Source organism: Strigops habroptila, chromosome 9, assembly GCF_004027225.2.
Source record: "Strigops habroptila isolate Jane chromosome 9, bStrHab1.2.pri, whole genome shotgun sequence".
In the NCBI taxonomy this organism is placed as follows: Eukaryota; Metazoa; Chordata; class Aves; order Psittaciformes; family Psittacidae; genus Strigops; species Strigops habroptila.
Window position 1 is genome coordinate 25,594,702 of NC_044285.2, and position 126,598 is coordinate 25,721,299.

At 44.0% G+C, this 126,598-nt stretch overlaps 2 protein-coding genes across 7 annotated transcripts; one reads left to right on the top strand and one right to left on the bottom strand.

Annotated features, from left to right (window-relative positions):
- Nucleotides 1–13,226: 13,226 nt before the first annotated feature.
- Nucleotides 13,227–13,682, bottom strand: SERTM2 (serine rich and transmembrane domain containing 2). The gene has a single exon (XM_030498370.1). The coding sequence runs from the start codon at nucleotides 13,594–13,596 to the stop codon at nucleotides 13,315–13,317; it is 282 nt and encodes a 93-aa protein (XP_030354230.1). The 5' UTR covers nucleotides 13,597–13,682; the 3' UTR covers nucleotides 13,227–13,314.
- Nucleotides 13,683–30,587: 16,905 nt separating this feature from the next.
- DCX (doublecortin) lies at nucleotides 30,588–121,621 on the top strand. Of its 6 annotated transcripts, XM_030497038.1 has the most exons (8): nucleotides 30,588–30,846; nucleotides 42,549–42,750; nucleotides 44,283–44,673; nucleotides 54,827–55,167; nucleotides 94,092–94,194; nucleotides 98,085–98,222; nucleotides 107,454–107,551; nucleotides 109,737–121,621. In XM_030497038.1, exons 3-8 carry the CDS (start codon nucleotides 44,310–44,312, stop codon nucleotides 109,791–109,793), a joined length of 1,101 nt encoding a protein of 366 aa, XP_030352898.1. In that variant the 5' UTR covers nucleotides 30,588–30,846; nucleotides 42,549–42,750; nucleotides 44,283–44,309; the 3' UTR covers nucleotides 109,794–121,621. The 6 variants fall into 6 exon arrangements, with proteins under 6 accessions (XP_030352898.1, XP_030352897.1, XP_030352901.1 ...); XM_030497037.1 differs by lacking the exon at nucleotides 30,588–30,846 and having other exon boundaries at nucleotides 42,513–42,750; XM_030497041.1 differs by lacking the exon at nucleotides 30,588–30,846 and having other exon boundaries at nucleotides 42,513–42,750; nucleotides 107,454–107,548.
- Nucleotides 121,622–126,598: the final 4,977 nt, after the last annotated feature.

A 126,598-nucleotide genomic window follows, 5' to 3' on the forward strand; every position in this document is an offset into this window, starting at 1 on the left:
AAAGACCTCTCCAGTAGAGCACAGTCTGACTACCCCAGAGAAAAGCAAGCAGAGCACAGGTCCAGCAGTCCAGTGACCATCAGGCAAACACAAGGTAACAAGCTATTTCCATGGTCAATCCAGGAAAGCTAAACAGCAATTCAGGAACAGAATTAGCAGCAAGGACACCTACAACTCACCTCTCTCATCTCAGCATAAGATATGGACCTGCTTAAGCGGGTCTGGAGGAGGGCCACAAAGATAGCACCTTCCTTAGGAGGATAGGCTGAGAGAGCTGGGGTTGTTCAGCCTGGGGAAGAGAATGCTCCCAGGAGACCTTAGAGCAGCTCCCAGTGCCTAAAGGAGCCCACAAGAAAAGATGGGGAAGAACTCTTTTATCAGAGAGTACGATAGGATGAGAGAGAATGGTTTTAAACTGAAAGAGGGCAGATTTGGATTAGATATTAAGAATAAATTCTTTACTATGAGGGTGATGCACTGGCATGGGGTGCCCAGAGAAGCTGTGGCTGCCCCATCCCTGGCAGTGTTCAAGGCCAGGTTGGACACAGGAGCTTGGAGCAACCTGCTCTAGTGGAAGGTGTCCTTGCCCATGGCAGGGACTGGTTGAGCTTTATTAGTGCAATCAAGATCCTGACAGCTGATGGACAGGAAGTCAGATTTTGGGATGAAAGGAAGGATGCTAAATTTTTCAGGTGTGTCAGAGATGGGGGTCAGCACATGTGTAAAACTTTGTCATAAAAGGTAAGTACAGGATAATTAGATTTTTATTTTTTTTTTAAGAGGATAGAATTTAAATACATTGGAGTGTTTTCCTGTTTATATAATTATTTTATATTAGGTTAATTACAGTAGTTTAGGAAATTACTGCTCATTTGTAACTAAAGCACTGTAACTCACCAGATGCATGCTCTTACTCTGCCAAAATTGAGAAAGAAACTCACCATCATGATATGTTGACACATTGATTCTGCAGTTAGAGCAGGAATCTATAGTTCAGATGTCTTAATCAAAAATGTCCAGGAGTGAGTAATCACCTGTCAACACCTTCTTGCACTGAATCTCTTTTCATACCCGTTGTGGAAGATGTTATATACAGTTTTGTTTGAAATAAGGGTCAAAATAGCTGTTCTTAAAATACATTGTGTACAATCATGGCACATCAGGTTTTGCATTTGATTCTTTCGGGGTTTTTTATGTATGAGTGCTGAATTTCACTTCTGCAGGACCCCATTTTGCTCATTTGCTTTCTAGAATGATGAGAATTCAGAAATCACTGGAATGATTTCTGTGGTGTGGAGCAGGTCTGTATGATTCCAGCTTGGTGTTTGCCATGTGTCACTGAAGGTCAGTATCCTCTGCAGCTGGTGTTCCCAGTATCACGCTGTGTAGGCACTAGAAGAAAATACTGAAAAGTAACATTGCAGTGACTTAAATTTGCTTTGTTTTCACTGCAGGATGCATTCCATTTGCTCATGGAGTTAGGCTTGTCAGGATGATTTCAAAGTAAAAAGAAAAGGGAAAACCATCCATTACAGGACTCGATCTCATGTTAATTTGTGCCTGCTATTTTCATTAGAAGTTGTGTAGGGTATAAGTAGAATTTTGTCCATGAGCACTTATTCTCTGGTCCCTGAGAAGTACAGATCATTTGCAGAATGAGATACTTGGAGCTGATCCCTTATGGCTTTGAGGCAGTTTGCCTTTGGGGCAAACCTTGGGTGAACATGTCCCTGCTTGGGTTGGAGAGTCTCTTTGCCATGCCAGTTGTTTATCTCCAAGATATGTGTGTGAGATACTATCAGGGGCATTCGAGAAATATGGGCTCGATCTGACATAATGTAGTCCAAGCCCCCAGAGAGAGGGTAGGAAAGGGCTAAAATGGAATATACATTCTTGTGAGAGCTTGCTCCCATCTGTGCTTGATATGGCATAATTTATATTCTAATGTTTTCTTCCCATGGCAACATCTGGGCAAGAAACTGGAGATGGCATGAGTGCAAGCTGGTTTTCTGAAGTGAGAAATGATGTATGCCTCCTCCCTTCTGCTTAGCCTTATTTGAAAGGTTTTTGGATGGCTCAGTTTTGAGTACTGTCGGTTTGTGTTCAGCTCAGCTTGCCAAAGTTTGCCCTGAAAGCTCCATAATTATATTATTCAGGAGTGAGAAAATGCACGAAAATAAACTAGTCAGTTCACATCTTGGTGTCTGAAAACTACATTCTGTCCTCAGTTTCCTCTTGAACTCTAAAGACTAACTCACAACTGGTGCACTAAAACTCTGACAACCCCTGAAATGCACAGGCTGCAGACAAGGTATCACCTAGTGAATCATAAGGAATCATTAAAACATACACACCAACCGAAAGGCAGGTAAAGCTCAAAGCCTACAAAGTCTGGTTTTCTTTGAATGTGAATCAAAAAGCCAATGACTAGTTAGTTAAAAGTGCAACCCTGTCTTTCTTTTAGCCTGTATTTTATGCACAGATAGATTGATTCTCCATTTGGCTTGTGATATAGTGGTGCAGTGGCTGACATGAGGCACTAGACAGCTATTAGACCTCTCCACACTAAATTTACATTAAGCTTCAGCACTTTTTGTATGTTTATGAATGTGAAAAATGAGTAAAGATAGTCTTGCTTCTGTTTCTAGTTGGCTTTATATAAATTTGAACTGAATAAATGTTCACTTCCTTTTCCTTTGTCATTTAGATGTAGTGCTGTACCTACAAGGGGTATTTCTGTTACTGTGGGGAACTGTCAAAATTAGATGGAGAACATTCTGGGGAATGATTCCTTCATATTATCATGATTCAGAGATGCTTGGTCTGGGAAAACAACAGAGGAACATTTGTCAGGCGAATTTGAAGAGTACACTTTGAAATATTTCATCACAACATTTCTACATCTTTTGACTTGTCTCTTTGTGGGCTTGTTATTTGTCAGTGGGGATTGTCAGATCGCTTACAGGTAGGCTCAGGCTGACTAGAGACAGTGAAGGGGATGTTAGATCACATCTTCCTCAGGGCTGACTGGCACAAGACAGGCGCTGATGCAGCACACAGGAACTGTGTCCACTGACTAAAGAGTTCACATTTGAAGTGGAAGGGAGGCTGTGGCTTTGCTAGAATGAGTGTCCATGATCTGACAACCCTCAGGGATTTCTCAGAGTTTTGCAATATTTGATGGCATGTCTTGAAGCCCCAGGTTCTGGAATTGATAATCATGATTTTTAAGGCCTTATGCTTCTGAAGAGGAGACTGAGAAAATGACTCACTGAATCTTAAGGCCCTGAAGACTAACACATAAATAACATTTATTATATGTCTGTAACTATAACTGTATCTTTTTATTACTCCTGTTTTGCTTAATATTCAAACAATGTCATGGTTCTTTGAGAGCTGATTTCTGGAATCTCAGAGCTTGCTAATGGATAGAAGTAAAGTGGTGCTGGTCTGTCCTGCCCATGGAGCAGTCACCTCTACACTGGGACATAGCATATATTGTGTTTCAATCCTTGTTACAAGGAGTGTGGCTCAACTGGCTCTTGAGCTGGATCTTTACTGGTACTTGATGCCTCTAAGGGTAAAATGCTCACATTAAATAACCCGAAAATGGGCTTCATATCACATAAAATTTCTCAAAGCTGGTAATTTCTAGTAAGTGGTGGGGATATTTGGGTGATTGTAAAGGAAGTCATGTGAAGAATGGCTGCAAAACAGGCTGGTATGCAGACATAGGAGGGAGTCTGAGTCTGTCGCTGTGAACACTCGATCTGGTGATGTCTCCTGGCAACTCCCTTCAGCTCCCCAGGGAACCTCTGCCTGTGACAGCCTGGCACTACTCCTTGCTGTCTGTGGAAAACACATGCCACTATTCCTGACTACTGACCACCAGCAAACACCTCCACAGCAATGCAGTGTGTGAATGTCCTGCCATTCCATATTCCTGCATAATCCCTCTGACAACCAAATGTATTAAAAATTCAGTTTCATTCAGGCAAATCAGACTCCCTGAAATCAAGCTGTGTTCTCTGAAGGCAGCTTGTGCTGGTGCACATGTAATCAAATCCTGAGGTGCCCTGCATGTATTTTTACAAGAACTAGGATAAACTTCATGTTTCAGTTATTCTTTCTGATGTGCATTTTTGAAGGAAATTAGAATATTATGCTCAAGTAAACCAACAGTTTTAGAAGCATCACCAGCAGGCCAAGGGAAGGTATTCTCCCTCTCTACTCTGCCCTGGTGGGACCCCCCCTGCAGTCCTGCATCCAGCTCTGGGGCCCCCATCATAAGAAGGGCTTGGAGCTGTTGGAGTGATTCCAGAGGAGGCCACAGAGATGCTGTGAGGGCTGAAGCAGCTCTGCTCTGGAGCCAGCCTGAGAGAGCTGGGCTGGTTCAGCCTGGAGAAGGGAAGGCTCCAGGGAGACCTTTTAACAGTCTTCCAATACCTAAAGGGGGCCTACAAGAAATCTGGAGAGAGGCTTTTGACAAGGGCAGTTAGTTATAGTAAAAGGGGGAATGGCTTTAACCTGACAGGAGAGATTCAGAGAAGATGTTAGGAAGAAGTTCTTTACTGTGAAGGTTGTATGACACTGGAACAGGTTGCCCAGAGAAGCCCAGAGACACCTAAGTCAGAGCACTGATCAAGTAAATGGATTTTGTAAGTATGTGGACTAGCTGAATAGACCCTGCAACTAATGAAAAGCGACTCGGATTCTTCCTGAAAAGAAAACAGAAGAGCACGGGTGCTGAGCAAACATGGTCAGTGGTGTTCATACCAGTAGAGGGCTGCCCGCATACACTGCATCAAGAAGATTGAAAGGTATCGAGCATGCAGGCTCCTTTCTGCTTGTCTTTTCAGCATAGTATTAGCATCTCTAAATTTGCAATGCCCGTTTTTCCTTCTCCAGCTGGCTCTCAAAATCGAAGTGCAATAGTGAAAGCATATGAGATTCATTTCCCAGCCGATGAACACAGATCTGCACAAGGCCTGAAACGTGGAATGATGTTTCATGTGCCGAGCTGCCTGTTTCCAGCAAGTCCTGCTCAGAGGAACTGCACCCTCTGCATCATTCCCAAGCCTTTGCAGCAGCAGCAGGAGTGCTAATAGCAGGGGTGAAGTTGTGATTAATTTCTCTCTCCTTTTTGTTTGTACTAATAAGATGCAAGCTTATTATTTACAGTCTAGTTTCCATTAGCCATTAGGGATCGATGTAGCCACTAGATACAGACCACTGAGCTCCAGCTTGGAGATTCTCTAGCAGCTCTGCCTGGGCCACCATTATTTTTGTTGGCATGTTTATGTAGCAGTGAATCATACTGAGAAGAATCAATACCAGAACATCTCTACTTGCCTGCATTTCCTGTTTATGGCCCTCTTTTTACCACCAGAAATGTTGGAAATACTTTATGCAGAGGCAAAGCAGAGGGTTAATACTTATGTGGTACATTTCACAAAGATGTGAAGATAAAAAATTGTGGGTTTTATTTTTTAATGTCCTAAGGATGTGTGCAGAGAGCTGCCTAAGAGAGATATATAGTCACGTTTTGAGTGTGTGTGCCTGTGCACTTTACAAGTACATACTCTTATTTAGGTATCAACATGTAATGGTGCATCTTCTCCCAGGATCTCTTGCATCATACTTCCAGGATAACATTCAGCTATTTAAAATAAATAATCTTGCTAGAACTCACTGAGAAATATTGGACTAGATTCATCCCAGGTGTAATTTAACTGACTCAGATCTAAAACAGAACTCAGGGTTCCATTTGGGAGAGTCATTACTGCTGCATGCACTGATGTCAAAACAAGACTGTTTATGTCTTGTCCCTAGAGAAAACTTTGCTGAACTCACAGTAGTCCTGTTTGCTGCACCCTGTAGCATACTTATGCATGGCCACCTGTACTTCCACCTACAGTAACACTGTAGATGTGCTTCCATTTACAGTAACACTGCCTTTCCCTTTCCCTGATGAAACTAAGAGACATTTGGATACTAAAAGTGACTGTTCATTTAAATAAGGCTTTGTGTACCAATGTTTCCTGTTAGCAGCACACTACAAAGCACTGTTCTTGTCACTGTGCCGTATGAAAATGATGATTCATGGTTAAATCAGTCCAAATGAAGGGCCTTGGTTTTGGTTGGTCTGATTTTGTCTGTCAGATTGGGCTGACAGCTGAGAGTAGACAGAGATCTTTAATCGATACAAAAGTGACGTGAAACATATGTGGCGGACGTACAGACAGGTCAGCTTTCCTTTGTCTTGTTTGGGAGGTGGAATTATGGCAGAGAATATTCTTCATGCTTCACAGCATGGACCATTTCTGATCCTTTTGGTAATGGCTCTGAGCTTTCATTGAAGCTATGGGCAGTTAGTTGGCTGTCGGAAACTGGACAGAGGACACCTGCAGGCTGCTGGGCACCAGGTTGCTATCAGACAGTGTTGAACTTGACCCAATGCCTTTGCCATGAAGCAAATAATCCTCCTTTTCTGTCCCTTATCGAAGGGCTATAATTGCCTGGCAGCACCCAGAGTTGATAAGATGACACTTCTGGTGTAACTAGTAAAATAAGTTGATATTTCTGAATGTAATGAGCTTTGATATTGAAGAAATTATTCATGTCTAAGATCAGAAGGAAATATCTTCTGAAGCAGACAGTGTCCCATTTCCCTCCAGGACCTTTGATTTCTGTCATGATAGGCAAAATCATTCCCTTTGGCTTCTCTGAACCTGGAATTCTATTCTTTGTTTTGTGAAGCAGTGACTTGGGGACGATTCAGGTGAAATCTTCATTGATTCTAAGCCTGGTATTGCACAAGGTACTGCTCGGATATCGTGCAGGTCCCCTTCTGTTTTCTGTTTATGAACAACCTACCCCAGGGTGCTCATTAGCCAAAAGAATTGCATATACACAGAGAACTGTTTTGTTCCTCCATAAAAATAGAGTTGTGGTGGAGGTGAATTGAACTGATGCCCTGGCTGGGAGCATCCTGGGCTTCTGAAATCAGCAAGGCAATAGCAAAACCTTGTGAGACTGTTCTTTTTAACCTAAAAACTAATTACAAATGTTTGGTTAATTCCTAACAACATCCATCCTCATTAAAGATTTGTTAGATGCAATGAAACCATTTAAATATTTGTGTTTATTTTGCACAAAATCTAGCCACCTATTGCTTGTACTCAATAAGATCTGTCTTTGGTGGTTGGTACCATTGGTTTATGATTGTAATCAGCTGTTTTCTTGGCCTATGTATTCTGTAGGCTGGAAGAAATTCTTTTGTGCATCTAACTTTGACATACAGATGTGATTCGTGCCATGCCAAGTGTTTCTTTTCTGGCTTGAGTTCAAGGCTGCCTGAACAAAGACTGTGAGGCAAAGCATGGCTGGCTGTTATCTGTTGCTTCTGAGACCAGGCAATGCAAATGCCACTGATCTTAAATGTTCTTCGGGGCATTTTATTTTTCTCAGAGGAAGAAGGTTCACATCAGATTTCTTAGATGGATAAAGTCTTGAGGATACTTGTGGGTACTACATAATAATGATACATCAGTTTTAAATTGAGCACTGTGCTTCAGAAGTGGCTGCAATGAGAGGAATCAGCATGATCTCCATGGATTTATGTAACAAAAATGAACACCAATTACAGTGCATTTTTTCCACTGGGATTTAGCCCATCATTTTGTCTAATTATGGTATGAATCCCACACTGGAGAAAACTCTTCTTCTGTAAAGAACTAATTCCCTTTAGAAATGCTAAAAATCTTAAAGAACTCTAATTAGGATACATTTTTCAGTAGATGAAGAGAACCAGAGAGAGAGCCTGTGCCAGCCACTTACCACAGCAGAAAAAAACAGGAAAAGATGAAGGACTACCCTGGGAGTCAAAGAGGGAATGGGAAGTAGTTTGTATAAACTCCCCTAATCCTTCATCTAGGCTTGTACTAAATAGCATGACTGAGCTATGCCTAAAAGTGTGACTGTCAATGGCGAGTTGGTAGATTTCTTGACATATATTCAAGGAATAATGTTGGACTAGAGAGACTTTGGAAGAAAAGGGCTGAAAAGAAGTTCTATGATACTCCTAAGTTCTGAGACACTCCAAACTAGTGTGGGTACCCAGACTTCTCAGGCATGTAGTTAGCTTTGTGTATCGTAGTTCCTGTCACCAAGCATGTTATATCATGAACTGGGTTGCCTGTGATGGAAAAGGGAAAACCCTCTGATTTCCTCACTCCCAGTCTTGTTCTTCAGACCAAGTTCTAACATCGATTTGATTGGATTTCTGCAAATCTGAGATAGTTCATTAAGCTGCAGAGCTCTACTGGGGGTTGTTCAAAAGACTGCAGAATGGCAAAAAAAGCAGAAGGAATAGCTGTAGGGCTTCTTCAGCACAGCAGAGGATGGTTGTAGATGAGCATGACAAAAAATAAGCTATGGTCACTCCAGGATGAGGTAACCACACATACACATTGAAATGGTCTAAAACGTGCCTTCCCCAGCTGTCTGGTGAAATTGAGTTCAACCTCCTATTTTCATTCAATGGAATGGTCTCACATCCTTCATAACACTGAATGAAAGATCTTTCAGACTCACAAGAAAGCAGAAACAGCTTTCCCAAGAGGAAAACTGCAGGTTGCATTTATTTACAGATGGGTCTACTAAAAAAAAAAATGAAAACAAATGATGATGACTGCTGCAAGATGATACCTTGGGAGATGAAAACCTGGTATAGCTGCATCTAATCACCTGAGGGACAGACAACAGCTCTCCCTGCTTCCTGGCCATGGAGACGTTTGTTCGCAGTGTTTGTCTTTCCTTGAAGGAAACAACAGAGAGAATTTAAACACCCACAAAGATAAACTCTCCAGAAACCAGACAAAACCTCACAGGGCTTCCTGCATCAACAACACTGAAGTCAAACCGTGGGATAACAGGCCAGGAAAGCTGGTTGGCTTCTCCTCATTTTTATCTTTAAATTACATTCAAAGAGAATGTGACTTTAAGAATGTAAAGATTTTATTTAGATAATTTCTTCCTATCCATTTCCTGTGTTCTTTCTTAAGTGGTTCACACAGTGATATGCAAAGGTAAATGGAAGGAGAAGCATATGGAACATGCACAGAGAGAAAGTGGGTACAACTCAACTGCATTTGCTGTATCTGACCTCAGTTAAAGGAACTGCTTGTTGAATAGTCCCATAGTCTGTCAGCATTCCAGAGTCTTTGGCTGGCAGTGCATCCCTGTGGCTGAGCATTTGACTTTCAGGTGCCTGTTGCAGGTAGGGAATGGAGGAGGTGATGAATTTACTAAATAGTCATTTGCTTCCAGTGTCTAAGACAGGAGTAGGGCTGGGAAGAACCTGTCTTGGGTCAAGTAATACTTTACACAGATGCCCCTTAAAGCCAACAATTACTTTGAAATGAGTAGCACTGCTTGAGCCTATTTGTGCATATGAGCTGGTCCCTCAGATCCACACGTGGGAATGGCACAGAGCAGTGACTCATCAGTGATAGTAGCATGTCTCTTTATTTTTGTAAGCACCCCCAAGTTTCTGGAGCAAATGGACAAGTGGGAAGGAAACAGGTTGCTGGAGGGGCAGGGTGTGGAACCTGCACTTCTCCAAGATCCAGCAAATCTGTGCAAAAGTTCCAGCAGCCACTCCATTTAGCTAAAGAATGCCAAAGTCACAAAGTCCCACTCAGCAAACACAGAGCAACACATCCAACAGTCTCTTTTCTCAGTGATGTCAGGTCTTGGGCATTGCAAATGAGAGTGAAAAGGGGGAAAAGGCATTTTTTTATTTCTCAATGGGAAAGGCTTTAAAATTTGCTGGCATTGTACAATCAGATGAGGCACTCCAGGTGCCTCTGGGACTGTAGATGTATCAAGTGGGACAGATACTTTGTGTGAAATGAAGCTTTAGAAACAAAAACTCATGTTGATAGAGCTTCCTTAGCAGTATTCCATAGGAATACACAGTCTGCCCAAAGATACCATGTGATAAAATGTAATCATATACAAAGTGGTTGCTTTTTTATTTACAGTATATTTATTGAGTAAGTTTTAAAGGGCTGTGAGACTCTTCGGAATTAACATTTTTTAGTATGAAGGAAAGAAATAGTCTTGGCACCTGCCTCAGGGGGGCTTTTCAGCTGAGGTCAGAGCAAGCACAATTTGGGTCCCAACTCAAATCCTGATATTGTCATTTGCCATTAGTAGAGCTGATGTTTATGTCAATATTTGTATTTGTCCTGCAGCTTCTTGGAAATGAGTTTTTTCCACCAATAGTTGTGTTGAAAGGCTCATGTGGTTTAGTTGCTGATTTAGTATTTTAGAACATTTATGGTCTAAATTGTAGCTTTTAAATGGCACATCAGAAAATTGAGAGGTTGTACAGGACAAGAGAGATGTTGAGCCTGGGCTGGTCTGCTTCCTGATGGCTGTATGAGTGACACATACCAGGCCAACTTGATCTGCATAGATTTTTGTTACATTTAAATGTCATTGACTAACTCAGTAGCTGTCTGTCTTGGATTCATATCCAAATTATCACACAGAATTCGGGCTCTTGTGCAGTACTGAGAGTAACACTCCTTGAGGAGCCAATCTTTAGATGGGGTGTGAAGCCACCACCCCGCCTAGTGATACCTGTGTGTTATCCCCATGGCAGAAAGCTTGAGGGCAACCTGCCTCCTGCCTTCTTTTCCAGGTAAACACAGGCAAGCATGGCATGGGGAGATATTGCTGAGAGCTTGTTGTTTGTTGTATTCCCTTAGAATCATAGAATCACAGAATCAACCAGGTTGGAAAAGACCTTTAAGATCATCAAGTCCAACTGTTCCCCAGCACTGCCAAGGCCACCACTAACCCATGGCACTGAGGGCCTCATCTACACAGTGTGTGAACACTTCCAGCAGCGGTGGCTCCAGCACTGCTCCATGTTCCAATGCCTGATTGCTCTCTTGGTGAAGAACTTGTTCCTAATATCCAGTCTAAACCTCCCTTGGCTCAGCTTGAGGCCGTTTCCTCTTGTCCTATTGCTTGGGAGAAGAGACTGACCCCCACCTGGCTCCATCCTCCTTTTAGGTAGTTGTAGAGAGCGATAAGGTCCCCCCTGAGCCTTCTCTTCTCCATACCAGGTCCCTCAGCCGTTCCCCATCACACGTGTGCTTCAGGTCCTGCACCAACTCCGTTGCCCTTCTTTGGCCCCGCTCCAGCACCTCAATGTCTCTCTTGTAGTGAGGGGCCCAGAACTGACACAGGATTCGAGGTGCAGCCTCACCAGTGCCCAACACAGGGGGACAATCACTGCCCTGGCCCTGCTGCCACACTGGTGCTGATACAGGCCAGGATGCTGGTGGCCTTCTTGGCCGCCTGGGCACAAGCTGCTCATGTTCGGCTCTGTCAATCAGCACCCTCAGGTCTTTTTCCATGACCAGCTTTCCAGCTGCTCTTCCCCAAGCCTGGAGCGTTGCAGTCTTTGTGCTATTTCACAGATTAAACCTGCTTATGCATGGTTAATGGAGTATAAAAGGTGCTATTCTATATAAGGAAGCAATTTTAAAAGTTTCGTACTGAATACATCAGTGAGAAAATACTAGTCCTGCCCATGGACCAAGTGTATCCAGTATGGATGTTACTTGTCATTCTCCACACAGACACAATCAGCTATAAAAGCCAAACCAAACAGCTCACACGTATACAGACTTTTAAAGGTAAATAAATGCTGTTGTACACAAAGCATCTGAGAAGCAGTTTCTTGTTACTAACACAAGTCCATGGAGACAGTGTCTTCTCTAATTTTAACACTGGTTTTGTGTGGAGAGTTTATGCTTTTCAAGCCCTTGGAGAGAGGAGAATTGGCAAATAAGTATATAAATGTGGAAAGCACCAGGGGCTTTTATAGCTAAGCTAGAATGAGACTGAAATAAAGATAAGATGGGTAAAATTCATGCCTTGTAGAGGTGTAGCTCAAACAACCTCACTCAAGGTTCGTAAGGGGCAGTGACTCTCCCAGCAGTGTTGTGCCGTATTTGATTCCAGCTTTCCCATCCACAGAAGCAAAGTCTGTCTCTGTGCATCAGTCATAAGTGAGAGGATTGGGTCAAATTGTCATTTCATAAATGTAAGTAAACATTTTTTCTTCACTGTTCCAAATGATCCACCAGGATATTTGACTCCAGTGCTATCTTTTAGTGCTCGGTGAGTTTACTTTCCATCTGCATATTCCCTATTAGTCTATGTCCAAAGCTGTTCATACTATGCATTATTGCAGTGCCAGCTGCTGGCACTTCTTCAGCTTTCTTTGGAGGAAAACAGATGAAAAAGCTTTGGCAGAACTGGTCTGTCTTTTGAGGAAGAAAACCCAACATGAGTATGAGAAGAAATGTGATTATGAATTTGGGTCTGTTAGGAGAATGATGCCCATTTGCCTCACACTTTACACTGCATTTTAATTACTGAGGGGTACTTGGAAGGCTAAAAGGCATGAACATGATGGTATTCACCTCACTTATGTAGTGGAGAACAAAGGCAAAGAGAGGCAGAATGTCTTTTAACAGTTTTTCTCTCCTGCTGCTCATTTCCTGCTGACGCTTTCTTTTATTTTAAACCTTTGTTAAATTTTATCCTTATTTTCTTTCCTCTTCTAAAAGTTCTGTCTCTTTCTGATATCTGGAATGCAACTCTTCACTGTATGGTTTTTAATGTCAGGAACCAGTAGTTCCAGCAGGTGCTGAAATGTTTGTATACTTCTGAAACTCCGTTTTGTAAATCTGCCAATCAAGGGGAAAAAAGCAGTTTATGGTTTTCCTTCTTGAACGGGATAAATGCCTGAGAATTTCCAAACCACTGAGAATTTCTGTACACGTCCTGTGGGCTCTTCCTGCTTACACCACTTCACTTTCTTAATTCTACTCTTCACAAGGAATTTAAGGGCAGAGAGATAGGTCAGCAAATACAGGCTCCAGAACACATTCTGGTACGTGTCTCTTTGGGTTTTTGGCTGTCACTGTTGTGGTTTTTACCATTTTCTGCAAGCCCTTTTAGAGGGATATGAGGCTTTCCTGACAGCAGGTTTCTGTAATGTCAGTTTTATTGAGGGTGTTGCATACACATTGTGTAGTGTCAACAGCCAGTGGGCCCAAGCCAGTCAGTCTGAGCTGCCTGACACTCTCCAGCTGCTCTGTGCTGCTGTTGATGGTTGTGCAATAAGTTCTAGGGGCTCAACAGACAGGCAGAGATTCTTTCCACCACCATTTTGCAGAACAAAACATGTTTCACAAGCACAGAGGTCTTTTTGCTTTGGGGTCTCTAAGTGGTAGGAATCCTGCTGTGCATTTCCACATCTGTGAACTGCTGGACTGTATTCTCCGTGCTCTCTGGAGACGTGGTGATGGGCGCAATAACATGCTTCAGGCGCAAGAGCATGGAGAAAAGCAGTATGAGAAGGATAGCCAGAAGTGTTAGGAACAATCCCACGTACACGTAGAGGCTGGAATATTTATCTGCTCTTGTGTCTGCTTCTGTAGCCAGAGTTGGGAAGTGGACACGGCCAGTCAGGTTCCCACGGAATTTGAAATAAAGCTCAGTCATTGCTCTCCGTCACCTTTGGTCCATTTTCACTCTTTACTTTTAGATTTGCTGTCTTCTCTCACCAGACTCACCAAGGAGGTCAAGAGAGGAAACTTAGGATATATAGCATGATGGCTTCAGCAAGAAATGCTCCATCCTCTTCATCTCAAGACTGCTGGTTCACACAGTTAAGCAGATTGCATGAGATAGGCCTTTGCAACTCACTTTGCCATTACAATGACAACAAGCATTAGACTTGTGTTTTACATCTGCCTTTTACTTTGTCCTGAAAATGCTTTGGTCCTTCTTTTGGTAGGTCACCTTCTTTGGTAGGTGGAAAGCTTTGGTCCTTCTCTCAAACTGAGCTGAAAGGTTTGCACAGCTTTGGTCTTTGCAAGTGTTTTCCAAACAGAGTCAGATTTCTGCCAGCTTCTCCCACAGCAGGTGGTTTGTCCTTGTGTGAGCTGGGGAACGTTGTTCTCTGCCAGACTGCTGGGGGAATGTCTTCTCTCCTAATCCAGGGCTATTGATACGTGCTTAAAGAGTATGGAGGTTTGAGTTTCTCATTAAGAACGGACAAAAAGTTGGATTCTAAAAGGGAAAAAATGAGAGAGAGAGAAATGAAACCAGGTACCAAAATAGCCAAGCCTATATGTGGTATCTTCAGAACGAATAGATAAGAAAACCCTCACATGCTCCTGTGAGACACCTTATGATCAGGAGGAGCACTGAGTATTTCACTTTAGAGACAGACCATGCAAATCTAATTGTTAAGGTCTCCTCTCTACTAACATTCACTACTTATGGCTAAGAGAAGGCCCCGCAGTCTATGGAATTAGATGGCACAGAGGAAGGGAAGATACAAATCCAGCCAGATTCTTCCACCATGTATGTCTCATTCATTATTTACCAGGACCCTCTGTTTCTAAGGCAGGGTGCCCCAGGCAGGCGTCCAGAGCTCTACCTGTCCCACTGGGGCAACCCTGTCACAGGATGTGATGCTCCACTTACCGCCTGGGAGCAGAACTTACTAGAAATGGGGGAAATCTTACTGTTTTAGCATTTTCAGTTCTTCTAGCTGGAAACAGAAAATGTAAATGCCAAAATTTCACTGCAAATGGTGCATTCAAAATCATCATGTTCTGCTTGTTTGGTTTTAGCTGAAGCAAAAATGATAACACTGAAACAAAGTGATGCAGTCATTTATAATGCTCACTACATATACACCTACATGAGGTGTGAATGGAGTAATAGTAATATGGTAATATACTATGGTAGTCAGATTAAAATGAAGCATTAGGTCAAAATGATAAAAGATCTGATGCTTTTAGATAAAGATTTCATGTAAAAGACATTCTGCTGCAAAACATCATGACTTTCATGATGCTTCAGCTTGTAAAATGTAGCTGTTTATTGACAATGTTTGGTTGTGTTCTCCCCAGGCACCAATAGGAACAGAGAAAAGGTGCTTGAAATCTGGAGGCCTCAGTCATCAAGGAGCTGATATTCAGGTTTTCATTACAAGCAAGACAGCCCTACTTTGGCTCACGTAATGGGAAATATCTGATGTGCTGAGTTGTTGGAGAAGGGACACTGGGGATCATCTATGCTTTACCTCCCAACTCCTGCAACACCTTCTTCAGTAGCAAAGTATTTGAGATAACAGCAATGCAATTTAGGGGCTATTGGGCCAGATCCTGCTTAGTAAAAGGCTGTCTAAAGTGGGCCAGATTGCTGCTGGAAAAACTTGCCTAGGGACTTGACTTCTGCAGTCCCTGTGTGGGTAGTGGAGTCTGTGCTGTGCTTTGTGCAGGAGGATGTGGGCAAGCATGGCACGAAACGGCTGCTCAGTACTTTTCCAGGGGCTGACCCAACCCTATTGGAGCCAGTCAGTTATTCTGGCAGCAGGTTTGGTACTGATGCAGGAGTGTGGGACATGAAAGTGAAGGTTGTGTTGCAGCCAGGCACTTTTGCTCTCAATTCTAGGGCAGTAACTGCGATTTTCACACTTTGAACCTATAAACGGGAATTCTTCCCCCACGAAGAATAGTCTTATGTTACACAGCAGGTGGGAAATAGAGGGTGTGAAGGTTATTTGCCATATTAAACCTCCGTTTTTACAATATGATTTCTCTATTGATAATGAAATGCAATCAGTCTGGAATCTGACACTTGTGTGGGTTCAAGTACAGAGCAATGTCTTTGCCCATCTCATCTGCTATTGTCCTGAGAGCAAAAGCCAGAGCTAGTTTCTCTCCTTAAGGAGCAGAGAGCCTAATGGCTTTACATACTTCATAACATTAGACTGCAGAACACTAAAGACATTAGTCTGAGGTTCAATAATGAACTGCAAACCCAGACATTGATTTAAGAAAGCTCAGCTGGGCATTTATTGATAAAAGCAGCAGATTAATAGTAACAAGTATTAGCAATGGGGAATTGGCACAGCTTTTTGGTTTTGTAGTCTCAGCTATAGAACTGTCAGGAGCAATCAACCATTCAGACCATTGAAAGCTGTGGAATTAACGACATCTTTCCCAGAAATGAGCTGCAAAGACATCAGTAGCTCCAGGCAACCCCAAAGATTTTTGCTTTTCAACCTACCAATTACCTCACTGAGCACATGGGTTTGGGTATTAGTAGATTTACCTTTGCACACTCCCCTTTAAGGAACAGAAGCTTGAAAATCGTAGAGACCAAAGTCATGTGGAAATAAGTGGTACACAAGGATTCTAGAAAAACCTGTGTATAAAGGAGGTCAGCACTATAACTTTGCATGACTCAGATCATAGGAGGCAAAACCTCACTGGTTCCCTTGGGAAGCCCTCCAGTCAGTGGACAGAGATAGTAAATAGAAGTTTGTTACAGAGCAGAGCAGCATAACTAAAGCCCACATTCCCTGTGACCTGAGCTGTTGCTCAAAGCTTAGTAATTCTTCTCTGGCTGGACAATAGTTTCTGAGATGTGCCAAGCACCGGTAGTGTTCACTGATGCTCAGTGGGTACAGATTGATTCCAAGCAGACACTTCTTTATTTATCAGTTTGGGGTTGTTTCTAAGCAAGGATTAAAAAATCCCAAACCAATGTATTTCATGGAATAACAACCAGTAATGAAAATAGAAGCCTCATACAAAACAAGAGAGTGTGTCACTGAGACAGGAAATTCACGAGCCAAAACTTCATGGCACTGAAATCCCCGTGCTCCCACTTGCAGTAATCGGACCTGGGGAGCTTCAGGTCTGGGGAGTGTTCATGGAGGCTGCATGGCCTTACTCTGCGCCTTTGTAGGGCACAGAGGAGCAGAGAGAAAGTCAGATTTTCCCCAAAACAGTGCAGACAGACAGAACAAATGTATCCTGCAAGTGCAGTACGTCTTGCGTGCTCGCTTCCTTTGCCTCCCGTACTCGCTTTAAGTGCCACTTGCAGCAAAGCAAACAATATTCTGAGTTCTCTTTTGCTTTTCCCCCCAATGCTCTAAGTGGGACCAAAGAGAACAATTACTTTTAGCTTCTCCAAGGCTGTTAGACTGCACTGAACTGGCTGGCAAGCACGGAAAGGTTGGAACACACACAGTACCAGGTGTATTATGTCCAAATGACCTTTGGAGAGAAAAATCAGCAATGAAGAAATGCAAACAAAGTGTTAAAGTATCAATTCCATGCCCGGTTTGCATTTTCTCCAGGGAGAATTGGAGGGAGAGGAAAGGGGGGGTCTCTGCTTTCAGTGGCAGACGATAGTTTTGTTCTCATGCTGAAGTGCGCGATAGTGTCAGTGTCTCAGCTGTGGAAGTGCATAGGAAGAGAACAGAATAAAGCATAGTTACCTTTCAGAGCAGGCAGGGGTGTTGGGACTAGGCACTAGAGCAGCTGGTGCAGCCCATGAGCTTGCTGGTGATATGTCTGGGAACATCTCCTCCCAGGGAGTGGGATTTGTGCAGAAAAGATTTGCTGTCTGATTGCTGGAGTCAGGATACTGCCTGTTCAGCAACAAGACACGGCGAGTGCACTTTCTTCTCCTCTGCTGTTGAATTGGCGTGGTTCGCTGGCAGGGACGGCTCTTCCTCCCGCTCTGGAGATGTCAACTGGCAGCCTGACTGAACAGCATCACTGCTGGTGCCCTCCCTCCGCGGGCGACGGGAGAAGGGGGACAAGGAGCCGTCTCTTCGGGAGCCTCAGTGCTCGGCTGGAAGCAGCCCGCTGCCTGCCCAGCGGTAGGCAGCAGTTGAGCACGGAGGACGGTGCCGCTCGGGCTGCGTTGCCTCCCGGCGCGGAGGGAAGGGAGGGAGGCGGTGAGCTCAGCTCGCTGCAAAGTTTTGGGCAAGGTTCGTCTTAACCCCTTCGTGCTTGTGAGTGGTAAATGAGACTGAGCTGCAAACTGGGGAGTCAGACACGAGCCAGGAGGTTATCGGTTTCTTTCTCTAATTTTCTGGAAGGTGGAGAGGTTTTTTGTTTTGTGCCTCTTGGGAAGGGTTACCTGGTGAGGGCTCCGAGGTGCATTCCTGTCTGGAGCCATGGACAAGTGTCACTTTTCAGCTGAGACCTTCAGGATAGTCCCCAAGCTCTTCAGCACTGGAGCTTTTGATGTATTTGTGTCCCTGTGCTTGCTGTTCGGGAAGTGCTGTGTGGCTGGTTTAGATTACAGGTCCTCTCTCCCTTGAGCAGTTTGAAACTCTGCATGAATAAGCTTAACCCCAACTTTGCAGTGTTGTGGGCAAAAATGATTTTCACCAGTTTATGAATGTGTGAAGCACTGATCTACCTACAATGAGGCAGAAGGAGCCACGGCTGGGGTGAGAACCCAAACCATCCTGATCCCTCTGATTACCACTCCTTTTGACCTGCATTTCTTAGCTCTCCCCAGCTGACAAAGTAAGGATGTTTTGTGATCCTGTTCCAGTTATGACACAAATTAGGGTAAACCGTATCAATGAATCACTATAATTTTAGTTCTAGTGTGCGCGTTTCAGAAGGGTGATGGGGGAACAAGATTTCCTTTGCTTTCTGCAGGATGGCTCAGTTTGGCATGTATTGCAGTGACCTCCAGGGTTTCACAAGCAGAGGAGCACAGCCGGACCAGCACATAGAGTGGCAGCAGGTTGCAGCTGTATTTCACATGTCCATGTCCCTTGTGCCTCAGCAGGTAGGTTGGCTGCAGCATCTCATGGGGTGAAGCTGACCCACAGGCCCACACTGGCCACTTGGCTTTCTGTGCCTAGAGGTTGTCTTCTATGGCCTGTGTTTGGGGCACTGGGAGCAAGGTTCCCCAATGAAAAGTGGGTCCCGCACAGGGGTTTGGGAAAGGCAAGTTCATTCTCTCTCTGCAGCTTTCTGTGTGACAAAATAGAGACATTTCATCTCAAAACTCTCTCCTCGGAATTGCTCTCCCTCTCTGGTCCCCCATGGCCACAGCTTGAGCCGAGGGGCCAAAGGGTAATGAAACCCAGAGCTACACAACTCTTTCATCCTCCTGGGGTGGAGGGTGTTATAAATCCATCTCTCACAGGGCTCTTCAATCTCTGGAGCTCACAAGCACAGTGTAGTATTGCAATGCAGCACTATTTAGGTAAATAAAACATAGCCCCTGGAAAAAATACCATTCCTCCATGCTCTGTGGGCGGATGGACTCTCTGAACACTGAGACTTATTGGGCAGCTTTGCTGGTTTTCTTCCACATTTCCTTTGTTGTATTATCATGTGCAGTGCCCAGTAGTGCAGTCTATGCTACAATTCCCTGCTAGGCACATAGGAATGAAAGTACAATGAGAAAGCAGGGGGAAGACTATGTGTATTTTCCCCTGGAATCTGTACGACTACTGCTTTACCAACAAACTATCTGAGAGCACCTCCAAACCCTGGATATATGGCCTCTTATTTAAGAAGAAACAAGTGAGAGCTCTATTTAACCAGGAATTATGTTGCTGGTTGGGTTACAAGAGCCAGAAGAGCCAGATATGTGCTGAAATCCTGCAGCCCTGCTTTCTATACAATGCTAATGAGCAGTGCTGAAATGAAAGGCTCCCTCCCTGGCCATGCCATCCAGCTTCTCTGCTCAGCTCTTTTCCCCTTTGTTGATTTTGCAGTAAATTATCTCTCCCTTTTGTAGGACCAAGCTGCTGTTTGCTGGATGGGTACATTAGATTTCTTGTTCCCTTTGTGGCAGGGTATAATAAAGACAGATGAGTTTTAGATAATGCCACAATTCCTACCAGCTGAGGGTGATGAATGCTTGGCTAAATGACTGCTGGATTCCTGAATGGTTGACAAGTGTGCAAAGCTTTATCTCTATGTAAATTTTTTTGCCAATCCATGACAAATGTGATTGTGCAAATTTGGGTGTATACAAAAAGGTGTGTACAAATTCCCTTGGAAATACACAGAGATTTGAACCCAGTGAGAGTCATTTTTGAAGCAGCCATTAAGAATTTGGGGGGAAGAAAAGAACAAGGAGTTAGTTAGGTTCTTCCCTTTGCATTTTCATCTGCATCTCAAGCTCTGTGTCTCCTAATACATATAATATCTAATAATAGTCCCACACCAGACTTAAAGTGAAATGTGGGTATAACAAAGAGCAAATAAGATCTCTGAATGAGTTAGTGAGTATAATCTATAGGGATTCTTCTGTTATCCAAATTCACAAATCCTATGAACACACACTTTGGGTCTTTAAAAATTGCTTTTTAGTGACTGGAGAAATTGCTTTGTGTCTGTCCCTTTTGTAGCAGACACATCCCAGAATGGTTTATTCAAGCCCTCAGCTGTAAAGATCTTCCATCATTTGAGGATGTTCACAGGGGAAGCGGGTGCAGGGCTAAGCAGGGGCCTCTTTTGCTACTGTAGCTGCTGTATGTTGAACTTGGGAAAGAGACACAGTTTGGTAGGTGCCTGTGCACATGTCAAAGATGACAGAGAAAAGAGAAGGAGTGGTTGAGTTTTCAGTAGTAAGAGCAGAAAGTGTATTAAATTATGTCTGAAGCATATTCTGTGTTTGGACATATTTTCCACGTATTGTTTAGAGGTTACAGTTAATGCCAACTCATTATTTCTCCATTACTCTCCTCTTTCCTCCTGTTAAAACAATTCCTCTCCTTTGCCTATGTGGTTAATCCCTGCCTGGAGCAGAGTTTTGCTGATGGAGCTGTTGCACTGAGCCAAGGCAGCTTGGCTTGCCTGGAGTTTCACTGGCGTTCAAAGGGCTTAGGGAGAGTTCACCCACTTCTCCCGAGAGCACTGCTAGAAACCTGCAGCAGATGGCTTAGAAATCAGCTCAGCACTGTGAACTTGTAGTATTCATTACTTATGGCAATAGTAATCATACTTAGCACTTCTCTATTTTCAAGACACTTCACAGTTACACAGTCCCTCAGTGAGATACAGTCAGACAGTGTTGAAGGGGACTGCCAAGCATCCACATTTTTAGCTTTTGTGGCTGTTAAGGCTTTGTAGCTCTGCAGCGTAGCTACCCATGGGACATCTTGAAGAGCTGCCCAGCCCGTCTCTAGCCTTAAAGGCTACAAGGTCCAATTCCTGAGGTGCTCAGCTGATACTAGGCATGTCACAAGCAAAAAGACGTGTGCTTTACCTTTCCTGCCTTCCCTACCCCTGCCCTGGCCACTGCAGAGGTGCTGGGAGGCCCCTTGCTGCCATGAGGAGAGTTAGACAACTGGAGCTGCCTGAGATGGTCTCTTCAGGAATTGTTCTTCCAAAGATCAGGATGGTTCCTGACGTGTACAATTGCTCTAAACAAGAGGGTAGGTCACTATGGAGGAGATGCTGAAGCAAGTGACAGCACTTGGTGCTGTTTGTCTTGGCAGAGCGGAATCTGTTGTAAATATGGGTTTGGTTTAATGTGTTTTGTCTCTATAGCCATGGCACTGAGTGGCAAATGGTCTATACCACAGGCAAGCTAGTGGAACACATAAAAAATCATGTTACAGTAGGTTTTGAATCAAGAGTCTCTGATGAATGTTTGGATGTTCAAGTATGTATTGCTCATTCAGATTTGTATGAAACACGTCTGGCAGCTTTAAGGGAGAAATCCTACAGTTCGTGGGATGGCAACTTTGAAAGCAAAGAAAGTTGCCAGTAGCTCATTTCTTGCTTAGGCCACTAAGGGCCCCAAGAAAAGGTACTGACTTTTGTCTGTCTCACTTCTTTCTTTTCTGAAAGGGCAATATTTATTTGTACCTCACCCCCAAAAGCAATCTGTCAGTACTGAGTGATTGCATGTGGTCATGTGCCTGCTGCTCCAGCAGAGCCCAGGGCCTTTCCCTCTCTGCATTCCCACGCTGGCTTGTTTTGTCCAGTACAGTGTATCTGCAAATGCTTACGTGTTTGGACTAAAAGGGTCTTGTTGCTTTGAAAGGCTTCAGGCTGTTTTGACAATTTGGCTTTGTTTTGATCTTCATCAGAAATATTGCAATGCTTCAGTTTATTTATAGAAACTTACTCTCTCCCACAGATAACTGAGGAAATTCAGCCTGGTCTGATGTTACTCCTAATTTTTAGGAACATTTCTAATTTGATTTACTGTTGCCAGTGAAGGGCTACATTGTCCTGCACAGAATTCTGTCTGGAACAGTCCTAAGCTTCATTTTCTTGAGTGAGCTTGTGAGGAAGGCATTGCAGGTCCCCAAAATGGTGTGAACACCACTCACATAGGAGAATTCCAGTGCTCGAGATACGTCAATGAGAGCCAGCTCAGGAAGGGCCAACTGGCAGCGAGCAGGGTCAGATAGACAACCCTGGGAGCAAGGAGCTAAAACGCAGGTTCCACCTGGATCCAAACTGGAAATACACATCAGCCACCTTCCATCAAGGTCCCACACAGGTCCCTGTGGGCCTTGGCAAAAAATTAGTTGAACAATGACTCAGGGATAGAACTTAAAACAGATCCTGTCTTCTCCAGCTCATGCTCTGGAATATTATTTTTGAAGTAGGCCAGTTCTTGCAGCAGTGCCTATTTTTAGGGAGTTCAGCATGGTTTTTGGACTCAGAAGCTTCAAGTGAGTCTGGAGAGGCTTTTAGATGTGCCAATGGTCTGCTTTTGGCTGGCTAGTTGCTAAGATACAACCTGAGAGGTGCTCACTTGTGTGACACTGGGCCACTCTGGTTTAGTCACTTAAAGTGGTGTCTGAAACTGTGGCCATTCTTGAGGGAGCCCGAAAATCTACTTGTTCATTTTATTATTGCCATCTCATTTCCCCGCTGCGTGGCTCCATGCTCCGGCTGTGGACAGCATTGCCTTCAGTGTTACTTACTACTGGTCCGTGGACAAGCGGGTGAGCTGCTCATGAGCCACTGGATGTGCCACAAAGCCCATCTCAAACTACCCAGAGCTGGGCCTGCCTGTGAGCAAAGAGCCCTTTGACTCCTGTGGGCTTCACACAGATTTCTGCCTGCAGGAATAGTTTGTAGGGTTAAGGCTTAGATACGATGCCCTGAAAGGTGCTTTTCACAGCACAGATGATGTGAGGAAGGTCTCAGCTACAATCACACATCTTAAAACATGTGCCTCTCTGCTACAGTCAAAGGTACCATCTGAACTTGCCAGGCAGCATTGTGCCTACAGTAAAAGGTTTTTTCCTCAGAGTTCAAATCCTGAGCAGAACCATCCTAAAGCTGGAGTTCACTGTTGTGCAGGATGGTATTCTGGTCTGAACCCAGAGCTCATACACTCAAGTACTCACTAACTTACTACTGGCAGGCACCCCTAAGGCATAACGTCCAGAATCTTTAACATGTGAACAGAATTCCCTGAATTCTAACCAAACCCTCCTAGCCAGACCGTGGAGCTGAATGCACAGTGGGTGGAGTGTGGGGAATGCTGGCTGCAAAACAGCACAACCCTTCTCTGAAGTCTCTGATGCCTCCTTATTTACATGATTCACAGTTAACAGATGGGCTCATGCCTATACTGAGAGGGGGGGGGAACCAGTTCTTCAATTGCTAGCATTAAATAATAGTCATGACAGTACACTAAAGGAAAACAATTTGTGATGACCCCATTACATCACTTTTTACTTCTTTGGTTGGTTTGTTTTAATTCCAGTCTTAAAGAAGAAAATCTCTTTTCTCAGTTCTCATTTCCAAAATATGCAGCTGAGAGCACTCTGCTCACCCACCCACCCACCCACACTGACATTTCAGATCTCAGCATTTCCATCTAGGGCTGGATGAACTCTTTCTAAACCTGTTTGGAGGAAACATGGTTGAAATAGAGCCATAGATGCCGACACTGCCATGGATGCAGACACTGCCATCTCTGCTCTGCCACCAGTTTCCACCACAGTTTTGAAGAACAAACAGCGTGAAGACAAATGAAGGAAGACTGCACAGTGTCTGCGTTTGAGTTCCCACTTTGTTTCACTGGAGGCTTCTTTGTGAAACAATTTATAGTGTCTACTGCTTTCTACCAAGAGTGGAGACAGGATGTCAGCCCAGACAGACTCTCAGTCTGAGTCATGACACAGCTGCTGTACATTTAGGGTAAAGCCAGGGGTCTTTCCATTTGATGCCTGTGTTTGTCTAATAGCAGTCACAAGGTCCCTGTTCCCCAGCCTCTGGGTCAGTCACCAAACAAGCTCACTGGGCAGCTACACTTCAGTATTGTTCATTTTTGGTGAAGCAAAGAATAAATGTCACTGTGTGACTGTGCTTAACTAATGTGCCTGATTATTAATAGCCAGTTTTGGCCCCCTCCCAGCCTATGTGTCACAAAATACATTTCTCTTCTGTCTCTGGGATCAAGTTGTCTGGGAAGCCACTGTTCTGTGAAGAGCCTGCACAAAAAGCTTGTTGAACATCCCTTCCTTCCTATCGGAAGACTGATCTCTCTTTTTATTTTTAGGATGCTATCAACAAAAGTTGCTTTATTGCTTCTATGGATGAAGACATGTTTTCAATAGGGACAAAGAGCTCTACCCAGAAAAACTGACCACATGGTTCTCCTGCATGACACACATGAAGTCCTCTGCTTGGTCGCCTGGTCCTTTTCCTCAGACATCAAATGCACACAACAGCCTTGCCTTGCTCTACGCAGCCTCACTTAGGTCTCACTGAAAGTAGGGACGTTTTATCCATACCAGCTTCTGAAGCCTCAGGCTTTTCTAATGCCTGGGCATCAGCTCCAGGCACTGATGGAGACCATTTTAACACAGATCTTGTACTGAAACCAGGTGATGCTCTTTGGAAGAGCGAGAGGCTTCTTGTCCTGTGAAGCAGTAGGAAGCCTCCTCACTGGGCACATGTAGTGGCCACATGAGATGTGCATTGCTACAGGGGAGCGTACTGAAAAGAGACACCTTATAGGTGCCATGCTATTGCTGAAGACTAGCATTTGCTCTGGCAGGTCCCTGCTGTCATTTAAACAGCAGTTCCATGTACCCAGATTAAAGGACATTTAAACATTCTGGACCAGGTCTACTCTCCATACACTCGCGTGGCTCCCACTGGAGATGCAAAGGCACTCAGCCCTTCCCTGGCAATGGCTTTAGGAAACGTTACGCCTGTGTCAGCTCAGTGCTAGTGCTGCTCTCTGTAAAGCTTTTAAATGCTCTATCTCCACTTCTGGAAGAGAGAGTAATTTGCTGTCTTACCGACTAGTGCCAACAAAATCCCTGTTTCCATTTCCTAGGATTTTAGTCCTGTGCAATAGGGAGGAGAAGGCACATTATCTGCTTCTGTATGCAGTTTATAGTCACTGTTTCTTCCTGCTTCAGTGCTACTGCCAGTGACACTGTCCAGCCAGATCTTCAGTGTTCCACACTGGGGAATCCACCACTTCCCTGGGCAGGTTATTCCAATGGCTGATGGTTCTCAGGGTGAAAAATCATCCTCTTGTGTCAGATCAGATTCTCCCCAGGAGTAACTTGTGCCAATCACCCCTTGTCTTTTCCATGTTACTCCTTGTAAAAAGGGAGTCTCCATCTTCTTTGTAGCCACCCTTTAAAATACTGGAATATGCTGATAAGGTCTCCCCTAAACCCTTTCTGAACCCTAAACAAAGCCAGTTCTCTCAGCCCCCTCTCATACAGCATACTTCCCAGTCCTCTGGTCATTGTTGTGGCCCTTTTCTGGGTCCTCTCCTGCCTGTCCACATCTTTTTTGTATAGCAGGGACCAAAACTGAACACAGTATCCAGCCACGGCCTGACGAGTACTCAGCAGATCGGGATTTGATGTACTCCTGGTCCCTTGCTTGTCTGCAAAAGCTGAATTGCTCAGTTGCTGGAGGCTAACAGATGGCTTGTGTCACCTAAAGGTGCTGTGTTCCTTTGGGCACTGAATGAGCCCACTTAATGTTATAGGTGGCAGACCCTCTGGAAGTCACCATATCACTGTTGGATGTTACAACAACCGAAGCTCTGAGCCTGCAGCCAGGACTGGTGTAACCCACTGACAAGTCCTTGTTGCTCAGCACAGAGCAGAGATTGGCCTGTTATGTTTCACAGGACTTGGCTTTGTAGCTTAAAATATAGCTTAAAATATAGCAGCTCATGCTTGTGACACAGGAGAAGCTGTGTTCAAAACCTTCTGGCAGTCAAGATAAATGCTCTTACAAGAATGGAGAGACCTTTTACAAGGTCTAGAATTTGTTATCTCCTCAAGTCTGAGCTTTCCCTCGCTGCTTTAGCAGTATTCATTTGTGCACACGCAGTCCCACACCCAACCACTCCAATTCCTCTCCTATTCCTTCAGGACACTGTTCATCCTTGTCCTTCCCAAGCCATCATCCCCCACCCTCAGCCCACCTCAGGCTCACTTTTTGTGGGAGCAAAGCCAATTCATTGCAATATTCATATTTCAGTGAGAGGGTCATACTGCACAGGGCTGCAGTGGGAAAGCAGCCCTGGGCAGCTGGTTCCCGTTTATTCCCATGTAACCTCCACAGTGCTGTCAGCAGAATATTAAACAAGGGTTTAGCATCTGCTTTTTTGGTTGGTTGGGTATCAGCCAACTGCTCCTGAGTTCTGAGGTGGACCAAGTGCCTGCATCCCTCATCAGCAGGGTGATCTAATCTGCATCACTCACTGCCACAGCACAGCCTCAGCAGCTCTCAGCTCCTTTGCAGAACATAATTGTTCTCTGCAAGTGCTTGATTCTGGTGACTTCTGTTGCCAAGGCACAGCATGGGCTGTCCTGTTTCACAGGGGTGCAGGAAAGCTCCTGGCTGTAGTAGACTGGAAAGAGCTGGTCGCTCTTAGGAAAATGAATTGCCTTTTCTCTGGTGCTGGCAGTGAAATATTATCTTGCCTCTCTGCCAGGCTTTAAATTGTAGTACAGAATTGAGGACAGCACAGAAATTTACTGGCTGATTCACTCTTGCTGGCCCAGGGTGACATCCAGGTATTCATGTTTGTGTTACAGGCTAAACCCCAAGGACATCCCAAGAGGTCACCATTTGTGGTGGGCTGCAGCTCCTTGAAGCTTCCTCACATCAGTGAGTTGATTCTCAGCTCTCTCACCCACTGTATGTCCTGGTGAGCAGAGGCTACTCTGCTGGTGAGGAAAAGCAGGTGGAAAAAATCAGAAGGGAATACAAGTCCTACAATTAAAATAGCACCTTCTCTCTGCACCTGGTTGTGTGTCCACCCAGCAGTGACTTGGGTGAACATATTCCTCTCTCACCAAAAGCAGAGCTGTTAGGACAGGAAATATCTTTTCTCCCTGTCACATTGAAGGCTCTTCCCTGCAGTACATTTACAAGCACTTCACTCAATCTACTTTTAAATAATGCACTTGCCACCATTTAAGATGGAATAGCAAAGGTGAAGTGTGTTTTCTATGCTGGCAATGATTTTGCCATGGAAGGTTCCTCTGATCAGTCTGTCTATTTCAGTAATGTAACTTAAATTCTCCTGGGGATGAGTGAAGTCCAGCCTCTGAAGAGCATCTGAACACCCTGCACTGTAATCAACTCTGCTAATGTAAAGATAAGTTCTCTGAAGGGAATTTAAATCTCTCAATCTTCCTGAAGCAGCTGATCTCCTTTGAAGTAGCAGTAAGATTTGGACCACTACTTTTTCTAGCCATAACATTTCTCTGGCCCTTTTGTATTTTGAGATACTTCCTATTCAGTGGCTACAATTCCACAAGCTGCCTTATATTGTGTAAAATGCACACACAGTTTGCAGTACATGACCTGTGCTATAGGAGCTGTCTTCTCCTATCAAAGATTTCCTGTAGACAGGAAAACATTTTAACACAGATTAAGACAATAGAGATTTCTTTCCTGCTCTTTGTCACAGAAAAGCACAATTTAATGGTAAGACGAGGTCTGATGTGGCTGTTATTATGCATGACAGTGACTTTGTTCTGGGGACAGAAGTGGCCTTCAGTGCTCAAAGTATTCACTTGTGTATTTTGATTGACACGTTTATTTCTACATGGCAATATGTGTGCCACATCATGGAAAAGCTGGTGCTTGGCAACACAAATGATTGCACCATGTCACCTTCCCTTAGTGACCTTGACCTGAGCTATCCAGGTGAGGGATGCAACTGGCAAGCTGACATTTCCCTCAGGAAATGCTCTGCCCTTCTTCTGGCTCCCCCCTCCCTTCATTTGGAAAATCTTTGATAATTAAATCACTGCAAAGGCAAGTGATCTGTTGTTATAATGCATTTGATAATTCAGCCTAAGCCCCACGTTTCTCTTTGCACAAATGAAATTTGGTCTGTTCACAACAGAGCAGCTCCCAAGCTACCTGCTTACTCATACAACCCCTTTCCTTATTAGATGGCTGAAAGCAGCCAAGCATGGCCTTCTTCCCAGCACAGATGACCTTAGGGGAGCAAAAGTGGTGCTTTTCATTACAGAAGTCCTGGAGACCCTGCCATAAAGAAGAGAGAGAAATTCATTTCTGGAAGAAGATAGAAAGATACAAGAACTCCTTGGTCACAGTAGACAGAATCTCCTACTCAAACTGCATTATCCAACTATGAATCTCCAAATCTCTCTGGGACTCCAGCAGATAAAAGCAATCGTATCTGTAATTTATATGCTTGTTGTGTAATGGACAAATTAAAACCTACAAAGTGCAAGTAATGGCAGAACTAGCTGAGGCTGACAGTGAGAGTGGAGAACAAGAGCCAAGCAGTGAACTGTGCTGGGATAGTAACTGCTTGAAGCTGACACAGTGCAGATTCACTGAGACACTTCAGCAGAAAGTGCAACTAAAACCAAGCCCCTGAAAGCTCGTGGCTGGCAGAAAAGCTTTGCCTGCAGCATCAGCAGCTACCACAACTGCACAGCACAGAGCAACCACCAACCTGGGGTAAGTTATTACCCAAGTGTTACTGCTCAGGTTTTACAGCAGCTTCAAAAGCAGTTATCTTACGCTATCTGCGACAAACAAGGCCAGATGAGCTAATCTAGCTTCCTAGTTAGTTGCTGACCTCCTGGTTGCCTGTCATACAACATTTCCTCCCTAGAATCACCCCAAACCAACACATTTTAATTTGGGGGGAAAACGCAAAACTCTTTGTTATGTTTTACTCAAACCCAGCCTGTCCTTTACAGGGAAAGCTTTATTCTGCCTGCTTCCAGAGAAAGAAATACCAGCTCTGCAGAACAACAGCATCACATTAGCTCTCTGGAAGCATGACTCTCACATGCAGCTTCCTAAACAGTAGAACAGTTTTCTTTAAGGAGCCTGAGGGAATGAGGAATTAAAGATGGGGAGGCACTGACTAGAGGCCTTCACTTTGAAAAGGGGAGAGTACTGCAGCCTGATTGATGGTCTCACATCAACAGAAGGCAAACACAGTCACCCAGACTCTATATTCACATTTTGACTGTCATCCCTTATGGTACAAAGAACATGACTTTAAAAGCCCAGAAAGACAAAAGATAGAAATAGTCTTTTTGAATAGCAAGCTAGTACAAATTACTAGCTTGAAATACTATTAAAGTGTTACAATTTCTCTATTACCTTACCAATAACTGTAAGTATCAGGAACAAAACAGGGAAATCATCCTACCCCATTTCCTTTAAGTACTCTGAATGGCCACACCTGGCCTTTGCTTTGAACCAATCCTTGCCAGCAAACCTCTATTTAAAAGGTCAGTGCTGAGGGCTATTTTCTGCTCTGATAAAGTTGCTGGCTTATGCACTTTGTGGTCTCCTTCTGTATGTGGTAAATAGTGTTGCTTTTGAGGTTTCCTTTGGGGTTTATTAGAATGTGGAGGGGTCTTGTCATTTGTTTGTGGGTTTTGAGGTTTGTTTTGTACCTCTGTTCTTAGAAAGTGTCTGTGTGTGGTTGGATAGCAACTGCTTTTTTGTTGATAAATTAGTTATAGTACTGAGTTTATAATCTGAAAAGGGTGAAGCACTTTGGGCTATGTGAAAGACCTGGTTTCACCTGAGTGCTTTTGTGATCTAGTGTCAGGATAAGGCAAGGAAAGCCTGGTGATAGCTTGTGCCAAAGACACTAAGTGGAGTCAACAGGAAGTCTGAGTGCAAAGTATTACAGACCCTTAGCAATGAGACAAGCCTTGTGCCTGCAAAAACTGTGTTGTGATGCTTCTGCTGCAGCTTTGGTGTTCAGGGATTTCCACTGGGTTAAGCACTTTGCTCAATGGGTGTCTGTATTCTTTTTCTCCCCCCCCATCTTGTTCTCTGGTTAGTTCACCTTTCCCCCATCTTCATGCTAACAGACTGGAAATGATCTTATTTGCATCATCTGCTTGTTCTTAGACATCAATTATGAACTTTTAAAGACTAGTTCTCTCTTTGTTAGTTTTTTTATGCATTCCTTCCCTTGCTCTCCCTTCTGCCTATGCTGTACACATGCTCATTGCTGTAACTCACCCCTGCTCTCCACCTCTTCCACAGCATCAGAGCTATGCTGGCATCGGGCCATCTAGCACTCCAGATGGCTGGCACTTGCTGCTTCTGCCACAGCTGAGGTAATGAGCTCATTATTCCAGAAACAAATCCAATGCTATTTACTACAGGGAATAGTTATACTACAATGAGTTATTGCCTGCTTCATTTCTGAAGGATGTATTCCCTGCTAGTGAAGACATCTTTCTTTAGCATCACTCAGAATCTACTCCAGGACTTCCTGAGGCATGGAGCAGGCTGATTTCTAATGAAGGTGTAGTAGCACCTTTCCTCCTTGCTGGTGTTGGTCTGGTGATGACTGTTGCTTTATGGGACTGCTTGTCCCTAGTTTTATCTTCCCCGTGGCTGTTTCTTCTAGCTGGTGTGCAGAACATAAAGGAGCCAGAAGCTCTTTAGCCAGCCTGTGTGATGCAGCCTCTCCCAGCTTGTGAGTAAAGTAATGGTATTTACTTATATTGTTTGCTTTAGAAATCTTATTTCCTGGGCTTCAGTGCATGTCATGGTTTTGCTCCCAGATCCTGTTGTATACCTTCTGGGTACTTTGAAAACATCAGAAGCTTTACAACAGAGCAGCCAAAGCAAGAAAGATTTTGCTTCTGCTGTGGCTGAAACTGGTTTGGGAAAAACTTTTCTTATCCTGGAACCAGTTCTTATGGGTGGGGAAGTGAGTGGGAGCATGTGGGAAGGTCAGTGCATGGGACTGTGTGTGGGGAGAGTCTAGAGAATGGTGCCACTTCTGGGATGTCTCTGTTCAGCTGGATTGTGGCTACACCAGAGGAGGGTTTTGGCAGGGAGTAGCAAAGTTGGAAGTGTGATGGATAATTGCTTTGCCCAGGAGATGGAGAAGAGGGACTACAGCTTGTGAGACATCATATGTGCTTGTCCAGCTCCATAGCAGAAACATGGGTATACCACCTTCTACATCATGTAGGTAGTGAGCTAGCATCCCTCCTTGTCACAGCATGGGCTCACTCCTGCTCTGAGACCCACATGGCCTAACACAGCCCCTGCTCTGTAACAGATCCAATGTGCACAGCGACACATCTGACATCCACAGCCTACTAAGTCCTGCAGTGGATTAGAAATGTATTTATAGAAGCTGAGATGAATATTAATAAGCACTTCCTCTCAGAAGTCTAAATGTCTCCTAAAATGACTAGCTTTTCAGCCAACAGAAATGAACATAAAGCTACTGCTCATCTGTCCTAGGTGAGGGGTGGAAAGCAGCTCTCCAGCACAGGTCCTAGCTGAAAGCACCAGCTTCATCAGTGAGCTCCATCACCTGGTTCAGTGAATGGAACCTCTTGTCTCCTACCCTACTACTAACTAGGTAGATGCTGCTGTAGTCTCCTCCCTCACTAGACAGCTCACTTGTATCTCCTTTAATGAGTCCAAAATGGACACTTCAAGTAGTCCTTCCATGTATGTTTGTCCTGGTAGTTATCACCCTGTGTAGGGATAGTTTTCATTCTTTCATCCCTTCTCAAGACAGCTCATGTTGATGAAGTATGTGCCTGGGTTTAGGGTTTGTTCAGCTGCTGGGAAGACTGAGCAATCTTCACTGTTTCAGGTCTAAATTCTCCCCTCTGTAAATGCAGACACACAGGCTCAAGAATAGACTGGGCTCTACTTTGAACAGATAACTTCTCATGTGCTCTGCGTAGGCCAGGCTCGTAAGGCAGGGTCAGCAAACTGGCCTCTTCCTCAGTGCAGAGCTGAGCTATTGACAGAAACATGGGTGAAAAGCCCATGGGTTGTGGCTTGTCTGAATCTGTGCTTTAGCTTCAGTCCTTGGGGTTCTGACATGTCCCTGGCATCCTGGTCTTGTGGCTGTGGGCATGTACTGCTCCTTCAAAAGAGGCAGCACATTAACTGTGCAGGGAATATCAGACTTACCTAACAGCCTTTGAAAATGCAGGACTCTGAATGCTTAAAGCAAGATTGAAAATGTTTTCTGCCTGTAAACCCTAACCACCTAATACCATAAGTTGTTGAAGGAAGAGGGAGATATGCCTGAACACCAATTCACAGCATAAAGTACTTCTAGAGTGAGCCAAAAGGGAATGCTGGGCATGGGGACTTAGAGAAGATGGGCTGTGTGCCTGTGGTTTTATGCTGCCTGAAATGCCAATGTGTATGAATTCAAAGCTGTGCTTTGGATGGTGTTGCTCAAACGAAACTACTTGCCTCTAGTCTTCAGCTAAGGGTGTGGAAGTAAAAAGGGAGATTCTGACTCTAAGTCACAGCAATCGGTGACCACATGCATGTGGTGGGAACTTCCTATGAGAAGCTAGTAAGAATTTATGGGATGAGTTAAAGGCTATCAAAATAGGAGTACCATTTAGATGTCTCCACTGCAGAGTGGTTGGCTAGGGCCTAAGCCACCCAGATAGATATGCTCTTTGGTGCCTGAACTCCATCAAAGATGTGATTGTAACAACAGAGAGCTCCTCTGCTCCTCTTGCTGCTTTGCTGAGGCCGGGGAGCGGCTGCTTGACTGCCTACGCTGCTGCTCAAAGAGCTGCTACAAACAAACTCCATTGGGTTGCCATCTGCTGGCATTGCCTCTAACTGCTTCCTACCGGGGGTGGAGAAAAGGACACCTACAAAAGGGGATCAAGCAAGCTCCAAGGTAAAGTCCCCGATAACTTCAAGTGATTTACAAGTCCTTCAACCAATTGTCTATGCTGGCTTAGCAGACCCTGCGTTAAAGGGGAGAAAGCTGTGTTGTCACGTAGAGAGCCTGTTCCTAGTCTGTTCTAATTTGAAATGGTTTCTTACGATCATCACCCAATGGGCCACATGAAACAAAACAATAATTAGCTTCTGCAAAGCCTTCATTTGGTCTGACTTGAATCAAGGAAGTCGCATTACAGCTAATGTTTCGGTGCAATATTGACTAAGCTAAAATGCCATCTCTGGAGCTTGTTTTCCCTAGAAATAGTTCATATGATAAGCTAGGACAGCTTAAGCAAGGGCAATTCTGCTTTTGATCTTGTAAGGCAAAACCTAGAGTATGGCTGTGCTCCTTTTCCACTTTAGGGATGGGAAATCCCAATGTGCAAACTGAAAGGTGTGTGTACAGATCTACGTGCATCACTACCAAGAAGCAGTGGTCCAGACCTGACTGGCCAGTCAAAATTGAGGGAAGCTCAAAGCTCATGGGCTCAGGTGAGCTTGTGGAGATAGAGTTTGCTTTGTTGCTAGGCTCTTGGAAGAGTGTGCTTAGTCTGTTGTGGTGGGTTGACCTTGGCTGGATGCTGGGTGACCACCAAGCTGCTCTATCACTCCCTTCGGCTGGATGGGGTGGGGGGTAAAGGAGGGTGGAGAAGAATATGGTGAAAGGCTTGTGGGTTGAGATCAGGACAGGGAGATCACTCACAAGTTACCATCATGGGCAAAACAGACTTGATTTGGGGAAATTAGTTTAATTTATTGCCAATTAAATTGGAGTAGGATAATGGAAAATAAACCCAAATTTTAAAACACCTTCCTCCTCCCTGGCCTCAGCTTCACTCCTGATTTCTCTCTGCACCTTCTCCCCAAGTGGTGCAGGGGAATGGGGAATGGGGGTTGTGCTCAGTTCATCACGGCTTGTCTCTGCTGCTCCTTTGTCTTTACACTCTTCCCCTGCTCCAGTGTGGGCTCTCTTCTATGGGAGACAGTCCTCCAGGAACTTCTCCAATGTGCATCCTTCCCACAGGCTGCAGTTCTTCATGAACTGCTCTGGTATGGGTCCTCCATGGGGCCATGTCCTGCCAGGAGCCTGCTCCAGCAGTTCCCATGGGGTCACAACCTCCTTTGGGTATCCCCTTGCTCTGGCATGGGGTCCTCCCTGGGCTGCAGGGGGATATCTGCCTCACCATGGACCTCCCTGGGCTGCCAGGGCACAGTCTGCCTCACCATGTCTTCATGCCAAGAGGGTGGAAAGAGAGGTGACTAATTTCTTGCCATAGAAGCTTGTAGAAAAGATGGACTACTCTTACTACAAGTCCTTCCTTGAGATCTCTTGAGCCACAGCTGCAGCAGTGCTGCTACTAAAGCATGGTGACCGCTTGTCGTCCCCAAGTGTCCTTCCTCTCATTTCTAGAGACCCAAGAGCACTGTCGTGAGCAGCAGTCACTCAACGCAGCAGCCCCCGACCAGCGATCGCTGTTTCCACTCCTGCTGCTCAGTTTTACCACAGGGTGGCATCGTTGTTGTCTGACAGACACGCATGGCCCGAGGAAGGGGCACACAGCTTGAATGAGGTCCTTGCAGTGTGACTGCTGGCCAGCACATGAGCTCGCATGGGCACTCTGCAGGTCTGTGCCCTTTGTGCACGGAACTGGTGCATCATCTGTGCCTGTCACATCTGCCAACCTCACAGCGAGCCAACACGCACTGGTGTTACTGCATCTATGGGAGCGGTGTGTGTGATGTGGATTGTGATGAGCACTGCAGGAGGTACAGCTAGACCTCTCTCTGCACATCTCCCTTTCACACATCAATGGAAGAAGCAAAGAAGGAGGCCTAAAGTGGGTAACCCGATGTGGAGGGAGGGAAAAGTGCCATAAAGAAAAGAACAAGATCTCTGGCATGACCAGCCTGGAGATGACTGAGCTTCTGTGGGCTAAAAGTGAGACAATCTCTGCCTTTCACAGTTCACTTTCAGGGTTATGTCTACAGGCTCAGCCCACAAACTGGAGGTTTGGGCCAGCAGTGCTGAGGGCTGGATCATTGCAGGGTGACCACAATGAAACAAGTCATGACCATGCCCAGGGGACATGCAAAGGCGATTCACACTGTGGTGTGGGCATTGAATTCATCGTGAGTAAGAGGTATTTGAGCAGAATGCTCTCTGTGCTTTCAAGGTTAATAAATGTAAGGATGGAACTGAAAATATTTCTTGGGTTGCCTAGTGAGTGGGATCACCTAATCCAGCAAGCAGTTTGGATTTCTAATTGGAAACAGAATAAAACTAACTTGGAGCAGCAAAGCACTTCGTGGGTACAAAGAGCAAACAATGGCCTGTTAGTATTTATGGCTGAACCCTGTTTCTGTAGTGGGGCTGCAGTCAGCTGGGCTGCCTTTCTCTGGAGGTTAGAATAAAGCAGGATAAGGATACAAGTAGTGGCAATTATGATAATACATCATTATCCTGTGGTATAAAGGTGGGATGGTGACATTCTGCAGGGACTTAACAATGTGCACTCTGCACTGGGGCTGAAGCCACTGCTGCAGAAGGACCCTCCCCTTTGCAGTTATGTGATGCTGATGGAGGAGAGGACTGTGGTTATAGTCCCCAGGGTCCTTGGGAAAGCCAGTCTGCTGCTGATGCCCTTTTCTTGCAGCTTACTGGGGTTGAACCCGGTTTTGGTTTTGCACTACAACAGCATTTCATCAGTTGATTTTCTGACCTGAGCCACTTGCCCCTGTGCATCCCATGTTCAGACCATCCTCAACTTGACAGTGAGGGGAAAGCAGGTCCCCTTTAGACACCCAACAATAAGTGGGTCTGGGGCTCGTTTCTCTGGAGTTTGAGGTCACAGGAAACACTTGTATTTCCTTGTGCTTGCAAGTAGCTGCCTTTTGGCTTCTGCTTTGTGGTGACCAATAACTGCTTAGAATTGAATCTAAAATGGAAACCTGCTTTATCTGATGCCTGGCCTCCTACTAGTCTTGCTCAGTTTCAGTGGTTACATAGCTGCTATTGGGTAGCCCTTATGAGAGGTCATTGAATCAGAAGTGTAGTTGACAGCACCTTCAGATGAGACCAGAAGTTTCTCCTAGTGCTTGATCCAACTTTTGGATACTAGCCCTGATGTTCTGGTATGATTCTTATTCTCCTATTCAATTACACTGTATTTCACAAAGTTTTCCAGGCTGGGAATTTCATCTAATGAGGAAGAAAAAATAATCTGTGGGCAGTGTGTAGTAACTTTTTACCTTGGGAGGGTTTCCTAATGAAGAGAACCAGCATAATCTGAAGATTAAATAGCGTCAGAAGCATCACTGGAGTTTCTGGTGTCACTGCTAGCCCAATAGCTCCCATATCATCTAGTACTCCTCTGGGATGTTGAACAATGACCTAGGTTTCAGCAAGCTGCAAATCTTCAACAGGAAAAGGGACATTAATGGAGCAGGAGGATGCCTCTTGATGATCACACTGTAGACAAGGAGGAGAACTTCTGCCTGAAGCCATCTCTCACTTGTCAGTACCACTCTGCATGGAGGGAACAGGGGAAGAGCTGCAGAAGTTCAGATCAGAGTTTCAGTGCTTGAAATAGAGTTATTTAGAAGGCGGAGTGTCTTGCAGTGTTTCCATGCTGTAACCTTAGAGCTAAAACATACACGTAGCTCTGTGTAGGTTCTCAGGAGGTTTCCAAAATCCCTGAAGAGACATCAATAACTGCTAGGGACAGGGCTTTGCATGTCAGCATGTGTTTGGAACCTGCTTCCTTCCCATGCTCGCAGTGCTCAAGAATGACCAGTACTAGAAACAAACAGGCTATTGCTGGCTGCTGCGTGCAAGAGCCAGCTTTTCAAAGCCTGCTAGTAATTCTGGGAGAAGAAGAATTAGGTTTGGTTTGGTTTAGTTTGCAGTGTGGGCTGTGGTTGCTGGAGAAAGGGAGCTGAAGGTGAGTGCTGACCTGGTATGTTATAATGGGTTTTATTGTTGTTCTATTCTGCCTGACTGCGATGAGTCTGCATCTTTCTGGAGCGAGTGTCTGCAGCTCCCTGAACGAGGAATCTCAGTTCATTGATTTTAAACAATGGTCTTTCCTGTGTTCTAGTTTGTACAAGACTTCGAGTAGGTAAGTTTGTCTTTTAATGTAGCTAAATGAGGTTTTTTATTGCTGTATCTACCTTTAAATTTCAATACAGATGCAAAGCAATGATAGCAATGGTTTATTATGGGTATGAAGAACAGGAGCAAATAGCTAAATGGTATCTACAGCCATGAAAATCCACCATTTATCCTTGTTCTCTGTGAATTCTTAGGATAAACCAGATAGGGAACATCCCCTGAAAACAAAAACCCACCAGCACAAAAACACTGTCCCCACTTCACTCTCTTCTTTCCTGGAGAGTGTAAAAACCTTTGTGCTGCCTCTATCTCTGGCCTGTTTCTGCTGGTAGAAGGAGGTGAGCAAGCTGAATGACAATTATTCCTACTATGTAGCTGACGGCTCAAAGCTGAGCTCAGCTGGAATCTGCACTCTAAGTAGTGATTACTCATCTCCTGCCAGGGGACAGGTTTCCTTAGAGCCTTCCAGCACCCGTGCTCTGCTGCCACGTGCCAGATGTGTTGGCACAGAGACAGGCTGGGCCAGAGCCTGAGCCTCCCACCAGTGAGGGTCTGTGCTCCAAAGATGGTGTGAGCCTGAATCTAGACTAGCAATGTGCTGGGTGCAGGGGCCTCACAAATGCTTGTAACATTGAAGTGCAAAATGAGGCTGAGATGGGCTGTAAGAACTCCAGGTTGGTGTAATTTGCCCTCTTGTGGCCTCTAGTCTTTGTCCTATATTATGCTGAATATCAGAGCTTGAAACCTCTTAATGTCTTCTAAGGCTGCTGGAGGCATCTTTCTGTCTTCCATTTAAAATGCTAGTTCTGTAGATCACCTACATTCACTATTTGATAATGAGAAGGTATTTGCTTAGGACACTTACATGGCTAACCCTGCAGGCTGTTGGGCTTGGTCTGGGATGACATGGACTTGAGTGTACCGAGTGGGAATCTCTTATGGAAAACAACTTCTGGAATGGTCTGTTGTTGTCATTTCTAAGTTTATAAGATGGGCTGTTTGGGTATCTTTTATACATGCTCCCCCAGTGTCACCCGACTTCACTGTCACTGCCTTCAGAGTGACAGAGAGGATCTATATTTGAAAGGAAATATCCTGCATTTCCAACTTGAATGTGACATGATCCCCTATGATGGGCTTTGATGGGATTTTCCTTTCCATCACTTAATATTCCATCAGAAAAGTCCTTCAAACCAATGATACATTCAGCAGGCACTTTGAGAGGCTGGCAATCATAGTAAGTCAATTAAAGTTACTGTATCAAATGAAATATCAAGGTGTTTAAATTCTTGCTCATGAGTGTCCTCACTACTATGATACAGCCCATGGGCAACCTCAGAGAAAGGAGGCATCTGGATTTCATGTGGTTCCGTTTGCCATGACCTTGGCTGGGGCTTGCAGACCATACATCATATCATTTGGTCAGCACAAATGTACTGACAACCTCTGTGAGGTTCCACATGTCCCCCAGGGCACAGGCAATGCATGTGGCAGATGTTTCCATGGCTTTCTGCAAGCTTTGCAGATTGCTGCCACTGAACTGCCACCAGGATTTGGCTTGTGGAGCTCCCTGGGTCTGGCAGGATTCACTCAACATATCATGGGCTGTGTAGTGGGCTGGGGGTGCCTCATTTTCTGCTATCAGGGAGTTTGCTTTCAGCTGGGAAAGATTTACTCATTGTGCTGATTTACTTGTAGTAGGGAGCCAGAAGAAATCCAGTGCAAGAGGTATTTTCTTTTGGGTGACTGCTGTGCATTTTAATGTGGTTTTTTTTGTATCTGGGTGTGTTGGGAATGTCTTGAGTGTGTTCATCAAATAACTCATTACGAGCTACATTGTTTCCAGGCACTTACAAAGGGTTTATTAGCACAGGAAGCTGCCTTTTCACTTGCAGCTTGCTTTCTGCTGGTCCCCAGAGGATGGAAAGGCCTCTCTCTCCCAAATTTCAGCAGAAGCTTATCTGAAGCTCAAGTTATCTGCTGAGATTGAGGGTGTCTGCCAAGGGTGTGAGACTGCAGCACAAATGCACTGACTCAGCACAGCCTCTGGGGTCTGGAGGAGCGGCAGCACCCAGAGGTGCTGGTGCTGTTGGAGCACAGGTGAGGAACCCCATGTGGGGCAGCTGCTGGAGGTGGCCTTGGAGCCCAGCTTCTGCCTCCATCCTCTCCTCCTTCCCCAGACTGACACCTTTGTCCCTGCTGCTTCCTGGGGTTTCCAGTGATTCAGGCTGTAGAAGGATTTAGCCTTCTGACTTCAAGGTCTGAACAGCCTCTGCAGGTGGTTACAAGGCTCAGAGTGGTGGAACTATGCTATGAAAGTATTCCTCCACCCTTCTCTCCCCATGGCTGAGCTGACTTTGGCTCACTAGCACCGGTATTTAAAAGACTTTCATATGTGTGTGGTCCCTGTAAAAATAAATCTCCAAAGGAAACAAATGTTATGTGGTGAAAGTCTGCCAAGTCCCTGTTGCTTATTAGCTCATAGTATTATGTAGGAGAGACTTAACTCTATAGTCTGATATGATATCTATGTTGAAGATTCAAATTCAAAGCCTGTTGCTCTGTAGGGCCAAGATTGAGCCATTGGCATTATGGGCTCTCATTTTGAGTGCCTCCACACATTTGTCAGAGCCCTGGAATAGGAATTTGTCATTTTGGAAGGTTTTGGTGTGTAAGTTCACAGCAAGCAAAGCTTTGAAAGCAGTGATCAGGGATGACACTTCCAAAGCAGTCCAGAAGAACAGAGGTTAAAATAAGGAATGTAATTAAACATCTGCATCTAAATAGACTGACTTGAAAATGTTGATCCAAGACTTCCTTCAAAAGCTCTGATCACTTCATGTGTATTTTTCCAGGATCCTCATCTGTGGTGCAGCCAGACCTCGGCCACTTCCCACCCTAACTTACATCCTGATCAGAGAAAAATGCTGTGCTATCAGATGTGCGATCTTTTGTACAAGTCAGGGTGATGTATAACAAGGCAACTGGGCATTGACATAGAATACTTCAGACTACAACTCCTAATGAGGCTAGAAACTAGAGTTTCTAGGTGTATGTGAAGAAGTTAGAACAAAGCAGACACAACATCCCTTTTACCTGCACTCTGTCCTTTAACAAAGTATCACAGTTGCTCAGCAATTACAATAAACATGTCTTTATACAGATTTAGTTACACAGGCAATAGTCTAAAGTGTTTCCTGGCGGAAAGATGACTCACCTGATTTTAAGCAGATAATTTAATCTGAAGAGCTAAATTTATCTTTCCTTTTTAGCTAGATGAAATTATTGATGAGAAGAAGAATTTTCCTTCCAATTCTGAATCACTCATGCTGCCTGAAATGGTTCAGGTTATGGTGTCTCAGAGGGTGAGCCTCTTCTGATGTAAATAAGTTCTGACTAGCATTAATGCCTTAAGGCCAATGAAGAAGCTCTTGTATCCGACCAACAGAACTGAAGTCAGGAGCAGGCCCTTCATTCATCACGAAAGAGCTGTTTATTTTGATGCCTTATTGCATAGCCGATGTCTGTAGTATGAGGTGATCCTGTTCTCATTTGAAGAGAAGCAAATGTGGTGTGATTCCACTGAGAACATGTGAAATCAACCTGGCTCCGGGGTTCTTCACCTCTGATGCTCTGGCTGCTTGTCTCAATGGCAGGGTTAAAGGAGGGCAACTGTACTGAAGGTGATTTAAGCACCTTTTAGGAATAACTTGAGGTTTTTCTCAAGATGAAGGTTACCATCATTGGCTATAGAAACCTTATCTTTCAGTCAGGGACAAATACCTGGTGTCTTGCTGGAGTAATTCTGCTTTTTAAAGGAAGTGCACATGCTCCATAAAAGCTTCTGGCAGTGTCCTGAGCAGACATGTCCATGTAGACATGTCAAGAACCATCTGTTATGCTATTGGAGACTCTTTGCTGTCCTCAGAACTCTGAGGATAGGGACTCTGATACAAGTCAAACTTGGGAGGTGAACGTGTTGTACAATTTCACTGACTGCATGAGTTTACATCCTCCTGTAAATCTGTATTTACAGCAGTATTGTGCTATAGAGAAGAATTGTTAATCCTGGACAGATTAAGCACATGGTGATGAATTGGTGATGGTGATGGATTTGAAATGGGATCTGATGGGAAGGAGAAGGCTCAAAGTTCCATCTACCTCTTGCATCTGCATCCAGAGACCTACCCAGATATGCCCTGGAGAGCCCAAACCCTGCTTTTCCCTGGGGTCCTCTCAAGTGCTAATTCTTGAGGAAGGAGAGCAGATTTGGGGGGGGTCCTCTGTAGTGATCCCACCAAGCACACAAGGGAGCAGCCAACAGCTTTAGTGGAGGATGCACAGGAGCCTTTGAATAAAAGGATGGTTTCAGAGAATAAGAAACTGAACAAATGACATGTGTTGCAGGCAAATAAAGATGAGCTGTTAGTGGGTTTGTGTCAGTGTTGCCTGGACTATCATGTACTGGGCAGACAAAGCTGGAATAAATACTAACTGAATGTGATACTGCTGGGATGTGCCAAGATGACAACATCTGATGTTTTCATTCAAAACAGGCACAGTGTTGTTAGGAAAGGTTTCCTTCCTATGGGATGTCCCTCCCATTTCCAAATCCTGGTCTTCTCTAAAAGCACCAAGTGGGGTTAGTGGTGCTGTTCTCCAAGCTGCAGGATAGGAATCTCCATCCAGAAAGCAGGTGAAAGAATTTGTAGTCAAAGTGAAAGAGCCTGGTATCATTTTGTAACAGCTGAGTTGTCCTGCAGTGGAACTGGAAAATAAACTTCTCTTAGTTTGGGATATGAGCCAGGCTGAATCTGTTGGGTTAATCTTGTGTTGAATGACTCTGTCCTGAGCCCCTTGGGATTCAAATGAACTGGGATTGAGAGCTCTGGCTTTGGCTTGTGTCCAGTGTTAACGGAGAAAAATTATTCAGGGGTACCTCATGAAGTGAATTCTCCCTTTCTGCTGGCCAGGGTAAACATGGTTGCTGTGTGAAACCAGTACAGGAGCAGGACTATGCCCAGTTTCACTGGTCAACTTTGTTCTAGTTGCTTTCCTAATGCACAGGACTCTGGTGCTAGCATTGCAGCACACTGCAGGGTTGTAGCCATGACCTCCCGGTACTGGTAATCCTATAATGCTGGTGCATCACTCCAATGACCCCTTTATTTTAGTGGGGCCAGAGCCATTCTTAGTGAAACTAGAGCCAGGGGGAAATTTGCATCCTTCAGAACAGCACCCCAAAACCTGTCCCTTTAAGCTGGTTACCCTGTTATGTTCGCATCTGTTAACACACCCAGAGCTGGTGTGAACACACCCTTTTTTCCCCTCAAATACAGAGAATACAACCACCACAAAACTGGTGATGAGAGTAAAAACCGCTAAGGCAAAGTTACCGCGGAGGGATGGAACAAGGCACTAGGACCTAGGAGGCGTCTCATCCACCCTGGCAGGAATTTCTTGCTTGGAGCTCAGACAACAAAGGCAGAGTGAGCCTGGTTTTCTTTCTCTCAGCATCTCCACCCTGCACGCTGAAAACCGGTGAGTAGAGCTTTTTTAAGCGACTTGCATGCAGGAAAGTAACAGATGTCAGCCAGAACGGGGGAATCTGCCTCTTAGTACCTTACAGCATCTGCAGTTCCTTTTAAAACCGAACCCCTGCATCCTCTGATTCATTCCCGAAGTTGCTTGGATGTTTCATTGTTCAGTGCATGACACCGGGCTGAATCTGCCCCGACTGCAGGCATGGGGAGAATGTTCCCAACTTAGGGTTTCTGTGCAGATCCCCTCATTGTCATCTTCTGCTTTACTGCAGACTGGGGACAAGGATTTTTCTTGCACCGGTCATGCTGACATTGTAAAAATAGAGGGAAGAAGCTTCGTTCTGGCAAATGTAAGGGGTGGGGAAGAGATAGCAACAGCTTTTCCTGGATTTATACCTGGCTGCCAAGTGCTGTTTTAAATCCGCTTTCTGCTCTGTGTTAACATGCAAGCAACATACGTGAGCTGCATGTTCCTGGCTGTGCTGGGGGAGTGGAAGGGTCTTTCTGTTGCAGGGTTGGGGGTTCCTCTCCCTTTTGTGTTGGGGTTTGGTGCAGGAGGAAGGTTGTTCATGAGCATAAAGTGGAGACTGCACAGACATTCCTGCTTGTTGGGTGTCAGCTCAAGTCTCAGCTTTTCTGTGCTGGGGCTGGGAGCCCCCCGTGCTCAGAACAATGAAAGGTGAGGAGCAGGGGCGGCGTGCCCCTTGGGCAGCGGCACTTCCAGCAATTAAATCACTTAAGGCTGGAAGGGGGGTGGAAATAGCCCCTTTATTTTCTCCTCCTCATTAAACGGGAGCAGAAATGCAATTCAGAGGAGGCTCAGGCTGAAAGGAGCTTACCAAAGCTTCATTTCAATGACAGATTTTTCTTTGCAGTCATTTCTTAGAGATGTAGGCTGGTCCTGGGGATTGATTGATGGGCTAGGAGGGGGCTGCGGATAGGGGGAAGGGTGGGCTGGATCTCATTGCTTACCCTTATTGAACAGGCTGTCACAAAGAAACTGCTTATTCCCCTGTGACCATTCTTTCATAAATGCCAGTTTATTCTAATGTTAAACATTCAGATGCTCTGGTTCCTTCCGTGATTCGACAGATTGAAGGGCTGACTTACTGGGATCTCCTTGTTTTCTGTTGCCAAAGGAAACCTCACAGGGCTCAGAGGTTTAATTCATTGCCAACTGGTGTTTGGATGAGGGGTTTGGGGGCTGAGCTGTGATTGCCATGTATCCCTCTGGCCCCAAGTCCCCATTTACTGCACTTTGAAAACTCCCAGGTGCAGGAGCACACAGCTCTCTAGGAACGTGCTCCCTGCCCCCAGGAGTTGGATCCCTTTCAGAATGTGAGGACCCCTCCTACCCGTAGTCCCCAGAATCAATACCTCAGCCAGGGGAGGGGGAGCTTCCTGAATGCATCTGTCCTGCTCCAGACACAGCTCTTTGCCTTAGTGGTGTTTTTCTCTCTGGATCGTGGCTCTGCTTGGCTCTAACCTGTCCCTTCACACTCCTTCTCTCCCCATCTCCTTCCTGCTCAGCTTCAGATCTTTAGGGTTCACCAAACTATGGAACTTGATTTTGGACACTTTGACGAAAGAGACAAGGCGTCCAGAAACATGCGAGGCTCACGTATGAATGGGCTGCCCAGCCCCACTCACAGTGCTCACTGTAGCTTCTACAGAACCAGGACCTTACAGGCACTGAGTAACGAGAAGAAAGCCAAGAAGGTGCGTTTCTATCGCAACGGGGACCGCTACTTCAAGGGGATTGTATATGCCGTGTCCTCTGACCGCTTCCGAAGTTTCGATGCTCTCCTGGCTGACCTCACCCGGTCCCTGTCCGACAACATTAACCTGCCTCAGGGAGTCCGTTACATTTACACCATCGATGGCTCGCGGAAGATCGGGAGCATGGATGAGCTGGAGGAAGGTAATTGGCATCGCGGGCTGGTGCAGCGAGGAGGCGGGGTGGGAAGGGGGCTGCACCACTCGGGGCTGCTGCTAAGGTCACGTTTCCTCAGGTGCTTGGGGATTTCTGCCCCTCTGAGGTGAATCTGCGCATTCCCCTTCCCTCTGGAGAGGTGCAGCAGAGGGTGGCAGTGCAGGGGCTGACACCTTTGGGGTGTCCCCAGCATGCTCGCTCGGGTGCAGGCACAGGGGTGTGTCTGACTCTTGGCTAGACACGGCTGCGTCCATGGCTCGGGGGCTGTCTGAGGGTGCCCCCACCTCTGTCTGGGCTGGGGGAGGAATGTGTGTCCCAGATGGATCCAGGGAATGGCTGGGGAGCGATGTGGGTTTCCCACTGGGGTGGATGGGCATGAATGGAAAAGCAAAGGGTGCTGGGGGATTCGTGTAGTGTGTGTGTAATGGGGGTGGGAAGGATTTATGCACGTTGTGTATAGGGGTGTATTGAGGGGTTTGTGCACTGTGTGTGTGTGTTGGGGTGTGGCCAGGGCTGTGCAGGGACTTCAGTGTGTGTGTAGTGGGGTGCTAGGGTGCATGCAGTGTGTGTGGTGGATGTGTGGAACGTGGGGTGTGAGGGATTTTAGTCTTTGGGGAGTGTGTGTGGGGTGTGTCGCAATGTGTTGAGGGGGAGTTAATGAAAGGTGTGTGTATGCAGAAGGGTGTTTTGGGTGGGTTGCACTTGGTGAAATTTGGGGGTTTATACATGTGTGGAGGAAGGTGTAAGAAGGGTTAATTGCAGAGGAGGTTTTGGGATTCCTTATTCCTTGAGGGGGTTCAAGCACAGGGTTTGGTTTGGGTTTGTGCTCAGGGAGCGTGTGGAGGTGTGCTGGCTGTGTGTGTGGAAGGGGTGTGCTGGCTGTGTGTGTGGAAGGGGTGTGCTGGCTGTGTGTGTGGAAGGGGGTGAGCTGGCTGTGTGTGTGGAAGGGGGTGTGCTGGCTGTGTGTGTGGAAGGGGGTGTGCTGGCTGTGTGTGTGGAAGGGGGTGTGCTGGCTGTGTGTGTGGAAGGGGGTGTGCTGGCTGTGTGTGTGGAAGGGGGTGTGCTGGCTGTGTGTGTGGAAGGGGGTGTGCTGGCTGTGTGTGTGGAAGGGGGTGTGCTGGCTGTGTGTGTGGAAGGGGGTGTGCTGGCTGTGTGTGTGGAAGGGGGTGTGCTGGCTGTGTGTGTGGAAGGGGGTGTGCTGGCTGTGTGTGTGGAAGGGGGTGTGCTGGCTGTGTGTGTGGAGAGGGTGTTGGGAGTTCATGTGCTATGTCTGAATACCGTTCACGCAGCCTGTATGAAGGGAGGTGTACTGAGCTGTGCAGATGGGGAGTGTGTAAGGGGGTGTATTGGGGAGTGTTTCTGCAGGGGCTGGGGGTGGGCAGGGTGGGTTGCTGTGGTAGGTCTGGGGTGAGTGTGGGAAGGCATCCCCCGTGCGGCAGGTCTGAGTGTGCAGGGGATGCTCAGGGCAGGGCTGAGTCTACCCCTGTGTCTAGAGAGGGTGTCAGTGTGCCCGCTCCCCTGAGGGTTGCTTGGACTGCGGGATGAAGGATGAGTCAAAAATCAATCCTACATGGCCAAGGCACGGCTGTGGGGAAGCGATGCTGGTGGCGCAGCCAAACTGGGGTGCACAGAGGACACCCGCAGCCACCCTGCTTTTCCCTTCCCTGAGCAACCCATTCTTTGTTGGGAGCTGGAATATCCTGATTATCTGTTGCAAGAAGGGAGTTGTTCTTCCCTGTTCCTTGATGTTTTCCTCCAAGCAGATGACCTGGCTGATTTGGTAACGACACAAATTCCTCAAGGCTTTTGCTTGTAGTAAAAGACAATGGATGTATGTGAGCCACTGAACTGCAGGGGCATCCTCAGCACTGAGTCATTGTGTGACCTTGACTAAAGCATCTCTCCCTACAATTCCGTATCTGTCAAATGGGATACTCATTTCCCCAAAATACTTTGTGAGGACAAGCGCACAGAATAAATATTGGTTTCCATAGAGCAGTTCTACCGGGAGGAAATTGCTGCCTTTCAGAGTGCTGATATAGCCCTGCTGGAGTTATTCTCAGCCCAGTTACAGCTGTCAAACGGAGGTGTGGCCTCCTTCATTTCAGAGATTCTGCCAGATTTCATTCTGATCTCTTCATATGGCCACAGCCTTTCTCTCAGTCCTGTTTGGCCCAGGTTTCACATGAATCCACAGCAGAAAATGCAGTTCTTTATTCTCTTTTTATACTCTTCCTCCATTTATGCTCTTCCTGGTTTTTTTTTTTGCCAGTGAAGTTAAACCTTTAGTTGTTACACCTGCTTTACACCGGTTTTGGTGCAGGTCAGAAGGTACCTAGTTCTTGAAATGTTTTTTACTGGTTAAGGCACAGGCAGGAGATGCTGGCATTTGGGTTCTGGCTTTGTTCTGCCAAAATGGTATCTGGAAACAGCACTGAAGAAGTGGCACTAAAAGGAAAATAGGATTGTCTGTGTGGCTGTGTCCTCAGCAGAGCGTCAGTGAGGAAAACAATCTGAGCCGAGTGAAAACAAAGGAATGCAGTGTTTGAAAGCGCAAAAGCAGATCTGCTTGTTGTTATCGACAGCTTAGTGATACCAATATTCCCATATTTCTCGGGATGATCTGTTGCAGAAAAGCAATCTGGGAAATACATGACTTTTGATTTCTAATACCGTGGTTGTACCCAACCTTGTGGTAAACTCTGCTGTTAGCTTGGGTGTGTGTAACTGTGCACTGGGTACATACATGGAACAACAGGACTTCAGAGTAATCGTGCTGTGACATACAAGAACAGTGCATACACAAACAGTGTGTGCTTCCCATGTAAATTAGCTTTCTGCCTGGAGACTGAGCATAACTAAAGCAATTCTAGTGCCTGTAATGTGGCTAATATTGTAATATCCAATAAACAAGTAGAACCTGGGAAAAGAAGTCACCAGAGAGGCTCATCTCAGTATGACTGCAGAAGCTGTAGTGTTTCACATGGATCCCTCCTAACTGCCTGTTGGGATGTGCTTCTTGGTCCTTTCCTGTACTGGACCCTAAGGCCTCACATTTCGGAAGCCCACCGGGACTCTGTCACACGGGTTCTTTTAGCTGCCTGCTAAGTTCTTCCTCCCCTGGCACTGGCTGCTTTCCCCACTCTGCCTCCTGTACCAGAGAGCTCTCCATGTCCACATCTCCCAATGACCTTCTCTCAAAATTCACTTGTCTGGTCATTTTTTTTCTCCCTGCTTTCACTCCACATGGCCATCTTCCATCACTGTAGTCAATGTCTTAATCTTGACTTCCTATTTCCAGCATTCAGTTTTCATGTATTTGTAAATAATGCACATGCAGCCATTGATTTGGGCTGTATTCTTCCTGAATCTATAGGTTGGTTTAATGCAGTGCACCACATTACTGCACTGTTACAGCTGATCCTGACTACAGGTAAATTGCTGGCAGCATCTCCCACTTGCGTACTCCCTTGGCTGAGGCAGGAGTGGACGCTGGGCCCAAGTGCCACTGTCTATCATGGTTGGTTTAGTCACTCTGGAAAAGAGCACCAGGTGATCTTTATTCCTTTCATATTATAATTTGTTCTAGTGACCAAGGCTTTAGGAAGTTGATATAGGAAGCTGCCTTTAGAGATTATTGGTGAGTCACTGTTGTAACAGTTAATTCTGTGCTGTGTACTGTGAGAAAACTTGAATATGAATGATACTAAAAAAGCTCATGTGCCATCTTTTCCAGCCTTGCTCAAGCTGACAGAAGAGCAGCTCACATTGTCACCCCAGTTTATACTAAAACCTAGTTGCTTTTGACATCTGCACAGGGTGGCTTGTTCCTTGGTTCCTTTGAGCCTCTCTTATTCTTGCAGACCCATTGTGATGGGATGGCAGATTCTCCCTGTCTCGGCTCTGACTGCTCTTTTTCCTGAAAGGGAGGGCTGGGTAAAGGTGGAAGTGGATGTTATGCATTCATTTCCACAGCAAAGATAGCTTAAGAAATGCTGTTCTTGGCCATATCATTCCAAAGTCAGGTTGCAATCTGCTGTCTCAATTGTCCCACAAATGAGCTCTTTTTAGTCCACTCCATCATTTTGCTGCTTTCCCATGTGGCCCCACTAGCAGTTGCTTGACAGTGAGGTGCAAACTGAGAGTGAGGGAAAGGCACAAGGCAGAGTCCTGGCTGCTGAAGCTATTGCAGCCCTGGGTTAACCTCAGTGCTGGTGGAGACTGGATTGCTTCCTCTGGAGGGAGGGACTGACACTTCCACAGAAGCCAAATTTTCCCCACTTGTAAAGATTAGACATTTGTCACAATGTATTTAGAGGTGCTGACCAAATGGGGCATCCTACTGTGCAAGGCACCATTTAAATGTAGAGGAAGAGAGAGCTCCTGCCCAAGGAGATTATGGTGTGAACATGTCAAGGTGGAAGAAAGTGTTGAGGAACTAAGATGCATCTTTCAGGTTTTTTATTATAAGCAGACTTAGGACCAGCTTCTAGCCAGTGGCTGATTTCATGTGGAAATAAACCCACCAAATACAAATACAGCATTGATTAGGCATGGTCAGTAAAGGCAGAAACGCAGACATAGATTAAAACTAGAACTTGAGAGGCTCAACATTTAGTTGAAGCTGGAGAGCTCCTCCCTTCTGAGCTCCTGGTTTACCCAGGCTGTCAGGCAGGACACAGCCCCCCTTGTGCTGTGGTCAGAGGGCCCATCCAAGGGTGGGTTTATGCCCTTGTCCTGTGCTGGGCTACTTGTCTGAAATTTGCTCTTGCCTCAGATTAAACACTAGAAAAAGCTGAATAGGATTTTGTTTTGCTCAATGGGGTTTCATTAGAAATATTCTCGGGCTGGGTGAGATGTTCCAGAAAGTGTTTCCAAGCTTTTTGTATCCTGTCATGCCCTGGGGAATCTTTTCCAAAAGCTTGTCCAGGAGTGTTTCAAGTGCCCGTAGGAGGGACTCCACCCTGGAGCTGCTCAGAGCCTGGCGTGTGCTGGGACTGAGGGGTTCATAGGAAGTGTATTGAAATCCCCACCCAGTGCGTGCGTGTTCCAGTTTGCCTGGAAAACTGGAATTCACGTAGTCCAGCACTGAAGTCTTGGGAACCTGTGGCATTGTTTCCTATGGCTATTTTCCTGGCAGCTTGGCTAATTGCATCCTATATAATAAAATTTATCCTTGTGGTTCCGTTTCATTTGCTTGCTCCTCCTGGCTGTTGCACCAGGACTGGTGTGGTCCCAGGAATTCTTTCTGGGCATGATGTGGTTTTGAAGGTGATTTCTGACCGTGCATTTGTTTCACTTAACAGAACAAGAGGTGCTTCTCTCTCATGGAAGAGCTCCCTGTCAAAGAGCCAAAGGAAGAAGGCTCTTCCAGAGTTCATTTTGCCATGGTGGAGTAGGTCTTGAGGCAGAGAAAGATCCTTTTTAATGCATAAAGCATCAGGAAGTTCATGCATTTGAAACTAAAAGCCTACTTTAACACCGTATGCAATGAACTCTGCAAAGTGTTAAGTCCATTTAATTCCTATTGAAGTCATGGTAAACCCCATGAAACACAAAAGCTGGGCACAGTAGCACAATCTCAACTTTGCAAGAGCAGAGCTAACAACCAAAATAACTGGCTGCAGCCCACAGAGGCTGTTTTTGGAATAACTGTTAGCAGTGACACTTTGGAAATGGCCCCAATCCAGCTTTCCCGGTTTTCCTCACAAGACTTCTGCCTGCAGTTCGTTCTACTTGGAAACTTGCTGGGGCATGCTGAGGAAGGATAACTCTTCCTGAAAGCACAGCCTGTCATTTGTAGTATTGTCACAAGGAGCTGCTGTAAGAGGGTTGAGAGATTAGTGCTCATCTTGAGCTTAGAGTTCCTCTAAGAAACCTTCTCTAAGGCAAACCTTATCCTTGCTGAGATCATCCCTTCTTTAGGGGCTGAGTAATCACCTTGTGCTTCTATCAAACTGGTAGCACATTACTGTGTAATGCACTTGTAGCCAGAGTAACTCAGTGTGTTAGAAGCCATGGCTTCAAATGGCAGATATGTTCATCAGGACTTAAGGTCTACAGTCAGTTCATCTATTGCTAAGGGCAGGATAGAAAGCATAAATAAATGCCTTGGCTGGTTTGGTGGCACGATAGCAGTTGTGCCACCTCTGGAGCATGCTGGCATGATGACAAGTGCACATCACACTGCAGGGCTTTGATTTCACTGTGCAGGAAGGGCATCTTGCACTGACCTGGCACTGTGCTGTCCTTAGCACGTTGGTGTCATGCCCATGTTCAGCAGCAGACTGGATCTTGTCAGGAGGATGCTTCCACTCCTGCAGAACTTTCCCACCCCCAATGAATGAATGTGTTTCTCTGGGGCTCCCATTTGGGGTTTTGTTTGGCAGCAATGACAGGGCTGTTCCTCATACCTTCTCAGGGCTTGTATTTGGATTTCTGCACATATACACAGCTGCTTGCTCTCTGAAGATGTGTTCCTGGAAATATTTGGGCATGGATTTATGCTTAGGGCTGGGGAGCAATATACTGCTTGGAGTGGTTTCTTTTGCTTTTGACAAAATCTCATATCCTCCCCTTCCTTCTGTTATGTTGTGCACATCTTCTGCAGCCATGCTATCTACCACTTATATTTCTTTGACTGGCCCAGTTGTGCACCTTGACTTCCTATTATAGGCTTAACATAGATGGATGTAGCAGAGAAACCAAGAAACTACTCCTCTGTCTGTGGCAGCACTATTCCCCATAAGATTTCTCTCTCTTGGGATCTTCTGGCCACAGAACCTGTGTTCAAAGCTGGCAAGTTCACAAGTCCTCAGCCCATATTTGCCCAATCCTGCTACCACCTCCTGGTAAGGTTTGGGTAACACTCAGCTGTGGGAAGTGAAATAGCACATATTCCCGGCTGGCAAATGGCAAAAGGGATGTGCCTCACTGAGGAACTTGAATAATAATTTTACTGCTATTTAAGGGCCATAAACTGATTTGGGAAGACATCAGCTGAAGAGGTTTTTAAATTCAGTTAAAACTTTGGGTTACATCTTTAGGTCAGGGAAGAAGGAAAGAAAAGCTCCTCTTCCCTGGAGCTCTGCTGCTGTAACTGCAGAAATGATGCTGGAAGAGCTGCTCTTCTGAACTGCTCTTCTGAAGTGTCACTCCCAGCAAACTTCTCTCTGGTTTTAGAATTCAGTAAGATATTTGCAGGCGTTTGGTTTAACTGAAACCAAGTGAGAAAGGGCAGATTACATTTGCCACTTGTGACTGTCAGTGTAATTTCAAAGGTCAGTGTGTATATATATGTGTGTATATATATATGCACAACTACCTAATGCCACATTTGTGAAATCAAAGCCTAGGAGAAGAGTATTGCCTAAATGCCACTATTGCCTTCAGTGTATGCTCTTGTAAATACACTAGACAGATATGGTGTGCAGTGAAGAATTTCAAACGATTCAACTGGAACTAAGAGTAATAGTGCTCTATCAAACAGACCAATAATCTCTACTGTTTACTTTAAAACATGGAATTTATTAATGGAAAATATGCTCTTAGACCTCCCATGTTTATAGAACACAGCACAAATATATACTTGCTTTCATTGTGGTGTCTTCAAACCCAAAGCACTACATAAACACAGATGAAAGTCAGGCCTTGCAACACTTCAGTGGCAGATATTGCTACTTCTGCTTCAGGTAGGGAAGCAGAGGTGCGGGATGGGTCAGAAGCTTTCACAGGGAGGCCTGGGCAGGGGTGAGGAGTATTCCAATCACTTATTCCTAGTATGGCATTTCAACATAGAAATCCCTTTTCTCAAAGGCTAATGCTACAGCTCTGTTGAGCATGCTTCTAAAGGCTCTGCCACCCAGGGGTTATGGGCTTGGGAGGGCTCATGTTCTTAGGGGGGCTAATTCCCTGCGAGCATTTCAAACTCCCCTTGCTGCACTTCACACAGTCGTGAAACTGGAAAGGAGCGTGGGCTCCCTCTGCACTGGGTGTTGCTTGGCTGAAACAGATGAATAAACCACAACGTATCACTTATTAATCAGAAAGACTTAAAGTATTCAGTGCTTCTGGAAACCAATATCTCCAATGGGAATTCTTTATAATGTATGGTACTCCGTGGGGGATCTTTATGCTTCTATTGAGTCAGAGTCAAGAAATGTAAGAAATCAAGGACCTTCAGCAATGGGCATTACAGGATCAGTTTATTGAGGGGTTTTGCTGACACCATACGTGCCTCAAATATAGATCCTTATTGCTTGTTCAAGGTAACAGAGCTTCCTGATGGGATTACTGCATTTGGGCTACACTAGTTGATAAAATGCCCAACTGGCAGCGTTCATCAGGAACCTTGCTAGCTCTCCTTTCCCTTCTGTATTTCTGTTCCATCTTTAGAAGGGAAAACAGAATATCTGCTTCCTGTTGATAGATGATTTTGGTCACTGGAGATGGAGAAAAGCTGCAGTTGATGTAAGCATCATGAGTACACATCACCTTCTGGCAAACTGGGTACAAAGTTGGGGTTACAATATTAGCATCCTGCATCTTTCTGTGGCTGCTCACTTAGCAGTAATAAGGACACAAATACTACATAAACTGCTCTTTTAAACCTATTAAAGTCTTCTGTTTATAGTGTACCTGTTAGTGGTCTGTCAAGGGATTGTCTCAGTGCCTCCATCAAAAAATGCAACTTAATCAGCAGAAGGATGACTACATGAACACTGAACTGGCTATGTTACATGCCTGGACCATAAAATGCCGTGGGAATCAGTGGGCTGTTTGAAAATCCATATTTACACTTTTGCCAATTAGGTGTGAAATCCTGCCCTGGAGATCCTGTAATGGAAAGCCAGACTCAGATGTCGGGTAGGCTCTTCAGAGATGGCCAGTTTGCAGTAGGGACCAGATGAGGAAATGCAGCCAGTCTATTTATATGAAGAAGGATTTTTACTTATTCAAAACAGTGACATCTCTATTTTGATTTCAAACCGATGGTAATATTTGAAGAACTTCATTCTGCAAAGTCAGCTCAATACAACACCCAAAGAAACTCCATAAAATCCTACAGGTGCCTGTGTTGTGCCTTCAGTTCCTATTAAAATTTTATCTAATGGTGAAACAAAAGCTTTTTCCTCTAGCAATAGCTGAGGTTTTTTCCAGTTGCATCCTGAAGTGCTCAGCAGCCTGAGTCATTTCAGACTAGACAGCTACATTCCCTTAGGGATACTGTTTTACAGTCTCATTCTAGTCATAACTCTTCTAGCATCCATCAGATTTGCAGACCCAAAAGAAGATCCTACAAATCCTTTAATGTGCTCTTAAAACCTTAGATAGGATCCTGTAAACTACAGACAAAGCTTGAAACTAATTTTGGATGGGGTAGGGAAAGGGTTTTTTTTGATGAATTACTAACATGACTGTGTAACCCTTCTTTACCATGTCTAAATTGGGATTTAACGTATTTTTGGTTGGTACCAGCCATGTAAAAGCAATGGGTGGTATTTGGTGTAGTGTTTTATATCAGCTGCCACTAGGTCTGTCCTCTAATAGACCACTGACACTATCACGAAGCATATTTGTTATGCCTGCAAGATTTATCAGAGCTGCTTTTGGTAGAGACTATTCAGTACCGGGGTTTCATCATTGTTATTCAGGCATGAGACAAAAGGTACTTTGTGGATGAATGTTGATATCCTCTTGGCAGGGAATGACAGGCTGAGGTTGTAGCTGGCTCTGTAAAGATGGAGAGGAAGCTGGCAAACTTACAAAATAACTTAGGTGATTAAATAAATTGGGTGTTGAGGAGCTTTTAGCAGCTTAGTTGCATCTTCAGGTGTCTGAATACCTTTAGAACTTTCAACCTTTTTTAACCCCTGGTTCATAGGCCTGAGTGGTAGTTTGTATTTGTTGCAAGCTATGGCTGACTTGTTTACTGTGGGGAAATACGAGTCATATTTTAAATAAGCACAAATACAAAATTAAACCAAACCAAAACATTTTCATAACAAGCTGTCATGGAAGTGCTAATGGAAAAATTATTAATTATTTACACAATTAATGGAGGAAGTGGGTAAGGTCTGTTTTTCAGCTGTCCTATGGTAATAAGTGTAGAGTTAAGACTGGTGTTCATTTCTTTCCAAAGGGGAGAGTTACGTCTGCTCATCTGACAACTTCTTCAAGAAGGTGGAATACACCAAAAACGTCAATCCCAACTGGTCTGTCAACGTGAAGACATCTGCCAACCAGAAAGCACCTCAGTCTCTGGCCAGCAGCAACAGCGCCCAGGCCAAGGAGAACAAAGATTTTGTGCGTCCCAAGCTGGTAACCATCATCCGCAGCGGGGTGAAGCCCCGCAAGGCAGTGCGTGTGCTCTTGAACAAGAAGACTGCCCATTCCTTTGAGCAAGTTCTCACTGATATCACTGAAGCTATAAAACTGGAGACAGGAGTGGTCAAAAAGCTGTATACCTTGGATGGGAAACAGGTAGGAGTTTTTACAGATGTTATATGTCTTTTTCTTTCTTTTATCTTGAGGCTTTGCTGACTCAGAATGATTTTTGAAGCCTAAAATTAACCTGAGATGATCACTGCCATCTGTTCTCTTAGAAGTCAGACTTCTCATGCCAGTGGTTAAGTTACTAAATTTTCACTGATATTAATATCAAGTAAAGAATGTAGCCAACAGTGTGAGGGAAACAGATGCTGGGTCCTGCATGCCAGCGCGCAGTGCGTGTTGTCCAGGCTAGCTAAATACTAACATGGGGAGTTCAGCTCACAGCCACCAGCTGATTTGGCTCTGGAGTAATTGCAAGAACTCTCAAGCTTTGGATTCACTCAGTGAAAATGTGTTGCTTGACTTTCCTTGCCCTCACATGAAGGCTTGCTAAGATAAAGTAATTGACCCAAGCATGCTCTTCTGGCTGGCTCAGTAATTAGCAGGAAACCCATGGAACTCTGTTGTGTTTTCTTGACTAACTACGTGAAGAAATAACATGTAGAAAGGAATTTGGGTCAGAAATGTTTAGTGGGTCGTCACAATGTGCTTCATGTCTACATTTTCTTGGAACTGAAGGAAACATCTGTCTCTTGTTAGCAGCTACACAGCAATAAGCCATGTCATATTGCTGTATCTATGAAAACCCTGAAAGGAATGTGGAGGATAACTTTGGGGACTGGGAAGAACTAGATTCTTCAAGGACAGTTCTAAGCTTGATTTAAAAGTTCTGTGTCTTCTGTAACTGAGGATCGATCCTATTTTTGTCACTACTTTTCTTGATCCAGATTCTAGAGTGAGGCAGCACAGCTCTTGTAGGTGGGGATGGACACTGGCTATTCCAGGGAATGACGCTATTGCTTTAAATTAATTCTCTTTCCTATCTCTGGAGAAAATGATTCAAATACGCTCTTGAAATACCATGCCAACCCCAGGCAATGCATCCAACTAACATGCAGACTTTATATATGGAAATGTTCGTCCTTCCCACCCCAAATATAGGCTCGTAAAGTGTCCTGTGCAGTGTTTGGGAGCTGAGAGTGGCATGTCACTCTAACCTGTCTGATAGTCTTGCTTTTTCCCAATCTCTATATCCTGCATGTTAGTCAGAGGCTGCTTCTAGCTTCAGATATACCAAAATCACATCTGCCTGTCAAAGCTTTTCTTTCCACTTGTCTCAACCCAGCATTTTTTCTTTATATGATGTATAATTTATACATGAGTGGGTGCCTTTCCAGCTAGACTGTCTATAGATACAGTAGCATGCTGTAAATAAGCAGTGATACAGAGAGTGATGTACTGGAAACCTTGAAAGTGGCTGGAGGAAGAAGAAGGAAGGAGTCATGATCTGTCCTCACTGAGGAAATCATACATGCTCACAAGTCCACGTGTTTTGGATCACAGCAGCTTTACACAGCGTTTAATAGATGAATCTGGCCTGAAAGCAGCCTGACCCTGCTCACGCTGGCACAGAGTCCTGTTGCTCCCACAGTTGTGAATGAGGACCTTAATCTGAGCTTGTATATTGCCTCAGTTCTTTGAGAACAGCCAGCATTTTGGAGGTGAGATGTTGCTTTGGATGGTGTGCAGAAATAGGGATGCCTCGTATACTGCCATCAAACTGTTCTCTTCAGAAAGGGGCACAAAGATCTATGTAATTCAGCAGTTCCTACTGCACGCTGTTGTCCATAGCAGGCACCACACCATACATGACTCCTCTTGAATCAAAAAATAAAAGGCAATGTTGTTTTCCTCATGTCAGGCTCTGGTCACTGTACAGTGTCTAGTGCTTAATTCAGCACTCTTCTGGCTGGGGCAACCAGACACCTTCACCATCAGTTTTTGTTGCAGAAATGTGATGTTAGTAAAGACCGAACAAAGACATCACATTCAACTTGTTGTGCTGCCTGTATAATTCAGTGTTTTATGAAATGTGATATTTCATTGTGTGGTAGAGACACCACAGGGAGTTTCACTGTCCGCAAATGTCCACACAGCATTGCAGCTATTGAAAAGAGTGAGATTTTGTGATCTGACAATTTGACAATACCTGTTTGGCAATTGATGTTTGTTTGCAGCTTACCTGGCTCACTGAGGCTTTGCTTTTATTAGGTTGCAGGAAACCTTCCTTGGTTTTTTAGTCCAAGTGTTTTCTTGCTGTTGAAGCTAGAGCTAGAAGCTTCTCTCGTGGGTGCAGTGTTTGCTGTTAGGGTTTCCATGACATTCTGCTCCATAAAAATTTGACCTTCTGACATGACATTGAGGGTTTTTACGTGTCTGATTCTGACATTAGAAAGAGCTTCTTGAATGCCTAATTCTGGCAAACAGTACTTTATTTTCAGGAGAAAATATTCATGCAAAAGCACAAGCTGCTCAAAGCTGAAATCCTGACAAGGATCCTGACAGTCTGTCTCTTTGAGTGTCATCAGAGGCACGTTCCTCCCTCTGTTGTGAAGTGATAACATTTACAAAAGGAATGTACAAAGGAAAATCATCCTTTCTCAGTCCACAAGCTGGGACTTAATGAGGGGAGATGATTATTTTATTTTGAGGCATTTCCATGGTGCTCATCAGTAATCAAGATGCTTTAGAAGTACAGACAATAGTGGCAATGATAGAGTGGTGTGTAAATAATTACATTCCTATGCACTGCAGACCTGCTGCACTGGGAGGGAGAAAGCAGTTAACTGAGAGCTGGGTGGGGTGTGTGTGAGTAAATGTAACACCCAAAACAACAGTGAGGTTGGGCTTTTGGAAGGGAATTCTGTTTCTTTCTATGTCTTAGGTTGTCCAGAGGAATATGGCCCTTTTGAAACTGCTAAATTAGCATCTTATGTTTAAATAGTTTATTTAACTTGGTCTTGCACGTCTTTCTAATGCCTTGTGCCTTATCTGTCTGTACTCAAGCTCCTTCCCTCCTTGTCCTCCTTGATGGACATCCCTGAACTCAAAAGGGGCTTCAAACTGTTGACCAAATCTGAGTCATGACAGAGAATCACAATGAAGATTTAACTTTTGAACTTTCATGGCCATATAGGAAATGGGACAAAGAATCCAGTGCATTAAACAAATACTACAGTGGATCAAATTCAGCACTTGATTTCATGACTACAACTGCTGTTGTGTTGAAATGTGTAATATATGTTAATATATACATATGCAGGATTGAATTTGGTCTGATCTGTGGATCAGGTTGGAAACCAGTTGTCTTGAGAGATTCTTTCTCTTTCTTTGAACTCTTGGTTATCTCCAGTGTCCCAAATAGGTCTGGATTCCTGGGAGCACTGGCTGCTCTGTAAACACATGGTGGCAGTTTCTGCTTCATGTGCTTAATAAACCAAATTAGAAAACAGAATGCGAGACTGTGGATGAAGTTGCATTCAGATATTTTGTATGCAACAGTCTGAGCTAGACTTTGTATAGATTTACTGTCCTCTTTGTGCTCGAGCTCCTTTCTCACCATGGTGTACAATAAATAGGTGTTTTCCTGGAAAAGAGGAAGCTATTTAATCACTGACAGCCCAGTGCCCATCTTCTGCTTTCTGTGCCTCACTTTGCACGTGGTCTCTGTCCACATTCGTTCCTGCTTTTAAGAAGTGACCAGTAAAAGCTAAAGCCTTCTGTACATGCTGACCTTCTCTTTTCCTGCGCTGGCTTGTATTCCAAAGTCTGTGAGCTGTTCTGCAGGTATATGAAGGGAGGTAGTAACAAAAATCAGTTCCTTTTTTTGTGATTGGCCAAGTGGGTGAACTCTGGGGTGAACAGGAACTCATCAGCCATGTTCAATTGTGCTTCAGCATTAACATGCTTTTTTGTGATGTGGAATTCCTTCTGCTTTTTCTTCAGCTGATGTATGGCCATCTCTTAACTAAACACCCCATTCTGTGACACAGCAATTAACATCACCAATAAGCAGAATAAGGTGCTGTTCAGAGGGGAAGAGCTTGTAGTTCCACATACAGATAGATATCCTGGCCAACAAGCAGGGAACCGAATGTGGTTTTAGCCATAATAACATGCAGTGATCTCTTCTCCCTGCACTTGAAGACTTCAAAGCCCAGAAGACAGACATTCACTGGCTTTTACCTAGCCCAGACAAAGTGCTTCTGTATCTGAGCATTAGCTGTCTCATCACATGAAATTACATACATTTTCATATGTCAGGGCCTTTGTGACTGTGCTCCCAGAAGAATTTCTAGTCTTAATAAAATGGTCCCCTCTAGCAGTCCTTGCTTTGAGAAGGATTTCATGTGGCAGGTGATGAGTGAAGTTCATCTTTCTGTTTGCAAGGCTGATGCAAATGCCTGGGAGGCCAGCCCTCCCCTCCTGGCCAGAGGAGAAGTTGCCGGTTCGTTTTAGATGACTTGCATCGAGGAGGGGCAGCAGCCGTAGAGGGAGAAGGAGATGATGAAGCTCACAACAGGTTAAAGCTCTATTGATTACATTAATGAAATTGTATCAATGAGACATAGAACAAGGCTTGTATCAAAATATACAAACACCTCCAGTGGCTGTAGCCTGTAACTGATGTTCAAGAAGAAGGTGGTGAATGCCTCCGTGACGTACCTAGTAACATCTGCATTCCTGAAAGATCAGAGGGAAGATATTCCCTATAGAGCCTTGAGATGCTTAACTTACACCCTGAGGCATGAGGTTCAAGGTTACAAAGCAAGCAAATTACTTTGTGTTATTACACATGTCGAGGGATAAGATGTCAGAAACTCTTCATCCTTCTGAGCCTAGATAATTCTGAGATACAGAAAAACTGCACTGAGGTAACCCCAGAACAAAGCAGTTTCATGCACTTGTGTAAAGCTGGGATCTAGCCCCAAAACAAAAGGGAGGGAAGAGCAGGAGATGGGTGCAAGTGTGTTTTGTACCCTGCCTCCTGCAAAAGGCCCTGCAGCAGCCAGTGCTCACAGAAGAGAGGCGAGTCCCACCTTCCCTCCCTGCTGCATGAAGCTGTAACAATAAAACTGTATCTGTTTTGCATCTTTTTCTCAGTGCTGCTTGTTAAGTGCTGAGATTTGGCAAGTCTTGCAGAAGTCTCCCTCTCTGGTACCAAGAGGACAGGTCTGGATGGAAGAATTGTGCAGGCAGGGTCTTTACCCATAGCTGCCTCCCTGACAGATCCCTCAGGGTGAGGGTTGCTCCCAGCTTCGCTCCTTCTCATTGCTTTTGCAGACTACTCTCACTTAGAGTGTTTGCATGAGATTATTTCTCTCTAGCAACCATGTGTCATGCGAGGAAGGTTAGTAATAATGCATGGGCTGAAGAACTTCTGAACCCAAGTCATTTACACCACCAGACAACACAGCCTACTTCTCTCTCTTCAGGGAGCTCTTAGCCTAAGCTGGAAACTCAGCAATGCCTGATTCATGCCGTGACTAGACACTAACACAGACAAACCCAATTAGGCTGCAGGTATCCCTTAGGGATTTTATCACTTGCTAGAATGAATAAGGCAAGCTTCCATGAATGTGTATCTAAGTACTTATGATGAAATATTCAGAAGACTTTCTGAGATGTTATTCAGAAACCTTATGCTTATTAATTTCTGTTTACTTGGGTCTCTGGGCTATGGAATCTGAGTAAAAAGGGGCCTATCTGGAACACTGTGAATCCTGATTCCTGTACTTACCAAAGCAGACACAGTCTGATCTCAGCAGCTAAAGTCTTGACCGGATCTGTTCTCCTGTGAGCATTGAGACTGATCTGTTTGCCATCAGTGTGGTCTCAAATCAGCTCCCCAAGGCTTGTACGGAGCAAGGGGAGGCAGCATCTTGCAAACTTTGGATGTTTTGCCACTGCTTTGCTCAGCCTCAGGTTCTGGAGGAGGTGTCCTGCTCCTGCCTGCCATGCAGCAGGGTTTGCAGCCTTTGCTGGCATGTTCTGGTTATGCAGATATTGGCTAAAGCTGTGGTGAATCCATTGCCTTCCTAAGGCAGTGAGGCTCCAAGTCCAGAAGCAGGCTCCAGAGTTGCACTGCTTCTTGCTGAACATTGTGGGTTTCTAGAAGCAGAAGCCTTGCTGTTTGACATGTACTGACCACGATGCACATGAACACCTGCTACTGGTGTCACAGATGGCAGGCTGTCAAAATTACTGAAAGATGCAGTCACATCTGACCTGGTGACCTAGAAGTGCGTGGCCCCTATTACTGAATCCTCCTGCTATTCACACCCTGAAAGAGATGTATGCTAAAAATTCAATCCTCACCAGCATCTTTATTTTGGCAGTTCTTGCTGTCATACAGAGTGATGTGTTCCCTTTTTACTCTGAATCCCAGGAGAGAAGAGGATTATTCACTGTAGTGCCAGAGGGTTTAACTAGGAATAAATGGGCTGAAAATGAGCAAGGAAATTAGGCTGAATACTGGGAGCTGAGACAGACCAAGAAAGCCTTGGAGTTTTTTCCACTGCTGGTTTGTATTCTCACATGAAACTGAGTTTCTGGTTCATTTTTGGTGCTCAGTTAGAAATCCCACCAGTGTGAATGGGGGTCCCTGAGAGGGAGCAGGTTACGTTGAATGTATTCTGAGCAAGTGCCTACGTCAATGCATGAACACTAGTTAATGTCTTATTTCTTTTGATCATGTAGAATAGAAATAAGTGTATTTTCCCTGTTTGTAATGGGGAAATGTCTTGCTTATTCTGGTGCATCAAGGTCCTCAAGAATCTGATGGTGGTAGGTACCATATTTCACATCTCGTTGCAAGTTCTGCCTCTTCTTGTGTGCTTGAAACCACTTCTTCCCTTCTCAGCTCTTACTGGCCTGTGATCAAAAGGCTGTTTTCACTTTGTAGCAGGTAAGTTATGACACAGCATACACTTACATCTCTTTAGGAAGAGCCTGCACTAGATGTGGGTAAAGGCAGCCTAACAACAGAGGTCAGAGCTATCATCCAGCACAGCAGCACCTCCTTCTCTCTTGTCACTGAAACAGCACACAGAACTGAAACAGTGATTATTCTTTTTTATATGTAGTATGTGCATTTTGATGAAGCTGAAGTGTTAAAGAAATGAATCCACATTGCAAGGGGTCCAGGCTCAGCGTGAGAGGTTGTCAAAAGCCTCCTTATCTTGTCTTCTGAATGTGATGCCAGTGTCATTTGGGGGTCTCCATGGGACAGTAAGGCAGCAAGTGATGGCTTTGCTCAAGAGCAGAGTATAACAGCTTCCACCCACCCTCAGGTCTGCCAGGGATGACAAAGATATTGGCACAGAAATGTGTGTAATAAAAGTATGTCTAAAGGAGTTGAGGAGGAAAAAAACCTGGATCCAATCCATCCAGATTTTCCGAGTTGGCTGAGGTAGGCCTGCATGTGTGGGGAAGCACAAAGACAAGCCATGAGAGCTGAGGGCCGGTCCAGCTTGTGTTCAGTGCTGCAGCAAACTGATTAGCACACAGAGCTGGAAAAGCAACCTGCTCCTGGAGATCTGCTTAGCTCCGGTTTCAAACTGAATAGGGAACAAATAAGCAAGGCCAATAACCAGAGCATTCCCTGCTCTAAGCCATAAGTCACACCCTCTCCCCTGTGAGCATACAGCCGGTCCTTTCTGGATTAATAGCCATAATTCTGGTTTCCTGGTGAGCAGCAAGCAGGATGTGTATGAGTACACATATGTGTGTCTGTCTACGTTTTAATAAGTGTTGCAGAACACAACTCTGCAGCTCAACTTGCTGTCTAAGCCATCGAAACTCTCCATTTAAAGGATCCCAGGGACTATCGTGCTCTGACAGGGATATCCTCGAGTTGTGTTATGTTTTTTTCTTCCCTTGCTCTAATAAACCAAATGCGTTTTACTGGAGTCTTTAACTGCACTTTGAAAATGTTTGCTTGCTTTTCAATTATTCTTTGAGCTAAATGGAAATCTCAGTGTCATTAACAATTTTCCAGTTATCCACGTAATATAAAATAAATGGGAAATCTGGGGGTATTGGCACATGAGGCTTTTTTCTCATTTTTTATCTTGAGAAATACTTCCTATCCAGGATTTGTCAACTAGAGTGGGTGTAAAATATAGCCTGCTTTTCACTAATTCTTTTTTTCCCCAAATGGGGGACTTAGTTATGAACAAAATGGACAAAAACCAGACATGGGGAAGATGAGATAATATGCACCATTTGTTAAAGGATTTTTTCCAGGGGATTTTGCTGCACTCAGAATTGGCGTGAGAGGTCAGTCCTTGCAGTGCTCCAGGTCTGAGCTCTGTTATCTGGATGGCAATGAACACAACCAGCTTTATCAGCTCCACAGGAGTAATTATGCAGCCAGTGAGCCTGCAGGGCAGCAGGGGAGAGCAGGACTCCAGGCTCCTTCCTCCTGCTCCCCTGCCCTCACCATCTGCTCTGTGCTGCTTATCTGGTACTCGGTCCCCTGTGGCTGCCAGCGCCCACAGCTCTGGTTCTGCTGCTGCCTTGCTGTGGACGTCGCTCCCTGGTTGTGATGGGCCGGTTCAGAGAGGCTGGGAATGGTGACCGGTGGTGTACCTGTTCTCTGGATGTCTGGTGGTGAAAACCCACTAGGAAACACAGCTTCTGTACTAGAGAAATCAACTGAAATGAGAGTGAAAATTCTGAAATCCACAATGCGGCATAACAAGGTATGAATAAATGTGACTTCTGCAAGACAAACTTTCACCTTGCTGCTCTCTTAGTGTAGAATAATAGAACAAATAAAATCATGGATAGGGGAGAGCCAGTGGACATTTGGACTTCAAAAAAATCATGAAGAAAAAGACTCCTTCAAGAATCTATTAAGGAACCTCCAGTAGTGATAAGAAGGGAAAATATTATCACAGATGTGAACCAGGTTTAGAAGAAGAAAACAGGGTAGAAATAACTTTTTATCAGTAAAAATTAAGTATCATGTTACAAGCGGTGTTTACTGTCTTCTTGAGTGATCTGGAAGTGGAATTACTTGGTGAAGATGATGAAAGAATTATTGTGGTAAAGAAAGTTGGGAGACAAGCAAGAGACTTACCAAGATGTATTGGATGTAAGGGAGACTTACCAGTGTAATGGATGATCCTAAGTGCAAAGCAGCACACACTGGTAGAAATTACTTAGCTTTTAAATGAAAAATAACTATTCTGCAGAGAGGATTGGTCTCGATGAGGCAGGCTAGTAAAGATTATCTTAGCACAGAATCAAAACAACATGCTAAAACATATGGTATGCATTCAAAATTCAGACAGAAAGCAGCTTCTTAAAATATTGCTGTATTCCATTTAGCCTTCCATTTCACCTCTCCACAGTCACAAATGTGTCTCAGAATATGGAAGTAAATAAGAAGCTCCTCCAGTGGCTGTATTGCAGCCCTCTGCAACTTCATCTTCTCTTGAAGCAGTTAGAAGGGGTGGGTGCTTGGTAACTCTTGTTAATGCAGTATGTTATAGCTGGGGCTTCAGTAAAACAAGGAGTAGCTTACAAATGTGCCTGCAAGTATGAAACTGGGAGTTTGCCTGTGGCTGGGGTATCTGGATGACCTGGTACCCAGTAAGTAAATGTCCTTTGGAGGTCCAGGGTGTCTAGTTATGCAAAGATGTAGCTCTACAGATGGGGTGTACCTTAACCTTCTATAGAGAGGTGACACGTGTCATCCGCCTGCATGGTGGAACACTGGAAATGGGTTTGTCAAAACTGCATGGAGTGATCCTACTCGTTATATTCATGGCACAAAATCAAGTGCTTGTGAAAGTCATGTTCTTAATGTGTGTGTGCATCTCCAGTCTTCAGCCAGGTTTGTTACATAGCCATTAACTCAGGATTTGTAATCTCTGCTCACCACTTTCTTGATGTCTGACTTCTGTGCTGTCCTCATATCTACGAAACAGTTTCATTGGAGTGGAGAGAAAAATTACACCCTCCACTCTTCTCCAATACCACGTAGGATTTATGGGAGCCTAGGATTTGAATAGTAGAAACACACAAAACTGCAGTGCAGCCGTTTCAACTTTGTCAGGAATTTTAAACCAAGCAGGTAAATTATTTGGGGACAAATGCTGAGAAGCAAAAATCCATTTGAAACCTTAAACCTGTGCAGCTTCCATCATGGAGCTGAGCTCTCCAGAAAGGCAGTAAGAGGGCTAAACTTCCTTGCCTCAAATGTGCACATATCAGGAAGCTTATCAACTGCTGGCAGTCTGCAGGATTACATGTAAATTAAGTGTATCAAAGAGTCAAGTTAGATCGCCAACATTAGGAGCTAAGAATGTTATTCTTGCCTACTTGAAAGCTCTTCATAATGGATTAGGAACAAGAACTTACATCTCTTAATACCAGCTGAAAATTGAGGCATCTTTTTGCTTCTAGTGAATTTTAATACTTTGAGAGTAAATGGTGCTGGGGATTTCCTTCATTTTAGACAACTCCAGCCACCGAGGGTTGCAAAACCATGTGTGCATTTCCCAATCAAAATGAAAGCCATAAGGCTGGCTGAATTGTGTGTAAGTCTCCGTTGAGTTGTTGGTGAATTATTTTTAGCACTGTAAAGCAACAGAGTTCTTTACAATCTTGGCATTTCTTGCAGTTTTAAAATGGAGAACAGCTTTTGAAATGTCTGCTTTCCCTTGAATTTTTATCCATATCATGAGCTGCTTCATACAGTTTTTGCACTGCTCTTGGCAGTGATTTAGTGCCCAACCGTGCAGAACTGTTCCATTTTACACTGTTTCTGCAGAATGCTTTTTCTTCCAGAAAAATAGATGCTGGAAAAAATGTTATCTGATCCTGACGTTCATTGTTTGGGTTGTTTCCAGTTGCATGTGTGAAGTGTTGAATTTAATGCAAAATGGACAGTAAACAAAGAAAAGAAGTTGGGCTAAAAGTGGATGGACTGGGGGCTAATTTACAGATCTTGTCAAATTTAGTACTGGTGAAAACCAACTTGATTTTTTCTTCTAGCACAGCTCACCAAAGACTTACTTTCTCTCAAAAGCAGAAGAAGGGAGTTGCTACAGGGATTACCCTGTCACAGATGAGAGGCAGTGTGCTCAGGGGTTCAAGCATCAAGAGTGGGGCTTGGGGCTCCTGGCATGTATCCTTGGTTCAGCTGCAGTGTGTGACCCAGGTTAAGCCAATTAATCTGGTGTTTTCAGACAGATGTACCTTGACACACTTAAACTCCCAGGGAGGCTGACATGAGGTTGTTCATTTGCCTTAAATGTTCAAGTTTGAAGTTTTCACACATCTTTGTCTTAGCTGTTTTTTTATAACTCACTTATAAGACTTATTTTACAACTCACTTATAAGACTCATAATACTGCTGAGAGCTGGAGGCATGATCCAGGTAAGGGATTCTATTGATCAGGGTTTCCCAACCCTGTTTTTTTCCCAAAGGGCTGCCTAAATTCTGTAGGAAGAATGTCTATTACCCATTTCTAACAGGTTTCTAACAGCTAACATTGCTATACCAATCAGTAAAACATACAGCACAGTTGGAATGTTCATTTATCTCTTTATTTTTCCCCTCCCATTCTATTCATTCCCTGCTTGTGTGCATGGGGATTTGCCTGTTTGCTTTCCTTTCCTTGCCATATTGTTTCAATTATCAGACAATCTTTTTTTCACCTCCACTTGACTTATATGTGGGTTTGACTTACAACTGGGACAATACAGTCATTCTGGCAGCTGTATTGTGAGCCACCTTCTGCTGCTTTTTGGACCACCAGCTAAGATTGGTGAAGAATACTAAGTCTCAATTGCATCATAACAGACTCAATTCCTTTTCTTTTCACTGCAACCAGATACCACATACAGGACACCTGGGTTTAGTGCTCCAAGGGTCTGGCTTCTAAAACAGGCTACGTGTCCGGGTTCTGCCCCCTCAGCGGGTAAGATCCATTGAGGGTGATCTCTTCTTGTATCTGGTGCCATTCTTAGGCAGGAGACAAAGCGGAGATTGATTCAGTCCCAACCTTCCCATGTGCTTCCTTTCCATAAGTCACGGTTTCGCTGCTGCTTTGTAGCCTGGCAGCTGCAAGGGCTGGTTGCTTGGTGACGCTCTCAGCAGCACAAAGAGCTCTCAGCTGGGAGGCCAGGTCTGTCCGCCACAAACAGCTGGGGTAATTTTATTTGTCTTTCTCTTGTTCCTGATAATTGCAGGGAGCTGAATCGAAGTCAACATAATAGAAAGGGGAGCACCAGCAGATACTATTTATGGCTTCTTTATCATCTACCTTTTTCTCCCTGAGTCAGGGGAGTGACAGCGTGTGCCAGCAGTGGGCTGTGATTTCAGAAACGTAGGAATAAAATTAAAAGGCACTATTTCCACTTCTGGTTCAGGGAGGTTCTTACCAGGGCCTATATAAAAGCAACATGTGAGACTGGGGTTTTGGATTTATGAATCATTGTTCCTTAATCCAATGGCCTGCCTGTTCATTCTTTGTAATCGTATGCTGCACGGTCACATCTGTGAGATAGCTATTAATGACTTTACTGCAGAAGGATCAACCACTCCTCAGATTTTGTACAAGGTGAAAACATCGTGATTTAATGATGTGGGCACAGGCCTTCATTTTATGAACTCCTGGTTTCTCATTTCTGCTCCTGTTTAGGCTATGTCATCCTAAGCTACCTGGTGTTTCAGTTGATTTCTACTTAGGGTCAGGCTGGCTGGACCGAGGCACAAGAAGGTACAGAGGAAAAGGTGACAGGGGACATTGATACTGCTTGGCTTGTGCTTCTGGAGTAGCAGGACTTCTCAAGCCAGTGCTAGCATCAGTCACATGTTGGGTCTTGGTGCTATCAAGTGCTGAGCATGCCAGCTCAGATGGGTAGTTTAATTATGCCAAGTGTTATGTGGTAACCAAACAATTAAACCTAACACTGAATATTTACAGTTCACTGGTGACATGCACACTAACGTGGATAAACTGATGTAGGAACATCGTAAAGGATGTGCTGTTAAGCTCCAGGCCAGAAAGGTTTGTGCATTTTCTTCTCTGATCAAAAGCCCCCAGGTACCAAGAAATAAAACTACCTTTTGAGAGTTTGGGCCACTGTTCTAGGGCTAAAGTCAAGGAAGATTGAGGAATGTCAACTGAATGGAAATGAACCTGCCTAACACGGTGCTAAATCTAGCATGTAGAGCTGCTGAAGGAACCGACTAAGCTGGTGACATCTTCTGATCTGATTGTGAAAATGAGGACTTATGTTGACAGTCTGGAATAGCGGGTGTTACAGGAGACATCTGGGCTTTTGGACCTGGTTTGTATGCCCACATGCCTGCACAGGGCCTTATTACATGAACCTTTTCAGTGAAGAGACAGCAACCCAGGTGGTGTTTCTTTGTTAAAAACCACGTGCTTGAGCTATAGTCTCTCTTGTCATGAAAACATTTTGTCACTCTATCCAGGTACTCATGGCATAGTTTTCATCCCTGAGCTGGTGCTTCCCAGATGTTTTTGTGTGCATGGTATTTACATAGATTTTGTCGATTCCAAATCTAACAGTTTTTCTCATCAATTACTTTCCAATTTACTACTTCAGATGTAGATGAATCGAGACAATAACCAGGGCAATCCTGTAGCTCATGCTTTAGGGTTTAGAGTGATCACTGAAGGGATCAAGAAGGAATTGGCGTCTCCAAGCAGCATCATGCAAAAAGATGGATGTGGATTTGTGAAGGTGGAGCTTCCCTCCCTTGTGAAACATCAGCTATTAGCCCCTCACAGAGGCTGTGCATCAGCCTGCCTACACCCACCGATGAACTGATCCTCTGTGTCAAATCCTTATGTAAATGTAATAGCCTAATCCCCTTGTCCCAGTAGGAATTTCACACCTTAATCTTCTCTGTGTTCAGGGGCAAAGACATTCCTAGTAGGCAGTTTGACGAATGCATCCTATTTTGAGATAAATCACTGTGTGTAAGTTTGTGGTAATAGGGAAACTGTAGTCTCTGATTGAAGACTGAAGCATGTCACTGAAAAAGCGAGGGGATTATGTTCCTAAATTGTCTGTGGATTTCAGAGGATTTGCCACACCAAATGAGACCATTAACTTACCAAGTCCTTCATTTTGCCCCTGGCTGGCTCTTTTTGCTTTAGCTGGAAATGCTCCCTGGGTGATAGTTGAGTCTATAGGAGTGGAAGGAACAGGATTTCCCCCTGATCCCTGGAGCGACCCAGGTCGTGCCTTGCAGCTTGTCATCACTCCTTGTGTGCTGGGCTTCCACTGCTTGAGTTGGAAGAAGTGTCACCCGGTGTGTGTGGTGGTGTTCTGAATAAACCTGTAATTTACATTCTCATGTAACCCCAAAGAAGGAGTAAAAAGGCTGAAGTATAGCACATGGGGAGGCCTGGGCAGTGCCTTGAACTCATCCTTTTCTATATAGGTATGTATTAATCTCTTAGTCGTGGATACTTATTTCTTACCCAGCTGCAGAGCCTCATTCAGAGCTCACTGAAGTCTATAGAAGACTTCCACAGGCCATGACCTCAATCTGATGATCTAATGTATTTGGAGCCTTCAACGACAAAGGAGAATTGCTACCTCTGAAAAGCAGGATGCACCAGTGTGTTTCACATCACAGCTGAGAAGTAATCGCATTACACACAGAGGCTCCTTTTCTCAGACTCAGGAGGACCGTGTTTGTATCTCTTGTGCTGCTGGTTATGCAGATAATTATAAGTGCAAATCATGCAACTGGATGCACTGTTATTAAGCATCATTCCCCCAGTCTGTTCATGCACACACACGGCCGGGGTGGATCTTAATCAGCTGCAGATTAACCACTAACACAAAACACAATGTGTGCACAGCTTTACAAGCAGCAGTGGTTAGCTGGCCATTTGGAAGAAATCTGTGTACATGTGTCCTGTTATTTCCACTGCCAAAGCTTTTCCAATCCAGCCTTTTGTTTTAGTTTATTTCTCACTACAGAAGCTTGCTGCTCCGTGCCCTGCTCTCTTGTTGCAGCTCCAGTCCCTCTTGGCTGCTCTTTGTTTACCCTGTTATTACTGGATGCTTCGGTTTGAACTTGCTTCTCACCGGTGCACGAATGAGGCTCTTCAACAGTCAGGCCTTTATATCTATTCTCTGCAGAGTCCATTCTACTGGTGCAACCCTTTGAGCATTTGCATCCAAAATGCCAGCGCAGTGAGTCAAATCTGCTACTACACAAGAGAGTCTACACAAACTAAGCCTTGATTTTTTTCCCCGGGCCAGCTGGCTGTGGAAAGTTTTGTTCTTTGTAACTCTAAATACTTGTGTTGTTTTCCAGCAAATTCGCCTGTAGCTCACGTAAGCGTTTGTGGCTTTCCCTTAGGAATGATATCACTGTCCCAGCTCCTCTAGAGCAAGGGCTGGAAAATCTACTTTATGACAAACTATAATTTAAGAGTCAGCAATGTCTGATCTAGCAAGAAATGCAGTTTTGGAGGGGAAACTGTTACCCGGTTATTTAAATGCTTCTGTCATATAGAATAAACCTATCTGTAACAGCAAAGGTCACAGCATGCCCCAGAGCTACTTTTTGGCCATTTTTTTTACTCATCTCCAGCATGGATTTAGTGACCTGTGTGCATTCAGGCCCCTAGAAGGGCTCTCCCCTCATGCAGATGTCCCTGCCCTGGCTGGGTTCAGGTTGTAACACTGAGGAACCCCTGAGAAATCTAGAGGGAGCCGGGAAGTAGTGAAGTCTGTGTGTGGATCCCCTGCACATGCAGCCTTTCCCGGGGTTGTCTAATGGTTTTGATAATTGCAGGTTATCTTTGCAGCCCGACTAAAGTAATTCTGATATTTCCTGGGTTTGATGCCCTGTGTCAGCATTTTCATGTACTGAAGGTGCTTAAGCAGACTGTTTATCTCCACACTCACCATGTTGTATCTTTACCACATTCCTAAGCCAAGAGTTTGAAACAATTTATTGCAGAAATTATAAGGAAGGAAAAAGTATCTCATTGCAGTTCAGGCAGAAATGACACAACTCAGAGGCTTCTTTCAGCCTCACTGGATCATGTCTTGAGCAGAGCTTTGTGTCCAACCCAGCTTGTCAGCCAGCACAGGGAGGGAGAGGAGCAACACTCACTCCCTCCCTGCCTTTCCAGCTCTGATGCCCCAATTAGTACTTACTCATGTTGTTCTGTGGGGTTCTGTGCTGTCAAATGGAAAGTTACACCAGTAGTAAGTGCTGATTAATATAAAGGCGATTGCAGGTAATACATGACTGCTCGTGTTTGCGGGTGTCCTAGCACACACCAGTTGCAGCAGCTGCTCAGAATTGCCTTGCATTGCTTCCCTGGACAGAAGTGTGGAAAATGAACACAATAAACATAAAAGCCTCCAGGTTTGTATTGTTTCCATCAGGCTCTGCTGCACTAGTGACAGTAAAGGGCTGGGGGTGGTGAGCCAGATTCTCAGCACAGGCCCTTTGGTCTTGCTCTCAGTCAAAGCAGTTCAAGGCACCATCCTCACTGGGGGATGGATAGTGGTGTGTGCCCTGACAGCACGGCCCAGGGGTGCTGAGCCCAAGGCAGGTGCCATGCCTCTGAGATCACTGGGGCAGCAGATACTCAAACAGCCACTGCTGCACCATTTTGTGGGGCCCACAGCACATCTCTTCTGTGCTGCCATATGGTGTGGAGCGGCTCTTCACCTTGCCTTCACCATACCCTCATCTGCTTCAGCTGCCTCCTGCTGACCCTGTCACCCATTCCGCTGGTCTTTGCACATCAGTAATGCTGATGTCAAGTCACATTGGCTCTGATGGGTGTCATCTAGGCATCATGCTTCAATATTTGAACTCCTTCCTCAGAAAGCTATTTCTGTGCTGCCAACAGGGCTAGACTTAGTGTGGCACATGGGAGGCTGCATCCTCAGCTATCATTAACTACCAGTTAAGTGGATTTACAACAACTAGGCATGATACTTCAGGTTTTTATCCCCTTTCCTCCTTTTAGCTGAATAGCTGGGAGGAAGATGCTGAACTCTCAGTGGAGAGCTGTAAAAGAATTACTTGTGGGTAGCACCCATGTAATTCTCCCTGAGCTGGCAGAGTGGTAGAGATGCTATTTCTGACAGCACTCAAAACAAACGTGTTCCAAAAGCACAGTGTATGCAGGACTTGAACTTGCAGCAATCCATTAACAGGGCTAGTATGGGAGTTGCCTGTCTGTCACATTTTGGGTTATGTTTGCAAGAAACCTGCTAGGAAAATTGTTCCTTCTTGACAATAGAATATTCCCAAAGCAGGATTTTGAGATGCTGTAAATGGGAAAGTCTGGGGTGCTATTTGCAGAGCAAGAACTGATAGAAGTCTGTAAAGCTCTATTAAAAACAGTGCAGATTTATTGATTTACACTAGCTGATAATCTGTCCCTAAAGCTGCTTTTAAAACCAAAGTAATGTAGTTCTTATTGCTTTCCCATGTCTTCCCTAACAGTGTTACTTCTGTTCTTTGCTTAAGTGCTGACAGCTTAAAAATGTATTTGGAAAGGGTTTTCAGAGGATTTTGAACATGGTACTGTTAATAGGAGCATTGTTCTACCAGTCTCAGCAATTACCCAGTTTCCTCTTGGGGCAAATCTGCCATTTTATCCACTTAAGCACCAGATGCCCACCTTGTGAAACAATCTTTACTATTTTCTCCCTGCTAAATTACATCCAGCATCCGAGGCAGCTCCAGGCAGAGATTTGGTGTTTGTCTTCTTCATTGCTGCAGAGGCGGGGGAAAAATGCAGAAAAAAACCCCTCTCCTGATTTATCCAACCTGAGCAGGTCAGAATAATTTCTAAGCAACTGCACCCCTGTAGCACAGAGCCCTCAGCAGAAGGGGCCAGCCCAGTACCGACCTGCAGCATCTCTGCTGATGCGTGAAGCGCACATCCTCCCCAGCAGCAATGAGGTAACCGAGCTCCCAGCAAATCCTTTGTTTAAGGAATTGCTTCAGCTCAGTGGGAAAGCTGAGCCGCCTGGGCTGTGGCAGATGAGCTGCCTTTAACGGGAGAGAAAGGAGCTCCAAGAAATGACTTCTCCTTCTTAGAAGGGAAATTTTCCTCAGAGGTGCTTTCCTAATTACCTTGTGTGTATTCTGCTGGTGCTGTTTGCACGTGTCAGAGATGGACTGTTAGCCAGCCAAGCTCCTACTGTTCAGTGTTTTCCCTAGCCCAGGATACAGCTCCTTTTCCTCTGCTCCATCAGCAGGGGTTAAGAGAAGTAGCCTTAAAGATTCTACTTTGGCTCAGTAATTTACAGGGTGTTTACAGAGACGTAGTAAACAGAGTGGACCACTGAGGCAATGCTGTGGTGTCCAAATATCTGGTAAGCAGAAATGGATTTTATCAGTCCAGCCATTTGTCTGTTTATGCTGGAGAAGACAAATAGACTTCTGATTCCAGGCCTCTTCCATTCCTATGGAGATAATTTACAGACTTTTACTTACTGAGACAACATCTGCCTCAGGTTGCACTTGGCTTGTCTGCTGTGCAGAGGCCATTAGCAAGCACTTGTCATCAATGCTGGGGCAAGCGACAAGCAAACTGAACCTGGTCAGAGGGAGGTGAGGTTGAAATCCACTTGATGTGCTGAAATGGAAATAGGAAAATGGTTGGCTGGAGAGGATGAGGGAGCTATCTTGAACTTCCCAATGTGAATATGCGTGTACCCAAAGGCTCAGCATGCTTACCCCAGAGCTGGCTGTCACCTGTAGCATCAAGTGCTGTGAATTGAGGGCTTGGCCCCAGCCTGGTTATTTGTAAACTTGACACACTTGTAATCTAGCAAGAGATTTAATCCTGTTAGTGGAGGTGCTTGTTTATTGCTCAGCTGGCCAGAAAGACCCTCAGTTTTTGTCTTGCTTTGCTCAATTTAAATTGGTGTAAATGACTGAACAAAGCCTGGGGCTGCAGGAAATGTGATCTAAGAGCAGCTCTGGTGTTGTGGGTTCCCCAGAGCCACAGCAAATCAGCACTGAAGTCAATATAGGGCTTTCTTGCTTTGCTATGGTAGCACTGCTTTGCAGACAGCCTTGGTTTGTACAGGCCATTGCCAAGATGCTTCACCAATTCATATTAGTGTGGTTGGCTCATAGGTGGTGAACAGCTTCCACATGTGGCTATGGAGGGAGTCTGGTAAAGAAGGAGACATTTTTGTATAGCCCAGTGAGCAGAGAAGTCAGTGTGTTAAAAGTAAAACGTACATCAGCACAGGTGAATGAGAAGATGCCTGGGGGCATGTTGATTCCTTCTTGCAAATTTGAGACATCTTGTTTAGTATCTGTGCTTACAGTGAGCTCTAACAGGATTTAGCCCTTGAATGCCAGTAATTCAGTTACAGAAGACAGCCAACATTTGCCTCATGGGGAGATGTTATAACAACTCCTCTTGCTTTCTATTCCTCTTTCTCCCCTACAGTAAGAAAGGAGATGGATATTTAAATATGTGAATTACCAGCGCATGAGGTTTGGACACTGTTTTTTCGGTATCTGCCTAGAAGAAAGTAAGGGTGGGGGGAGTTGTGATATATTAATTCAATGCAAATTAGTCTTACTTATTTGCCTGATGAAATGGAATAAAAAGAAGGCAGTAGAAAAGGAGCCAAGCCATTTTCCTGTAGTCTGCAGGAGCGAAGTTTAGTGCATCTGGAAGGCACCAGTGCACAGAAAGGATATTATTTGTAATGAAACTGGCATATGCAAAAGCAATGTTATGGCAAATCTGCATCAAAATAAAGGTGGTGTCAAATTGGGCTCAAATTCAGTAATCACAGGTGCCAAATGGATGAATTTCAGTTCAAAGTTTAGAATTGTTGTGATTACTGTGATTATTCTGGGTTCCTTTTTCAGGCTGTCCCAGCAGGCGGTATGAAAGATTAAAAACATTAATGTAAAGACACTGACAGAAGAAGACAGAGTCTCTGCTGGAGGAATGTAGAGTGGGAAGATCAGGAAATGCTGATGAAAGGAAGAAGTACTTGTGATTCAGTCCAATATAGGACACTCTCTAAGTTTCCCAGCCCCAGCCCTCAAAAGCTGGGGGGTGATTTGCATAAATGAATTTACATCTCAACAAAATAGGATTACTTTGGCTAAGAATACCTTTGAATATGGGGGGAAAAAGAGCACCTTCCAAAACAAGCAGCCAGTCAAGCATAAGAATACTTCAGGCACCTCATGCTTGGTTAAGTTACTCAAGGGTAACTGAAAATCCAGGGAAATCAAATACATTTGGAGAATAGCATCAAAGAGATCTTGGCGTTGGATGCAAGTTGATGCATCCTCAAGAGGCATGTTACCAGTGCAGCTCAGATATGTTACAAACAAAGCATGTGTCCTCATTTTAGGGATAGGGAATGGTCACACTGATCCTCAAAGTGGCCAGAGTGCCCTCTCCTCATTGATCTGTCTTTGCCTTCCAGCCTCAGCCTGCTTGGCTTGTCGAGGTCACCCAGCAAGTATGACAGCTACAATATGACTTCAGCATTCCCCTTTTTCCCCCTCCCTGGCTGAGTGATCCTTTCCCACACCTTCCTCACTTCCCCCACTGATGCAGCCTTGTTCCCCACAGTACTTCAAAGGTTTATTTCTATTTTTCCTTGTCAATTAAACTAAACTCCCAACAGCATTGTGCTTAACTGGTACACTGTGGGCACTCCATACCTGTGCAAAATTGCCCTTCCTGGACAAAGCATGTAGGCAAACTCCATTTATCAAAGGAAGGACTTCGGGGAGAGCGTAATTAATCTTCACTTATCCCTGGAGAACTGCGAGGTGGAAACGGGTCTGTAGGTGTGAACAGCTGAAATGACTTGATTTTTTTCACAGCCCCGAAATGAACAAAGAATTCCTTGTGGGAGCCGTGCGCATGGAAAGTAATACAAGATGAAAGAAGAGGGCAGCAAACAGGCTGATGACCTAAGGCTTTGGGTCGTTACTTGCCCCAACCATAGCTAGGTAGGAGAGCCTCTTTCCTACATCATTAGGCCATCACAGGGAACACAACAACTTGAAAGAGCAGGAGAAAGGAGAAGGGAATTAGCTCAAATGGAATGAGCAGTGCTTTCTCAGCATCCTTTGCAAACATCGAAGCTTTACTTATTATAGAGAATGCATCTCTAGCTTTTTTGCTGATTAGATAAATGGCTTTTCCTGTTACTGAGAGCACCTGGATGCACAGGGAATATCCTGACCCTCCTGGTCAAGTCTGCTGGCAGCAGGAACGGTTGGATGTCTGCTCTCCGAGGCACCGCCTGCTCACCTGCCAAAGAGCAAGTTGGCTGAAGCCCATCCAGACGGGATTCTGGCCTGTAGTAGGATCATGGAAGGGATCGCAACCTGTCTTTGGCATGCGCTTTGTTCCTTGCTTTGCCCAGGAGGTTCAGCGCCTGTGATCTGCAGTCCCAAGGGACTTCTGTGGCCATCTGCTTCTGGTGAGCTGGGTCTCAGTACGTTAATCCATCCCTTTGGAACCTGGGAATTTGGTCTTTATTGTCTCGTGTTCTGGTTAGGGAACATAAAGAGGGAAAAAGAAAAGCGCAAGGCCATTGCTTGTTAGTACACCTTACACCTTTTCTTTATTCTCCCTCCTCCTTCTGTTTTTCTTTCTACTCCCTGCTACACTTGGAGTGTAAATTTGGGGTATTGACTTGGATTTGCAAAACTCCATGAGTTCCTAAGAGAGCTTCTTTTACCTGGAGTGCTGAGGCACCAACTAGGATCAGCCAGGTGCCCTGAATGCTTCCCAGATCTAATACCTCAGTGATGGCTTGACATTGAGGCCCTCACATTTGGAAGCTTCCTTCCCCAGTGGCCCAGTCCTGCCTGGATCACTCAGCACTGAAGTAATGTCAATAGTGCTGTTCTCTCTTGGGTTTCCTGGGCATGGTTGGGTGACCACAAAGATGGTAGCTTTTCCCCTTACACAGAAGCACATATATATATATGTGTGTGTGTGTGTATGTATGTGTGCAGATGTGTGTGGATTCTAACTGAGTTTGTGTAAATCTGCCCTGAAGTGTGTTGGGAAAAGGATGCATTTTGTACTGCTAAAAATAAATACATATGAAATTTGTATAATAGATTTCTCTTAGGGAAACAGGCTAAAATTTGCGTGTTAAATATGAGTGCAAAAAGATAAATGGAATTTGATTAAAACCCCATAATTCTGCAAGTATGCTGGTTTTAATTATTCTGATACATTCATGGAGGTTTTTTCCAAATGCCTTAAATCCTAACATGAGTCATTAAAGCCACTAGTTACTTCTGTAGACAGTGAAGCACTTCCTTATAGGAACTAATTTGAGAGTGTAGCAACTTAAATAGCTGCTTTAACATCTTGTCCTTCAAGATCTGATGGTGAAACCATTTCATCATTTCCTCTGTGATATTGTAAAATGTGATATTTTATGTTCTTTCAAGATGTGAAATTATCTTTGTGTACAGGTATGTAAGTGTACAAGCATACATACACATGTACAGCTCTGCAGACCTGCACTCTTATGTATTTTCAGATAGCTCTTTCTAGGATTAGCTTGGCCTGTGGAGTGAGACAGCTGAATCATCAGACTGTGCTATATATTCTTCTTGAAGAGCTCTCAAGACCTGGGAGACTTTTTTGGCGGGTCAGGTAACATGTTGGATGTAATGTACTTCACAAATGTTCCTGCTTTCCATTGCCTCATTTTTCAGAGCATTGCACTGTGAGCAATGGGTAGCCCCTGAGCCACTCTCTTATGTCAGAAACAGACGCCCAGAAAAAGGTTGATGCTTTGGTTTACCTTTAGTGCAAATATGCATTTTTCTTAATATTTTACCAAATAATCTGCATTTCTATGAATAAAACTTATTCCAACCAGGAGGACTGTGGGTGAAAGTAAAAGCTGCAAGATCAGGTTTATATGGGTAGAGTGGCCAAAGATGTTCTAGCTAGGAAAGCTGAATGGTGTTAAGTTTGTAGGCATGGCTTGAGTGGAGCAGGGAAGACATATATGGAGTCACTTTGGTTGACAACACATGGGCTGAGAAACCCAAGAAGAGAGAACTAAACTGGAAGTTTAGAGCAAGAATAGGAGTCTGGAAAGATCAGTTCCTCCTAGGGACAGCAGGGAAACACACAACAGTCAGAACATGCACGCAGGGCTATATGCAATCATGGGTTATTATGCACCATTGCAAAAACAAAATGCTAGAGGAATCGGTACAAAAAGTGCAATAAAATATGCATTAACATGATGAAATGTGTATTGGAATGAATACTAAGTGGGATAAGCATGACTTTTGACTGAGTGGTGGTCTTGGCAGTGCTGGGTTAATGGTTGGACTCGATCTTAAAGGTCTTTTCCAACCTAAACAATTCTATGACTATTCTATGAAACAAATCTGGCAGGATATAACTTTGGCTTATGGAGAAGCCCTACTACATTTTAGCTCCAGTGGAGATGTTGGAGAGTTTCCATGCTATGTCTTATTGCACAAAACACTCCTCTAAGTTGAGACTATGCTTTAAAGGGGAATTTAGCACCTTCTGATCTCGCCTTCAAAGGAGGGCGGGCAGGGAGCTGTCACAGCCTCCTAGGGAAGGACAAAGTGCTGAGGAAAGCTTCAAGCAAAGGCATGGCCAGCCTGGAAGTGAAGCATGTTGCATGCGTGCACACAGGGATAGTCTTTTCTATGACAGTCTCTTACAGAAGGAAGGGAGGAGAGATGAAATATTTCCTGTAACTCGTTCCCATTCCGACACATTTATAGAACTCTTCAGAAAGAACAAGGTAGACCCCAAAAGGAGAAGCCCTGGGCCCAGTACTACCCTCACTTATGTCGTCTTCAGTTTTACTAAAGGCATTAGAGTTGCACAGGGCATAAAGGAAGCAATAACTTAGGCTCGTGCAAGACACTGCAGTTCTGGGAGTGCAATGCAACCCCAATGCTAAGGTCTCTTATTACCCACTCTTCAAAGTAATGTTAAGGCATGCAGAGGTCTCCAGCACAGTGGCCGTAGTGATTCAGAGGGGACAGAGCTCTGAATGCATCTCCACCAAATAAGATCTTTTTGGGAATGAAACTCAATGGCTCTTGTTTCTCCAAGGTCATGTTTCTTAGTAAGTGTTTATGGTTTTGGCCATAGTCCTATTGTAACTATTAATCATATTACTATCATATTCCTGCAAAGCATCAGGGAAGGTTTCCAGACAGATTAATCACTAATGAATTTGTAATCTGGCTTTGATCACTCATTCCTTTTGAATGCTGGTAGGTGGAGTTTACATGCCAAGATTCTCTGAATAATGAAGATGCTGCCTCTAAGGATCCTTTGAAATTAATGTTTCAAATTTGGATTGAATATGTAAGCTGAGTTCCCATACTTGTTGCTCTCCTGATTTAACACTGAGATTTAACACTGAGAAGGAACTTCGGCAAATTGTACAGATATGCAGACCTCCACATGAAATGAAAAGCAACATTCTCTCTGCTTTTGGAGAAAGCTGGGGCAGACAGGTAGAAGTACTTGCAGTCATGAAGGCAGATGGAGTGTTATCAGAGGAGTTTGAGCAAATGGCTCTTGAAAATGACTGGGAAAGGTTCCATCTCTAATCCTTCCACGCTGTGGTTTACAGCACTGAAACCTTTTGCAATGTCAGCAACATCTGATATTAAATATCCAGCAAATAATTACAGTCAGCTTTGACACAGCAAAGTATAAACCTCATTTCTGGTGAGGCATGAATGTCAGAATACTGTATGCACAATAGCCAAAGGCTGTGTAAATTGTAATTAAAAGCATTTAATTTAAGTTAATCTTCATTAGGAAGATAATTATGTCCGCGCACAAATTGCATCAATGTAATTGTCACAGTTGTAAATACCTAGTTATATTAACCAGCTTTTCTTCAGGATAAACTGGCTAAGAGATTATCAGCTGTTCTAGGGAAAAGCAGAGGGTGGCTATTAGTGTAACACATGCATGTGTGGAATTGGACCAAACTCACCACCCTTTGCCCCTGCAGGTGCTGCAGTGGTGCCAGCTCACACATCCCCTGTGTGCAGAGATGAGAGGATGATGTCTTAGAAGTTCATTTATTTCTTAGAACTTGGTTGTAGAGAAAATGGTCCTCCCTCCCCAAAATGGGTCACACTTCATTTTCTAAGGGGTGTTTTAGTATACAATGGCACTGGCTTCAGCCTTATCCCTGTCTTGTAGGCATGAGAGTCTATGGGAAAAGTCTCTCTTCCATGAAGTTGTCATCTTCTAATCAGATTATCAATGAAACTTCTATATGGGCGTTGCTGTCCTGAAGCCCACAAGAGAACTGCATGTTGCAGAAGCTTGGAGCTATATGTATCAGCAATGTTCCTCTGGTGGAGACAGGCTGAAGTCTTCCGCTGGTCAGTGGCATCTACCAATAGATTACTGTAATTCTTCTCTTCAGGTCTCTTGATTGCTGTGGGGATTTAGGGTCTGATCCGACGCGTGTTGAAGTCAATAGGGAATTTTCCCTATTGCTCTGTGTGATCAGAATCACATCTACAGATGAGTGAAGAATGTAATACATGTTGGACTCTGCTGAGAGCAACCTGCCCTGAATCCAAAAAGGTTGAGAGTAGCTACTGCAAGATTTAGCTTACAAAAGGAGTGATTTAGTTGTCTTCATTGCCTCAGGAAACAATGTCATGAATGCATGTAAGAAATTAAATAGCACTTGGGAGAGGAGTGAAAATAGTCATATAAGCGGACGTGAATGCTTGAAATGGATGTCCTACAACATGGTTTAAAAGTAGAAGGAACTTTTAACTGGTGTCAGTGCTCTTCCCAAATAATCTGCACTGTTACTGCTAATTGGCATAAATCTTGCTCCTAATACCCATAGCGGAGATTTGCACAGAATCCATTGCTAATCCTATAAACTGGTGAGGTTGATAAAGTGGGTTGCTCTGGGCATTGCTAATTTTATTTTCATGCTTCTACTTGCTATCATTCATTAACCCCCAAATGGCAAGCTGGTCTGTATACACAAGGAGGGAGCAACAGTCATCTTATTAGTGGCTATAACCATGAGTGGGAAATGACAATAAAATGAATACATGTGTGATTTAAATAGGATGCCTTTTCTTGTGCACTGGTATGATGCCACCTGCTAAAAAAGGGTCAGGTTATCATCAGCATGTGCTAAATTGAATGGCATCATCTTTCACATGGCTTACTACTATTCCTCAGACACCACAGTATGCAATACTACTGCTTTTTGTATCTCATTGTCTTAGTCATTTAGAAGTACATAAGTCACATTGTTTAATAACTGTATGTGGTGAAGAATTTAGAGCAGCTAGCAAGCATTGGTAGCATGTTTAGGGCTGAAACCTGCCCATGTGTCTCATTGGGTGTAGTATTAACCAGGGTAAGGTCAAAGCACAAATTCTGATGTTACAGTGGATGAGGTATCCCTCATCAGTATTAGAGGAGATGCAAAGGACTGGATAAGCACCCCTAGGGTCTCTTCAGACATGTCTGTTTAAGGAGCAGCCAGAGTGCACCACCAGAGCACAGTGGAAAGGCTGACAATATTGATGCTTTAATTTTCAATTCAATATAGGTGAGCTGGACACCTCAAAGAGGATTATGCAAACAAAGGCTCAGGCTGTAAGACAGGACTTCCCAGATTTCCACTTACATCCTGAAGAGGAAAAAGCAAACAACAAACACTAGCCTAAATCTCACATCTAGTAGCCAGAATAACATAAAAATCCACATTATCTTATGAGTCAATGTCACAGTCAGAACTCAGCTGAATAAAAACTGTGACTTAATACAACATACCAGAGGAAAAGTGGCTGGAGTTCTAACCAGACCAGGTGACTAGGGGAAATGGACAGCATGCTTCTCAGTGAAACTTCTTACATGTAACTCAGCTTGGGTAACAGCATTTAATGTTTTCCTAGGTATTACAAAGAAGTCAAAAGCAGTTGCAGAGCAAAATGCACCACTCATTATCTACAACTGATTTTCCTCTAGGCAGCCATAGTTTTTCCTTTTATCCAAGAAAACTGCCTTGGAACCAAAGCAATACAATGGTGTGGATTATGTGTTCTCTTGAGGAAAGAAGCAAAATATTTGTCCTGGACTATAAAGGAAAGAGTATCCAGTTTTTAACATTACTTTGGTGTGTTTGAGTTCAAGACAGCGCAGCAAAAGCAAAACGCTTGTTAAATCACTCTGGTGTGCATGTAGCATGGTTAATCTGATGTTCCAAGAATTCCCTGCACCAGCATGCTAGTTGTCAGGATATGATTTCTTAATTTCTTCTAAAGGATGTTCATGTGTTGCCTTATTTGGTCACAGATGTTTTACTGCCTCTTGGTCCAGAGGAAAAAATCAGGGAAAGAAAAAGGGCACTTGGTTTAGTACAGTGACATTTTAGTGAACTCCAGCACCACATTCCCTATGGAAATATATATTCTGGATTGAACAGTATTTCTTCAGAGCCACTAATGAAAATATAGCACTGGTCTTGTTACAATTACCTTTCTCCACGTATTCCTGCTATCCCGTGCTTCAGCAGTGCTGTGTTTCTGTAGTTCTTATGGAACCCCACTGGAATGGCAGACATTCAGTGTTTCCTAAAATCCTCAGCCCGCACTGTCTGCACTAGATGTTTATTAGAGTGCTGGAGCAAATTGAAAGCATATCACCGTGGGTATAGAGAAAATCTCCACAGGAGAGGCTGCTAGTGCTGGATTACCTGACAAAACTAATCGGAGATGAAAGGGGAAGGGAGCAAAGGGAAGCTATAAAACATTTGAGGGGAAAAAATAAAAACACAGAGTTTTGGAAGTGCTGTCGGTCTAATCAGGGAGGGAAGTCAGATTGATGCTCTGTGTCATTCTTTTGACTTCAGTAGGTTTGTACCAAGAGGCTCGTGTGCCAGGACAGGTTTGGCCCTTCTGTTTGCTTTTCATAACTGTATGTTCAGTCTTTTTGCAGTGCCTGCACAGGAGTTTGTGCCTGAGCAGCATTCCCACCAGGAACAGCCACCCTGGTTCGTTCTTGGCATCCACACCAAAATTTAAAAACCCAAACCAACCCACAACAAATCAAAGAGAACAGCCACATCTTTTAACTGATATTAAGGTATCAGCTTTGGTGAACCTAACAAAGGGTTCTTTAACATCCTTTTGTTTTAACTGTAGTTGCAAAGTTACTGATCTCCACAGTCACAATGAGGACTCGGAATTGGTGCTTTGACCCGGGGTTGTTGGGTGTGTAAGTGAGATCAGAAGCTGACTCAAAATCTACAAGGAACAAGAAATAATTTCCTTTCTGCAGAGGTGAGGATCACAGGAATGGTTGAGGGAGGAAAGAAACTATAATATCTACCCCTGCAAAGATGATGACCACTGCAAGGTGCTATCTGTGCTCATTATTGCCTCACACCAGCATGCGTTTGGGAATGAACAGCTCAGACCCATTCCTGTTAGTGCCAGCGGCACAGAGACAAGCCCTGCATGGGCAGATGCCAGGCTCGTGCTCTTCACACCAGCAGAAAGGATCCATGTATCATGGAAATGACATAGTCCAGAGGGGTGAGGGCTGGGGAAGAGGTGGAGAGTGAAGAATGGGTGAAAAGCTGATAAATTCATGCAGCAGTGGAGAAAGGAGGAAAAAATCCAAATGTGCTATTTCTGTGATTCAAATAAGAAAAGCAATATCCGCTTATCCCAGAGACAGCGCAGAAGGGGAATGTAAATGTGTACAACCCTCTGCAGCTGACTGATCTGTGAGCTTGGATAGTCACCTCTGCACCCATACAAGTGGGATTTGCTTTTTCGTAGACATTGGGAAAGAAACAGATACAGTTCTGCTTGTAAGTCACTGGCTGTCTCTCTTATCATACATCTCTTGGGGGAATCTCATAGCAATTAGTTTCTAATTGCTTCAGTAGTCTACAACTCACTTTATGAGAAAAGCCATCCAAGTATAATGGTTCTTGCATGTTTCACAGAAGCAGAAATGAATTGCATCATAATTTTTAAACCTCCTTTTCATTCCCCCTTCTTCTCTCACACAATACTTTCTATTTCAAAAAGAAAGGTGAAATATGAAAAAGGATTTTATTTTGATTTGTAAATCAGGTACTCTTCTGCCACTGCTAATGGCAAAGCTTCACCCTGCTGTGCTAGACATTTATTACAATGATGTAATCAGAATGATACTTCCAAAACTAGTGTGGACCCTTTAATACCTCTCCCAGGTGCTATTTAGTTGGGGCAAGAAGGCTTTAACCTTCTGCCTTTCGGAATCCCCCCCAGTAAATCAACTGCATCTTGGGATCATCTCCAAATGAAATTTGCTTGCTACTCAGCAGCAAGGAGACGTGATGGGATTATAAAACAGGACCGTTTTTCACTGCAGAAATGCTTGAACTCACTCCAGACAATTATGCAGCCTGCCATTTTACACATACTCTGTTTCAGTACTCCTGCATCAATTATTCCATTAACATTACTGCATACTGAGCTCGAACTTGTCATTGATCCTGTGGACATGGAAGGGATGAGATGTATTTCAAATGAAAAGAGAAAGAAAGGAAAAAAGGGGGGGAAAAAAGGCATTTTCGTGTGGGAGGCATTGGGACATTCATTTCAGCAGCCTCGCTGCATGCTCTGGACAAAGTATTTTTATCTCACAGCCTGCTTAACATTGGTAATTTCCACCCTAACATGGTTTAGCTCAGGACAGAATGCTGAATTTTCCATTACTTTGTTAGCTGTCAGCTGCATTCAAAAGACCTGTTAATGAGGAAAAAGTTAATAGCTTTATTCAAAGATTAACAGAAATTAGAGTGAAAACAAAATGGTTCCGATGGGGAGGGCATTTGCATTTGCTGTAAATTCAGGATATCTCCTCAAACACAAAGACTTATAATTAAGGCAGAAATGTTAACTCCCTGAAAGAACAGCTTGATGGCGATTGTTACGTTCCTTTCGATTGGATGTAGCATCTGTTACAGTTTAATTTTTAAAGGACACCATTTTTAATTCCCATTAATCTCCACAATTAACAGTGTAATAAAGAGCCTTGCAAAATTTAACTAGTCAAAACGCCTTTAGAGAATACTTTAGCAATTGAGCAACAGCTTTGATGCTATGAGTGGGGTGACATGCAAGGCCAGTGTTAATTAGGAACAGAACCAGTTGCATCTTCTCATCTTCTTCAAGAATTAGGCTGACTTGGATCCATAGGCTGCAAATGAAGTTACACCATTGGAGGACAAGACAGTTTGTTCATCATCAGGTTTGGAGGCGTGTATTAGGAAGGATGGCTTTGAAGGCTGAATACTTCATACTGGTGTCTGTTTTCCATTAAAGTTGATAGCATGAAGTATAAATGTTAGCTTTTTGACATCCCCTTTGATGAGAAAGTGCTATGGATTTTGCAGATATTGAACAGAACAGAGGGGGCCTGTACAAAATATGAGCTCAGTGACACATCCAAGGATTAATTGTTACAAGAAGTATCTTTAGATATGACAAAAATAGCAGAGATGTTTGAAAGGCTGTGTAGTTGGAGACCTAGACCCTGCATAAAACAAGTGCAGGCTGAGACACAAATATGTGCATAAGCTGCATTGATAGAATAGTCTTGTCTGGTCAGAAAAAGGTTTTAATTACAACTGAGTGCATCCTCCCCGGGAAAAACTGTGACAATACATTGCTATAATCCTCATTAACATATGCTGTCTGCCACAGACACCAAGGAAGACAAGGCTATCTCTAGTGAAGTGTGTTAGTGTGCTGCTGTGCAGGGCAGGCACAGCCAGCCTGAAACATGCTGCCTTCAGTCAGTGGTGATGCCTGACTTCAAGTGAAGTGCCCTCGAGCTCTCCTGATGCTCTAATAATAATGGCAAGTCTGACTCTGAGTTTTCCCTAGGACTTATTATTTTGGAAGGAAGTTACTGATGTCAGCAGCACCCAGGACAATGTTGGGTAACTACATATCTTCAAGAGAGGCTGCCTCAGTGAGTAAAACACATCCACTTGTTCAATGGAAACCAAATCTGTTCATACTTAACATAATTTCCTTTGTCACTCTGAGTGATTATCAAAGACAGAATTTCCTCTGTTATGTCTCTTTACACCACATCACAAGGAGGCTGTAGGAACAAATCCTGCTCTTTCGTGCAACTGTCATTTTGCCAGAACTTAATTCTTCCTAAAAGCATGTTGCTGCCCTCTGCTTCCATGGCTGCATGCTGGGCAGTAGTCAGGCAGAATGGGTGGGTTAGAAGACAATGGACTTATCCCTGGAAAATGGAAATGCAAGAATAAATCAGTTTTGTCCCCCAGTGAGGGTTCATCTTTGGCCACTGCTGCACCAGGCTGTAACTGTACCCAGGTGGGTCAAAGTACCAAGGGCTCTCTCTTTGGTAGGTGGCCAGTATACTGTCCTTTGAAATGATTGGGCTGAGGATTAAGTTCTTGGTTCATCTACCCATGAAATAATTAACTAGAGGGAGTATTTTTGCATAATGCTGACTGATAAGAGAAAAGAAGGAGCAGGAGCCAGGAACACTTATAAGACATTGAGGAGGCAAAGACTCTCCCAGGACAGCCTTCTAGCACGTAAGGAAAGCAGAGATGTTGTCTTAGTCTTTTAAGCAGACAGCACACACTGCCTGTGGGGATGGGAGCAGTTCTCACAGCTACATTTACTTCCTCCCTTCCCCACCATCTTCCCCAAACAAAAGTCAGTAGGCAGAGGGGTGGCTGTGGGGATGCTGATTCTGACCTTCTCACGCACCAGGTAGGTGCTACGAAGTGGGGTGCAGAGGGGAGAACTCCTCGGGGGAAAGTAGGTGGTGAAATGATGTCAGGATGCGGCTGTGCTTGCTTACAAGCGGTAAATGCTTGGTGTAACTTTTCACCCTTCTGCTGGTCAGCTAATGGTAATATTCTTTCTGTGCTCCCTGAAGATGGAGGAGGTTGCTTGCAAGCACACACCAAACCATTCAGTCCTGGTGTGGGGTGTTTCGTTTGTGTTTTAACCAGGATGAAGCTCTATTTACCAGTGCCTCTCCATCACCATCAGTACCATTGTACAGTTAAAGAAAACCACACAAAGCTGAACAAGAGCCTTTCCCTTTCATGAAGCTATGCACAACAGGATCAGCAACAGCTATAGGTTTTAGGAGCTTGTTGATGGAAATCCCATTAACTGGAAATTCCAGCCCATTGGCTCTTCAGCCTGACCTTACATAGGTTGATAGGCTCCCTGTGCTCCTACTTTCAAGCCTCCCATTTCCAGCAGTGTTGCTTGACCTTGGCTGTATAGTCACACTGCTTCCAAAGTTTCTGATGCACTTTTATAGTTCAGAACTACTCTTTCCTCTCAAGAGTGATATGGGGGGATGATTAGGAAGAATGGTTTGACAGTTCTCTAATTCTTTAGTGCTACCTGTTTAGGGCAATTTGTGCTGGAAATCTTTCCTTTCATAGTCTTACTCTGTCACCTAGAATTTCTGGTTTTACAGTTTTCTGACTGGAGAAGGGGTAGTGTTTTATATACTGGTACTGATGGCTGTGCTTCTTATGTCCCCAAACTGCACGGCATGTTTTTCCTCAGCCTTATACCCTCATGAATGCAAGAACAGCCTTTCTTCTAGGAAAAAAGAATCAGCAGCCTGGGTATCTGTTTCATAGTCCCCTCCATATGTATAGGGAATGGGGATGACAAACTAACCTTTCTTCCAGAGGCTAATTGGATTTCACACAGTTTGGAAGCACTACTAATTCACCAGATATATTAAATTCAGCTTTAACATTCCTACTGGGTTTCTTGGCTATTGACCTCCCTCCCCTCCCTTCCTTTTTATTCTGTTCTGTTTCAGACTTAGCCATTTCCAATACTTAAATAAACAGGCTCCTTGTGCCACAGCCCTTTTGACAGCAGAGTTTCTTCATGCATGAAGTCTTATGAGCTGCTGTGCACAAACATGCATGAATACTTCTTATTTCACTTAAATAAGCAACAGAAATGCTTATTATAGAAATAATGCATATTGGTCAGAAGCTGGTGTCCCTACTCTGGTTTAATCACATTATAACAAAATAGTCCAAGTGGACATAAAACACTTGGAATCAACCTTCTGTAGTTCTACAGCCTAATTGAGAGGATCTGTATTTCTCAGCAATAAAAAGGTGTGAAAATTCCCTCTTGCATCAAAGAAAGCTCTTGATCCTGCTGACTTGCTCATAATTTTCTCTTCTGAAGATGAGAAATCTGTACAGAAGAGTGGAATTGATTGTTTCAATCAAACTGTGTGACATAAATGTAAGCTGTGGCTCTCCAGGAATACAAGAAAAGGTTGAGATCCCTGAATAATGTTTTAAAGAATGGAAATCTCACGTTTCTATTGAGAGGTCAAATTATGGGCCCTGGAACCTAGATGATAGAGGTGATTTTTCCTACTCTTCATGATGGATCACTGCAAACACAGTAATGAGGGGACAGCACAACCATGGTCTTCCCAGGTTTCCATGTGGATGTTTGGTGGCGTAGGGGAGCACAGATGGAAGAGCAGATGACAGAGTTCCCCCTCTTCACTGCTGGGCAGCTCAGAAAAGGGGTCCCCAAAGTGTAATTGCACGTACTTCTATGGCATGGGCTGGGCGTGCAGGAGTGCTCCTGATCTGTTTCGGAATGTCAACATCTCTGCTTTTTCTGCTCATCCTTCTATTGCTGATCCATTTTAAGCAGTGTCTTTTCCAAAAAGTGGATAAATAATTCTCTTTCTGTGAATGCAAGTGTGGAATATATTGAGTGGGTGTGTGCATACTTGAAAGAAATAATAGAATCCAAACATCTCTTCTTTTTAAATGCAGGAAACCAGAATCTAATAAAATGTAAATCAATTCAGTGTCTGCTTTGGGCTTGCAGTATCAGACTGTTAAGAAAAAAATTTATTAAGTGCTGTGCATTCCAATAGCAACATCTTTATTTTCCATCCTATCCCTTTAACCCCTTAAGTCTTCTGAAATCTTTTTCTTTCTGGCCATGTGGTGAAGAGTTTGTCAGAAAGCAGTTCATTTAAAGTCTACTCTGTATGTTCCATTATTCCTGATACTCACTCTGGTGCATGACCTTGCTGAATCTTCCTGTGGACAAGGCTGTGTTTGGTTTCTGTACTGTGCTTTATTGATTGCAAACACCCAACTGATGGATTGTAAAGCACAGTTGCCTTTGTGATTTAAGACTTTGGTTTCTCAGAATAGCTGAAATGAACATACCGCTGCCAATTTGACTTGGGGTACAAGTGCTGGAATATAAATAAGTCCATCAGATTTCTGGTTTGAGTTAAAGCAGAGTTTAAACAGATTTTAGTTCCATTCTCAGCTTGGTTAACTCTCAGTGCCTGTCTAGCTGCTAGTCTGACTTCCTTAACTCCATCTAGCATCTAGTGCTGGAATAGAAAGGACATGAGCAGGCATCTAAAATACGTTAATTGTCTTTAGCTAACAGATGGTCGGATGTCTTCAATTCTACAGCATTTATCAAAGCAACTTAGAAAATGAGTGTGTCTTAATTCAGTTCTGCTCTGGATAGGCTTTATGTGTGTATGGTGTGCAAATTGTCTCTGCAGTCTTTTCAGCTTAAAGAAGTTGTCTCTGAAGGTAGTTTTTCCCCTGTTCTAAACTCTGGAAGCCTACAAGCTCAAGAAGTATGATGGTTTAAAGAAGGCAAATGGACATCTCTTTTCTTTGAGCATAACCATTAGATCTGCAGAAACTTAGGGAGTAGTTGGAAGATAGCTATGTACTGGTATCGCTTTCTGTTCTGTTATCTAAATTCTTAAAGAGAAGGGATATTACAGAGAGAACACTTAGCAAAATCATTATGACTATGAGAGAGAGGAGCAGAGGGAGAAGCCCTGCACTGGCCCTCGCTGATCCGAAGGCTTCCACAGAGTCAAGCAGTTGGTTAAAGGTCATGTCCCCAAGATGAAAGATGTTTGTGGTGATGTTATTCCAAATTTCCTTTGCCAGACCTCTGCTGGCTGTTTAGGCAGAGGTCTTTCCTCATTCCATGTCATAATGTAAAGTCTGGAAGCAGGACGGTGTACATAAATCACTGTTCTGAATAAAGCATCTGATCATTTATCATTCAGACTCACCTGGCTCCATCAGCTACAAATAGGAACCTCTGATAAAGACACTTCTCTGAAAGGTGAAAGGACAGTTCAGTTAGCCCTCGTGGTGATGTATTCCTCTTCAGGGACATGCTCTGTCATCTTCTTGCCAAACAGTGATGGCCAATCCAGGCTGCTGGAGCCTCCTGCTAAAGTGGCAGCCACAGGAGCTACAGAGCTCGGTCCAGCAGTGAAACAACCAAAATGTGGCTGGAGCCTATGTTACTGCTGTGACAATGTTCACACTTGCAGAGAGTGACAGTGAGGGGAAGCTGTCAGTCATGCAGACACAGCGAGCTCCATCATTCTGCAGATGGTAAGGGAACAAAAGGAGCTGGTCAATCGTAACACCCATTTAAAGCACAGGAGGCTCTGCACGGATAGGTGATTCTGGCTAAGACTTAAGTCTTCAGGCTTTTGAATTCTGATTCCTTTTTGTTATTTTGTTTATTAATGAATTACACTTTTTAAATGCTGCTGCTGCCTCCTGGAGGATGGTACAAATAGCCAGTTATTCACAGCTGGGCAGGTATATATCCTGCATGTTTACTGCTCCTTTTCCAGGTGAACTCCCAATACCTGTAGCATAACAGATATTTCAGCAGACTGTGAGCTCACATCCAGAGAGATGCTTGAGGCAAGCTCCATTTTGTCAAAACCCTGAAAAATGCTTAGTTCTACAACTGCTGTATTAATCTGAACAAGAAGCATCTCTCAGAAGGCCCCATCTTTCCTTTCTGCAATTAAAATTGCTGCAGCAGACACTAATGGACTGTCACTGCAGAAATCCCCTCTTGGAAATCCCAGCTATATTGTCCTCTCAGGGAAGGTTTTTCTCATATAAGCAGAGAAGGATTTCATTTAACAAGAGAAGAAACCACGCTTAATGAAAACCTAAGGAATTGCAAACAGTTTTGCACTCCATAAAATCTCTGTTAATCTCCACCAACTTCTATTTCCTTCATAATATATCATAAAGTTTGGAAAAAAATCAAACCTTGACATAAAGAAAAATGTTAGTATCAAATCTATCAGAAAGAATTGCTTTGTAAGAAGTATATTTGTGCCTCATCGACCAGAGTGTGAAGATTTAACTTCCTTCATTGGAATTGCTTAAGCTGCAGGAAATGGAGAGGAAACATTTCATGCAGTATGGTCCTTTTTAAATCCATGTTGTCTTTTTAATCCCAAATTTCAAATTAAATCTTATTCTCCTTTAAACAATGGCATGCACATAGAATCATAGAATAGTTAGGGTTGCAAAGGACTTAAGATCATTTGGTTCCAAGCCCCCTGCCACAGGCAGGGACACCACATGCTAAACCCTGTCACCCAAGACTCCCTATCCCAGCAGAGCAGCCCACAATCCTGCTTCCCAGCTTGTATCCTCTTTAGCTTCACATCCCTCATCCACATCCATGAGCATCTCCAGGGCTTTCTCCTCATGTTTTTCTTTGTCTATACACTGCTTAGGCAAGCTGGCTCTGGTGCTGCAAGATCCAGCACTTAAAAGTCACATGTTTTCACAAAGGAAGTTTATTCCAGCAAGTTCATGTAGACAGCAATACATACAGGGCATGTTTCAGGGACATGCAGTAATGATCCGGGACTGAAGTTTAATAAACAAAGGGTAAATAGAAAATACCACACACGTGGTGAACATGAGCAGTACAGCTAAAACTGTGTAACGTGCCCCTTGTCTGAATTTTGCAATGTTTTCCACTATATAATGAGAGTGGGGTTGGGTTTTGGCTGTCTTTTCTGCCGTGTTGTGGTGAGGTCTTAATAGTGCAAGTTACAGCAGGAAACAAAAGGGAACAAATAAAGCAAATACAGCAGTTATTGTTTCCTGAATATCAGGAGCTCAGCAAGGAGATAATCTCATTTCTTTACCAGCCCCAGTGCTCATCCAGCCAGCTCTTCACAATTATAAAATACACATAATAACCTACTATCTGAAGGGACAAGAATGCAGCAAAGTGAATTCCAAGTATCTCTGCTTAACATGTAATGAGGTTTCTAGCCTTGTGCATGCTGGTAGTTTTCCATCGCATTTGGACCCTCGATCTGAAGGCTTTCCTGGTGGCCTGGGCTTTCTTTTTGCTTGTGGTGGTTGTGGGGAGTTCAAAGACAAAATATACACTTTGACTTACGACCTGCAGACAATAAAGGCACCTGTAGGTTCTGTCTGATTTCATCTAAAAGGCTGGGAAATGTTTGAACCCTTATGTGGTGACCTAGCTTCACACAGTGTTTAACTGTGCAGTGGTTTCTGCAGTGAAGGGTGAGCTAAGCAGCACATGAGTTTGTGCCATGGCATAAGTATAGTACTTAGCATTCAGATGGGAACCAGTGTATTTTGCCAAGCCCAATCATTTGCAAATGAATCGGTGCCAGCATCCTCAGGGGGGAGGGCTGTAATACCAAGTGCTGGTTTGAAATGTCATCTTTTCCGTGGGAGAATTCTCTATAGGTAACATGTTAATGATTTTCAACCTAATTTTAGGCAAACAGAATCCGGAATTCACTGAAGTTTGCAAAGATAATTCTACCTTTGATCAAAGCTATAGCAGATTTCAGCTCGCTCAGTTTTGAAAGTCATGCTGATGTGAAAAGCAAGCTTTTTGCTAATGTTTGGCATCCTAACCAGAGCTGGCACTCTCAGGCAGTGCTTTAATTATACATTATATTATCCAGTGTGAAATACTGAGCTTTATTAAGATATCCAAAAGCCTGCTTTATAGTTGATTCATTAGAGCTTGAAATTAATTTTTCACAGTCCAGCTCAGAGAGATCAGTAGATACGGAAATTCAGCTCTAAGTTTCCCCACAGTTACCTCATTCCCTTGCAAAGCATCTACCCTCTGTTAAGACCCCAGTGTCCACACATGCCAAAACACTGGGCATCAGCCTCATACCTCCATTATAAATGTCAGTGCCAATCTTGTGCACATCTCCCCTCTCTGGCTTTCTGTGAAATGGGCAGCCCTGCAGTGAGGAATGGTGCTTTACCATCCCATTTCTGGGTGGCAAAAGGAGGGAGAAGGAGACACAACATCTGGAGTAAATCTGTGGATTTAAATGATGCTTGGGTAGGAAGGGCATCCAGTGAAGCTTTGGGCCTCTCCCTCAATGGTCAGATAAACCTTTGGCCTTTAAAACCTAGCATCATGAGGCATGCTCAGGAAGAATCACATTCCTGCACCTATGCTGGACCCAGCAGCTCTTTGTCTTTTTAGTAGTTCTTTCAGTTTTTAGGCTATGTTGGTACTAAGATACTCATCAACATGGAACAGGGTGCCCAGAGAAGCTGTGGCTGCCCCATCCCTGGCAGTGTTCAAGGCCAGGTTGGACACAGGGGCTTGGAGCAACCTGCTCTAGTGGAAGGTGTCCCTGCCCGTAGCAGGGGGTTGGAACTGGATGAGCTTTAAGGTCCCTTCCAACCCAAACCAGTCTGTGATTCTATGGGCATTGGTGTCCCAAGTAACTCAGGAATGCCAGTGTCATTCATTAGGGTGACTAATGTTTTCTGTCAGCTCCTGAATGGATCGGAAGTGCCATCCCTCAATCCCTCACAGAATTGGCGATTCTGTTGGGATTTTCTTATTTTTAATTACACTTTCACGCTTGGCTCACCCAGAGAAGTTGTGTGTGCACCAAGCTCACGGGAAGTAGGACTGAATCAGCGTGGGACAGGGGCACAGCGGAGAGGCAGCTCCCTCCCGTTTAAATTAAAGCTAAGCCACATCAGAAAGTTGCCAATTAAAACTAAAATGAATGACTTTGCTCTCTCTGTAGGTGACCTGTCTGCACGATTTCTTTGGGGATGATGATGTGTTCATCGCCTGTGGTCCAGAAAAATTCCGCTATGCACAGGATGACTTTTCTCTGGATGAAAGCGGTAACATCAAACACACACTGCTCTCCAGTCTGTGGTTTTATTTCCATTCAGTTGTTTGTACCAGAGAATAATGCTGCATGCTTCCATTCTGTTTTCTAAGACCTAGTACATGGAATTTCACATCCTTTTGTGATACAATACAGTTAGCACATATTATAAGAGGGCAAATACTGAGGTAGCCCAAGTCAGAATAGATGGACTCCTGCACCATTTGACATTTACTGCCAAATCTGGTAGTGTCTATCCAGTTGCAGTCGGATAGATACATTTTTCTTGAGAACTAAAGAGAAGAAAGACTCTTGTCCTTACATACACAGGTGAATAATAAAACACAGGAACAAGCACAGTTAAAAGAAAAATCACTCCACTGCTTTCTTCTGCTGATTCGAAAAGCAGGGCAATAATTCCCTTTTCTGGGGGAAAGACGAGGACAGCACCATTATTTGCCCCTGCTACAACTGCAAGCACAGGTCTGTAATAATGTGCATCTCTCTGATCAATTAAGCCACGAAATCTTTAATTTCCCAGACTATACAGAGCTTGCTTGTGGCTGTTGCCACCTATCCCAGCTGGTAACCATACATGCCAACAGGTCAGGCTGTCTGCTAATGCAGCAAGAGTAAATTGGTGTAACTTTGACCATTTAAACTAGAAGAAAATGTGATCTCCAAACATTCAGGCTCATATTCCAAAGCTCTAGGTATCCTGCATAAGGAACAAGAGCCCCATGCTTTCTTACATGCTACAAACCAGCCCAGCATTGAAGACCAAAGAGGGCTTTTACTGTGTACCAGGAAGTCAAGCAGCCTCTAATCTTCAACCACTGTATTTTTATGACTCCTGATTTTATTTGTTGCTGGTACTTCTGACCTGTGTACTCCAGATGAACCCGCGTGATGCTTTTGGGTGATTCAAAGAAAGTTTCCAAGGTTCAGCCTAAACTTTGCAGGCAGAGAATAAAGCCTGTGTCAGGCTGGGGAAGTGATCTGTAACCTGAGCTTCATTTTTTTTCTAACACTCAGCAGTTGAGTCAGCTCCATGGGGAGTTCCACACTGTAAAACAGTTTGGATGCAACCCTAGCAGAACAACTTGATGGGAAGCCCAGCTCTCTGCCTGCACTCCTGGTTACTACTGATTTTTCCAGCTTGGATTTCTTTAGCAAAAATAAGCCAAGCTTGCTGTTGGGAGGGCACCAAGTAACTGCAGCTCTTGGTGGTATTCTGAGGAGAGTAGGGGTGCCCTGCACCTCTCAAGAAGCAGATGAGGTGCTGTTAGCCAGCAGCATTTCCCTGTTACACACCCATCATCCTTTCTTGTTACAAGTCAGATGCTGCAAGAGTCCTGAGGTCTTGCAGATGAATGTCAGTTATTAAAATCTCCCTTGTCATGGGCTGCTTTTTCTTGCCTGTTAGGATGACATGCACTTGGACTGCTGCTTATTATGTTCACTCTGGCAGGAGATCAGGAAGCAAAATGAGAAATAGCATAAGAGAGGATTATGTCATCTCTTTCCTCCTGGCTGCCCACCACAGCTTCCGCCCTCTAATCCTCGTTGCTGAGCACCTTCCAGATGACATTGCTCTGTCTCATTCGTACCCGCTGGTTTCAGCATCAGCCTGTGTAAATGTCATGCCCCCTGTGATGTTTAGAGACCTGCTCACACTAACTTCAGCACAGTCAGGTTTCCACCTTTAGAACCTTGTCTCAGATGTGCAAATGCTCAGTGATTGCCTTTGGTGTACTGACACTTGCCAGCGGCTGAGCTGGAGGAATTCCTCAGTGTCAGTCTTTCTATGCTGAAAGATGCAAAGCAGAGTTTCTTTTCAAGGAATTAATCCCCTGGGAAGAAAATCAATCTGAAAGCTCTTGAAAAGCTGCAGCATAAAGTATTTCTGCTTTTCAGGTTTATTTTTTTAGGGAGTAATTCAGGTGACTGAACATGGATGTCTGACACTGTTTGAGGCCCCCTTGGTTTCTGAGATACCCACGTGATACATGATTGACAGATATTGCACCAGGAGACCCATTCTGCTCCAGGGAGGCTGTGCTCTAGTGTATCTCACACAGCACCTTTTGCCTGTGGCTGGCCAAATGAATCATGCTCTAACATCAATGTTGTGCTGGTTTTGTTAGACAGCTATATGTAATATACATATAATTTATATATGTATCTTAAAAATATCCCTTCTGCAGTGGCTGAAGTTGATTTTTCCCCATGTTGTGGCTTGGCTGGTCCACACCAGGAGCAGTTATTTGCACACTCTCCCTAGTGGCTATTTCACAGTGTCTCTTCAACACTATATTCATTAGTATCAAGGAGGGATAGTTGACCTTCCACGCTCCCCACCCAAGTTATTACTATTCTTCATGTATAAAAAATTGGGGCTATATCAACACTGGAGCCCTCCAAGCCTTCCTGTAGCATCATTTGTGAGAAATCAAGTATCTCTGATAAAAATCCACACACCTTCTTCTATCCCTGATTTACAGTTTCCAAAATCCATTTAGCAGGAGAGAGAATAAACTCACCGTAGGTTTAATTATCCCCATGCAGTGTGCCTGGAGCACAGGGCATCCTCTCTTCATATTTTTCTACTGCATGACCCAACAGCAAACTCTCTCACATACCGTCTGCAAGAAGAGGAGACTGACTGTTGACTGCCTGAGAATGGGGAATAATTTAAGGCAATTACATTTTCATAGATATAGTGATATATAAGTAAATAACCCATACATTTAGGTCAGACAATTACTTATCCACTATGTGTGGATTCCTGTTAGGGAACCCAGTCAAGGGATCCTCAGTCCAGCCCATGCATGCTGAGCCGAACTTTTCCATAAAAACCAGTCTGGATGTGGAACATCTAATTCATGTCTGTAAAAAAGAGCTGTTTTTCACATCTGGGTGAGGACAATCTGCTGTAGGAGATGAGGTGTGACCAGTTGGCGTTTGACAGAAAGGAAATCCCCTTTTTATTGCCTCCTTCTTAACTGGGTTAAGTTAATAACTCAAGGGGTGAAAAGTCCCTTTGCTGTTAGCTCTCAGTGTAAATAAACCCTGGTTTTGAAGATCTGGCATGCCTGAAGTCCTGGGACACACAGAGGGTTGTTAGCATTTTGGTTCCCTTCTGCAGGACACTATAGATCATGTTTACATTTTCCACTCTTCCTGGAGTATTTATTTTTTAAGAAAACACAAGTTGGGGTTCTCATCTGCTCATGTCTTCAAGTACATAAATCTCCTATAGACTTGTTTATGCAAACCTTTCTGAAAGGGATGAGTGGCCAGGACAGAGGATGTGTTTTATAAAACCATTTTGCCTTCTTTGCTTTCTGCATCTAAAAAGTTGCAGCTTGTTGAAACCAGAGAAGAGATTGATTGAGGCTGGGTGAAAGCCTCCTGGGGCGGATGTCCCATCTGCCGCTTTGAGACCTTTGTGCTGTTTGCTGGCTTTCTGCACCTGCATAAAGTGCACTCAGCACTCCTACTAGTAGGTCTTCATGGAAGGTTTACAGCAAATTAACTGGTTTTTGGCCTGATTCTTCCCTCAGTCAGTGTTGACCATTTTCATTGTGCTCTCATTATGAGAACCAAGGCAAGGGAAAGGGCAGAAAATCTTTGGTGGGCCCTGCTAGGGAGCCAGCCTGACCTTGACATACACTATCTCAGCTTCTCAGAGGAGCAAAGCTGATTTTCTTCTTGCCCTCCCCCTAAAAAATCTCCTTTCTGCTCTGGAGACAATATGGAGAGAGCAGCTTTTCCCTTGCTGTTAATGCTTTCTACAGCTCTTTGGAGACAAAGCACCAAGCTGCTCATGGATCTTTCATGGTGTCCATAAGCAGCAAGAGTAGGCAGGGACATAACCACAGCTGCTGTCTGTTCCCTTAGAGTGCCGGGTGATGAAGGGGAGCCCAGCGAACGCCACGGGCAGTAAGTCATCTCCCACCCCTCAGAAGAGCTCAGCAAAGAGTCCAGCCCCCATGCGCCGGAGCAAGTCTCCAGCCGATTCAGGTAACCACCAAGATGGTGAGTGATTGTTTTCTGGTGTCTGAATATATTAACTGTGCTCAAGAGAAAAACACACACTGTGCATCGTTGGATACACCGACCTTGGGCATTTGCATATGAAGCCTTGGCACTCCTTAATAGCAAGAAGCTTGTGCTAGTGTACAGAGGCACTTATTATCTATTGGAGAGGCATCCTCTGGTCGGTTAAGTGCAGTTGTGGCTTTAGGTCATCTCACCCCCAGTGACAGCCTTGTGCCCTAACTACATTTTAAAAGAAGTATCCATTTCACAGGCAGGAAATCAAGGCCCATAGTGCTCCCCTATGTTCTTTATAGATGCAGACTGATTTAGGATAAACTCCCGTGCAGTGCAAATACTCATTATTGTACAGGTCAGAAATGTCTCCTCATCATTATTTAAAGAAGACCAGTGACCTTGCAACGAGAGAACTGGTCATGGGTTTATTGATGTGATACTGAGACATTCATTCAGAGGGGAAGGAAAATGGGAATCTTCGCCTGCTGCAGCAGCTTGAAATGCCTTCCTCCCTCTTCAGTAGCTTCTGGCTTAGCAGTTGCACATGTAGAGAGCTGCAGAGCCTATGAGTTAAAGGCCAGGCTGAATATCACGCTTTTGGTAATTGATAGTTTTGGGAGTTACGGAGAGTTTTGGAGTCATGTTGGAGAGGGTGGATGACATAAATTGCATTTCACCTTCATGGAACACATTCCATGTTGCATGTGAACACCACACAACAGTTGATCATCAGTAGATATTGGATTACTGGATATAAAATTCTCTTGACAGTACTCAGAAAGATTTTCCCCAGGAAGCAGTTAATCTGTTTAGAGTCTCTTGATTCAGCTACTTAAAAAGACAATGTGAAATTGGTTGGCACATGCCAAGACTCTGTGATTTAAAAAAGGTATTTCTCTGTAAGGTGATTCTGTATTTATAGTTTTCCTTCAAGATTCCAGTGTTGGCTGTTCTTAAACTCAGGCTTGTAATGACCTGAAAAGCTTTTACAATCCCAAATGTGTGGTAAAGTTGTGTAGGTACATTGAAGGCATGATGCAAAATACGTTGTTGATTTAAAAGAACCCCAAACCATTCCCATTCAGTGATGTGGGAGTCAGCTCACGCATGAGGTGTGAAACAGCATTTAAACCTCCTCCATAAGCATCAGGTGCTAATTGCCACCAGAACTAGATTTTCCTGCATGAACCTATAGTCTAATGTGAAATGGCAACTATTGTGTTCCCGGTTTTAACTGACTGAATGACGTGCAGGAACTAAACAGTGAGTCATCGGATGCAGTTTAATGAACATGGTTAGTAGAGCCTTTCAGAAGGAGATTAAAACAACCAGCAATGCTGAACAATAGCCAGCTCCTGGAGTTAAGGCCAGTAATGAAGGACAAATCAGGTTCTTTTAATCCATCTAGACAAGCGTCTTTCTACTTCCTTGTGATTTCAGTACAGGAAAAATGGCAGCCTGTCCTGCTCTAATGAGAACTAAAAACCAGACTGAACTCTTTCAGCACTGGCAAGGTAGTCACAGACTGTTGTTTCCTCAGGACAGAGAGAAAAAAAGAGTATCATCCTGTGTTCTTGTCCCTTGAATTTGTAATAAAGTGAGTGGGTTTACATATTGCTTAAGAATCAGTATTTACATTTAGTTGGATTTTGAAGTTATCACATGAAAAAGGTAAGGAATGTTGAATGAAGCCTGATTAATAAAAGATGATCTGACTCTTTTTCCCCCCAGAATTCTCACCTATTTAATTCGTGAAATGATTTAAAAGCAGTTTTATTTCAAGTATATTAAATATTTTTGCTATGTGATCTCTACCCATTTGTACCATTTGTACCTTTTGTCTTTGCTGTCTTTCACTCTGCTATGGTTGCCATATCAGAACTTGGAGGTTTTTTGATTCTGAGTTGTTAGTTTCTGTTCTTTTCCATGTAGGTTTCTGTATAATTTGTTTCCACCATAGTCTGTGAGGCCATTGTGGCATATGTAAATGCAGATTCCTAAGTAAATCTTCATGCTGCTTGAGTGGAAGAAGTCTGAACCCTCCTCATTACAAGCACACCACAGTTACAGAAAGGGATGTTATATTCTTCCATTTCTTATCCTGATTATTCCATTTCCCTGTTAAAGCATATGGGAAAATGGTACATAATGTATCAGCAGCAAAAATGAGCGTGCAGTGGGTTTACACGTGGACAGTGGTCCACATGCATTGCCCACAGAGGCAGCCAAGGCTTAAAACAGATTGTGCATGCACAGCTCTGCCTCACTCCTTGGCAAGAGCTTCAGTGTTGCCAGCAGATAGTGGACAAAAGTAATAAGCTACTGTTACAGCACAGAGAGAAGAGGGGAAAACTGCTTCAGCAGAGCTTGCTAGTGCTAATTCTGAGGGTGTAACATTGACAGCGTGCAAACATCGCATCCGCTTTCCCTTCCACTTGCTGCAGGAATGCTTCTCATCTTTACGTGTCAACATAAATAAAACACATCTTATTCAAAGCTGTGAAAATGCTTTGTGCACAGCAGCAGCCGTCCTCCACACAGGCTGGGGTCGCTGGGGACTTGTGTTTTATTCCAGTCTTCTCCACTGGCTCACTCCGTGGCTTTGAGCACCTTACTTAAGCTGTTCATGTCTTCTTTCCCAATGATCACAAGACAGTGATAACCAATCTGTATAGAGAGCTCTGTAATCTACCTGTGGAATCATGCACAGGAAGGAGCTTTAAGACTCTTTATCTGGGGCTTTTTCTGTATTCTGAAAACATTTGGAGAATAATATTGCTAAAATCAAAGCTATTATCTCACAGATTGCCAGAGACAAAAGACATCTCCAGCAGCAGAGTGACTGCAGCGCGTGCTCCGGAGCTGCAACAGGAGCAAGCCACATTCCAGCAAGGCCACTATCCACACTCCAGTGGATCAGAGACTGCTCCAGCAGCCTGCAGACTCTAATGCTTTCAATCCTGCTGCAGTAAATTGTCAGTTATGCAGGTGAATGAGTCCAACTGTGTGGCCTGATGCTGTGTTAGCCATCATCATAGACTGTGTAACTTCCCATTTGAGCTGATCTGTCAGCCTGGAAGCTTTCTGTGTAGGGATCTGCCTTCTGTGCCAAGCGATCTCCATTCATCTTTGAGATCCTTTGCGCCTTCTGGTTTTGGCTATGGATTTAGTGATCTATGTCTTAGTAAGAAACATAGATCCAGGTATAACTAGCTTTCTGGGAGAGATAGAGAGAGTGCACGGCTGGTTGGAGTCCAGTTTCCTGTGATGGCACCCAAAGCTTTGCTCCTGACTGTGGCCTCTGGGGCCACCTCTGAGTCAGAATACAGAAGGAAATACTTGTAGTGAGTCTGTAGATCTAGCACTGAAAAGCTTCTAGCAGCATCTAAGCTGCTATCACCATCTAGATGTGAACTGTAATGTATTCTTTGACTGTCTTGTTACAGCAGTCTTGGTAGAGAGCCACCTAAGGAGTCGTCAGCTCCCATTCCAAAATAACAAGGATTAACATGGAGCAACAAAGAACACAGAAACAAAATATTTTGTTAAAAAACATCAGGACAAAAGGCTGTGCACAGAAGTGCAACCACAATAGAGAGTGTCAGCTCCTGCTGCACTGATTCGAGTTCACTGGTTGAACTGCTACCTTCCGCCAGAGGTAATTTGCTTCCTGCCTAGATATGTCTCTCTGGGCAGCCAGAGCCCTTCAGCTCCAAGGATAGTCAAACAATGAAGTAGCTCATCCATAGAAACATGTTAAACACAGTTTTCTTGGCACCGTGCTTCTACCTCTTTATTTGCCATACAGTCATTAAATGAATGAAAAATTAAGTGAATGAATGAGCATTAGATGAATGGATGAAGAATGAAGTGTCTTGCTATAAACAGGTGGTAATAGACCACAGTCCCTATATTCCCAAGGGGAATCGTTTTTTCCTTCTCTCATTAACCCCAACCTATATATATATACACTTTCTCAGCAATACCAGTGTACTTCTGTTTTGATCCAGCTATTCCTCCAGACACTGTGTTGATCATTCCATCATGGGGCTGTTTTCACCTCTTGGTTCATTTTGTTTGGAAGGCCCTGGCTGCTTTGCCACCAGTTCCCACTGGGCTTCCAATATATCCTTTAGTTTCCTATCCCTGTGCTGGAGCTGGGATGCAGTCTTTCGACTATATCCTCCATCCAACTCTCCCAGTATGTTGCTTCTAGCAAGGTGTCATTAGCAAAACACAACAGGGTTTTACTTCTCCCTCTACAGGAATATATCCAAGTGCCTTTCTCTTCTCTGTCTCCCAAATGTTAGCTGGTAGAGCTGAACCGGTTTCTCATATATCAGGTGTGAGTTGAGACTGGAAGGGATCGGTGTCTCTGTCTGGTCTTAGTTGAGCTTGCTTGGGTTGCTGTGCTTTTGCATGGACTGAACATGCTAAGAAAGGCATAGGCAAAAGAGAAAATCCAAAAGAAATTTCCTAAGGTTCAGAAACTACTTTGGGAGGAAAGGTTGAAGAAAATGCACTGATTCAGCTTAGGAAAAAAGGAAGCTTGAGAAGGGACAATTTAACACTCTTGAAATGCATTTGAAGTATTAAAAAGAGGATAAGGACCAATTTTCCTGTGTTCCTGTCAGGGATAGAGGCAGGACATTGGTTTAATCTTTAATAAGGGATATACAGGTCAAATATTAGGAACACCTTTCAATTATAAGCATCTTAATCACTGAAGCAGGTCTCCCAGGGAGCCTGCAAGTCCCTGACAGACTTGGGGCTTTTAAAATACAAGATCTCTACTGGGGATGACCCAAATATATTTGATCCCAATTTAGAGCGGAGAATTGGAGTTACAAAGCTTCTATGGTTCTCTCTACCTCTATTTTTCTTTCTGTGAAGTCAGCTTTGCTAAATGACATAGCTTAGAGCAATAAAATCCAGACTAAACTACACCTGCAGTATACCGTCCTATTCCTTCTAACAGCCCTGATTTGGCTCAGCCCACGAGCAGGACTCTGAGACACTGCTGCAGGACTTTAATTTCTCACTCCTCCAACGGATGGGTTTGGATAGAGGGACAAAAGCATATTCACAAGGCAGCAGCAATTAGCAAAACAGATACAGAACGTCAGTCTGTCCTGACTGCAGATCTGGCTCCCCAGGGTCATTATATATGAATGTGTTAAAAAGGCAGCAGATGTCTTTTGGATTGCACACAAGATAGAGCAGCTTGTTATCCCACTTGTGCTTACTTATGTTCTGCTAGCTGACAACCCACAGTGTGCATCCAGTGGAGAGATCACCCTCACAAAACGTGACGAGAAAAGGGTGCCAGCACTGCAGAGCAAGTGCTTGGAAGTTAGGAGGTGCCTGAGCAAAGGATGCCTGTGCAATCTGAATTCTTCTACTCCTGAATGAACACTACAATGGAGTCTTTATTTTTCCCACAGGCTTCTCTGTCCTGGGGGCCAGGATTGCTTGTACCCACTAAATGAGCTGCTATTTCTACATCTGCTTTATGCTATCCTTGTTCTGGTTGTTGCCTCTCTTTATTTTTTTGGTGACACTTCAAACTCTGCCTTGGAGACAAAGCTATCCACATATTTCATGGTGCTTTCTCTCATTCTTGTGACGTACAAGCATGTACTCCTCAAAGTAGGAACTCACCTGCAGAACCCTCATTGGGAACCCCATTGGAGCGGGGAATATTAACCTTGTGTTACAAATTGATAGACAAAGAGGTGCCTCCACACATTTTGAGCACTCACTGTGATACTTGGCCCTGCTTTTTCCAGTTCTGTCCATTGATAGAAATGTGAGTTCAACCTCATCTACAGGTCTCAGTGCTGGTCATTGTTGGAAATTCAGGCCCAGAGTCCCAGTCATCCAAGAAAACCCGAGCAACACTCAAGGAACAATTGCACATGAGAAGTTTGGCTAAAATATCTGTGGGAGAAACAGGCAGAGAATTCAGTTTCCCTGGATCTCTCAGCATCTCAAACACAACATATATATTCTATATGCTATATTCTCTGTCTTCCCTTTTATTTGCATAAATCAAACCTGATTTATCTCCCAACTACAAATTGTCTTGTGCATTGAAGGAGGTAAGGGAAAAAAGGAAGTGCACATGTTCATGCAATTAAGGGATGTGTCATAAGCACAAAGGGGCTTTAAAGTAAATTGTGGTTGCAAAACAAATACAATGACATAAATAAGATGTAATACACAAACAATAATGTGGTGGAAAAAACCCAAATGAATTCAAGTGCAAGCTGGTTATACAGAATGGTTTCCAATAGCCGAGCTCATTTGAGATCCTGTGCTACCCGAAGTCATCAGCAGATTTTAGTGGAGCAGCAGCATTACACACCACCCGGGATCTGCCCTTTGCCTCTTGTTATTTTCTTGCATTTGAGTTCAGAAGAAATGTGTGCAAAGATTATGAACAGTATTCTTCATTAGCAGAAAGTGAGAAAATTAAACCGGGCTTCTTAATTGTTGCTCCTGCTGCAAGACTCTTAGCGTGTATTTGTAATGATATACATCCGTCTTACTGGATTTCTGGTTTGGATGTCACATCTGGTTTTTCGTTGGTGCTCATAAAATATTAACATCCCTGCTGTAGCACTTAAAAGTCTCATTGTATTAGGGAATTTCTGTTCTCCCCTGCAGCAATTACATCTGTTTGCTGCACACTGACTCTTAGCCATTCTTCCAGTCTTCCTGCTTGTGGAAGGGAAACTTGGCTTCTTTGTAGAGTTGCTAAGTGGTCTGCTTCATCTTAGGAAGGATTGCTTCCTGCCTCAGGATCAGTGGCAACTGGAAATAAAGAAAGGAAGAGGCATTTTAGCAATCAGAGGTGGATTCTAGCTAACACGGATTCTATAAGTGCTGTTGTACCTCACATTTTCTTGAATAGAAAACCCAGAGTCACTTGGTGAAAAAAACACATGAAAGATATCCAAGTTCTTTTTTTCTGAATTGCCTTCATTATATGGCATGTAGTTAGTGAACTCTACTCTTTTTCCCACCAGCCTGGAGGGCAGCTCACTTTATAGAACAGGAGCAAAGCGAAGAGTGGCATATCACCGTGCAGGGAGCAGCGTGTAACAGTTTCTGGGTCTCCGTAACTAGTTTTCCCCCCACCAATAAAGAATGATCTGAGTGGAATGGAGAGGTGAAGGGTCACTCTGTTCCCCAATTATCTATAAATCATTATTTCTACCACCTTTTAAGAAATATCTATTTCCTCGGTGAAGTGCATTTGTCATGGGAAAAGAGCTACATGTGATGAATAGCCTCCTCTTCCCAATAGTGCCTTCTGCACAGAAATGATAGATATGAAAGCAGAGGGCCCACACCACCATGAATCTGTTGAGTCTGAGCTTCTTTAATATGCCTGCAGCTCCTCCTTTGTCCCGTGGCTTAGAGCACGTTTCTTTACACTTTGAGTTCACGTGTATAAGCACTACATTTGGGCCAGTGATACTGTGAACTTCAACTACACCCCTCTTTCTCAGAAGAAGGTAACAGAGAAGAGGAATGAGGCTGTCTTAGTCATTAAAGCAAGAGTTATGCTGGTTTTGCTCTTAAAAATACAACACTCACGCACCTTCTTCTTACTCTGTGGTCCTCTTCTTAGGTCTCCTCCAGACATGCAACTACTTGCTTAATTTTAAATAACTGATTTGCTTATTCAGCTATTATAATTGAAAGCATAAGTCCCATATGCTGAAATCATCCATCCTCTTGTGCCCGCGCCTTTACAGTTAGAGCAATGGTATAGAGAGACGTTGGGCACTCAGAGAGCAGGACAAGCTTGGCTCATCATATGCTTGTCTTTTTCCCTCTGTGTGAACCATCAACACAATTAAAAATGCTTTCTTTAAAAGGGGTAGGGATTTGTGTAGTTATCTGGAGGGTTGGCAACACTACTGCCATGTAAGGAAATGACAGTCAAAATATTTGGGGTTTAGTTTTGTGGCTTGTGCTGTATATGTTAACATCTGGAGTAGGTTTGGGAAATGTCACTTTCTGTAGACTTGATTGGAATATGTAGTTTAATGCTCCTAAGGCCTCCAGCTTGCTTGGATTGCAAAACCAAAAAGCCAAAAAAGACAATATACTTGGACACAGCCAGCATGAGTTTGAACTTCCATCCCTTAAGTAATGCTGCTTATGCTGGTGGAGCTGTGTGTTTACAACTCCTGGTAACAAGAGGGTCTGTATCCTGGAGCTGATACACAACCTACGAATGACCAAGTTCACTATGTGTAGGTATGCCCTTATGAAATACGTATCGTGACATCTGGCAGTTAGCAAAGACATCAGCTCACTTCAAAGAACATCAGGGGTAGGAAAAAATTTATTTATACTTATTCCATTTTGTTTCCCTTCTTTTTTCTGCATAATATATTATTTACGTTTTAGTTCAAACAGCCCTTCCAAAAGCCATTTGGTTTAAATGAATCGTATATTTCTTTTAATGGAGAGTAACTGTGCTTTCTTCAAAGCAACACGAACAAACAAAGCAGCCCAAAAGGCCAGATTTTGATCTCTGCAAGAGGATCATCGCTTGATGCGATTCTCCTGTTCCTGCCCCTGATGGACCATGTTCACGTGTGGGATGCAGGCAGTGGAGGAACACCAGAGCCAGCTCTGGTCTCTCCCCAGAGAGGTGAAAAGGAACATGTCACTCTGCGCTTACACCAGGGCTTCAGAAGGGCTCTTTTGGTCATTTAATCCCAGCCACAGCTAACTGCATCCAGGGTGTTCCAGGCAGCTGTTTGTCTAATTTGTAATGTGTATATTTGATATCTAATATTTCTTGTGTAGGATCCAGGATATCTGCAGCCTCTGGTTTCCACTCATGCCTTTAAATGCCATGTGGTTTCAATTGCATTACACTGTTCGAGAACACAGAACTTGTCTTTCTGTTTTTCTGGTGATGTGTATCTTGGATCAATATGGTGAATAGTTGTAGTATAAAATATCACTCCATCAATATATTTTGTATTTCACTGTGGTTTAGACTCTATTAGCCTGAACAGCTGAATGCCTTAAGCTGTGTGAATAGCCACAGTGTTTGCTTGGTTTTTTAACTCCTACCTAACATGAATAAACTATAGCATTTCTGTGTTAAATGTTTGGATACCTTCCATCTCCCCAAAGGAGAAAGAAGATCTGATTGCTAGCTTCTGTCTTGTTTTCTGACAGCAAATGGGACCTCAAGCAGTCAGCTGTCTACACCCAAATCAAAGCAGTCCCCAATCTCCACACCAACCAGCCCAGGGAGCCTCCGTAAGCACAAGGTATTACGTTTCTTATACCTTACTACATCTGTTTCTTCCTTAGTCTACTCAGATTTGTATGACATTTAAGTCATGACTGTATTCTCTGAAAGCACAACTCCTTATGTTGGAACAGTGGAGAATTTGACCCATTATCTAAAAGGGTTGTCACTGTGGGCTCTAGCAAGATGGGGAACAACAAATCATTGGCCTGTTTCTTCCACTGGAGTTACTAATTTGTGTTGGAGATCATCCATATGGATTGGAAGAGATTACTTAACCCTGAGCTTGTACCATTATTTGAGAAAGTTCACAAGTTATTAATGGATATGATCTTCATATAAATCCTCGTGTCTTGAAATGCCTTAAGTGTTGGCAAATCTGGTCCATTAAACAGAAGAAATGCAAATGTTACTGCAGCTCTGAGACATCACTTTAATGATGCTTCTCAATGATTTTTTTGGTTTTAATTATTTAAGGCCATGCTCTGTTTTACATGAAACAAGTGATTTTTACAGCTGGGGTAGTAATTGTGTTCTGGTGCAGTAGCTGTTTTTGCTGGTAACAAACAGGGTGTCTACCAGGTAGCACAGCAGCCTAGCAGAGATCAGTAAACCTGTGCTGCCTCATAGATAATTCAGAGCACAGAGAAGTCAATGGGAGGAACACCTGAAAGTCCAGTAGATTACACCTCTAACGTGTAAGATTTTGGATTGCAGACCTTTGGACATGGGGTTGAATGGTACTGGATGAGCCTGAGGTGGACTTTTGGCTTCTCAAATACCACATCTTTAAAATATTCCCAACATATGGAGAGGCTGTAGTAGTTACTCAGCTGTAGTTACTCAGCTTTATTTGACTATCTTTAACAAAATAGCTGAATCCAAACGAAATCTGTGTTTTCCTCAGGACTTCACTCTGATCTCAGCTGCTCAGTCCAAGTCTGAGGAAATGCAGCAATTTGAACACAATGGGTCCAGATTGATTATTAATTTCTTATTTGGAACAGAATCTGGCCCATAGTCTGAATTTTAACAATAGTTCAGCAAAAGTAATGCTGTAAAGCATCCTTTGCTTCTGCCTGTTTTAAGAACCTAAAATACTTTCCAAACACTATCACATTTAGGACTTTGGAGATGAGGATTTGCTTCCTGGTAAAGACAAGTAAAACTCACCTTCTTTAATGCTTTATGTTATGTTTTCAGCTGGCTGATTTATGACGTTTCCAGTGAAGCCCCTAGAACATTTGTAATAGATGGTGACTGCTGAGGGCAAAGCTAATCCATCTATGAGTTTCTCCACTAAGTTAAGCCAGTCAGCAAACACTAATGTAGCATTTTAGGTTACCACAGTATTCATGCATCATTGTCTTTCTCCCAGAAGCAATTTCCTGCTTTATGATGAAATAGCTTTTCTTTTTTTCTCCTAAAGCTCAAATGATAAATTCTTAGGCTGAGTTTACCACAGAGTCCTATTTTACCTCTTCTTATATCAAGATTGTTGGGAATTTCCTTTCTGTGTATTTGGGCTTTTCTTCATTTTGCTCACAGTTATTACCTGTGTGTGGGTCAGACCTCAAAAAGGTCCAAGGAGACCCTTAGCCCTTGAGCTGGTTGTGTGCCTAGTTCCATCCAGAACTTGAAGGAAGCAGAATAAGATGGTTACCCCAGACAGGAACCTGGAAAAGCTTTACATTCAGCATTTGATCCAAATCATAAGCTTGGGATTATTTTATTAACCCATCTAAATGATCATAAATGATTGTTAATGACTTAAAATAAAGACTAAATCATGGAGTGTGTGATTTTCCTAGAGGTTTGTCCTATGGGTAGCTGTCAAATCAAGGTAAGACACTACTGTGGACGTAGGTTCAGAGAGAGCTGTTTATGAAAGGTCCTGCTCTTTCACGCATGTACTGTCATGGACACATTGATCCTGAAGTGACAAAAAAAGTCCTCTCAAACTTGTCACGGAACAGCCTTCTTTCTTCTGGTACCAAGATCCTCTTGCTCTACTGTGCAAGTAACCTGCCTTGGTTTTGGCCTCGAGCTACCTGGACAACTGGTCAGCCTGTCCAGTAACCAGTGCACGAGTCTTCCACCCTGTCCCCATGAACTGCACAGAACTGGACCATTTGACTGCTTCCTTATGCATGACCAAAGGTGGAAACTGATGGTGTGAGTTAACATTTTCTTCTTTCTTCCTACAGGACTTGTATCTGCCTCTGTCTTTGGATGACTCCGATTCCCTTGGAGATTCCATGTAAAGCGACACGAAGCTAAATGTCCACGTTGCAAGCTATGTTTAAGATACAGTAGAATACTTCTGCCAAAATAAGCAGATAGGTGACTGGTGCTTTCAAATCAAAGGACACACAGTTATATGTCATTTTTTTTCTGTGATTTATCCTCTGTGCCACAAATCAACACCTGCCAGTCTATAGAGATAGAGGGATACCATTCTTCTAAATTACAGGGGTGCAAAATGGACATTGCGAGAAATTTGGGGCCAATATGCCAATGATCCTGTGCATTTCCCATTTGCTTCTATTATTTCTTCTTCTGCTGCAAGTGTATAATTTTCCTAGTGGTAGTAAAGTAGCTCCCTCTGGAAGTGTGCAGATGGATCGCTTGCTGATGAATTTGCAAGCTCAAGTAGAGCACATAATATCCTCCACCTCTCCAAACTGCCAACATTTGCCAGCAAACCTGCTCCTCCTTTGCAGCCCTGATTTTAGCACCTGCATACTAACTAGTCTTGTTTTTATTGTCGGAGGGCAGGAAGGGAAATGATTTACCAATTTGATGCTTGAGATGCCAGGAGAAGCTTGGATGAGATTAGGGATGATTGCACAAGATGCTAAGGAAGGTCAGTGCAATAGTGATTCAAATATTGGGATTTTATTTATGATTAAGCAAAAAGAAAGGAAGTCAGCTGAGTTAGGTGAAGTGGAACACCTTTCATGGGATCCAAAGGTACTGCTGGCTGGGCACAAATTGTTATACCTACCCTATGGTATCTCTCTATCTCTGTATCAGTAATGCCTTGTAAACAGCCAACACTGAAAACACTGTGAACATTTGTTTTCAGGTTTGACACCCTACAGGTCACTTTTTATAGCGAAAAAAAAAATCAATACACTTTTTATAAAGGAAAAGCTTGTATCTGTGTTTTGGGAGTAAGGATTCGAGCTCCTTCTTTTGTATAGAAGCTGGTGATTTTCTTTTGTTTAAAAAACACATTCAGAAAAATGTACAAAAAAACCAACCAACAGCTGCAGCACAGTTATACCAACAACTCAGTGTAGAAATCTTGCAATCACTGCCAGAACAGACACATGGGGGGAGGGGGGAAGGTCAATTCAAAATATTGAATGTTTTGATAGTTTTTGTAATGTTTAGGGCTACGTATTTGGGTTTTTACACTTCGGTATTCCTGACTATGGCCAGATTCTCTACTTCTATAACAAATGGGATTTTGTGGTGTTCAAAACCCGTATTTTAAGGAACTCTTCTATCTGGCAAAAACAAACTTACTGTATTTAGAGAAACCTTTTGCTTTTATTAATCAGCAATGACTCCTACAGAATGCAAAGTTCATGTATTCACGCAGGGCTGGTGGTTTTTACTACGCCGAAGCTTTGTCCTAGGCTAGCTGGCATCGCCTCCTTTCCTCATGGAATAAGCTTTCGATGAAACTTTACCTAAATGAAATCTGTGCAATCAAATCTTTCTTTGTTGCTCTATTTGCCTATTTTTTTTTTATATCTCAACATATACACCTATTCCCTATTGTCTTGCAACCCCTTGTGATTAGAATGAATTATAATGTTGTGATGTTTGATGCTACATGAATGCTGGGTTGTTCCCAAAGCCACTCCACATTTTGTTTGCTTGCGTTGCTGGTATGGAACAATCTGTGCAGGCTGCATCTTTAAAGGTTCGTGTGATGATACATTTAATGCAACTTAGAAAAAGAGATTTATCTGAGAGAGGCCAGGATTGGGACTAATCAAGGGGTCGGAGTTATCATGCACCAAATTTGCACCCAGTAGTCTTAGTGCATGATCATTTACACACAGAGTTTTGCACAAGAAATCATTTGTTCCCACAAATAACTTCATTTAATTGAATAACTGACTATGTGACTGCTAAAGGATCGTTTCACCTATTGTACATAGAATCCTGGTTTTGGTTCAAAGGCTAAGGGCTCTTGTTGAAGGTTTGTGGGGGAAAGGGTGGTAGTGTGGACAAAGCATAGGTGCAGTAGTCAGGACACCTTCATTCAGCCCTTGGCTTTGCTAAATGTAGTGTCTGAATGGGAGCAGGTCTCTTAGTAACCCTGTGCCTCAATCTGTCTGTCTGTCCCTACAGGGACAGCACTGTTCTACCTCACTGGGGGTTGTGAGGCCAAATGTTGGTCAACATTTGTAAAGTGCTTTCAGATCCTCTACCAGAAGGTGCTGAAGTATTCTGGGTGCAGATTTGATTATGGGTGCTATTTTTTGGCCGTTTAATCCTGTGGATGCTACTGTAGACACTGGTTATGAGAAAATACGACTTTTTAAGCATAAGGATGTCAAAGGCTGTGGTTATGCTAACAATATTGTTCATCAGAGCTTTTGTCTTAGTAAAGGCTTTAGCAGGATAGGTAATTTGACATGCTTTTACCCTCTCCTCTGTTGGTGGAAATCTCAGGGTCCCTTCCCAAGTCTCTGCATTTCCAGGGACCTGACTAGTAGTCATGACCCTGCCTGTCAGAGATGATGGATTTGGACTCCAGTCAAAGGTGGTGTCACTTGAGTGACACAGGCCATTGCTGTCACTGTCAGGGTTAGCATGTCCTGCCACCTTCCCTCTGAGTCTCTGCTAAACCAAGAGACCAGCCATGAAATCACATCTAGGTTCTCTTGCTAATTCAGTATGGGACACTGACCACAGATCCACCAGGAAAACCTAAATCCTTGATATCCATAAGGAAACTGAACTGCTAGAGCTGATGGTGGTAGAAAAGGAGTGCAAGATGTGTTTTCCTCCAGTATCCATGAGTTCAGTTTGTATAAGATACCGCAGGATCCCACGGGGTGCATGAACCTTTGGATGGATGGTTGTTGAGGTAGCTGTTGAGAAGTGGTTCCTTTCCTTCCTGCCACGGTAGTGTTAGATTATTTGAGGATGCTCTTCCTGGTGGAGCGTGCTGAGGAATCACTGAGGCCTTCTTCCCGAGCTGCAGCTAGTGACACATCTAAAACCTGATCCTGCCAGAGCTCCCTGGGGAGTGGAGTTCTGTTTGCACGAGGATCATCCTGGGGTGGGGCTGAGCCCAACAGTTCCTTCAGGGAATTAGGGGACCTTGAAAAGACCTAAAAGAAGAAGAAAATAATTGTTCAGTGGGAAAAATAGCCATTCAAACCAGTAGAAGCCGCAAAGAAAACAGGGTATGAGGTCAAACTCCCAAGTTTTAAAAAGCAATTTTCTAGGTAGAAATGCCAGGGCAGTAGGAGAAGTCAGTGAGCATTTCAGCTGTAACATATAGTTAAGTCTGTATTAATGCCAATATTGCATGAGTTCTTGTACAGAAATGCATGTGGAATGCTACCTACATTCAAAACTAGTTATCTTTGGCTTTGTAGGATCCCTAACATAGATTTGAATACAAAGAGAAACAATGCACAGGCATTGTACCTTAGTCATTTAAATGTAAGGACAGCCCTGATTCAGGAAAGAGCTTAAAGACATGCTTAAATTTTAGCACATGCTTTAGTCCTGCTGAGTTTTCACAAGATATAAGCTGGGGTTTGGTCAGAAAGCTTTCCTGCACTGGAATGAATTAGTAATTACTTTCAATATACTGTACTAATTCCAGACCCTATGAGATCCTGGGGCAAATGACAGTAATTCCACTATATACTCCAGAGTTTACCTTTTATGTTTTTTTCCTACTTTTACAAGCACATAAAACTCCACAGGATATGAGGATTTGCAATATTAATTCTGCTATAAAACCCCTATCTAATTTGCCTCATGAGGCTGCCTTCAGTGTTTTCAGAGACTAATTGAATCACTAAGAGTATCTTGCTTTAAAACAATGCAGTATTTAAAAACAAATTGGAAAGACTCTTAAAGTCGTAGGGGTTTGTTTCTTTGAAATCTGCCTTTCTTCAGTATCCAGTATACTATAGCAAATGTACATATAGAGTAAAAATACCTGGCACATGATCATTAGGAAAGAATTAGAGCAATCCTACAAGCATAGACCGATGTATTTAGTATTCGTACATTCCAGTGATGGTCTTGACTGTAGAAGATCAGGGCGATACAGGAAAATCTTCAGCCTTAGGATTTTTGTCACTTGTAAAGCATTTATAATCCTGAAGTTTCTGGGTTAAAGCCTCATCTGTTATAAGATTTGGAGCTATTTCAGTTCCACCAGCTACAGAGCCAGCCAAGACTCTACACCTTGAAGTAATCTTGAAAGAGTTTGGTAGTAAGATTTGACGTTGGTCCACTCTGCAGTGGGAGATGGGAATAGCTTTTGTCCACCGTTGTCTGTGTTTCCTGTATCTCTGCATCGTTCACAATCTTCTCAGGAGCTAGAAACACTAATCTTGTTATTTGCATAGACAACAGAAAAAATAATTCTGCTTAGACAACAGCTTCCACATCTCTATTGTATTTAGCTAAACACACACGTCTGCATGCACAAAACAGCACACACAGTGTAGCTGTTATTTCTCTCTTGTTTGCTTGGACAGTCCTTTTGAAGGGGAAACAAGGGAGGTAGGACCAAGAATTGCGGCAAAGAGCAAAGCTGTGTTATACCCAGGCATTTTTCATAGGAAATAATGGCATGGAAGTGTTAGTTTCTCCTTATGAGTATGGATACTGATGGTATTGTCTAGGACGCCTTGTGTTCGCTTTTTCATGACTTTGAGGTCAGCGCTGGTCTGCCTGTTACTTCGCAGAACCCCTGGTGAAATTGCTGCTAGGCCATGCTGAATCCCTGCACAGACACTGTTCCCTGTGTGACAGCCATCCCTGGAAGCTGCATCCTCTCTGCAGGGTTGTGGTATGGACTTTACAGTGTGAGACTATTGCAGTGAGAGCACGAGTGTATTTTGTCATTGACTTCAGTGGTACACCACATCCATTCAAGGCAACTGGAGAGTTGTCTTTTACTATAGTAGAGGCAGAAGCATTTTTAGAGAAAGGAAGAAAAAATAGCCAAGTAAAGTAAGCATAAAATTAGTCCAGGAAGTGTCTCCTCAAGCTAAGACAATCCACAACCAGAGAAAAGCTATATAGAGGTGTGTTCACCACGCACGAGGTGCTGACTGTGGCCAAGACAGAACAAAACAGGGTTTTTTTCTGGTGATGATTTAGGCTCAAAGTTATTTTTCTGGTTGCTCATGGGAGCAGGCTGGAGCAGCATTTGGGACTGATGAGCTGCTTTGTAGAAGCAAATGGACGGTACAAGATGAAGATCTTTTTCTGTCTATCTAAATAAAGAGTGAGGTCACTCCATGCCACAGGACTAGTGCTTTATACAAGATACCTAGAAGAGATCCAACTTGGTGTAATGAGACCAAGAAGGTTAAGACTTTAAGTGCCTTCCAACATGCTTTGGGCTTCAGAAATGAAACTATGCATTTGCCCAACAAGGTCTAGGTAAAAATGCCCTTGACAAAAGGGGACAGGACAGACTTTGATTCTTGACATACTTAGCTCATCTCACATTTATTCAACCAGCTCTTGAAAATTACTGTCTCCAGAATCACAGATTTCTTCTGGCTGATGCCTCTGTCCCAGCTGTATGAATCTGAGCAGCCCCTCAGTGGCATCTCTGTTAATGTGAGAGCTGGGTATTGTGTCTCACAGTGCAGCTACTGCTCACTGCCTGTGGAGTGAACTGGGCTGGGTTCTGTGCATTGGTTATCGATTCTGTTACTCAAATATTCTTCACACTCCTCTTTTGCTCGTGGCTTTGGATCTGGTGTCTCTCATTCTGGGTGCCTCCAAGTGAAAGGCTGTGGCCAGCAATGTGTATAGAGCCCTCATCTTGTTTAGTTCTGTTTCCTCTGGAACAGATCTAGTCATCTGATGCTTGTCTGAAGGTTGGGGCCAAGCTGACGAAAGCCCCCCATTTTAATAGGAAGAGGGGAGATGCTCAGAGATGGTAAATGGGTGGATGGAAAGGGTTTTTTTCAGCAGTGCCATTGCATAGCTGCTCTGACCGAATCCCAGTCACAGGGCAGGGTATGAGTACCCTGCAGATGAAAATGCAGAGTTTTGGTGCCACAGACCACTATCCGCCCCTCAGGACACTCTGTTTAGGGAAGGTTAAAAACACTGATGTCAATTTTAGGCCAATAGATGAGCTGCTTAGCAAAAGAGAATCAAACCTAGTGGATTCAGCAGTGGGATTTCAGAGCTATTGGTCTTTGGTGTGACTTCTTGGCAGATCAATTCTCCTTGTGCCATGGCATCCCAACACATAAAGAGCTGATCACAGTACTAGCCTCCATCTGTAAGGTGCTTTGAGATAAGCTGATACAAAGAGCTATGGAAGAGCTTGCTCTTAAGATTTATTCATTACTTGGCAAAGTCTGTAAACCTTACAGAAGCAAACTGTGGTCCATTGTCTTTGGCAAGTCTTCTCAGGAGCTCTGGCTCTCAAAACTATGCTGTACAAATGCTTTGTTATTTTATTAATGGTGAAAGACACACACACCATTTTTAGTTCCCCAAATCCCATGGAGGAGCCAGCAGTGCCCCTGAGAGCAAGGCCACATCCACTTCCAGCAACCCAGCTCTCTCATCTGGAGATGCCACCTCTGGCCTGAATCCAGACCTCTGCTGCCCCTCTTTTGTTACACGATATGTCCATGTACATATCGGGGCCATTTCGTGTTACCATTCAAACTGTGAGCCTTGAATTGTAAGTGATGAATAAGTCTAATGATTTCAGTGGCCTCCACCAGGCAAACAGTGGGCCTGTTGTTGAAAGCTTTCTTGTTTAGAAAGTGTTCATGGCCAGATGGCTACATGGGAAAGAGTTGCCTTTCAGTTGCATTGCTTCATGCACTTAGTTGAACTAACCTCTTCTGGCTCTTGCTCTGTGTCTCAATGAACTGTAACTCAGGACTCTGGAGCCAGCTTAGAGTTTCGCTATGTCTGACAGTTTATCACTCAAACAACTGAAGGAGGAGGATGCCTGAAGAGAATTAACAAATCTCTGCAGTAATTAGAGTCTGTCAGCTGAAAGAAAGAAAGTTGGCATCACTAGAGAAAGATGCCATGATGGCCAGTGTCATGGGAAACAAGGAAATAGGCTTGTTTCTAAGAGGAATGGTAGGGGGCATTTGTTAGGAGATATTTACTGAACAATGAAATGAGCTTGAGCTTCACAGAAAATCAAATGGAAAGGAGAGCATGAGGCAGAGCACTGGAAATGTCAGTGCCATTCATGTGTGGGAATAATAAAAGACAAAAGCCAAGAAATTCCAGGGACAAACAAAAGGGGAGGCTGGGGCTAGCTGAGGATCTGCAGCTTGGTTCTGGACAGAAAAGCAGCAGGGGATCCTGGCTGCGTGTGGAGAGAGCTATTGCCCCTGCAGGTATCTAAGCAGATGCAGGCTATCTGCCGCAGCAGCGTGTCCTGCTCCCTGTGGCAGAAATAAGGTCACTCTTGGCCTCAGGCAGGAGAACTTGGTTTGAAGTTCCTCTCCTGCTCCTGTTTGACTCTCCTGCCAGCATGTGGCATCCCTCAAAGGGGGAAGGGAAGATCCAGCCCTTTGCTGAGTGACAGCACCAACCTGTGGTTTGGTTTTATTCCTCTTGATCAGGTCAGAAATAGGAACTTACCAGCAGCCCTGGCTTGCAGGAGACAGGCCTGGCACACGGGGGAACGGCCAGATGTGTGCAAGAGATAATGAGGGCACCTCTGAGCCTCCCATCCCACGACCCTTGCAGCAGGGTGAAAAGCCAAGGCAGGCTCCTGGAGGAGGTTACCTTGATTTGCTGTGCAGGGGCTGCTGCTGATCTTGTCCATGAGCTGCCTGACCATGTATGAGAGCTGCTGTGTTCAGTCAATCGATGGGAAGTCCGTGCTCAACAAGGGATCTGTGTTTAACACTGGTTCTCTCATGAGATCTTTTTTCTAAATTCAGTTGAGTTACAGTGCTTGTGAATTTAATCCTAAAAGGCAAAACAGCTGGTTTATCTGAACACGTTTTATCTCTCCAGAAAGATTGCACCTCTTTGTTTCCATAGGTTCTCAGACACTCAATATAACACAAGTGAACCGCAATACACCTAATTCTCTGCTACTTTAAACAGACAGAAGCCTCTGTAATTAAGGGAGCTGAATCCATTTGGTCCAAGGTTGGTCTCCTATTTCAAAGATTGATTACTGTCAGTAATTCTCATGTGATGGATTACTTAAGTGCAGATTCAGTTTCCTGGCTGACAGCTGCAGACTTTGCAGAGAATAAAACCTCATTGACCCCAGCTATAAGGTGATCTCTTGTATGAACCTCTAACAGCAAGTTATATATAGGAGATACTTTGTATAGTTTTATTATAGTCAGTGATAAAGCAGAAGTAGTTTTCTCTGTTGAAATATCTTAAAACATTTAGAATTGAAAATTAAACATGGAACCTTAATAAATTAGGGTCTCCTCGATATTTTCTGGTTCTAAAGAGTGTTGGTTTTATCTCACTTTACTCTCACTTCAGTCTACCAATAGACATGCCCTGAGGCCAGCAGGTTTATGGTACTAGAAACAGCGTTTCTATTTCTTCCTGTATTTTCCTCCTCAAGACCCAGCTAGGACCAAGCAGAATAGAGATTTATGGTTGGCTTTGTTTTTAGAGAAAAATATTACCAAATGTCTCTGAACATAAAAAGGAAAATTCAGTTCATTTTAGGTGACTCCTGTAAACTCACGACTGCTTTTGATTTTTATCCAAGCTGGTTCTTCCGTCTCTATTTGCAACACTTATGTATAGGAAATAGAGACTGAGTCACATTTACAGTGGGGTTGTCACAGAGTGAAATGATTTGCCTGGCACGTGCAGTTAGAATGAAACACGTTGGTGGCACTTGGGCAGGGTGGACCTGAACCAAACCCTGGTTCTGAACCCCGAGTTCTGAGAAACCCACGTGCGGAGTCAGGCTTGGGAAATGTCTGTAATGGACCAAATGGCCCCTGAGCTGGGGTCCAGGCCCAGTTCTTGAAATGAATTTTACCTTCAGAGAATCCCTGTGAAACATTTAGTAGGGTTTTTGTTGTTCGTTTTTTGGGTTTGTTTGGGGGTTTTTTTTGTGTGTTCTTCTTAAAATTGCAGCATGGCTGCTTTCTGCTTTTCTCCATCTGCTTCCAGCCATCGCAGAGTAGATACAGATGGGGTCTAATTCACTTCCCTTTGCAGGTGGCCATTGAATTGTAGTGATATTCTGTCTCCCTCTCACGCTGACCCTGCAGTCGCTGAGGGGCTGCAGAACACACAGCTGGTTTTCCCTTTTCTTTTCTCCTCTCTTTACAACAGAAGAGCTTTTTCCAGATTTAGTGTGATGTCTAATGATGTGTCTCCTTAAAAAGAAGAATGTCTAGGGAATTAATTGCACTGCTAATTGGTGTTTATAGATAAGGTGAAGCAGAAGTATTGAATGTAAGAACAAGAAAGCCTGTGAGTTATAATTACATGCTGAATTCTGACATGTGAAATTGTTGTTCGTTTGCTTCTTATTTAAATGATGTGTGACCCAAGCAGCTTTATCACTGTGGCAGTACTAGTACAGCTGCGATTCTCGAGTTAGAAGACACCCATGGTCTTTTAGAAAGAGGAAACCTGTCTAGCCAAGTCTCCTTCTAGTCTCTGAAATGACGACACATTCCCCTTCATGCTACTCTGTGTTTATGACACCGTCTAGTCTAGAGGCAGAGGAAGGGAGTATCAGTGTGCTGACTTTGCTGTTACTAGCCTTTGCCTATTTTCTTAATGACAATACAACCACAAGCTGGGTTAGTGGCTCTCATCACATGGGCCCGAGTTCTTCACACCACTCTTCTGGGAAGAGCACGACCTGCCTGCAGCAACACGGCTCGCTCCGAGCTGCTGCTCTGCCAACAAGTTGTGTTGAGGGAGGGAGATATGCAGCTGAACTGGAACCTGATCATGGATTACTGTCTTAGGTCATTCATTGAGTTTGTATGATTTCATCATTACTTACAAAGCTGCAATATAATATAACTGAGAGGCCACGATGTATTTTCTATTGTCACTCAGTGGGTGGGGGCTTGGAGGGGCAGCTGGGTTTAAAGTTTAGCTGGTATACTTTAAACTCTGTGTACATAACCTTGGAGGACACGTGGGTGGTGAGGGTTCGGTGGTTACTTTGTTGGGATTGATAAATTTCAGATTGTTTTTGCTTAAATGATAAGGTATTTAATGACATTGTACAAAGAGCTATTAATTTAAATGGTGCTTTTGTTCTCCTAGAACAAATCTCTTTAACCTTTCTTTTTGGCAAGCCTGCAGCAACGCTCATCGTGTTGACTTTTGTACCTTGGGGAGTGCGTGGAAGGGGAGGGGAAATGCTTTTCTCTTCAGACAAGTAATGTTGCCCGTAGTTAACTTTCTGTTTGGATACATACCTTGAGTTCCCTTTACACTGAACTTTTGTATGGAGTTCTCTTAAAGGGACAGAACAAGCAGAGGTTATTCCAAAAGATCTCAACTGTATCATCTTGTAATATATTGCAGCTTTATGCCAATGATTCCTTGCTTACCTGTACACAGTCCATGCATGTTTTGAACTGATTTTGCATTCTCCATTTGTGGTGAGTTATTTAGCATTTTAACCACCTTTTGTGCCATTCAGCTTGTACAGAAAACATTTTTATTGACGTTTTAAAGGGAGGGGGAAGAAAAGAAGAACCCCCCTTCTGCTCCCTAGTTGTAGGTAGAACTCAGTTACTTAGCAAACAGATGTAGATGAGTGGTTGTAGTGTTAGAAATGGTAGCTTGCTCGTGAACAAGCTTTTGAGAGTAAATGCATGGTCCTGTACCTCTCTTCTCTTAATTAGCTCTTCCTTTCCTCCTGGAAAGATTCTCTCTCTTTCCCTCTCTCTTATTCTGTCTTTGTCTCTCTCGTGGTTGTAAAGTACAGATTTGGGCATAAATAAAATGATCTGCGACGAGGTTTGAAAAGCAGTTCTCAACAGGTTCTCTCGGGGAACTTATTTCTCACAGCGCCTTGCCTTGGCACTTGATTAGACTCTAACTTTCAAGGTGAAACAGATGGAGATCAGTCATCTGTTGCCTCTGCTTGGACTGGGGAACCAGTTACATCTTTGGAAGTTTGCGTCACTGGTGAACGATGAGATCTTGCTGATCTGTGGCAGCCGAGGCATGTGGCACGTGGTGCATCGGCCGTGGCTTCCCCGCCTGGTTGTTCTACATGGGACCAGTCCCAGGGCCCCTGATTGCGGAGTTTGCACACTTTGATTTTCCTGGATACGCAGCAGAAGGGGGTGGGGATGGTGTATGGGATTTATGTTGTTAGGGGTTCTCTAGGCAGCTCCTTCTCCACACTCCCAAGCTCTGACTTGAGTACACAGGGCTTATAGTTCATTAGCTGTGGCTCTGTTGGCAATGGAGGACAGAAAATGGTCCAAGTCTTGGAAAAGAGGGGGTCACTCTCACAGATAGATTTTGGAAGAAATAGACTTAAACTCCCCCCACAAAGCCCTGCCACAAGACCACAAAATGTCCCTAGATCCACACATCTATCTCCCACACCTCTGCTCCCTTAACAGAATTTCCTTTTGTTAGAAGATTTGACTTTCTAGGGAAAAAAATTTCCATTTTTGTGAGGTGTTGTGAACTGTTTTTACTACTTGTAATAACCATCCCAGGTCTGAGTATTCTTGTAATGCAATGCCATGCAGCAGAGAACCTGTCCACTTTATAGCTTTGCTCTCAATATTTGTTACTCATTGTTTTCTCATCTAAATGTACATTTGCAAGATGTGTGTAATGTCATTTTCAAAAAATAAAATTTGGTTTCAATATTTAGGCCGATAAAAACCTTTCAGATGCTTTTATTTGGCAGGTGCGTGTTGACTGTGACGTGTGAATTACAGTGGTATGCGTTCATTTTGGTTCATCAACTTTCCCAAATTGGTCCCACTTGTACAAATGCAGAAAAAAGACTGGGGAGGAACTTAAGATCCACATCTGCCTGATTGAAACAGCCCAGCCTGGGTAAGACCCATGCTTTTGACTGAAGGGATGAGCTCAGTGTGGGTCACACATAGGAGATATAGGTACTGGCAGCTCTTTCCCTACATAACAGCACTTCAGTCAAAACCATGGATTCAAAATAGCAAGATGTGGCCCGCATCTGAACTCTGTCTTGGCATCCAGGGCCTGGGCAAGGCCCACATGGTCTCACATCAGCTTTGGGAAGTTTGGTGATATTTGAGATACGCTGTGTTTGTTCTGCCTTCCCACACAGGCCTGAAAAAGGTCCAAGTTCTCCCGCCGCTACCCTGTCGGAACAGACAGACAATAGCATTCTTCCTTGTAAGCCCAAAAAATGTTAATAAGGCTTAGACCTCTTCATTTAATGATATGGTACAAGCCACTTTGCTGTTTGCTTCTGCTTCACAGCTGCAGAATTAAACATGAGTGTAGTGAGTCAGCTCTGGCCATCCCTGCTGTAGACTGGGCTGCTGTGCAAGAGCTCAGACCCTTCCCAGTGTTGCATGCTTGGATGGAGCCCTTTATCCCTTTTTCCCTGTGGCTACCACACATCAGCCCAGAAGGAGCTGTGCTCTTTGCCCTTTAGATCAGAGGAGATGCTGTGCCAACTGGCAAACAGCATCGGGGTGACCAACACATCGCCCCACACCATCAAATACTGGCACCCACTTGTCCTGTGCTTGGACAGGCCAGAAGCAGCACATGCAGCAGAGTTCTGTTTGTGGTGAAAGGCTACACTAAAAAAACAGCAGTTCCCAGAAGAAAACCAGTAGAAGAAAACCACCCTAAGAACAGCCTTTGTCTGAATGTGCATAAACTGAAACTGAAGCAAATGCTATCAGAAAAGCAGAACAAGTACTTTAGAAAATACTCTGCTTGTGTCTTTATGCACTCTGGGAGCAAACAAAGCACCCTGAAGTTTTTTCTAGGGGCTTTTTATGAGATGAGGTCAATAGAAAACATAAGAGGTAGTGCTCTTCCTGCTCATGCAAAATGCTCTGAAAATTACAGATTTAAAACCCTCAACCTGATGTGTGCATCTACCACAGCTATTGCACGGACTCTGCAGAGTGTTCAGAGGAAACATAGATGATGAGAGTGTGGCACCAACAACCAGCCCTGCAAACCAGTGGAAATGATACTGCTGTCTTACTAGGAATCCCAACACACAGGAAACTACTCCAGATTTACAGCCATGTAAATGAGAACAAAATTAAGCTTCCAAAGTCCAGTTCCTCATACAACAGCCTGGATCTATACAGAAAGGTACATGAGGTATCCCTGAATACGTTTCATCTGAGCAGTGAAACACTGATTGTTTCCAGAAGGCCCAGGTTCAAGTGCACTGGCCCTGTGTGGTGTCAGTTGTTTGGACTGAAACAGATGTTTTGGCCTGGTCGGAAAACCTTTGCCTGGTCTCTTGACCTAATCACCATGACTTGATGCTCGGCCATTGCTCGCTGTAGTCTGGCTCCAATCAGAGAAAACAGACTTTTCGCCTGTCAGCTGTAAATGATCCAAGTCTTCTGTGGTGGTTGGCTTTGAACTGCAGCCTGAAATATGGCAGCCAGATCCATGGATAACAGGACATTTACTGGGCGCTGCCAGTTTAGCTCCGGAGATGCTGAACAGGGTTGTAGCATCAACTCTCTAGCTCATAGTCACGTTTTATCTTTTCTGTAAATGAAACAACTTTAAAAGTCAACAAATGCAGATCACATACATGGTTTCTCCTATGGTCTGAGCTCGTCCCTTGTCCTCCACTACAGCCATCTGCTCCCCCATGCCAGCTTCCCATAAACACAGGAAAATTCAGAGATGCAGCTTTGTGTGCAATCACCACCTTTGCCATAATTTGCACACCTGCAAATGGATGTGACTGTCCACCGAGAAAAGGGTCACAATACAGCTGCTTGGGGGGTTTAAAATAAAGCACCAAATCCAAAAGGTTTGATTTTACAGCCCCGAAAGTAGATGAGAATTCCAATGACTTGAAACTGCAGGTGCCCAGCCCTGTATCTGCAATCTTGTTAGTATGAGAAATACTCCCCTGGGCTCTGCAGGGTGCCTTGAACAACCTGACTCCTTGTGTTAAGTCTCTGTAAGATTATCAACTGTTTGTGTGTGTATAAGGGGGCAGGAGTGATGTTTTATGGAGTACGGCTTCAATTACCCCTGAAAATAACAATGATCATTCACTGTTAATCTGTATTTCTGATTCACAAGTAGGTCTGCTGAACTTAAAAGTTCCCATCAATGTCTTACATAAATCTCTTTGCCCTGAGATCCTGCCGTTGGTGCATCCAAGTGAGCACTGGCAGTCAAACAGCTGTATGGAATAGACTGGAGTTGTTTCATCTGACAACTGTGCTCCAGCCACAATGCGTGTGTCATCTTCTAATTTCAGTGCTCAGAGTCTGCTTTTAGCACCCACAGCCATGGGAAGTGCCATTAAGCCAGTTAAACCTCTATTCTTCCAGTTACTGTGAGAGAGTGACAGCAGGAAGGCAGCGGGAGCTGAGGAGAAACAGGTTATTTCTGAAGGTCCCCAGCAACACGTCAGGTTGGTGACACAGGCTGTCACTCAGGCACTGCTTTAATAGCGTGTGGATACTGAGGAGGAGTTCAGATCACTGGAAATGATGTTCAGCATCTGTGTTCAGATCTCGGTCTTCATGAGCCCAGGGCAACAAACCATGAGTTTGACCACGTTCCTTCACTGTATATCATAAAATCTTGTGATTTATAAAGTTCCTCTCAGGCTGTCACCGCAGGCTGGCTGCCTGCTGCTCTCTAGACAACACATCAGTCAGTGCTTGTCCACCTTCTAAAGCAGAGATGTCCAAATAGATACAATCATTCATAACCATGGGAGAGCCTCCAGAGAGCTGCAAAAACACGTTAGTGGTCTGAACACCCCAGAAACACCACCTTAGTTCTATCTGTGCTTTATGCAAACACAGCCAAATCTGTAATCAGCCTGTAAATCATGATTCTTGCTATACTGCCTAGAAAGCTGACCAGCACCTACAGCAGGATGCAGCAGTCAAACCTCAATTTTAAATTAACAAATGACCTTTGGAGAACAATGCATTTGTGCACCCAGGAAAGAAAAATCTTTGGAAGATGCTGTTCTGTCACAAATTGTTCATGCTTTAATTAAGAAGTCCTCATCAGGGATGAAGATAACCATGAGATATGTGAGGGGAGGAACACACTTGATCTATAATGAAATCAACCTCCAAATGAGGTCGCCCACCCATGTACTACTGTGTCCATGCAGCAGGAAGATGAGCCAAATGCAGTGAGATGAGGCCAGGCTTTTGTAGCTCAGCAGTGAATAGGTTGTGCTTTGGGTAGGGAGGGGAACCAAAAGGGGAGTTTCGTGCTGGAGAACTGGAGAATAAGAGCACACGTGTCCCCCTGTGCCCTCCTCAGAGCTCCTTTTAAAGGACAATTTCCTTATGCTAATGCCAAAGTACTGCGGAACAGGCTCCCGGGCACACATGGGCACGTACAGCATCCCCCTCATGGCTTACTCCATTAGAAACTACAGAACACCTTTCTGTCCCCTTAACTCAGATTTAGATACAGAAAAACAAGCCTGCCCTTAAATCTTGAAGTAAATGACTCAAGGTACTCTGCTGCTGGTCAGAAAAGTAGATCAGCTGTGACTTTTACAACCATCAGGCAACAGCACTAGGAAAAGAGTAATTAACTCAGTAGGCTATGGCTCAGGAGAGCTGTTTCACCTCCTCATGTGGCCACCATTTTCTGTGTGACCAGGGGAGTGACCCACAGGGCAGATGCCCAACATGGGCTTGGAATTTCCTTGGATTTCAGGTGCCAGCAGGAAGGATAATCACTGCTCCAGCCTCTGTGTAGAGTTGCACGTCTGCAACTAGAATAGCCACTAAGAGTTCCCAGCACCTGAAACCACCAGCACCAGCAGGAGCAGAGCTGGGAGCTGAAACTGCAAGAGGACAGGCCTTTATGAAATAAAAACATCACTATGTGGTCAAGTGATGAAGGTAACACCTCACAGGCCCTCCGAACAGACGGGAACTGCAGTGGGAATTGCTAGGGCAAGTGTCGTAACTGGGAGAACTGAAGTGTGCTGCCCAGGAGAGGTTCAGCCGGCATTCCTGCAGGAGCAGCAGCATCCCAGGCTGTGAGTGACAGAGCAAACACAACCGAATCCTCTTCCAACTCCTCCTAACGTTATACGAGGCTTTGATCTAAGCCCATTTCTGACATCTCAGCTGCTCAGATGGAGAAGCGAGAACGGTTCAGCCCGAGAGCTCTTCTCATGACCCTGAGACAGGAACGGCTTTATCCAAACCCCCCAGAGAAACAAGAGCGCTACGGGCAATGCTCTAAATATTTAATGTTTACACAACACTCAGAATACAAATGGCATTTCAAAGAGAAGAAAACTCCTGTCTCCTGCAAGCTCCCCGGGGACTTTTCATGTGCGTTTTTCAGCATGACTGACGTCTGCCTGCACAATAAAAACGGATCGCAATTCCCGTGTGCCTCCCAAAACACCCTGCTGTCCCTGTGCCTGTCCCTGCGAGCTCAGAACACCCACCATGTCACTTGGGGGGGGAAACCCGCCTCACCCACAGCACCCCATGGAGGCACGATGACTCGCCCCAGGGCACAGTCGCTGTGGGAGAGGAGCCAGCCTCTCCCTCCAGTGCCTTAGCACTGCTGGGCACCGCCTGCTCCCATAGGACATGCCCACAGCCAGGCGCAGGCTGAGGTGCACTCAAGGGCGATGGGAGCTGCCCGCAGCACC

Coding starts and splice junctions, on each gene's coding strand:
- SERTM2 (XM_030498370.1), bottom strand. CDS start 13,596: ATGACTGAGCTTTATTTCAAATTCCGTGGGAACCTGACTGGCCGTGTC.
- DCX (XM_030497038.1), top strand. CDS start 44,310: ATGGAACTTGATTTTGGACACTTTGACGAAAGAGACAAGGCGTCCAGA. Junction 44,674..54,826: donor CATGGATGAGCTGGAGGAAG/GTAATTGGCATC, acceptor TTCTTTCCAAAG/GGGAGAGTTACGTCTGCTCA. Junction 107,552..109,736: donor GCCTCCGTAAGCACAAGGTA/TTACGTTTCTTA, acceptor TTCTTCCTACAG/GACTTGTATCTGCCTCTGTC.